Source organism: Lissotriton helveticus, chromosome 7, assembly GCF_964261635.1.
Source record: "Lissotriton helveticus chromosome 7, aLisHel1.1, whole genome shotgun sequence".
NCBI lineage: Eukaryota > Metazoa > Chordata > Amphibia > Caudata > Salamandridae > Lissotriton > Lissotriton helveticus.
In genome coordinates this window covers 1,908,972,306-1,909,116,484 of record NC_136068.1, presented here as the reverse complement: position 1 = coordinate 1,909,116,484, position 144,179 = coordinate 1,908,972,306, and the positions used below count along the sequence as shown (strand labels likewise).

The 144,179-nt window shown below is 42.8% G+C and overlaps 1 protein-coding gene and 2 gene segments (V, D, J or C); all 3 read right to left on the bottom strand.

Annotated features, from left to right (window-relative positions):
* Nucleotides 1–32,606: 32,606 nt before the first annotated feature.
* Nucleotides 32,607–65,481, bottom strand: LOC144769920 (T-cell receptor beta-1 chain C region-like). The segment is given in 6 exon segments: nt 32,607–34,712; nt 36,242–36,348; nt 38,081–38,101; nt 58,318–58,683; nt 61,289–61,356; nt 65,408–65,481. Coding segments are annotated over 6 exon segments (663 nt in total).
* A 1,265-nt stretch (nt 65,482–66,746) lies between these two features.
* Nucleotides 66,747–126,726, bottom strand: LOC144769919 (T cell receptor beta constant 2-like). The segment is given in 6 exon segments: nt 66,747–66,838; nt 92,138–92,219; nt 102,324–102,430; nt 104,242–104,259; nt 105,362–105,700; nt 126,629–126,726. Coding segments are annotated over 5 exon segments (432 nt in total).
* Nucleotides 126,727–129,794: 3,068 nt separating this feature from the next.
* Nucleotides 129,795–144,179, bottom strand: part of LOC144770884 (trypsin-like) — a 19,042-nt gene continuing 4,657 nt past the window's right edge. Inside the window, exons 2-5 of the mRNA XM_078655676.1 lie at nt 141,980–142,139; nt 138,971–139,224; nt 135,405–135,541; nt 129,795–132,037 (exon numbers count right to left, since the gene is read on the bottom strand). Of these exons, the coding sequence (XP_078511802.1) occupies nt 131,888–132,037; nt 135,405–135,541; nt 138,971–139,224; nt 141,980–142,139 (701 nt within the window). The 3' untranslated portion in view covers nt 129,795–131,887. The remainder of the gene's footprint in view (nt 132,038–135,404; nt 135,542–138,970; nt 139,225–141,979; nt 142,140–144,179) is intronic.

The following is a 144,179-nucleotide window of genomic DNA, read 5'->3' as shown; positions in this document are numbered from 1 at the left end:
AATGGGGGTATGGCTCATACACCCATCGTACAATGGGGGTACGGCTCGTACACCGATCGTACATGGGGTATGGGCGTATGGCTCATACACCGACCGTACATGGGGTACGGCTCGTACACCGATCGTACAATGGGGGTACGGCTCGTACACCGATCATACAATGGGGGTACAGCTCATACACCGATCGTACAATGGGGGTACAGCTCGTACACCCCATGATCGCAGGGTTATGGTGCGTACCCCTGCGATCATGGGGGGTACGCACCGTACCCGGGGGTCCGTTCCGTACCTGTTTCGGCGCAAACTCTGCTTTTACGGCTGTTTTCAGCTCCCGTCAAAAAAGTGTCGTACGGCGCGTACCCGACACGTATTGTACTTGCTGGGTCGTAAAAACCAGCCGCGAACCATACAGATGTCGCATACAGCGGGTTCTGAGGGAGAATCGTACGGAGATTAGAGTCGTACGGCGTCTTGTACGACTCGTACGGAGTACGGCTCCTGGTACGAATCGTACTTCGTCGTACGTACGGGACGTTTACAGGTACGATTCGTACGGGGAAAAAAACGCTCCGTACGACAATTCGGAGCACTTTTTACCAGATCGGAATCGACCCCTAAGAAGGGGGTTTTATGGTAGAGCAATTAGCTTGCTACATGGTCGACATGTTTCATAAGCAGTCCCCTACTGCTTACTCATCAGGACCTTCTACTGGTCCCTACTAGACAATACTTAGTTCTAAAGATAGTTAGCCTAAAGTCCTACAAACTGGCAGCAAAAATAGACTGCCTGTTTGAGCTTCTGAGCATGAGTAGGCCCAAGGTGAAGCGTGAGATTGTAGTAAATAAATATTGACCTATTGCGGTCTCTGAAAGGGAAAATAGGAAAAAAGAGAGAAAAACAGAACATATTTATGTATATGCAAAGTTTGCGTTTAGTACAAATCGTCTGTAACTGCGAGGGTCGCACTTCTCATGATTGACCTTTCTATGATGATACATGCACATTAGGCTTCATAGACAAATAGACTTGTTAACTGTAACTATTGTTCGATAGCCAATTTTGGCTGAACGCATCTCATGTGGCCCCAATAATGTTAGGGCGGATTTATCACTACAAGCACACATCTGTGACTCGATACATTAAGAAGACACCCCGAGGGGGGGGAAACTTAGGAGACCCGATTGTTTCGATAGTGAGCACTTGCGATAAAAAATAATAAATACAAAAAGTCAAAGTCATTTGGTCAGAGAAAAGGTGTTATACATACTATTTCGACAATTGTTGCATGCCCCATGAGCTGGCAGGCGAAGGGTTTTCATGCGGTGCACTGGAAAAGAAAACCACACCCTTTCGTCAATTACGTGTTAGTCCGTAATTTGTTGTTACCTCCTGGACCAAGTTATTTAAAGACTCGTGGTCAGAGTCTATTACTTACATTTACCGCATAAGTTCAATGCCTTATTCCTACCCTCGTGCCACTCCGAGGATCACTGGCGTCCTGCATCGGCCGTCATTTTAAACCATATAGATTGCATTGTCATCTTTGTTTCTAAGTGCCGGCAAACACTAGTGCAACAGTAGGGAAAGCGTTGGATAGCGTAGGGGTAAAAACTACTATTCCCACTCCAGAGAGTACAACAGTAGGGAAAGCGTTGGAAAGTGTGGGGGTAAAAATTACTATTCCAACTCCAGAGAGTGCAACAGTAGGGAAAACGTTGGATAGCGTAGGGGTAAAAATTACTATTCCAACTCCAAACAGTGCAACAGTAGAGAAAGCGTTGGATAGCGTAGGGGTAAAAATTACTATTCCAACTCCAGAGAGTGCAACAGTAGGGAAAGCGTTGGATAGCGTAGGGGTTAAAATAACCATTCCCACTCCAGAGAGTGCAACAGTAGGGAAAGCGTTGGATAGCGGGAGGGTAAAAATGACTATTCCCACTCCAGAGAGTGCAACAGTAGGGAAAGTGTTGGATAGCGTAGAGGTAAAAATTACTATTCCCACTCCAGAGAGTGCAAAAGTAGGGAAAGCGTTGGATATCGTAGGGGTAAAAATTACTATTCCCACTCCAGAGAGTGCAACAGTAGGGAAAGCATTGGATAGTGTAGAAGTTAAATATAACATACATATAAATAATTGTTGTAAATAAAATAATTAAAAAATAAATTTTTAAATAACTCTACATCATTTGCAAATACTAAAAACATAATTACAATTGAATAATTAATTAACAATAAAATAACAATAAATAGCAATAAATAAGAATTATTAAATATAAATTACCAAATAATAAACTATTAAAAAAATCAATTACCAGTTAAAAAAAATTAATTACCAATCAAAAAAATGAATTACCAATTAAAAAATGTAATTGCCAATTACAAACCTTAATTACCAATTAAAAAAATTAATTGCCAAATGAAAAATGTAATTACCAATTAGAAACCTTAATTACCAATTAAAAATTTAATTACCAATTAAAATAATCACTTACCAATTAAACTAATTAATTTCCAATTAATTAGAAATAAAATAATTATCAATACCAAAAGCAAATAATGAATTACCTAATTACAATTAAATTACTTCCCACCCAATTCACCTATAAACCCACCAGCCGCTACAGAACTTAAACACAAAAATTAATTAAAATTAATTTACAATTACTAAAAATTTATAATTAATTTACTATAATTAAATTACTTCCCACCCTATTCCCCTATAAACCCACAACCCGCTCCAGTACTATAACATAAAATTCAATTAAAAATATAATTTTTAATATATAAAAAATAGTACACATATAATTTAAAACCAATAAAATACTTAACAAAAAACATTCAACACATACATATAAAATACATAATAAAATACATAACAACAAACTAATATCGATATTAGTAACATCGAAATTAGTGACAACGATATATTTGATATCGATCTTACTAACTTCGATATTACTTACATCGATATTCTGTCCAACGATACTCTTCACCTCGATATTCTTCCCCTTCGATATTTTTGACTCAATATTACTGTAGGTCGATAATAGGGAATCGATATTTGGACTGTGCACCGCATTTGACATGGAACAGTCATATATATGTTAAAGTAGACATTCAGAGACAATTTAAATGAACGTGATTATCTCAGAAAAACAAAAAACCCTATAAATTCCAAGCAATACCTTAATCATAAACCTCCCATTATCAGTCCCTTGTTCTAAGAGTAAAATAATCTCATCCCTGGATCACCTAAAAATTAAAGAACATTCTAGAAGGTACAAGGAGCCGATGGGTTCTCAATCTGACTGCTCTCTGTAGACATCTATAGATTGGACCTGTGTGACATCAAATGTTCGATTACACTCACAGTAATTGCTCAAATTGTCTGACATGAATGGCAGTGCAAAATTTCCCAGAAATCTATGCTGCAGGGGAATTTGTGGAGGAGAAAATGTCCTGAGTGATACTGGTTCGAGAAATAATGGGTTACAAGAGACATTTTTTGTACAAACTGATACAGGTGTCTCGATTTACATTATAACCAGAGGTATGGCCCCACCTTTAATGTTCACCTTTTTCCATTCTTTATGCCTAATTATGTTTAATTTGCCTGGCATTCCATGTAAATTTGAGGAAACTATTCAATTTTGCACTTCCCTCCGGACATTCCAATCATCTGAAGCGCCCCACAGGGTAAGTACATATATTTGCACTGTCTTCTACCTGCAAAATAAGTTCCCCTTTCTTACTAACATTTCAGGAACATAAGTGTATATATTTAGGTCTTTGCTTAGTATTGGGCGCAGTGGGTTACCGCACTGGAAATGTATTACGGACAGCACTACCACCGCCTTCCTGGAGGGGTCCAGCGGCAGCCGGCACAGGTAAGCGCGGTTAGGCAGTGTGGCGGGGCATAGCACTGCAGGGAGGGAAGTGGACAGACCATTGAACTGGTATTATTTATTTATTTAAATATACCTATTCTGTCGTTTGTCGACTTCCGTCGCCTCCTGCCCCATCGTGTTTACCTGTGTCAGCCGCCTAACCGTGAGCGTAGGTTGCTGTCGCATTTTCTGCAATAGGTCTCGCATTTGTGAGAGTCTGAGCTATTGGCATTCTAAATGACAAAGCATTTTATGTGCTTTCAAAACCTGCAAGTGGTGCGTAAACATGCGCTTTGCCGTTATAGTCTTTGCTTACGAGAAGCAAGGCTGGCAGTAAACTAGGAGCAGTTACTGCCAGCCTTGCTTCTCGTTAGCAACAACTATAGATACAAAGTGCTTGTTTACACACGCTTGCACGTTTTTAAAACACAACAATTTAAAGGCATTGTCATTTATAATGCCAATAGGTCAAACTCTCTTAAATGTGAGACCTGTTGCATTGCAAATGCTTGTTTTGGGCTGCTTAGATCTTGTGTAGGGTTTTTTCGTCCTCGGACAGCGGTGCGACGTGCCCAGAGCTTAAGATAACATTGTGTGCAGATTGGAGAACTGCAGTGAATTGCTTAGTCTTAAGTGCAGGTGCTCACAGTCACAACACAAGTCATTTATCTTGGTCAATTGGCAACAGTATATATGGGTTGATTAACCAATTTGTCAACCTGCCTATGCAGCCCGTAGGCACTTTCTGTCTGAATCGCCTCCTCTGTGCACTACTTAAGTAGGTGTAAGGATGCTTACTGGTTAAATGTTAGTTTCGTGAAGTGTGAGTTTGTTTTGTCATCATGACTGTCTCCAATATATTGTCTGTTATATTTTCAGGTGTAATGAGATCTAGCGCTGTGACGCCTTGTGTATAGTAAACGCTATATAGAACAGAGAATTGTCACCCAAACAAGATAATGAAAGTGAGGCTATTTGTTCATGAAGCTGTGTCTTTGTGCACAGTGATGGGGCACAGAATGACTACATGCATAGGGAAGAGGCAGAGAGTAGACAGGGATAGAGCAGAGAGTTGCCACATGCACCAGAGTGATAACAATTCGGGTGGGGGTATAAAGAAGCTTCATGCACATGTAAGGGCTTTAGAGGGCCTGAATGCACAAGGAACTGACACTGAGGTCACATGTAAAGTGAAGGGGTATTGAGGCGACTTAAACATGGAACAGTCGTTCTACAGTGATGGGGTCGAAAACGTACTTCTGAAAATAAAGACCCCCCCCCCCCACACATGTAAGGGAACTGGAGCCTGTTAGGAGGTCACTGATGACTTTAAAAATGGACACCATGCCAAAAAGAATTTGATTCTTCTTTCTTCTTTGCCTCCGATACATATGACAGAAAGAGAAACTATTGTGACCTCAAATATAAAAAGCGTGATCTCGTGACACCCGCGATTTGAGTAGGTTCCCCCCACACCTTGGGGAGAGGCAACCACCCACCGAACCGACAGAAGAGCAAGGCAGAGCGCTGACAGATAACAGCAAAAGAGGCATGCACAGCAATGGAGGTTTGGCGACTCAATGAACCATAGGAGGGGATAGGATGGAAGTGTGCAGAGGGTAGGCATGGAGGGGACTGACCTGCTGGTGGTCCTGGACTCTACTGCCCTAACCTGCAACATATGGACTGAGTAGAATCTTGGGGAGGCTGCCAGTGTACAGGTACCCCAGTGGGGGCAGTGTGCTATGTGGTGCCCAGGTTTTCAAGTAATGCAACTGTATGCAGTAGCGTGTTGGGGACTGCTGGCACCATGTGCACAGCTGAGTGGGGCGGCTGAGTCAGCTAAATTAGAGATACGCTATCCGGTGGACTGGTTTTACGTAATGCAACTGTTTTGCTGTAACGCATTGGGGCCTACTGACACAATGTGCGCAGCTAAGTGAGACGGCCGAGTCGGGCAAATTCGAGGGCCGCTATCCGGTGCCCAGGTTTTCAAGTAATGCAACTGTATGCAGTAGCGTGTTGGGGACTGCTGGCACCATGTGCACAGCTGAGTGGGGCGGCCGAGTTGGCTAAATTAGAGATGCGCTATCCAGTGCACTAGTTTTAAGTAAGAGTGAGACAGCCGTGTCGGGCAAATTCAAGGGCCGTCATCCGGTGCCCTGGTTTTTAAGTAAGGCGATACAAAAGGGGATGATGGACGGAGCGTTTGAGCAAATCAAACACTCACCCCCAGTCAACTGATCTGGGTTTAATCCATCACCATTCTTTAGCCCACTCAGCCACCCCATTTCAGACATGGCTATATGCAAATCAGTCTGACCCTGTGCCTCATGGGAACAGTCCAGCCCGAACTGCCAAGCCATGCCTTCCCTGGACCGGAAACAAGCTTCCGAGGACCGGTTTCTGGCATTGCAGCCGTCTTCAGCCCGGCTTGCTTGAATCCAGTGGCAAAGTGAGCAAGGGACTCACGTCTGAGCAAACCCTGCCACACTTATGGCGGCCAATGATATATATAAAAGTTTACTCCTTGGACAACATAACCTGCTTCTGAGAGTTCTTGGCCCCCCCCGGGGGTGGAAGGGTGTTAGAAGTTGGGGAGTAGGGAGTGTTACGTTGTGTGCATACTATGAGCTAAGTCACATTTGTTTTGTTGCAGATTTATATAGCGTGCACTAGACCCAAAGGTATTGGAGCCCTTTACACATAATAGCATATGTTACATAATTAAACACAGAAAATACACAAATGTGTTTGAAAGTTCCAATAGAAATAGACACTGTTACATAAGTTAAAGAAGTTTGTGATCAAATGTTTCAGTAACTATTTTATGAAATATTTCTCCAATATCAAACATAACTGTGCAAGTCAAAGAAGACTGCTGTTGTTATGGTAGGAGCCTCAAGTATGTTGAAAAAACAAACAATAATCAGGTCAGGCATCTGGATGGTAATCAATATACCAAGCAAATGGTTCCTAAAATTAACAAATCAAAGTTGGCACACAGGTTTAGTATAGTAGTGGAAGTAAACCTATAGGTCTTCACATCTATTTAGGGATTCTTAGAGTCAAAGTTTTCATGGAAGTAACAGCTATGGGAATCGGGTGTGCTTGGTTAACTGTATGGCCCTTTCATGACTGCACAGCACCAATCCATAAAGGAAGCAGGAATGGAAAGACGAGTTATAACTAATAATGCTAATTAGAACATTGGAATGTTGGGAGCTCCATTGCAGACAATGGAGTGCTCCCTGCTTCTACGGGCCGGTAAAGGCCCGCAGAGCAACATTCCAATGTTCTCCAAAGGCTTCTTGAAGTTCGAGGGGATTTATATCCCCTGGAGCTTCGAGAACCCTTTGTTTAATTTGTTAGAACATTCTGCCCTCCAGTGGCAGAATGTTCTAATAGCCTTATAGCCCTTCGTAGCAGGGCTATATGGCTATTAAAGTCCAGCTGTTTCGTTAAAGTCCCCCGCCTTCGGCTCGGGCCTTTAACGATTCAGCGGGCCTTTAATAGCCGGTATAGCCCGCTACGGCGGGCTATAAGGCTATATTAGATGAGGTACACCCATATATTCAACTAACAAGTAAAAGCAGTTGGACCTATAATAGTGTTATGATGCTCACTAGAGAATACTAGGCAGCACTGTTATTGGAAGTACAACAACTACCACCTGTGAAAAGTAATGTGATGGCAATGTACAGTGATTTGAAACAAAGGTAACATTTAAGGTAAAAAGTAAACATCTAAAGGTTCATAAACGGACGTGGCATAATTAACCTTATCCTGCTACTCACGTGTGACGTAGGCTCTTGTGAACTTGTCTCATGCCTACTTGAGTGCTGAGTAAATGTAAGAGTGAATAATCGTTGAAGGTTACTTTGCACACTACCATCTCATTTTTGCAGAGAGATGGCATAGTCATGTCATTATAAAGTTTATGTTAGGACTAAGTGAATGCTTCTGAAAGGCTTTTTATTTTGCCTTCCAGGGAGTCATAATTGTGTGATGAGTGTGCTGTCTGCAGACCTGTGGCTGAAATGTTTTATTGATGTATCCTTTTCTGTAACGCGCCTACAGCTGTTGATATGTGAGGAGTTAGAAACAGTTCAGAACAGGCCAGTGTGCTGAGGGTGGTCGAGGGTGAGTTCCAGCCTACCATGGATTATCCGGAGACACGGTGTACACGTGGAAAAGGTTTGTCATAATTATGTTTGACAAAAAATGAGGCACAACAAGCCTTCAAAGCTCTAGTGCCTAAAAACAGAAAAAATACAACGAATTTAAAAAATGTAAAATAGCATATTTTTGAAACAATCAGAGCAATGGCCAACTTGGAGCCTCATTTACGAGAAGTGACGCATCCCTGCGTGAAAGCAGCGATGTGTCATTTCTCGGTGTGCCCTCCTTGCGACATGATGGATGCGTCATTTTTACTGTATGACGCATCATGTCGCAAGGAGTTACAGATATATCAGTATTTCTGACGTATCTGTATGGTGCAAAAGTGACGCATTGCTGGAGTGTGTCACAAAAGTGACGCAAATCCAGCAATGTGTCCTTTCACATGGGGCAAGCCTCATGTGAAAGGGCCTGCGTCAGTCTGTTAAGGCTCTCCTTTGCTGCGCGCGGCGCTTGTGGCATTTAGGCGCTTTTCTGTATTTTTAATCACCCGTTTTGATCACAGTTTAAAAATTTGTTTTTAATTAAGATCGTGCTTTTAGAATCTCTGCCCACCTACTTGCACTATAAATTGTGCCCTCACCGCGGCTTCAGCGGGTCCTCTCCAGCGCGTTTTCGCGCTCTCCTCGAACATCGACGCCATCTTGGGGGTAGGTAGGGGACGCTGTTAGGACGCCAGCCCAGCTAGCGCTCTAGCAGTCAGGCAGACTCGCTAGAGGCTATCAGGAGCACTATAAAAGGGTCAGAGGAAGCGAGACTTGCCTGTTAAGGCTCTCCTTTGCTGCGCGCGGCGCTTGTGGCATTTAGGCGCTTTTCTGTATTTTTAATCACCCGTTTTGATCACAGTTTAAAAATTTGTTTTTAATTAAGATCGTGCTTTTAGAATCTCTGCCCACCTACTTGCACTATAAATTGTGCCCTCACCGCGGCTTCAGCGGGTCCCCTCCAGCGCGTTTTCGCGCTCTCCTCGAACATCGACGCCATCTTGGGGGTAGGTAGGGGACGCTGTTAGGACGCCAGCCCAGCTAGCGCTCTAGCAGTCAGGCAGACTCGCTAGAGCCCTATAAAGGCTCAACATGCAGGCGCGCGGCGTGTGCGCGCGGCGTGTGTGCCGTAGTACCGCCGGAGTCACGCCAGAGTCCAGCCCGTCTGCGCCCGTCCGCGCTAAGGACGGGCTGGATGGCTGGGAGACTGGATGTACCAATGGTGAGTCTGTACGGTTTACATACTCTCTGCAGGATTTAACCAGCCTTAGGCCCTCTAAGCTGCCTTGTCATCACAGCCATCCCCCGGAGCATTTTCTGCTCTCCACTAGTTATCACTGCCCCTGCTCCAACTCCACAGTGCCGCCTCCGGTCTCGGTGGCTACACCCGCGGGTCCTGACGCTAAAACTGTTACCCCTAGGCTGAGTGATAAGGGGTTTCTTTTGAATGCAAGATCTTTGAATAAGAACAATCTTGCTTTCAAGGACTTTATACTGGCCAGAAAGCCAGCCTGGGTCTTCATTACGGAGACGTGGGCCAAGGACTCCTCGGGCCCAGACCTGGTTGAAGCGGTACCTGAAGGCTATACGCTGGTGAGGGAGGATAGAGTGGGACGTATTGCGGGGGGGCTCGGTATCCTCTATAAGGACGGCCTCTCTTGCCACACTACGCCTCTCTCCGATTTCCCAGACGCCTTCCAGGCCCTGCAGTTCTCAATTAACGGAGCATACACAGCACCGTTCAAGGGCTTTCTTATCTACAGGCCTCCAGGGAATAGAACAGATTTCGGCCTTCATATGCTTAATATGTTGGAGCCACATTTTGGCTGTGAGCGCCTCACTGTCCTGGGGGATCTGAATTTCCACTTAGAAAATCGGGAATCAAAGGAAACTCTATCCTTACTAGATATTTTCTCTGGCTGTGGTATGCAACAGCTAGTTAAAGGTCCCACCCATCAGGCAGGCCATACGTTGGACGGGGTCTTCTCAAATGACCCCAGGCTGACCACTGAGCCCCCACACCCCTTTCTTGGTCGGATCACTATGCCATCCCCATTGATTTAATCACCACTACTGGGAATGGCAAGGAAAGTGATCCCAGTAAAAGGGAACTGAGGCGTAAGCTCAGAAGTGTTACCAACGAGAGGCTTGCTCCCAGACTGCCAAGCTGGGCGATCTCCTCAGAGGAGGACGTTAGTTTTGCGGTCGAGAGGATCGATACCGCCATTAAAATAGCCATTGAAGACCTTGCCCCTGCCTCATTGTGCTACTCTGCGAGGAAAAGTCCATCGGCACCGTGGTTCTGTGAATCATTAAGAATTCTCAGGCAGGGTGTACGAAGACAGGAGCGCCTCTGGAGGACTTGCGGGGATTTGAGAGAAAGGGAGAGACATAAAATCCTCCTACAGAAGTATAAGAGGGAAGTGATTAGAATCAAACATGAGTATTTTACCTCTCTAACCACCTCACTCTCCTCACCGAAAGAGCTGTTTAAGATAGTAGACATGCTCACATCATTGAAGGTTCCAGACCCCGTGGTGAGTTCACAGCAGCTCTGTAATGATATTGCACAATTTTTTCAATCTAAAATTGTCGATATATACTCGGCCCTAGAGCTTCAGAGGGCGGCTCTGTCGTCTATACCGTGTCCATCTGTCCCCTCCATAACCTCTTCCAATGAGCTGCTGCAGGGATGCTTGTCCAGCTTTCCACCCCTTTCCCTCCAGGAACTTGATGTCATTCTGTTAAAAATCAGATCGGGCTCCCCCCTAGACCCGTGCCCCTTGAAGGTTCTTAAACAATGTAAGGAGTCTCTATTGCCCATCTATTTAGAAATCATGAATCAGGCAATGAAGGACGGTACTTTCCCCCTACAATGGAAAAAAGCGGTGGTAAAACCACTACTAAAAAAGCCCACACTAGACCCGGGTGTCCTCAAAAATTTCCGCCCCATTTCGCTGCTCCCAGCCCCCGCTAAGATGCTGGAAACCCATCTAAACCAGCATCTCTCAGCCTTCTTGGAAACCTCTGGCCTCTTAGATCACTTGCAGCACGGTTTTCGGAGAGAGCATAGTACTGAGTCGGCCCTTACCATCGTGCTTGATAACATCCGCACAAAAGTGGATAAGGGCCTGACGTCCCTCCTCATTCTGCTGGATCTCACGGCTGCGTTTGATACCCTGTCTCCCTCAGTGTTAACATCTCGACTGAGGGAGTCAGGGGTTGAGGGGTCAGCCCTTAGTCTGCTGACCTCTTTCCTTGGCCAGAGAGAACAGAGAGTCATGCTGGGGGAGTTCCTATCTCCATCCCACCCTGTGCATTGTGGGGTCCCTCAGGGGTCGGCTTTAAGTCCGACCCTTTTTAACATCTATGTGACCCCACTTGCCAGGTTGATCAGATCCTTTGGGATGGAGGTAGTATCCTATGCTGATGACACGCAGATCCTGATGTCTCTCGCCCAACCCTCCAGCTCGGCTGCCTCCAATTTTAGACAGTGCATGGAGGCAGTGGCTCAATGGATGATTTGCAATTCATTGAAGCTCAATGGCGAGAAAACAGAGATTCTGGTGTTCGGAGGCAAGAAGGACATTTGGTCGGCGGAATGGTGGCCCCCATCTCTGGGCCAGTGCCCTACACCCACTGCCCTGGCCAGGAATTTAGGAGTCATGATTGATCCTACCCTGGGGATGAGTCATCAAGTAAACAGGACCATCTCTACTTGCTGGGGCATAATAAACATCCTGCGGAAGATAAAATTCTATCACTCCCCTCAAGCTAGGAAGCAAGTGGTAGTTGCTCTAATAGGCTCGAGACTAGATTATTGCAATGCCCTTCTTCTAGGCATCAACAAGGGCCTCATAAGGAGACTTCAAATGGTGCAGAATGCTGCAGCAAAATTTGTACTAGATCTACCCAAGCGGGCTTCTGCTACGGCTGCAAGGAAAAGTTTGCACTGGCTCCCGATAGAGTCCAGGATTGCCTTTAAGTCCCTATGTTTGATCTATGGGGCTTTGGCCTCAAAGGGGGCTAGAGGCCTGAGGGAACTGCTCGTTCCCTATTCCCCGGTCAGAACTCTGCGCTCAGCCAACAAGGCTCTGCTGGCATCTCCCCGTGTTCGCAGAGCCAAATGGGGTGGTAGAGCCTTCTCAACCTTGGCTCCTAAGCTGTGGAATGCGCTGCCAACTGAGATTAAATCCCTCCCCACTAAGCAAGCCTTTAGGAAGATGCTCAAAACGTGGCTATTTGCTAAAGCCTACCCCTAGCTCTGGCTCTGCCTTTTTTGATTCTTTTGGTTAGGCGCCTTGACGCCTTCGGGCTAAGTTGCGCGTTTATAAATTTCATTTCATTTCATTTCTTATGCCTGCTGTGAGGCAGGCGTAAGATATTGACGCATTTGCATCCCAGAAGTGGCACAGGGAAATCTTATAGATTTCACTGCGTCACTTCTATGGCCCTTTCTTGCGTCAGAACGGCCGCCTGCGTACATTATACCTGGCACAGGTATAATGTGGCACAGGGGTTTACAAAGTGACGCATCTACCTAGATGTGTCACTTTGTACATAAGCTGCAACAAGGCACATTTTTTACGCCGCTGGTGCGTCACAAAAGTGACGCACCGGCGGCGTAAAAGTGACGCACTGCCTCATAAATAAGGCCCGTGGCATCTACAGAAACTGAAATATGAATCTGCTTTCACTCGCATGGTGTACTGAAAAAAAGTATTAAGCACTGGTATATTAGTCTTCACATTTTGCAAGTGTGCTCTTGAGTATAATAGTTTTTTTTTAGATCATAGATTTAAACTTTTTCTTCTTCTTGTAGCGGATTGAAAACGACACACGGGGATTAACAAAGAAAAACAAACAAAGAAGTATGCCTGAACTACTGCATATATTTCAAAGTTCACTTTTCAACACCTCACTTTAATGCAACTGCGAACATTTTCCGAAGTAGGCACGGGGAGATTATGCGGATATATGAAGTTACAACGCATGCTATTACAACGCATGCCTTTACGACGCAAGTTTTACAACGCAAGTCGTTACAACGACTTGCGTTGGGAAGCGCTGAATAGTGTATAGTTTAATTTACTATTCCAACTCCAGTCCCCGTGGATAGTAGGGAAGGTGTTGGATAGTAAATTACAACTATTCCCTATCCTAGAGCGCCCCCTAGCGCAAGTCGTTGTAAAAGTTGCGTTGTAATGGTTGCGTCGTAAAGGTACTTCGTTGTAACAGTTGCGTTGTAAAGGATGTTTCCCGATTATGCGATGTACGCAGAATCACAGGATGTTGAACCGACGCCAAGAATCAAACCCAGTTCCCCTGCTCCAAAGTCGGCAGCTCTGGGCATAAGGCTCATCCTCTCCCACACCACACTCTGTAGCCATTTTGTGTAATATTAACGCAAAAACCATAGCACCTAATTTGTGGCTGCCCACGGTCCACACAGGGGGCCCCCATAAGAGGGCGGCTGCCTTAGAGCCACATGATGGCTTGTGGTGACAGTCTAGTGGTTTCGGGACCCCCTCTGGGTCCTGCGCACCCCGCGTCACTTCCAGCACTCTGGTGGGAGGGGAGCTAGGTATAAGTACTTCTCCCGCCCACCTGGCGATCTCTTTGACTGCATCCTTCACGCCATTTGGTTGCGCCATCTATCGTGTGTCTTTGCGTCCCGGAGGTGTCGCAGGTGTCGTTTGTTCGTGGTGAGTGGGGGCTTCTGGGCCTTCTTTTGTCCCGCTGTTGTGCAAGGCAGGGTAGACTGGACGTATGTTTCTGGTCCTGGATGCAGTCTGCAGCACATGCAGTTGCTTATCAGGACATTGTTGCGCGGTGTCGGTCCTTTTGTCCCAGGATGGAGTGGGTATGCAGATAGGCATGCAGGGTGTCTTTCGGTTGTTTTGGGCGCCCTACTACTTCAATTGGGACCTGTCTAGATATGGTCAATAGGTTTGGGTGTCCAGCCCAATGTCCGGCGGGGGCATGAAGGCTCCGCATTGCACATGTGGTGGATGCGGCAGACACCAGGGCAGTCTCTGGAATCTGAGCCCATCTCTGCCGCGGCTGCACAGGCCCCTTGGTCTGTCCTTGGCTGCTTGGATCGCAAGGGTTACCGGGATCATTCAATACTTGGAGGTTTCCGGCTGTTTTGGTTTTCTTGTTTTGAAGTGGTTGTGTTTTCTGCGCATGTGTTGAATTGGGTGGTGCATAATGTCTATGCGTGCTGGTTCCCGCCCTATCCCCTTTAAGCTAGGGCATGCTAGATTTCGGGCACTTCGAGATTTAACTGGAGGCTGCATTGAAGTGCAGGTGGTTGGCCCCTGTGGGTGCATGTAGCACCTAATTTGATAACCACGTGCTTATCCCACGTACTGCAAAAGTACAGTGTAGCATACTGAAGAAGGAAAATCACTGTCAACTTGGCCAGACTCTTATTTTTAACACCTTCCATGCTCATGACGAGCTCAGCTCGTCATGCAGTACACTGCTCGTGTGCTCATGACGAGCTGAGCTCGTCATGAACAATGGGATTCAAGAGACACTAGCACCAGGGGAGAATTGCCTTAGCATTGAAGGTGTTAAAACATCGAACAGCCATGGGTGACAACAGCGAGAGGGACATCGTAACTGATGCGGGGAGAGTTGCTTGAGCAGCAACTTCGTACGTATTAAATACATCTCTGACTGCCTCCGTTTTGTGAAAGAGGTGTTAAGATTGTGGCAGAATGCTTTTAGAAATGAAGATTGATCTACCCCATAACTTTGTTGTGTCCGAATTAGCTGTGCATGCAACGATACAATAACAAGCTCTTGGGCCGTGTTGTCAAACAAGCTTTTCAAAATAAACACAAACTAAGGCAAACAAAAGAAAAACTCATAAACACTTACAGGACAAGGACAATGTAGTCTGTGCTGCCAAGAGAGAAAGGAAGTGATGTATCGGGAGCTCCAACCAATGAGGAGCCAGCAAAGAAGAGTGAGGCAGGAGTGAACGAATGGCAAGCAGCAGGCGGGATTACTCTACTATACTGATTACAGCAGGTCTTCCAGACAGCACATGCGCTGCCTAGGCTCGACTTAAAAAAGATTCAGGGATTAAATATATGTCGTAGTTTGTGTATATACTCATCATCAAAATACAATGTCTTGTGTATTGGGAACATTTCAGAAATTACTTCTCTCCCATAATTCAGACAGTGTCACTTTAGTATCTTCGACAGCTTAGCACTTATCCAAAAACTTTGTTCATTTAATTAGAAAATAACAAATCAATACTTTTGTGGTGAAACCGATAATGCACTGTACATATCACTGCTAAGGTTACACTGGGCAACGTATTCAAGCTGCACACTGACAATACATCAACCCTCCTGTAGATGTCAGGACTGCTCCAGAAATGGGTGCAATTTCACTAGGAAGCCTATTGCATACCTAAGCTTTTTTAGAAGCACTGCTGAGAGAGGGGTATAACTTTTTTTGTGCAGTTTTATATAGCGCAAACTCAAACCGAAAGTGTTGAAGCGCTTGACATGATCACTAGTTAAGGACACATTCATTTTTGGAAGGCAAGGGGAGATTAAGTGATTTGCCCAGGATCACAGGATGTTGAGCTAAGATCACTCTTATCACAGAAGGACTCAGTTGATTGTGGTGCCAAGCCAATGAAAAAGGCAGTGGGACTGACTGACTCAATGTGAAAGGTTTCATCAGATGCCTTATGTCTGCTCTAAGTATTCTGACAATGTATGACAAAGGTAGTGCACCTACTTTATTTATTGTGAAAACACACGACGAGGCCTTCACAGCTGTTTTGTTATCACATGGTGTTAATGGCGCAGACAGCTGTTTTGTTACATCAGGTCTCACACATTACCAGAGTAGACAGGTGGTTTGCCATCGGTTGCCCCTCTGTCGGGCCCTAGTGATGGGAGGTCTGCCCTGTGGTATATCTCGGGAGGCCCTGTTACCGGAAGGTGAATATAATTTTGTACAATTTGTTATATTATGAATAAATGTCTGAAGGCTGCATTGTTTGAAAGCTGATCTTGAATACAACATCTTCATTTGCTTATGGTGATAAGTTATTGATGAACACTGCAGGCTGATTGATTCGATTGATTGAGATAAGGTCATGTCAAATGCCATACACCTAATCTGTTTATTATGAATAGTTACAGCAGGGCCAGAGGCTGGATTTATTTATTGCAATCGTTATATGCTGAAGTCAATAATTCCCAAAGTGTAGTTTCTTTTTATACTGTATTAAAACCTCCAGAGAGGCAGGCACGGTTCTGGTGTTGGTACACCCCCTGACACACGCTGCAGGGAGGAGATTTGTACTTTGATATTCTTTGCAAGGCGCGGTTAGGAGGGATTGTATATTGTTTTGCCAACAGGTATTCTGCATATATTTGTAATTTACCTGTCTGTGCGAATAAAGAAACCTTTTATATCTGGTCTGATAGCTTCAGCTGTCTGTCAGGCTCTTGTAATAAAAACACATGACAGTACATATACACACATAAAGAGGGACTTGGAGTCAACATTCTTTAGCCTTTTGTCCGCTTGAGGGTCACTTACATTCTGTTTCCCCCCTTGCTAGTATATAGAATAGGGCGGTAGGTCAGCCAGCTGCAGGCGCTGGCTCTAGTGCCACTGTCACTGATGGCATTTTGCCTTCTCAAATGTTCAAGTCCACTCCAAATAGAGTGTGGTTCATTGCCAGGGCTGATGGCCAAACATTTAGTTTTTCATTTCTTCTTTATATGTCCATTTTCATTATTTTCCTTCCCTTTTATCAGTAGCAGCTCGTATAGGGTGTGCTGTTGGGCGGTGACGCGGGGTGGGGGATGGTCAGGGTGGGGGGTAGTAAACTACAGAATACTGCCGAACAGAGGAAAGTAAACAAATAAAAAAATAAAACACATTTCTTAGTGTGTGCTACATTGCCAAATGCGATGCAGCTCACGCAATGAAATTCATTTATTTGGTTACTTACCTCCTTTTGGCCGTATTCTGTAGTTTACTTACCTCCCACCCTGCTCCTCCCCCACCCTGTGTCACCGCCCAGCAGCACGCCCTATACGAGCCGCTTCTACCTTTTGATGATGTATTTGCTTACTCCTAGCTTCTCCCTAATGACTTGCTATCAGGCCTTTTGGTGCCTCACTGTTCGTCTGCAGTATGCCACAACACACTTCTAAGGAGAGCAGACATCTTGAAATGGTATTATCAATAGAGTATCCTTGTTTTACCATTTAAAGATGGCCACCACATTTAGAAGAAACATGTCGTCCATCTTGGATTGATACAGCACTCATACACTATGCACGATACCATTCCAAGATGGCTGCCCAGTGCGATGTTTCCTGGACAGCAGATGTCTTGGAATGGTGATTGGCATATTCTATTATTGTTTCACCTTTCCAAGATAGATAACACATTACTTCTTAATATCGGAGCCCTGCTGGCACTTTAAGACAGTGATCCATTATTCACTCATACCATTTCAAGTATGACTGGGCAAAATGTAAATTACACCCTCATTATGTTACTTTACGTAATTATGTGGCATTCATGGTAAACATGTACAGCAAACATTCAATTTGTGGTGAAAATTTACAGGAAATAGAATGAAACAACAGAGCGCGGGCTGTCGTTGTTCATGGTGGGGATTTTTTGCATTTTTATTAGTGCGGATATAAGTTTTTGTCAAAATTTGATTCAAGGACAATTTCATACTAAAATACAGTGCTAATTGACAAACCATAACTTATGTGACTATGCTTAATTCTATACACCCTTGCTGAAATCTTGCATAGTTGCTCAAAAGCTAACTATGCAAATTTCGCACACCCCAAATTGCAAGGTGGGCACCAACTTATATATTAAACTATTTTTTCAGTTTTTATTGCAAGCACACGCCCTCTACATTCACGCAGGGTAATGTTGTCCTTTTTTAAGTTATTACACATATTATTTTATGTCAATGTTTTATTGAGGCGGATTGTGTGAATGCAAGAATAGGTCAAAGGGTGGACGAATGGATGCTTAAGTACAAAGATAAGTGCATGCATTGGGAGTGGGACTTTCAGGTATAGGACAGACCAGTTGTGATTGCTAATGCTTGTTATTGAGTTTATCTACATTGTTTGTGTCCGAATACATTACATCGTTAAACATAAGGTAAATTTAGCTTGATAACAGTGCAGACTGCTATACTTAAATAGAAATACATTGCGCATTTAACGCACGTTTTGCTTCATCCAACCCTTGCTCCCTTACTATCAATTGTAACAATTAATACATGATTTTCAGCTACTGTTCAAGCATCCTAGTAATTGGGTATATTCTGTGCAAAGTCTGTACATGAAGTCCCAACAAGAGCTCACAGGTGAGGACTGAGGAGAGGCCTTCACTATTAGTAATAATTACTGTGGACAGTGGTGACCTGGTTGAACCTCCCTTATAAAGGCCTTGCTGACCTGCTAGCAAAGGTGATTGAAACCAATAAGTCATTTTATAACAGAAGATTACGACATCCATCGACCATGTCTGCTTTCAGGTCCAGGAGAACCAGGAAGTGCCTTCGCCATGGTGCAGGATGGGAAGTAAATTAACTATCCTATATGGAAAAGAGGGTTACCAATGGCCATGGCAAAATAAATCTGATTGGGTGAAGCTTAATGTAGGCATTTAGTTGTTCCTGCTGTTGTCTAACTCAGAGTTTGCACATAACTTTGCTTAAATGCTGTATTTGAAGGAGTCTTGCGGGGAAGATTTGAATTAAAAGGTCCATAAAACGTTTTAGTATTAATATTATCACGGCATTTTGGGGGTTAATTTGAGATTCCTCCTCCTGACAGACAGTGATCAATAATCTGTCTGACTATGAATATAGAGTTAACAAGAAATCTGAGTAAAATAGCCACAATGATCAGCAAAATGTAAGAAAATGTTTACTGATGCGAAGCAACATCAGCAGAAAAACAGTGCAATGTGGTTTGCACGTGTCTGCATTACTACTCAAGCATCAGTATGCATCATTCAATTTAGGCGGTAATAGCATCAACACGCATGCTCACGAATTCATCACAAAATGGCAGCCATTTTGATTGTTTGTTAATTTTACCACTCTCGGATGATGGGCATCCATGTTAGAGAAGTAAATTTAAAAAGTTCATAAATTGTGATTGTAAGTCTAATGTCTTCAACAATTAGGGGGCACAAGAGGAACTGGCTGGTGGGTGTAAATGTTTGGAAAACAAAACCAAGAGATGAGGAGGAAGAAACGACCAAGCAGACTGTGGGGCGAGCAACATGGAAAGTGCAGGAACTGCAGGTAGCCCAGTGGGGAATCAGGGCATGAGGGATAGTGCAAACATGGAGCACCGAAGGAGGAAAGACAAAAGTAGTTACCACAAAGTAAGCAGTAAAGGGATGCAAGTCGCTACTGAAAAGGAAGGAAAAGAAGCTGTGTTCCAGGGGAGGAAGAAAGCCACTCAATAAGAAGCAAGAACATGAGATTGACGATAAAACAGCCTACAAATGATAAGCAATGCGCTGACTCGAAGCCCACAACAAGCATTGGTATTGTCCAAAATAGAGCTTCAGTGTGTGTTCCCAGTGGAGCAACATCTGAGTTCTGGACTCTGCTGTTGAATGAGATCTGCTTATAATAAGTTTGAGGACCCCCAGTGCGACAGGGCTTGAGCTCATGTTAGACAGATTTTAATATCTGCTGGTGAAGTGTGGGAAAGTTCACTACTTAACTTTTTTTTAAGTTTACACAATTTCTCCAAGGAGATATTTTCACTAACACTTCTTAACTCTTCTTGTATTTACACCTTGTAGAAGGTAGTTGAAAGACACCTGAGACACATACAGTGAAGGCTAAAGGTGTAGCACCAGGCACATTTGGGAACTGCAGAAACACCAACGAGCACTATAGAAACAGGCGTATGAGGAGCTATTGAGTACTAAAAGATAATACCCTCTCATATTCAAGGGAGGTAGTCCTTTTCAATTGACTCTTCTCTGTCAAAGCAGTAAAATCCAAACGCCCTCAGAGAGAGGCATCCAAATCATTCCGTGGAGTTGAACCAAAACTCAGTGAAACTCCGTCCAATCCCATCCCAATTAATAAAACAGAAACCTCTCTTACCTTTGGTAAAATAATGAGTAACGTTATCTTTACAAGAGTGGGAAGATTCTCCCACTCTTACCTTTCCAGGCACGCGCACAAGTGATAAGATGCACGATCCTTAGCAGGTTGGACTATTGTAATGCCCTACTGTTGGAGTCCCCTGGCTTTTTGCTGGAAAGACTCCAAAGAATGCAATCAGCGGCAGCCAGATTGGTTTTGGGGCTTCCCAGGAGAGCACATGGGCCAGCTGTTTTGGCAAAACTGCACTGGCTCCCTTTGAGACAGAGGATCCAATTTAAAGCTTTATGCCTCGTCTTCAAGGCCCTCCATGGATTAGGCCCTCTTCCCTTACAAGCGAAATTTGTTTGGTATACACCAACCAGACTGCTTCGCTCTTCAGCGGCGAGGCTGGTGAGGGTGCCCAGATTCAGAAAGGTCAGATCAGGAGGTAGATCTTTTGAGGTGGCCGCGGCCAAGCTTTGGAATCTACTCCTGTGGGAGATAAGGCAAACCAAGGAGCTTCTCCCCTTTAGGAAAAAGGTCAGAACCTGGCTGTTTCCTAAACAACTCTAACCGGTGCGCTCCATTCTGCTCCTCCAATTACCTCCCGCCCCCTTTTGAGCCTCCAGCGCCAGGATGCCTGCAAGGTGACAGTGCGCTTTATAAGTCACATAAATAAATAAAATAAATATATAGTCATCTCACAAAAGTGAAAAAGAAAATATTGCAAGCAGTGAAAGAGGTGATGATTTTGGACCACCACCAAATCGTTCAGCATGATGTGCTCTTTGTGTTCATGGCATCTGCTTGGTCCTCCCCCTAGGATAATAATCGCTATTGCTTGGTAATATGCCCCCAAATTCTTTACATTTGTCTGAGACTCTGATTGTGTCTGAATGTTCTTTCTACAGAAACTGTGCTTTTTGATTGCATGATTTCTAAATGCCTTATAGAGAGAGCCATAGATTATTTTCAGAACACCATATTATTTTTCTTCTGCCCTGTGAAGCTACAGCAGAGCTCTTATTGTGTATACTTCTGGCTAGGCTGAACTTTTTTAGGAGATTGGAGCTTCCAATTGCAATACTCAATTTCTAGGCTACAGTTTTTAGATTAGTGTATTTGAATTTGACTTCCAACTTGTAAAGTCGGCAACCAATTATTGATCCTCATTCGGTAGCAGCGGGACATCCTGATTGGTCTCACCCCTCACTACAATAAAGAAAAGTCCATCTGAGGACCACTGCCTCTGAGAAGAGTGATTCTGGGCCTAGTGTGAGTAAACCCCCATAAATAGTGACTCTGCTGCAACAATGTATCAATATGTGTAATGTACACAAAATGTGTACATACCTATATTGTAAGGGAAAAACCGGTGTGGTGTTTAGCTCTATCCACACCACCTTCCCCCACAACACATCACGGTTTCTCTAACAACGTCTCAATCAAACCCCACTCTCCGAATACTGCTCTGTGCGGTGCACATGGCCCGTTTGTACAATTGACGTTCTTTGTACTTATCAGGATTTGCAAATGCCGGTGTTAAACTGCAGAAGCAATGTTCCCTTTCCTCTTTCAGGTGTAGCATCTGGGACATTCCACCATCCATCTTTACCCTGATTTCAAGAGGCAGTTCTGTGACCCCAATGAGCCAGGTGCGAGTGCAGAACCAATGGTTTCTCAAAAATAGAGATTGAAGAGAAACAGCTCTGTAGGGAATGTGTGACTCATTTACACTTTGAAGCTGCCACAGGCGGAAGTGCTGTGAACAGGACACCCAGAGTCACCCTGGAGTGCATGTCTACTGAAAGGCAGGCTGGTGGTTTTCTTGTTCTTGCACAGGAGGCCTGCATGCACCTCCACACTGTAGTTCATATCACACCCTTAGAGAAGCAGCAACTGAGCAAATGTCAAACCACATCCTCTGGAAACCAGAGCTACACATGTGCCAGGTGCGTTCAGTCACTTTTTTTTACAGTTTTTTACAGTTTCCACGTGGGGCGCTTAGCAAGACAGAGCAGTAGATATATATTTCCATGACTGGAAAGGTGTATATTTACACTCATACGTTTCTGTATAGGTTTTTGTAGTACTTTACTGGTACTGCAAAATGGAGTTTGTGAATAGGCCTCTCAGAGTTGCCAAAAATTGAACAACAGATATGAATAAGCAGAAGAGGTTTTGCAAAGAATGACTTTCTTACTGTAGTTGACTCAGCCAATCATTGACAGAGGAAAGCACTGATTCTTGACCCAACAATTAGTTAATGCCTGCCCAAGCATGGTGAATGAATCATCTACATTATTAAAATTTATTACAATTTACCTCCAAAACACTGATGCTAAACCCATTACATTCTTCTTAATGGCAGTGATACATTTAAGACCAAATGTATGGGCCAAAAATTGTATCAAAAGTTTTAAACTCCATTATCAGATCCTCAAGGTCCTACATTTATTTGTAGGCCCCAGAAGCTCCTATGTGTAAAACTTCACCTTATGGTTAACATTCTCCATTCTAATCCATGAAATTATCTGATTTATTCCAAGTATATATGCCAAATGATCCATCAATATGGAAAACAGCAGAGGCATCAGGGGAAACCTTGATATCATGACGATCGGAGGGGTAGAATCTGTATGGTTGACTCAGAGTCTAGCCGCACTCTTCCAACAGAAAGTCTTAACTGATCTAATAACTATGCTCCTTAGAAACCGGGGTCTCCTAACATTGCCTTTGTATAAAGTGTTACCTGATGATTAGGTATATTTGATGGAATTAATTTTGATTTTAAAACAAAAGAATGATATCAGCATAAGAACCCCTAAAAGAATTTAAGAGGCTGTCAAATAACTAAAAGATTTTTATAGTAAAAAAGATTAAATGTTTTTGCATTTTAATAAAACTGTGATCTATTTTAATTCCTCTATCACGGTGTAATCTATTGTGGTGGAAAAGTCATGGATGTTCTAACCAATTTGACTCTTCACGTTGAATCCAATGGATCTACACACATCAGGGGTCTAGTGGTCCGCACTAACATTTGCTTCAGTAATAATTACGAAGATGCACCTATCAACCAAGACAATTTAAGAGTGTTATCTTTTTCAAAGAAAACCACTATAGAAATGACATGAATGGATCTGGTGCTACCCCTGTAACCAAAGTGGGGTTCAGCATTTCTAGCATGAATAAAGACATCTGCACAAATAGTTGATTTGCAGAAAGGGGACCCTCATATCCACAGAGGTTTTTTTATTCCTACACAATCACAGCAACGTGTTGCTGATGAGACCATATTCTCAGTATATAATGCTTTGAACTGACTGCACAATGCACCTCACTGGATGCATGACTCTGATCTACAGAGTAATTTCTTTAATATGTGAAGAGGCTTCTTTCTGTTTTTTTGTGGAGCCGAATGTCTAAAACAGCACCCAGAAAATGTATAGGATTCTCTTGGCACATCCTTGTTTTTCTGTCCTGCATTTCCCTGTACACAATTATCATATCCTTTGTCTGGCCATCTGCACCTCACAGATGCAATGGACTTCCATAACTGGCTGTATGGCTTTACCCTTGATGAACTCCAGGAGGACAAATGGAAGCATGTAAGTAGGCTATGTAACATTGACAGACTTAAGGGAAATGGATGAAGCAGTGTGAAAGAAAATAAGTTACAGGTTGAGGGGGGTGAAACCCTTCTCAAGCAGCAACCCACCTCCTTCTCAGAATTAAGATGCACGCAAACCCCAAATTAAGCTCTGCTTAACCACCAGGTAGTTTGCACAGAGCTGTTAAGCTTAAGCTGGAGGCAATGTGTATAGTATTTGTGCAACCTTACAAACAGTAATAACATGAAAACATTAGACAAGAAGGATCTAACAACAAACTTTAAATAAAGAGTAATTTCTAATAAATAATACACAATCAAAATGACAAAAATTTAATCAGTAGAACCAGAGCTATGAATATTTAAGGATTTCAGTGTAAATAGTGCCAAAAAGAGCAAATCGCTAACAGTGGACATCCAGTTGCATCAGACCGGGACAAAGTCACAAGTTCAGGCCAACTGCAAGGGAGTGTGGGCCGGATACAGTGACACCGTTAGGCCAGCTGAGCAAAAGTATCTTAAATCCTGATTGCAGAGTGTTGCAAGGGCGGTTGGAGGGGGCCCAAGTCCCATTGCAACTGGTTGCCCATGGAGGAACACCTTTAAATTTCAGTCTGAGCATGAATAAAGAAATGATGCACCTCAAAGCCTGCTCCATCAACTAATATCTGGCTGTACCAAAATGTTGCCACTCAAGTCAGCCTCTAACAGTCCAGCAAAAGTTGTGTCCCAAAAACTTTCAACCTATGTTCTACTGCATGTTTGGAGAGCTTCTAACGCCTGGTGGAACATAGGAAACATTTTCAGTCTTCCACTGTCCTGAAGACCTCATTACTCATTACTCAGTGAAATGTTTCTGTTGCACATCACTGAATTATTAAAGAGTACTCAGCTAGCTCTGGAGGGTTATAATTCCACTCTAAGATGCTGATGGCTTCTCTTAATTTGTTAAAGAGTATATCTGGGGCACAGGGTTTGTGCAAAGTGACAATGTTAGCAGCGAATCTTTGAGCAGGTAAACTTCAAGAGGGAGAGGTGGAGACAAAGATAATCCTTTTGTGTACTATCAGTGCGGACTTGTGAAACACAACATTTGATAAAGAGACATTTAAGCCAGCATCAGATATGCTTTGCTCATGTTATGTATGCAATAATACCTGCATATCAAGTTTTAAATATTGTGCTACAAAAATATCAGACCAAAAATATTTAGACCCAAAATATCAACAGGGTAACTGCAAATGTTAGTGTGGGTTTACCACAATTAACTCCACATGTATGTACCTGGACCACATAAATGCAGGTAGATGTAGAGTTCAGGATAGTGAATCTAAACCTGTCGATATATATTTACTTGCATGGTATTTATGTTTATCAATATTTTTCCTATGATCTTCTTGTAGCGCAGTATTTGTGTTGTCGATGTGAGGACTCACAGCCATACTGCAGATTTCTCGGTCCGATTGTCCACTCTTTTATCATCCTCTGTGCGCCGGTCGTGTGCTGCAAACACTTAATGTGTCTATGATTGTATATGTCCATGTATTGCTGCTAATTGAACATTCTGACTAAGATCCTTTTTAGGTCTCGCTAGAGAGCGCATGCGCTGTCTCTTCAACTGTGTACAACTAGGGGCGTGCAGCCCACCCATTGCATGCCATTCGCTGACTTTGCTGCCACTCTTCTTTGCAGGTTTGCAGTTGGCCAGCACACACCAGTCGTCAATCCCTTTTCTTTGTGTGTTGCCATGACCAAGCACAGATTGATTAATTTTAATTAAAGTGCAACCACCACTAGTGCTGTTATTCAGGTTCTATTTCTTCTCCTCCCTCCAAACCTCATTCTTTCTGTGTTCCTACCCCCTGTCCTTCCACCCCACCCCATCCCGCCCCTAACCGTCTTTACTTTAAACATTAGCACACACATTTTTAACTGGCCAGGTGACTTATTTCTGCAACTGTTACTCTATTGTAAAAAAACATACTTGTACGCCCACTTTGACTTGAAATGCAAGACTCTACACTCTTTAAAAACAATGGGGCATATTATCAAGGGGGTTTATCTCCGCTTTTTTGGCTTTAAAAAGCCAAGAAAGCGGAGATAAAATGATCTCCCTATTACCTAGCTGTCGCTAACACCAGTTAGCGACAGCTAGTAGGAGATAGCGACCATCTTGGGCCCCGCTTTGCATGTCAGTGAAATTTATCACTAATGACATGCAAAGTGGGCCTGCCAAGATTTTAGCGACTGGAAACAGTCGCTAACATCGCTATCTCCTATTACCAACTTTTGGAGATATTCGCGCTAAGCGCGAATATCTCCAAAAACTAACACCTGCCCCAGAGCAGTTCTTAGCCATGTTATCCAATGGTAGGTGGATAACATGGCTAAGAGCATTAGCTCGGTAATGCATGAATATCGCTGACTTTTCAGCGATATTCATGCATTTCGGCCGATTTTTATCACTTAGGAGATAAACCTTGATAATAGCAAGGTTCCTAAGCGATAAAAATCGGCGCAGCAAAATCGCCGCAGCTCGGCGCTAAAAATATTGCCGCTAAGCCAACATAGCGATAATTATCGCTAGTTGTTGGTAATATGCCCCAATGTACTTTCCCAGCTATTTACAATGCACATATTTTGAAAGCATAAACCTTTTTATATTCCTCTCTTCTCATTTGTAATAGCCAGGATACCTTTATTTAACCCATGCCTTCTTTCCTTTACTCAACACACGTAAACTCATTTCACACAACACGTACCACTGCATGTGTTTCCAACATGTCGACGCCACTTTGCATCAGGGACACATTTATTTCAGATCATTGCTGCAGCCACTGTTACAAACTTCGAACCTCTGGGCAAGTTTTCACAAACACCTTTTCATTATAAATAAACACTTTTTTTTTACCAGGGCTGTTTAATTTGACTACTTATATTTATAACCTTTACCCTCGCTTTCCTCGACTTGCTTCCCCAATATTTCCAAGACCATCCCCGTTCTCTTTATTTTCTGTCATTTGATCTGCACACAATGTCACTCTACTCCAATCCACTCCATGCCATTCCATGTCTTGGTATTACATTCAACTTGTTTTCCACAACAAAAAATTCCATGCTACATTGCAACACGCCCCACCGTTCCATGCTACGAAATTCCACATCACACAATATCACTCCTTACAATTGTACTACATGCTACACAATTCCAATACACAAATCCATGCCACACAATTCCACATTACACCATTCCACTCCATACCTCATCATTTCACTCCAGTCAATGCCACATGATTTTCACTCCATGTACATAATTTCACTCTACATAATTCAACTCCATGCCAAATAATTCTGTTACACTTCATGCCACATAACTCCACTCAACATAATTCCACTCCAATCTATGCCACACAATTCCATATCCTCACAACACAATTCCATGCCACATACCTCCATGCCATGCCACACAGTTCCACACCACTTAATTCTACTTTATGCCACCTAATTCCACTTCAAGCCATGCCAAATAATTCCACACCACATAATTCCACACCATGTCACCAAACTTCACTCCACTTCACATAATTCCACTTCACATAATGGCACTCCACACAAAACATTTGCACCCCAAATTACACACCTGCAATCCACATCACACAATTTCTCTCCACACCATACAATTGCACTCCAAGCCACACAATTCCACACCACATGAAACAACTCCACACCACCTAAGTCCATGCCCCATAATTCCACTTCATACTGCACAACTCAACTCCACTTAGTGTCTCAGAATTTCACATCACACAAGTCAATGCCACACAATCCCACAAACACACAATTGAATGCCACACAATTCCACACCATTTCACATAATTCTACACCATGCCACGTAATTCCACTTCACACCATGCCATATAATTCCATGCCTCACCTCTACGCCGGAACCACAGCCAAGCTACAGAAAAGACTCCAGCGCATCCAGAACGCCTCCGCCCGAATCATCCTGGATGTCCCCCGACGCAGCCACATCTCCAGCCACCTGAGGAACCTGCACTGGCTCCCCGTCGACAAGAGGATCACGTTCCGGCTCCTCACCCACGCACACAAGTCTCTCCACGACCTGGGCCCCAAGTACCTCAACGACCGCCTGTCCTTCTACACGCCCACCCGCCAGCTACGGTCCACCAGCCTCGCCCTCGCAGCCGTACCACGCATCCGAAGAGCAACCGCCGGAGGAAGATCCTTCTCTTACCTGGCTGCCAAGTCGTGGAACTCCCTCCCCATCCACCTTCGGCTGACCCAGGACCATCTCGCCTTCAGGAAACAACTCAAGACCTGGCTATTCGAGCAGTAGCAAACCCCCTCCCCCAAGCGCCTTGAGACCCTCCCGGGTGAGTAGTGCGCTATACAAATGGTTTGATTGATTGATTGATAATTATGCTCCACACCACATAATTCCACTCCACATAATGGCTTTCCAGGCCACACAGTTCAATTCTATATGACGAAATTGTAATCCATGTCACCCAGTTGCACTCCTAGCCACAAAATTAAATGCCACATAATTCCACTCCAAGCCACATAAGTCCATGCCACAAAATTATATTCCACACCACATAATGCCACATAATTTCAGTCTACTCAACGCACCTCATTCTCATGCCACATCACCTAAAGAAACTCCATGCAACAGAATTCCACTTCACACCACATAATTCAAAACAGGCCACCCAATTTCAAACCATGTCACATATGTCCACTTTATACTACAAAATTAATCTCCACACAATTGAAGTGCACGCCACACTGTTGCACTCCACACCACAAAATTACCCGTCTCAAAATGTCACTACATGCCACACAATTCTACACCACGCAACACAAGTCCACACCACATAATTCCATGCCATATCACACACTTCCAATCCACATATTTCTACCCTCTCAGCCCCGCATGATTCCACTCTACACCACATATTTCCACTCCACTGCAAACCACATAATTCCACTCCACTCAATTCCATGCCATGTAGAAATATTCCACACCATACAACCTAATTACATTCCACATCATATAATTCTACTCCACACCACATAATTCCACTCTACACTACATATTTGCATGTGATGCAGGCTAATTCAACTCCACATATTTGCACTTCACACTACACAATTGAACTCCATGTCACACAATTCCAAGTTTCACAATTCCACACCATACAAAAAATCACACCACTTAATTCCACTCCTTGCCACATAATCCCATTCCAAGCCACATTATTCCATGACATAAAATGCTACTCCACACCACATGAATCCAATCCACATATTTGAACTCCGTGCCACATAATTACACTCCATGCCACATAATTGCATTCCATTCAACGTCGCAATAGTTCCATGTCACACAATTCCATGCCACACAATACTTCACAACACAATTCCATGCCACATAATTCCATCCCAAGCAACATAATCTCACTCCACACCGCACAATTTCATGTCACATCTGCTAATCAGAAGAGCAAAAATCAATGCTAGAGGCAATAGTCTCAAAGGCGAGAACTATTGGCTTTGACAATGCCTGTGTTCCACTGCTCCTGCATGACAGCAAGGTGGATTGGAGCTAACACAATCCACAGCTGACAGAAATTAACCGTGTTCCGACCCTGAATGATAGCCAGTGGCTGAGTTAAATCAAAGCATTCCATCTATCACTGTTGCGTATAATTATTGTGTTGACCTGAGCGGGACAGATTTGCCAGACGTGTGTCCCGTGCACATTGTGCCACTGTCACCAATTGATAAACACCTAACTAGGGCAAAATCGATCTTGGTTTGCTTGTGTTCCAATTCAGGGAGGACCTGGCTTGGCAGGACTGTTCCTATTGGAGCAGGGTCAAGGCTGATTTGCATATGGCTGGGTCGAATCTAAGGTGGCAGGGTGAGCAAAAAAACAATGGATTGTGATACAGCCCGATTGATTACCAATGGCTGAGATTAATTCAAGCATTCCATCCATCACTGCTTTGTATTGTCTGGGCACTCTCGTTTACACTAACTTGAGGTATCAATTCTGTATATCTCCTTTTCTGTGTTCAAATTTTCTTCACTCTTCTGAGCCCAAGGTTATCCTTCTCACTTCCTCCCTTCCCACTCCCTCCCATGTGCAAATCTGAGAGAGAGGGAATGCTAATGGTATGGGCCGCGACAGGAGGGAAGGAAAGCTGTTTGTCGTGTGATTGTGGTCCGTTGAAATGAACTCCTCCTGCTACCATAAGAAAGCCAGGACACAAATGCCCTCACAGACAGTGACAGAGATAGATCTGCTCTACAGACCATCTCCTGGAGAGTGTGTGGTGCATGGAGAGGGAGACAGGGGCTAGTTTCATCTGTGAGCTGGTCAGACCCACTGTCACCACTCTCACTCCCTGGGTACCGACCCTCAATGAGGAGGTTTGTATTCCCACTTGATTCAGAGTTGGTGGGCTCGCTGTGGCATGATGGTAGCATTGGAGGCAGAGATCTCACCAAGAGGTGCTTTCATGGTGGCCTGATGTTTGGGTAATCAGGAATTTCACTAACAGGTGGGTGTGTGATGTCCTGATGGTGGGATGAGAATAATTTATTTTCACCAAGTGTTGCATTCATGGTGCCCTGGTGGTTGATATTACCAGGGATTTCACCAAGAGTGTTGTGAAATCCTCACCTCTATGTCCACCTATTAATGACGCGTAAGGGAGGTGGGTGGATAGCTTTGACAAGAGTAGATTGTAAAGTCCCTGCTAATGTCTAAATCTTGACCTTGTGCAGCCCTTCAGGAGTGTGAAGCAGGCCCCTGCAGTCTCTGTGGTGCAGGGCCCCCCACCCCTCTCCTGGGCCCCCAACCCTTTAAGCCCTAGCCTGAAGAACAACTATACACTTTGGGTCCCCTTAAGGGCATCTCAACATATTCCACAGGGGGTCCCCATCATTTTGCCTTAAACCACTGCTGCACTGTTTTAGGTACTACCAATATCACCAGTGGGGACCATCACGAAAATGATGGGGAAATTCAGCAACGTGCCTATGGTCCATGAATGGGACTCGAGTTAGACTTGTTAGTGCCCTGCATATACTGAACAGACACCACCTTCTCCTCTGCGAGGCAGTAGCAAAGCAAGGGTGCCATGGATCCTAGTGCAAGCATGGGGAATCGGCTCCCTGGTTGCTGCTTGGGTTGTGAAATACAGAGACAATCAGGGATCAGTGTAACCCTCTGTCCTCTGGGTCCCGGTACCACTGCACCTTCTGCTTCATTCATAGCTTGTGCTGCTCCTGGTACATTGGGTTCTCCACTGCATACTCACATAGACATTCTCCCTTTGAAAATCATATCTTTTTTCTCCCTTGGATTGAGGCAGGGCTGCTATGGTCATCAACATAATGAGGATCAAAGGGGAGCATTGAAAGACCCAACCTGCATCACTCCCAGATGTAAACCAGACACACACAAGGTGCAAGGGGCATGATCCGATCAGATAAATACAGGGTCATGTTAGTCCTTGGACAGAAACCCCTCACCCACCATGTGGTGTCATGCTTCATCATCAGGTTTCTCCTCACACCACTCACAACTGGGCTAGTTGCATGGGCTAAAACTCTCCCACAACTGGAGAGGAGCTCCTGGAAACATTCCTAAGAGGGTCTGCTGCTTTCTTCCTCTTTACTTACAGAGCACTAATAAGACCCTCAATTTTTTGTTCTGATGAGACCCCTTGCTTTGTGTTGTGTCTGCTGCTTTGCCACCCAACGTCACACTGTGTCCCGTGTCTCTTGCCTCCAAATGTCAACAAACAAAACTGATGTCAAATTCATGGTCCACTTTTATTTTTGATCATATTTTATTTTATTTTCTCCTCACCCTGCAGACAAAATACTAAGATACAAAATAGAATACAATGCATTTGTATTACAGAATCGAGAGGATAAGCGCTGCATCAAGCGAGACTTTGAATATTCTGTGGTGGGACACTGGGGAGTGCGCTAGAGTAGACTTGTATCATGAAGCCCTGCTGAGGCTGCAGGCACAGAAGGAACATAGACACATCTTTCTGAAGGAGTAGTGCTGGTTCTAGAGTCTGCATTCAGTCAATGTCTCCACAAGTGAGTGGACGTCATGTGACCTGCAAAGCTCACGCGAACATAGAGCTGCGTGAGCAACGACATGGACCTTATCTTGAAATGAGGGGCTTGGGAAGAGCTGTGCACCTGTTTTAAGATGCTGCACTTTCTGTCGCACGTGCATTTAACTTCAAGTGATATGAGTAATGCTTGAACTGCAGACAGCAGACTTTGGAAACAGACAGACAGCCACAACTCCCTATTTCAGAGCTGTGCTGTATGCAAGTCATTCTCTCACTCGGATAAGTGTCAAGCAAAGTGAGGGCATATTTATCAAGCAGTTGTGTCACCCTTACTACACCTTGTGTGGCCCTGAGTGGCTTGATAAACCTGGAGTAACGTATCACAGAGTGAATCGCTGCCGTGAGTTACTCTGCTCCACGGGTGGAGCATGGGTGTTCTCAAGCATCCACCCATTCATTATAGTGCATTCCCATATTTACCATCACTGGTGGACCTGGGAATGCATCACCTGGGCAGAGATTTATCTTTATTTCAATGTGTGATGCATTCGGCAGCACTCATAGAAAGAGGAAAATTCCTCACGGGATTGTTTTTGTGCAGGACGATGTCTCTTTCTGCCCAAATACAATCTTGTTTACAACATATGCACCCTTGCCCCGTTGCCCCGTTGGCCCTAGGCAGCACATTGTGTGGCAGCATAGGGAAAAGACAGAAATGTGCGGTATAATGTTAAATACGGTGCATTCCTGCCCTTTCCTATCACGCAGCACAGCAAGGTAGCTTGCTGTGCTGCATGATTTTTTGATAAATACACCCCTGAATTTCTTGTAAACAGATGTACTAGTCTGCCCTACACCTGCGCTCACGTGCCCACTGCTCAGCTCTGCACTAGCACACCTGTGCGCACTGCTTGCTCCCCTGCACCAGCACCTGCGTGCACCGTTCTGACCTGCACCAGCGCACATTTGGGCACTGCTCTGCCCTGCACATTCATTAACCGGCACCAGCAGCAACAGGACGACTCCGACTGCTCAGCATCAGGAACACATTCAATGCCCTGATCGCTCCGCTTCAGAATTATACCGCCAAGGTGGATCTAAGCACTGCCCATCTGCCCTACTTAATTTGCTTCCCTTCATGAATATCCATCTGGTTGCTAATTAATTTTGCGTACCTGGATCCTCCTATTCACGGCTTGGAACACTGTCCACCTGAAATTACCCAGCTATTCAAGGGCTGCTCTCTTGATCTACAACTAGCTCACCTTTGTCCTGAAGAAGAACCCCAATAATTGGGTTCGAAACGCCGTCGACCACCCCCACAACATGAACTCCATATAACCTGTACAGAATCTTTCATGGAGTTCAACTGTATTGTTGTCAATGCGATGTATTGTCACTACTTCACACCACGCTTTCTTTTTACTTATTGTGTGAGCACCTTCAAATTGAATTTTGATGGAAATGAATGCCTGTCATTCTTTGACCTACATGACCCTTTACAACCCCTTTTTATCGCTTCCTATTGAATTAATTTCCTTTTTAAAGAAATAGGGGCATATGTAGGTAGCCGTTTGCGATTGGCAAACGCCGAAATTCACGGCGTTTTGATATGTAGGTGCCACTTAGCAAAATAAGGAATGGCAAACATTGTGATTCCTTATTTTGCTTAAAGCATTTAAGGAATCTCAATTTTGCGATTCCTTAAATGCTATTTAGGGGTGCTGTAAAAATTGCGATTTTTGCATAAGGAATCACAAAATACCACCTACTTCAAGTAGATGGTATTTTGCGATTTCCTTCAAAAATGTATTTTTTTTAAAAATTCAAAGTGCCATGTGGCGCACAGAAATGCCCTTAGGGCATGTATGTGCGCCACATGTACTTACAGGCACATTCCAAGGGTGCAGTAGGTGTCCTTTGGACACCCAGGCACCCTTGGAATTGCAATTCTCAAATTGCGATTTTCACACAGAAAATCGCAATTTGAGAATGTATCCCCATTCATTCCTATGGGCCTTTTGGCCCATAGGAATGAATGGGACACTCATTCCTTAATTGCAATTCGCAATTTGCTAATCGCAAATAAGGAATGTTAGAGATTCGCAAAAAAATTGCGAATTTGTACCTACATTCCATTTTGCAATTCTCAAATAGCGATTCCTTAAAAATCGGTATTTGATAAAATGTGAAATACCTACATATGCCCCGTGATGACTGACACTTCTTGTAATGCACACCTGCAGAGCAGGTGTTTGAGGAAGGATGTTCAGACTTGTGTTGAACTACTGTGTCCACATAGCAAGATTTGGGTCACAACGCTTGTTTTTGGACCTTTAAGGCCTCATTTTGAACCATTGTCCCTTAAATATTGCTGCCCTGCACATGAGAGCACTGATCTGCTATGCCCCAGCACATGCTTGCACATTGCTCTGCCCTGCACAGCGCACTCGTTTATGATGAGGCCGCAGGTTTCTGGGGTGAATGAACTAATTCATGGAGTTACTGAGTTAGTGCATTGATTATTGATGGTGCATTTTATTCAAAAACAGGTCAAATGGTTCTATGCCGCAGCTATGCAGAAACGCAGAACAATTCATAATGTCTTCAGGCAGAAACACATAACACATACAAGCAATATTGACGGTGCCATGCAGTCTTGATTGCTGAAGTTTCCAAGTGGTGATGAGGCTGAAGCCAAGATGTGGAACCCACTTCCAAAGTCAGACACATTTATATAGAATTCAGGAAAAATTCTTCCCACCGCTCAGCTGTAAAGAAATGAAACAATGCATAAATTCATGGATGACTACATGAATGAAGGGTTAAATACATTGGTACTTGCTTAGCACCCAAGCTAATTGCAAGCCCTTCAGAGTTTAGCTGTTTCTATGTCAAGACCGTGCAAACCTTCTTCTCAGCTTTCATCCAAATATATATATTCTTGGTAAATTAGTCTTTCATCAGCTACTAATTCCTGTCCAACAGTTCTAGAAGTTTGAACATAAAAGCAAACTCAGGAAGCAGCGCAGAGTTGTGCAGAAGTGGGACCACCCATGCCATGGAGGGACTCGGGCTGGCCCACTTTGTGGCATACACAGGATATTGGCCCATACCTGCATTCCCTTTCCTCATGGTGTTGGTGGTCTAACATTATCCCATATACATAGCACCCGCGCCTCTGACTTCACCCAATCCCACTTCTGCCTGATGACTTTAACACTGATGTGACCAGGTGGACTCATCTCACAGGGATCCAATCCTTCCAGTCCAGAGCTTTCCCTTCAAAAATGATCATCAGCTTCAGGAGAGTAAGTTAAATTAACTTGAACACAGAATACAACTTCCAGAATGAATTAATAATTTGCCAAGAAAGTCCACAGGTGCAATAAAGGGTCTCCTGGTCGTCTGGTAATGCAACATGTGTGGCACTTAATACATAGAGCTAAAGAAAGTGTGAAAGGAGGGTTAACACCTGGGGCCGTACTATAGAAGTGCCCTGGGGGTGCAACGGGCGTTTGCGCCCAATGTGCGTGCCCCCGGGGCACTTTGATATTACAGAAGGGGGTGCAAATGCTTGTGCGACCCCTTCTGTAATACAGATAGCGCAAACGCACATAAAGTGCCAGCACTAGTTTCAGAGGGCGTTCCTTCATGTGTACGGGGCCATGCCCATGCAAATGAGGGAATCCCTTTGCCTCTGCGCTGTATTACAGACGTTGGAGCAGAGGCAAGGAAGCTCTCAGGAGCCGCACTGTCAGTGCACCCCTGATGGCAGACCCATGGACGGGGAAGGGCATCCATGGACCCCCTAGATAGCCCCTTGCAGGTTGGTGCAGCCACTCAATGCATCTTCCTGCAAAGGGATCTCTATTCCCTCTTCAAAGTGACGGCGGGTTGCTGCCTACCCTGTGAAAACATGGAACGGCTTCGAAGCATCCGCTGTGTTTTTCACATGAATGCGCTGCCCCCAGTGCAGCGCAAGTTCACGGCTGCCCTGGGGCAGTGCATTCATCATAATAAGGTGCATTTTACTTCATTGCGCTGGGTGCACATTTTAAACCTGTTTGGTGTTTGATCAGGTGACATCCACCAGCAAAGGTCATGAACCCATTTGGAGCTAAATATTACATCACTACTTTGGCTTGAATTTAAACTAAAAGCATGCTGAGGTTTAAATGTACATTGTACTTCAGAGTGAAGTGATTTAAAGGGGTATGTTTGTGTAATAAAAAGCAGTGAAATAAATAAATAAATACATACATAAGAAAAAAAGAAACTTAATTGTACAGATCCTTACCTTAATTTTCCATGCAATCAGTGTTACCAACAATCCATAGAAGGCGCTCTTGGTTATTAGCAGCACGTAGGTGAACTTGGCCGTGTTGGCGCTTTTACGATAGGATTCTGAAAGAAGAAGGCCACCATTATTTAGGGGGAACAGCGTTTACACTGCAACTTTTACAACGAAGTACCTTTACGACGCAACCATTACAACGGAACTTTTACAATGACTTGCGCTGGGGGGCGCTCTAGGATAGGGAATAGTTTTAATTTACTAACCAACGCCTTCCCTACTATCCACGGGGACTGGAGTGGTAATAGTAAATTAAACTATTCACTATCCAGCGCCCCCCAACGCAAGTCGTTGTAACAACTTGCTTGGTAAAACTTACGTCGTAAAGGCATGCGTTGTAAAAGCATGCGTTGTAACGACATACATCCTGATTTAGTTGTCATGAGCCCTCTCCTGTGGAGGTTTAGATTAGATCAAAGAAGCCTGTGTATGCAATCATTACATTTCCACTGTGTACAATACACATTCCTAGTTCATTCCTGTAGTCATGGACTGAATTTTCAAAGATTTGGTTAACTCAGGTTTAAGTAACTCATTTTAGTACCAAGGGGTTAAAGGGTCAAATTAATCCTCTAAAAACATCAGCCAACTGGGTCCAGTGTTTACAGACTGGAAGAGGCTGAATGTTCACTCAGGTGCTCTAACCTCGAGCTCAAGGGGGTGCATAAAGTTGAGAGTTATGCTGCCCTTAGTAAGGTACTCACTCGACTGTACAGAGAAGGTCGCTTGCTGCACTGATCTGAACCATGGTTCTCTCTTGTTATGATCTCTTGTTGACATAACTGCACCAGAACCAACACCGCGACGGATGCACTATGAGTGTGTGACCTGACGCGTTCTTTTTTTTAGACCAGGATTGTCCTGGAGATGATGTGACTTGGAGCCCCTTTTGGTTAGCTAGTCTAATATGGATTTGCGTATACATCTTATAAATCCCTGGACAGGTCAGTTTGCTGTGCCTGATTCAGAGCTGATCCATCATCATATTGTCAGTCATTGCTTGGAGTGAGTTGGCTGTTGTGTTGGTTGGCCTGGACGCTCAGGGAACGGATGCATAGGACCAACGCCTACCTTCATCAGGAGCTTCTGTAGGACTCTGACTTCTTTGGAGAAGGCCCGCATGACTTCCAGACTGTGGTCCGGAGTGCAGGGCAAAGTCAGTCGTACTTTTGACAGCTAGAGACTGGCCTCCATGGAGTAATCCCTGCTACCCACTGAGGTGAGCCACTGTCCTGCTACCCATAACAACACTGCTGCTACCAAAGGTGTCAAAAAGACCACAAAATACTAAGAGCTTTCCAGAGTGTTCCCTGCAGCCAAAGGAAAACACAGAAGCACTGACAGCATTCCTGCAGAATTATACTTCTAAAGAGTGTTGGAGTCTGAACAAAAACCTCTACATAACAGAGAGAAAGGTAAATAGCGTTTAGTTCGCATGCGGAACAACGCATGCCCTAACAACACGGTCGTTACAACGACTGCGTTGTTATTTCGCATACCGTTGCAACGCAAGTCGGAATACGACTAGCGATAGGGGGCAGAAGGTGTTGGATTTAAAATCCAACACCTTCCCTAGTATCCGCACAGACTGGAGTTGGAATAGTAAATTATACTATTCCAACATCCAGTGCCCCCTACAGCAAGTTGTTGTTCCGACTTGTGTTGTAATGGTATCCGAAATACCAACGCAGCTGTTGTAACGACCGCGTTGTTATGGCATGCATTGTAAACGCATGTGAAAAAAAGGAATATATTCAGAAAGAAAGGCTCAGTCAGACTCACCTGCTGTCACCCCGCCACACCCTGGAAGGAGAAAAGAAAAAGACATCTCAGCACAGGCGTTTGCATTATTATTTGCTTTACAGCAATGACAAACAGTGAATTAGGCCATCGCCTGGGTGAGGCAAAGGGGTGGACGCTGAGTCCTGACCATTAAAGAAAAAGGCATAAACGATGGTTGATACTTTTCTGTTTTATACCCTGTGTACCTTGTGGGGGAAAAGGACAGGAATGCGCTGCATCTGATAGGTAGGACACATCCATGCCCTTTTCTTTTATTGTAGGGCAGCGTTGCAGCAAAACTTCATAAATATGGCCCAAGACATTTACGCCCCTTTCATATTTGAAAGGGCATTTATTTGAGTCTCTGTGGATGACAATTTGTTTCATAAACAGATAAAATATGAATATATGTGTCCTATTTTCACTACTCATGTAATACAGTTTGCTGGGGCACTGAGAGCAAAGTGATTTCACATTGTTTATGCTGATTTTTTTTAACAAATTGAGAAAGCAGACTTTCTACACTTTCAAATGTGAAAGTTGGTTCTAAATTGAGATCATACCATTTTCTTCCTTTTTTGATTACGTCAGGACCAAAAAAGGTGCAAAAACAATACATCTGTTTTTCTTTCATCTCGATTTTACATACAGATTGAATTCAGTCAGTCATAATAGCTTTATTTCGATAAAAAAAATACATCTTAAAAGCTGTAGAACATAAATAAAAAAGCTATACTATTAAACAGGATACATTTTAGCAAGTAATAGGTGTACCCAAATCATCTGATTGACAAAAGACCTTATAATAAATAGGAAAAATTAAAATTTTCAACATAAAAATGAAAGAAAGTGCAATTTGCAAAGGGCGGAAAACACATAGCAGCAGAGATTGAATGATTTTTTCACTCAACAAAAGACATGTATCAAAACACCTTCTTTTTCAGCTCTACAAGAGATCCACCAGTTATATATTTTTTTCAGGGTGTAAAATAATTTCAGTAATATCGACTGGAGCAAAATGTGTTACTGCATCCCATATGGCAGAAACAGTAAAAGTATTGGCCCTGTTTTTGCACCAGTGCAGTTTTCTGTAATGCAATCTGCTCTCCAATCTAATCTCGAGAAAGAAGCTTCCTGTGGTTTATGTGTTGTGGAGAACAATGTATTCCGTTATCAGCAAACCTAGGTGAAAATGGGGTCCTTTTACATTTTTGTACTGGAGTAAACCATACACAAAGTTAGAGTTTATTAGGTTTGTACCACCAGATTAACTTAAAAATCATATTTCTACCTACTACTCCATGCACAAAATATATGCACTTATGGACTGGTGTAAAGTGTTCTTTATGCGCGCGTTATTTTACTGTGATGGTGAATTAGCACAAGTCACGTGTTCCATGCTAGGGCAAAGCTGAGCTGCCCTGTGCAACCTCACAGAACCTGTTGCCACAAGCACACGTGAAAGTCGACCTGTGTCAGTGTGAAGTCAAACTGCATTCATTTGTTATGTGAGGTTGCACTGACTGATGTTACTTTTGACACATTTGACACCTGCTCCACAAAATATGCACCACGGATATTATCTATGTTTAGTCTCAAGTGCACACCTATATACAGTGAAAAGAAGAGGCAACCGAAGCACATTCATCGTTCTGTATTGATTATTCTGATTGGTTTACGAGAAGTGTACATATTCTAGAAACGGACTTGTGGGCATATTATCAACGGCCAGCAATAATTATCGCTGGTCGTGCTTAGCGATAATTTTATTATCGCAGGCTATCTCTGGAATGTAGCACGTTATTAACAACGCAGTACTCCAGGGTGATAAAAATTCCAGCGATAGCAAGGTTATCGCCGTTTTGCAGGGTATCTCGCTGGTTTTCCAGCGGTGTTCCCTGCAAAACGGCGATAACCTTGCTGATACATCCCACAGGGTCGTATCAGCATAATCCACCCCAATGTTAGGGGTAGGTAAGTCTGCTTAAGGGTTAGTTCTGTGAATCGGCCCCAGCGTCTTATTACCAAGTTCGAACAAAACTTGAATAAAGTAAAGGGACTAAGGGGCATATTACCAACAACTAGCGATAATTATCGCTATGTTGGCTTAGCGGCAATATTTGTATCGCCGAGCTGCGGTGATTTTTATCGCTTAGGAACCTTGCTATTATCAAGGTTTATCTCCTAAGCGATAAAAATCGGCTGAAATGCATGAATATCGCTGAAAAGTCCGCGATATTCATGCATTACCGAGCTAATGCTCTTAGCCATGTTATCCACCTCCCATTGGATAACATGGCTAAGAACTGCTCAGGGCAGGTGTTAGCTTTTGGAGATATTTGCGCTTAGCGCGAATATCTCCAAAAGTTGGTAATAGGAGATAGCGATGTTAGCGACTGTTTCCAGTTGCTAACATCTTGGCACGCCCACTTTGCATGTCATTAGTGATACATTTCACTGACATGCAAAGCGGGACCCAAGATGGTCGCTATCTCCTACTAGCTGTCGCTAACTGGTGTTAGCGACAGCTAGGTAATAGGGAGATAATTTTATCTCCGCTTTCTTAGCTTTTAAAGCCAAAAAAGTGGAGATAAACCCCCTTGATAATATGCCCCTAAAGGTTTTCTGAAAGTAAGAACTACAAACATGAACGGCAACGGAATTAAATATTTCAAGTGGGTGTTATTTTTAAATTACTTTTTGATTTTAAATCAAAATCCTTTAACTGATTCGAAATGCCCTGATTATGACATATTTATCCGTCCTGAGTGGCTTATATTTTTCTATCATGCCTGTGGTCTCCCCACCCTTCGTGGAGGCTGAAGTCACGCGGCCTACTGTACGTGATTGAAATAAGGAAAAAGAATTAAGGGGAGGAGGGGGGGTGCAAGCAAGGGACGGCCAGGCTACAACAGTCTATCCTTTTCTTTTTTTGCAGGTTTACACCGAGCACAAACTCGACCCGTAGATTTTGGAACACTTTACTTGAGCTCCAGTAACATTACACAAGGCTGAGCTCCCACAAATCCACACTAAGGGAGCTCAATAAGGGAGTGCCACAAGGCTCATGCCTTAGTCCTACATTCTTCAATGTGTATGTGGCCCCCCTAGCCAACTTAGCCAGATCTTTCGGGTTCACCCCGGTGTCGTATGCCGACGACACCCAACTCCTTTTCCCTTTTAAAACTCTCACATCTGCAATAAAAAGATCTTTTGCAGATGGCATGAGAGCCATTGCAGACTGGATGTCAACTAAATGTCTGCAGTGTAATGTGGGGAAAACGGAGGTCATGTGTTTTGGACAAGCGGCAACATATTGGTCATCTGACTGGTGGCCCGTGGAGCTAGGTCCTGTCCCCACCCCCAAGAGTTCTGTTAGGAACCAGGGAGTGCTCTTTGATCAGCAACTTACCTTTAAGGGACATGTAAATCAGGTTGCTGGTACCTGCTTCCGGGCTATTGGGATGTTGAGACGAGTCTTCCCCTACATACCAGACCATCACAGAAAAACGCTTGTGCAGGCTCTGGTCATCAGCAGGGTGGATTACTGCAATGGGTTGCTCCTCGGAGCTAACGAGGAGCAACTCAGTAAATTGCAAGTAATCCAAAATACAGCAGCAAGGATTGTCCTGAATGTTCCATCAAGGACTCCTTCCAGTCCCCTGCTGGTGAGACTCCACTGGCTTCCAGTGAGGAAACGAGTCCAATTCAAAACTCTATGCACTATTCATAAGAGTATGATAGGGGAGGGCCCTAAATACATGACCAAAATCTTTCAGTCTTACATCCCTGGGCGATTTCTGCGCTCCAGTCATCAGCAGCTCTTGCAGATACCAAGAGTAAAAAAGGCCAGACAAGGCGGCCGTGCATTAGCTTATGCCGGACCAGCACTCTGGAATTCTCTGCCCCCAGAACTCAGATCAATTTCCAGTCATCTGAGTTTTCGGAAAACTTTAAAAACGTATTTGTATCCTGATAAATAATTGCCTTCCAGCTCCTGCACCCTTTTACCCTTTTACTGGACACACTCTCGGAATTAGTACACTCTCGTGTTGCAGCAATAGCGCAGAGATACCCCTTCGGGGGTCTAGTCTGGCGCTTTATAAGAATATAAAATAAATAAATAAATAAGGAAACATCCATTATTTTGGAGGCACAGGGAGATTAAGGGCTGGATTTAGATATCAGCGGATGGGCTACTCAGTCAATATGGTGACGGATAGCCCGTGCGCAGAAATATAAATCCCATTCTATCCTATGGGATTTACATTTCACCGGACGGGTTATCCATCACCGCTGTGATGGAGTAACCCTATGGCTGATATCTAAATCACGGCCTAAGTGATTTTCCCGGAATCACAGGATTTTGAGCCAAGGACGAGACTGAACTCAGTTCCCCAGTTCGAAAGGTGGCAGCTCTGGTTATTATGTCACATCCTCCCCCACATACTCTTTGTACCATCATCTCCCTCGCATCTTACCCTCTCTCCCTTTGGTTTCCCTGGTGAAGTTTTGTTTTGTGGGATCGAAGTACATTGGGACGTTCTGTTTCCCGGGGTCAAAGTATACTTGGCACCTGAAGGTAGTTTGAGGGTTCAACCACTCCTTCTTCGAGATCCTGAGCCGGCTGCTCAGGGAGTACATCTTGTCGCTGCCCCGGGTGGGCTGGTCATCGGTCTTCACCCCTTCTGTCCTCTCCACCCCGTTCACTGACCAGCTCAAGACCACATGGTCAGGGTAGAAGTTGGTGGCCAGACACACCAGCGTGGCGCTCCCTCTCTCCTTCACCTCCTGCGGCGATGGGTCGAAGAGAGCCACCTTTGGTGCAGTGATCTTGAGTCCATCCTCTGAAAATCACAAAAAGATAAATGATAATATTCTAATATTGACTCCACCACTCCTAAAATAGTACTCATTTCTCAAAGATGGTGTTTGAACAGTCTGCAGCATGCACATAAAATGAGATTATTTTTTAAAAAACACATTAAACCAATAAGAGACACTCATTAATGTTTAAATCAAGCTCAGCTGGAGTAAGCACTTTGGGCCCAATTCATAAGATTGTTTTGTGAGTAATTGTGTCTTCCCCCAGATTTAGGTTTACCGTAATCTGAATTTCCAAGAGTAAATAAAAGACATTCACTCACCAACAACAGTTTGTGAATCAAGCCTAGAACACAATATTTAACCCTGATTTTGACACAATGTGGACAAGGGACTGCTAAGGATGCAATTAGCGTCTTGTTTGACCAAATAGCTTCCCTAAGGCCCTTACAAAGGCCACATTTCTTGACCTGAGAATGAGTTTTACACTCATAGGAGTGTGTGGGTATTTGTGTAACATCACCGCTATGGCAATCATTTTCAGCACCATCAAGCAATCAACCACATAATTCTTTTGTCTGTAAGTCTCAAGGAGCTATTCCTCCTCCCTTACTTTTTTATTGAAATAGACAGAGGAAAAGAAGGAGAGGGAGCCGGTGGCACGGAGGTGGTACTTCTGGATCTGGGATCTCACCTAACCCATAGATGATCATTAAACGGTTTCTTGAATCGGTCGAAGGATCGTCTGTGTTTTACGTCCTCAGGAGCAATGATCCAGATATTTTGCAGCAGCTGAGAAGCGTTACAGCTCCTTTCGCTCCCCTCTCGGACCCGTGCACAGGAGACTATGCATGCGTGTGGTATTTGTATAGCACAATCCTATGCAAAATGCGACGGATCACTGTACAGGGTCAAAGAAAAGCATAAGGTCAGCAAGTAATAGCAGAGGTAGTTGGGTCGTGGACTGTTAATGCATTGTGATATAGTGTTCTTTAAAGGGGGGAGTCTTCCATGCTTTCCTAAACTGGAGCAGGATTGTGACTCTCCGATGGACACAGGGATGTTGTTCCAGATCGTGGGTGTATAGAGGGACAAGACCTGCTGGCTTGATTGTTCTTTTCACACTTCTTAGTCTGCAGTCTCATGGTGTCCTGGCTGCGGGTGTTCTGAGAACCACCAGAGATTGTGAGTCTGTCTTCAACATAAGCAAGGGAGCTGGTGGTGATGGCTTTGTAGATGATGCAGCTGGTTGTGAAGATAGTGCGGTCCAGCAAGGGGAGCCAATGGGGTTTTATAAGGATTCAGGAGAAAATCCATGAAACACAGGTGCTTAATATAGCCTTATAGCCCGCCGTAGCAGGCTATACCGGCTATTAATGGCCCTCTGAATCGTTAAATATTTACAACAAGGGGTGGTGAGGCACAGAGTCTCTGAATTAAGCAGAATACTCTCACCCAGTCCATCACCACCCCTTGTTGTAAATTATTTTGTCCACCCTAAGCGTGGAAGGGTATACTCAGATGTGAGTCCCTTGCTCATTGCACCATCAGGATTCAAGCAAGCCGGGCCGAAGACGGCTGAAATGCCAGAAACCGGTCCCCGGAAGCTTGTTTCCTTCCCAGTGTAAGAATTGGCTTTTGTAGTCTGGTCTGCCCTGTTCCCATGATGCACTGGGCCAGGGACAGACTAATTTGCATACAGCCAGGTTCTGAAACTGGGATGGTGCAATGAGCTAAAAAACGGTGTTGGATCTAGCCCTGATCTCTTGACTGGGTGAGAGTATTCTGCTTAATTCAGAGACTCTGTCCATCACCACCCCTTGTTGTAAATTATTTTGTCCACCCTAAGCGTGGAAGGGTATACTCAGATGTGAGTCCCTTGCTCATTGCACCATCAGGATTCAAGCAAGCCGAGCCGAGGACGCCTGAAATGCCAGAAACCGGTCCCCGGAAGCTTGTTTCCTTCCCAGTGTAAGAATTGGCTTTTGTAGTCTGGTCTGCCCTGTTCCCATGATGCACTGGGCCAGGGACAGACTAATTTGCATACAGCCAGGTTCTGAAACTGGGATGGTGCAATGAGCTAAAAAACGGTGTTGGATCTAGCCCTGATCTCTTGACTGGGTGAGAGTATTCTGCTTAATTCAGAGACTCTGTCCATCACCACCCCTTGTTGTAAATTACTCTGAATTGTTAAAGGCCCGAGCCAAAGGCGAGGGACTTTAACGAAACAGCGGGACTTTAATAGCCGGTATAGCCCTGCTACGAAGGGCTATAAGGCTATTAGAACATTCTGCCACTAGAGGGCAGAATGTTCTAACAAATTAAATAAAGGGTTCTCGAGGCTCGAGGGGATATAAATCCCCTCGAACTTCGAGAAGCCTTTGTAGAACATTGGAATGTTGCTCTGCGGGTCTTTACCGGCCCGTAGAGCAGGGACCAATCCATTGTCTACAATGGAGCTCCCAACATTCCAATGTTCTAATAATAGATACGTCACAGGAGAAATGCCTGTAAATAGATGGATCGTATTGTGAATACGTTTAAGGTTCAGAAAGCATAGATTAAGAGTTCATCGCTCTTTGGTACAAGTGTACAACCCTCCTGTATCAGACTCACCACCAGTCCTGCCTAGGCCAGGATGGCAGAGCTGCTGCCCATGTGCCGACCACACTTTGATTCAAAGATTAGGCACGAGTCCTGGTTATGGGAGCTTAGAGGGACTGGGCTACCAGTACTCAGCTGGTCCATCTCCAGGGGCCCAAAGCTGTGCTAGAAGGAGTGGATAAATGAAACTGCGCTTCGTAATCTGAAATAAATAGTTCCTAGTGACATCAAATGTTTTGACTGAAGGTCATTTCTTGATGTACCCCAAGCCCCGGGTTATGAATTGTGGGAGTGCATTGAAAGGACATTCCAAAGAGTGGACTGGACGCCCATTCAGGAAATCATCTTTCCTTTTTATCGAAGAAGGGTGAGGATGGTTTTAGGGCGTTCATCTGAAGCCGGCTAAAAACCATGAGCATTTGTGGTACTGACAGGCAATGCTATTATTTATGAAATTAAATGAGGGAAATGAGATGAGCATTCATAAAACTCATAAAACCCGAAGGTATCTAAGCGCTAGGCCAAAGCCAATAACAAATACCGGGCACCATACCCTTAAGATGAGAAAAGTCAGGTTTTCAGAGATTTATTTACACAGAATTCCTGTCTCATTGGAAATTTTAACTTAAGTATGGGTATCATATATTTGATGAATATCTTTAAAAAAACTTAGCAGAGACAATGAAGGGGAAAAGTAGGCAAAAAGGACAAAACACACGGGATGATGAAGAGGTATCCTACAGCCCAAACTTGAACATTTAAAGAAAAAGGGCCAGGATTTTATGTGCTGATGGAAGTCTAACAAAAAGGCCGGGAGAAACGGGTCTAACAGGTTGGTTTTGGGACGGGAACATTCAACGAAAGGTAGAATCTCCACCAGTTCCTTAACAGTCTTTGTTCACCGAGTCTGGGAGTGTTGGAACATCCCCGCTAATGCAATGCCATGCTCTGGTATTTGGCATTCTCTCAGTCTGACACTTGCCCAATCCTCATATCTTGGCGAGGAACATCAGACATTCCCCCACCCTGCACACTTTCAGGAAGACCCTCAAGACCTGGCTCTATGACTGAATGAGAGCTGTATGAACCCCCTCCGTAGCGCCTTGAGACCCTCACGGGTGTGAAACGCACTTCACAAATCCATGATTGATTGATTGATTAAAGTGATCACCTGCATCACTTCACTGACCAGCTTCAGCAGTCCAGCATGGAGGGGTGCAGATGGGTTTTTGGTTGTTTCATCAAATTCAGGTGGATTTGAGTACCCGTCAATAAAAGAGAGAGGGGCGGGTCCAAAGATAGGGCCATGATAATAAAAGGTACATGCACTATTACCCCCTTCATGCTTTTAGGAAGCTGTAGAAGCAGTTGATCAGTGACACAGCAATTTAATTTCTGATTCAGGAAGTGGAACGTTTCTTAAAGACGGAGTGATCAACAATAACACGTACCCTATAGGGGACCGTTTGTGCCAATGCAACGCAAAGCATAGTTGACAATACCGCAGAGGAGCACCTTAGAAGGCTGAGAAGTTTGTATCTGGTCAACAAATAGACTCTTTCATTGATTTTTTCTAACATTTGCCACACCCAGGATGACAACATGGCAGAATTCAGTCTTGGAATCTCAAAAGGAAACACTGCAAATTGTTACATTTTTCATTTGCTTCCTGACGCTTCATACATGGAAACAGCGACATTGTTTAATGATGGCGACATGTGAGACAAGGCACAGAACCCTGTTCAGGAGGATCCTATTGGTGGATGTTGAGTGGACAAAGGTACTTTTAGAGTTTATAGGAAAGGGCACAGGCACACTGGGTGTATTCTGCAAGGTATCCTTCAGCAGAGTCAGACATTTATCTGTATTCAAGCATCTAATAAGGATATGAGAAGAAATACATGGTTGCAAAGCAACCAGTTTTCACAGGGAAGCCTAAAAAAAAAAATGCAAACTGCAGAAAAGTATTCAAACTTCTCCATAGGACTTTAGGAAGGTGGAGAATAAAAACTAAAGGCTTTGCAAGGTTGAGAATAAAAACTAATGGCTTTGCACACCTGTTTTTCAGTGCATGCGCTTGCCTCCAAGCTACGTTTAATATAATACAATGAGGGGCATTCTTTTTTATTTGTTCCTCTGCTCCAATCAACTTAATTTGACAAATACTTCATTTTGAAGAAGACGTCTGGTCAAAATAGAGGACATGAAAATGACATGGTGGTAGGGTTATTGTACTGTGCATGCTCCAAATATCACAATAACAAAACTGAGGTGTCCACCTGCTGTGAACAACCTCACATCCTCCTCTGCTTAAATATCCTTCAGCGCGGCTTGTGAGACAACTGTGTGGTGACAAACCTTCCAACCTTTCCGGTGGTTCACGCCAACACAAATATATAGAAGTAGCCTCTTCCAGAGGATTCTGCCTACATCGAGAAGGGCTTTCTGGCCAGGTGGGCAGCTTTTCTCCTATTGATGTAACATGTCACAATATGCCGCGAGTTGCCAGATGCAGTGCCTCGCTCTTCACCAACCTTACGGGTGGGCATGAGAGAGATGATAAAAGGGGTATAAATAAAGAGATGTTTGAAACAAGCTGTTCTACTGAATCTTCTGACCTTACAAATAGTTATGGGGCAACTGTGCATGAAATTCATTCTCTGTAATGACCTGATTGGATGACCACAGGAGAGGAGGTATCCCAACTCCAGAAGGTGGCAACATCTACAACTGGACATGTGTTTGGTCCTCTAGTATAGACTTGATACAAATTTCAATATTAAATACTACACAGTCGAATTGTAAAGGATTAAATATAATCCAAATAATATATTTTCCACCAGAAGAGTACTTGTAGATGAAATGGTGATCCAATAAGCCTTCAAGAGAGTGATAAATCCTGTTCAGCGTCTCATCTTCTCAGAAGGTGCGGAGGACGCGTGGACTACACCGAAGGTCTGGGGGTATTAGCCCTGGTGGGGGAGGGTAAGGCTGAGGACCGCGCAGGTTTGGTTTGTTGAGAGTACACACAGAGGAGGAAGGTTGTGTGGACCATCAAGCAATGCAAATGTTAAATTTTATCTGCCAAGAACCCAAGGTTTCTCCTTTTCTCCACCTATCGTTTTAGTAAATTACTTTTCTCGCCATGGGAAATTGACCATCACCCACCAAGAGGCGCGGAGTGTGGTACACGCTACAAGCTGAATGTGTCAGAGCCACATAATGTCTGCAAGTCTATATTCTACCAACAATTTTAATGCACAATCGCTTTGCGTAGGACAACACTGAGCGTACTCTGCAATGTATCCTTCAGCAGAGTCATACATTTATGGATAAACAAGCATCTATTGAGGATATAAACAGAATACCTTGTTGTAAAGCTCCAGATTTTCACAGAGAAACCCTAAAGTAAAAAAAACTGAAAACAACATAAAAGAATACAAACTCCTCCATGTGACTTTAGGAAGGTTGAGGATAAAACCTAAAGGTTTTACAGATCTGTTTTTTTTTTTTTTTTTTTTCTTTTTTCGGCCGACGTCAAGGTGGGCATGTGCGGAGGACGGCCGGGGGCCATCCGAACCACGCCCACGCTCTAAATCACCCGCGGTTAAAGGGTTAATCATCTTTCCAGCACACATAGAAAGAGGAAAATGCCTCACGGGATTGTTTTTGTGCCGGAAGATGTCTCTTTCTGCTCAAATACAATTCTGTTTACAACATCTGCACCCTTGCTCCATGGTTTAAGGGTTCCTGCGCTGGCGCTAGGCAGCACATTGTCTGCCAGCATAGGGAAAAGACAGAAATGTGCGGTATAATGTTAAATACGGTGCACTCCTGCCCTTTCCTATCACACAGCACAGCAAGGTAGCTTGCTGTGCCACATGATTTTGTGATAAATACACCCCTGAATTTCTTGTAAACAGATGTACTAGTCTGCCTCTACACCTGTGCTCACTTTCCCACTGCTCAGCTCTGCACTAGCACACCTGTGCGCACTGCTCGCTCTCCTGCACCAGCACCTACGTGCACCGTTCTGACCTGCACCAGTGCACACTTGGGCACTGCTCTGCCCTGCACATTCATTAACCGGCACCAGCAGCAACAGGACGACTCCGACTGCTCAGCATCAGGAACACATTCAATGCCCTAATCGCTCCGCTAAACAACTTTCAGAATTATACCGCCAAGGTGGATCTAAGCACTGCCCAGCTGCCCTACTTAATTTTCATTCCCTTCATTAATATCCATCTGGCTGCTAATTAATTTTGCGTACCTGGATCCTCCTAATCACGGCTTGGAACACTGTCCTCCTGAAATTACCCAGCTATTCAAGGGCTGCTCTCTTGATCTACAACTAGCTCACCTTTGTCCTGAAGAAGAACCCCAATAATTGGGTTCGAAACGCCGTCGACCAACCCACAACATGAACTCCATATAACCTGTATAGAATAATTCATGGAGTTCAACTGTATTGTTGTCAATGCAATGTATTTTTAAAATTCACTATCACTACTTCACACCACGCTTTCTTTTTACTTATTGTGTGAGCACCTTCAAATTGAATTTTGATGGAAATGAATGCCTGTCATTCTTTGACCTACATGACCCTTTACAAACCCTGTTTCTCGCTTCCTATTGAATTAATTTCCTTTTTAAAGAAATAGGGGCATATGTAGGTAGCCGTTTGCGATTGGCAAACGCCAAAATTCACCGAATTTCGGCATTTGCGAATCGCAAACGGCGTTTTGATATGTAAGTGCCACTTAGCAAAATAAGGAATCGCAAAAATTGTGATACCTTATTTTGCTTAAAGCATTTAAGGAATCGCAATTTTGCGATTCCTTAAATACTATGTAGGGGTGCTGTAAAAATTGCGATTTTGGCATAAGGAATCACAAAATACCACCTACTTCAAGTAGATGGTATTTTGCGATTTCCTTCAAAAATGCATTTTTTTTTAAATTCAAAGTGCCATGTGGCGCACATACATGCCCTTAGGGCATGTATGTGCGCCACATGTACTTACAGGCACATGCCAAGGGTGCAACAGGTGTCCTTTGGACACCCTGGCACCCTTGGAATTGCAATTCTCAAATTGCGATTTTCACACAGAAAATCGCAATTTGAAAATGTATCCCCATTCATTCCTATGGGCCTTTTGGCACATAGGAATGAATGGGACACTCATTCCTTAATTGCGATTCGCAATTTGATAATCGCAAATAAGGAATGTTAGAGATTCGCAAAAAAATTGCGAATTTGTACCTACATTCCATTTTGCAATTCTCAAACAGCGATTCCTTAAAAATCACTATTTGGGAATCGCAAAATGGAAATGACCTACATATGCCCCATAGTGCCCCTCTTTGGGTCACAACGCTTGTTTTTGGACCTTTAAGGCCACATTTAGAACGATTGTCCCTTAAATATTGCTGCCCTGCACATGAGCACACTGCTCTACTATGCCCCAGCACATGCTTGCACATTGCTCTGCCCTGCACCAGCGCACTCGTTTATGCTGAGGCCGCAGGTTTCTGGAGTGAATGAACTGATTCATGGAGTTACTGAGTTAGTGCATTGATTATTGATGGAGCATTTTATTCAAAAACAGAACAAATGGTTCCATGCCGCAGCTATGCAGAACTGCAGAACAATTCATAATGTCTTCAGGCAGGAACACATAGAAGCAATATTAATGGTGTCATCCAGTCTTGATTGCTGGGGTTTCCAAGTGGTGATGAGGCTGAAGCCAAGATGTGGAACCCACTTCCAACTTCAGACACATTTACATAGAATTCAGGAAAAATTCTTCCCACCGCTCAGCTGTAAAGAAATGAAACAATGCATAAATTCATGGATGACTACATGAATGAAGGGTTAAATACATTGGTACTTGCTTAGCACCCAAGCTAATTGAAAGACTTGCAGAGTTTAGCTGTTTCTATGTCAAGACCGTGCACACCTTCTTCTCAGCTTTCATCTAAATATATATTCTTGGTAAATGAGTTTTTCATCAGCTACTAATTCCTGTTCAACAGTTCTAGAAGTTTGAACATAAAAGCAAACTCAGGAAGCAGCGCAAAGTTGTGCGGAAGTGGGACCATGCATGCCATGGAGGGACTCAGGCTAGCCCACTTAGTGGCATACACAGGATGTTGGCCCATACCTGCATTCCCTTGCCTCATAGTGTTGGTGGTCTAACATTATCCCATACTAGCAGCCCGTCCGGACGTTGTCCGGGTATGATATGCTGCCGGCCAGTAGTATATTGTTTTGTAGGATTTCGTTATGATAGCATTTCTTATCTGTGACAGACCTCTGAAACGCTCCGATTCACCGTGCACTGCTGATGCACTTAAGAGTGCGCGTTCAGTAGTGTGTGAACTCGAGTTTCCCTACTTTAGGGTTTTGGGGTACAGGGGTATTTTTAGGGTTCAGGGGTAGGTTTGGGTTTTGAAGTACAGGGGTATTTATAGGGTTCAGGGCTTGGTTTGGGTTTTGGGGTACAGGGGTATTTTTAGGGTTTAGGGATAGGTTTGGGTTTTGGGGTACAGGGTATATTTATAGGGTTAGGATGGGTTAGTGTTTAAGGGTGTTGGGGTATTTGAAGGAGTAAGGGTGGGTTATGATTATGGGGTGCAGGGGTATTTAAAGGGAGCAGGATGGACACCCGGAGCTGGAATGTACAGAACCTGGGAAGAAAAAACAATGAAAAATTGGGCACAACGCTCGCTTTTTTTCCCCATAATCCCACGCCCCGCACACGCCCACGCCCCCAGCGCACGCCCACAGCACACGATATGAGACATGGCATGAAGGGTGGAACGTACCACACGCCCCCAGCGTTTGTCACGCCCCCAGCACACGCCCACAGCACAACGCAGACACGCCCACAAGGGACTACTTTGCTGGCACGGTTCTTTTACCTTTTAAATGTATATGGTGGGCGTCTGCATAGCCTATGTCCTTCTGCTGCAACTGCCCTTTCCAGCGCTGTATTGGGTGTTGTGATTGGTGCTGTGGTTCCTGAGATTACCCGCCTCAAAGGTTTGGGCTCTCTCTTTATTATATTAGTATAGATACATAGCACCCGCGCCTCTGACTTCACCCAATGCCACTCCTGCCTGATGACTTTATCACTGATGTGACCAGGTGGCCCCATTTCACAGGGATCCAATCCTTCCAGTCCAGAGCTTTCCCTTCACAAATGATCAGCTTCAGGGGAGGTAGTTACATTGAATTGAACACAGAATACAACTTTCGAAATGAGCCAATATTTTCCAAGAAAGTCCACAGGTGCATTAAAGGGTCTCCTGGTCGTCTGGTAATGCAACATGTGTGGCACTTAATACATAGAGCTAAAGAAAGTGTGAAAGGAGGGTTAACACCTGGGGCCGTACTATAGAAGTGCCCTGGGGGTGCAACGGGCGTTTGCGCCCAATGTGCGTGCCTCCGGGGCACTTTGATATTACAGAAGGGGCTGCAAATGCTTGTGCGACCCCTTCTGTAATACCGATAGCGCAAACGCACATAAAGCGCCAGCACTAGTTTCAGAGGGCGTTCCTTCATGTGTAAGGGGCCATGCCCATGCAAATGAGGGAATACCTTTACCTCTGCGCTGTATTACAGACGTGGGAGCAGAGGCAAGGAAGCTCTCAGGAGCCGCACTGTCAGTGCGCCCCTGATGGCAGACCTATGGAGGGGTAAGGGAATCCATGGATCCCCTAGATAGCCCCTTGCAGGTGGGTGCAGCCACTCACTTCATATTCCTGCAAAGGGATCTCTATTCCCTCTTCAAAGTGCGGGCGGGTTGCTGACTACCCTGTGAAAACATGGATCGGCTTCAAAGCAGCCGCTGTGTTTTTCACATGAATGCGCAGCCCACAGTGCAGCGCAAGTTCACGACTGCCCGGGGCAGTGCATTCATCATAATAAGGCGCATTTTCCTTCATTGCGCTGGGCGCACCTTTTAAACCTGTTTGGTGTTTGATCAGGTGACATCCACCAGCAAAGGTCATGAACCCATTTGGAGCTAAATATTACATCACTATTTTGGCTGTAATTTAAACTAAGAGCATGCTGAGGTTTGAATTGACATTGTACTTCAGAGTGAAGTGATTTAAAGGGGTAAGTTTGCGTATTAAAAAGCAGTGAAATAAATAAATAAATACATACATATGAAAAAAAGAAACTTAATTGTACAGTTCCTTACCTTAATTTTCCATGCAATCAGTGTTACCAACAATCCATAGAAGGCGCTCTTGGTTATTAGCAGCACGTAGGTGAACTTGGCCGTGTTGGCGCTTTTACGATAGGATTCTGAAAGAAGAAGGCCACCTTTATTTAGGGGGAACAGCGTTTACACTGCAACTTTTACAACGAAGTACCTTTACGACGCAACCATTACAACGCAACGTTTACAACGACTTGCGCTGGGGGGCGCTCTAGGATAGGGAATAGTTTTAATTTACTATCCAACACCTTCCCTACTATCCACGGGGACTGGAGTTGTAATAGTAAATTAAACTATTCACTATCCAGCGCCCCCCAACGCAAGTCGTTGTAACAACTTGCATTGTAAAACTTACGTCGTAAAGGCATGCGTTGTAAAAGCAGCGTTGTAACGACATACATCCTGATTTAGTTGTCATGAGCCCTCTCCTGTGGAGGTTTAGATTAGATCAAAGAAGCCTGTGTATGCAATCATTACATTTCCACTGTGTACAATGCACATTCTTAGTTCATTCCTGTAGTCATGGACTGAAATTTCAAAGATTTGGTTAACTCAGGTCTAAGTAACTCATCTTAGTACCAAGGGGTTAAAGGGTCAAATGAATCCTCTAAAAACATCAGCCAACTGGGTCCAGTGTTCACAGACTGGAAGAGGCTGAATGTTCACTCGGGTGCTCTAACCTCGAGCTCAAGGGGGTGCATAAAGTTGAGAGTTATGCTGCCCTTATTAAGGTACTCACTCGACTGTACTGAGAAGGTCGCTCACTGCACTGATCGGAACCATGGTTCTATCTTGTTATGATCTCTTGTTGACATAACTGCACCAGACCCAACACCCCGACGGATGCACTATGAGTGTGTGACCTGACGCGTTCTTTTTTTAGACCAGGATTGTCCTGGAGATGATGTGACTTGGAGCCCCTTTTGGTTAGCTAGTCTAATGTGGATTTGCTTATACATCTTATAAATCCCTGGACAGGTCAGTTTGCTGAGCCTGATTCAGAGCAGATCCATCATCATATTGTCAGTCATTGCTTGGAGTGAGTTGGCTGTTGTGTTGGTTGGCCTGGCCGCACAGGGTACGGATGCATAGGACCAGCGCCTACCTTCATCAGGAGCCCTCCTGTAGGACTCTGACTTCTTTGGAGAAGGCCCGCATGACTTCCAGACTGTGGTCCGGAGTGCAGGGCAAAGTCAGTCGTACTTTTGACAGCTACAGGCTGGCCTCCACGGAGTAACCCCTGCTACCCACTGAGGTGAGCCACTGTCCTGCTGCCCATAACTACACTGCTGCTACCAAAGGTGCCAAAAAGACCACAAAATACTAAGAGGTTTCCAGAGTGTTCCCTGCAGCCAAAGGAAAACACAGAAGCACTGACAGCATTCCTGCAGAATTATACTTCTAAAGAGTGTTGGAGTCATAACAAAAAACTCTACATAACAGAGAGAAAGGTAAACAGCGTTTAGTTCGCATGCGGAACAACGCATGCCATAACAACAAGGTCATTACAACGACTGCATTGTTATTTCGCATACCGTTGCAACGCAAGTCGGAAAACGACTAGCGATAGGGGGCAGAAGGTGTTGGATTTAAAATCCAACACCTTCCCTAGTATCCGCCCAGACTGGAGTTGGAATAGGAAATGATACTATTCCAACATCCAGTGCCCCCTACAGCAAGTTGTTGTTCCGACTTGTGTTGTAATGGTATGCGAAATACCAACGCAGTTGTTGTAATGACCGCGTTGTTATGGCATGCATTGTAAGCGCATGCGAAAAAAAGGAATATATTCAGAAAGAAAGGCTCCGTCAGACTCACCTTCTGTCACCCCACCACACCCTGGAAGGAGAAAAAAAAAAGACATCTCAGCACAGGCGTTTGCATTATTATTTGCATTACAGAAATGACAAACAGTGAATTAGGCCATCGCCTGGGTGAGGCAAAGGGGTGGACGCTGAGTCCTGGCCATTAAAGAAAAAGGCATAAAAGATGGTTGATACTTTACTGAATTATACCCTGTGTACCTTGTGGGGGAACAGGACAGGAATGCGCTGCATCTGATCGGTAGGACACATTCCTGGCCTTTTCTTTTATTGTAGGGCAGCGCTGCAGTAAGGCCTACGGCGCTGCCCTACGGCAAAACTTTATAAATATGGCCCAAGACATTTACGCCCCTTTCATATTTGAAAGGGCATTTATTTGAGTCTCTGTGGATGATAATTTGTTTCATAAACAGATAAAAGATGAATATTTGTGTCCTATTTTCACTACTTATGTAACACAGTGTGCTGGGGCACTGAGAGCAAAGTGATTTCACATTGTTTATGCTGATTATTTTTAACAACTTGAGAAAGCAGACTTTCTACACTTTCAAATGTGAAAGTTGGTTCTAAATTGAGATCATACCATTTTCTTCCTTTTTTGATTACGTCAGGACCAAAAAAGGTGCAAAAACAATACATCTGTTTTTCTTTCATCTCGATTTTACATAGAGATTGAATTCAGTCAGTCAGTCATAATAGCTTTATTTCGATAAAAGAAATACATCTTAAAAGCTGTAGAACATGAATAAAAAAGCTATACTATTAAAACAGGATACATTTTAGAAAGTAATAGGTGTACCCAAATCATCTGATTGACTAAATTCATAAAAGACCTTATAATAAATAGTAAAAAAATAACATTTTCAACATAAAAATGAAAGAAAGTGCAATTTGCAAAGGGCGGAAAACACATAGCAGCAGAGATTGAATGATTTTTTCACTCAACAAAAGACATGTATCAAAACACCTTCTTTTTCAGCTCTACAAGAGATCCACCAGTTATATATTTTTTTCAGGGTGTAAAATAATGTCAGTAATATCGACTGGAGCAAAATGTTTTACTGCATCCCATATGGCAGAAACAGTAAAAGTATTGGCCCTGTTTTTGCACCAGTGCAGTTTTCTGTAATGCAATCTGCTCTCCAATCTAATCTCGCGGAAGAAGCTTCCTGTGGTTTATGTGTTGTGGAGAACAATGTATTCCGTTATCAGCAAACCTAAGTGAAAATGGGGAACTTTTACATTTTTGTACTGGAGTAAACCATACACAAAGTTAGAGTTTATTAGGTTTGTACCACCAGACTAACTTAAAAATCATATTCCTACCTACTACTCCATGCACAAAATATATGCACTTATGGACTGGTGTAAAGTGTTCTTTATGCGCGCGTTATTTTACTGTGATGGTGAATTAGCACAAGTCACGTGTTCCATGCTAGGGCAAAGCTGAGCTGCCCTGTGCAACCTCACAGAACCTGTTGCCACAAGCACACGTGAAAGTCGACCTGTGTCAGTGTGAAGTCAAACTGCATTCATTTGTTATGTGAGGTTGCACTGACTGATGTTACTTTGACACATTTGACACCTGCTGATATATGCACCGCGGATATTATCTATGTTTAGTCTCAAGTGCACACCTATATACAGTGAAAAGAAGAGGCAACCGAAGCACATTCATCGGTCTGTATTGATTATTCTGATTGGTTTACGAGAAGTGTACATATTCTAGAAACGGACTTGTGGGCATATTATCAACGGCCAGCAATAATTATCGCTGGTCGTGCTTAGCGATAATTTTATTATCGCAGGCTATCTCTGGAATGTAGCACGTTATTAACAACGCAGTACTCCAGGGTGATAAAAATTCCAGCGATAGCAAGGTTATCGCCGTTTTGCAGGGTATCTCGCTGGTTTTCCAGCGGTGTTCCCTGCAAAACGGCGATAACCTTGCTGATACATCCCACAGGGTCGTATCAGCATAATCCACCCCAATGTTAGGGGTAGGTAAGTCTGCTTAAGGGATAGTTCTGTGAATCAGCCCCAGCGTCTTATTACCAAGTTCGAACAAAACTTGATTAAAGTAAAGGGACTAAAGGTTTTCTGAAAGTAAGAACTACAAACATGAACGGCAACGGAATTAAATATTTCAAGTGGGTGTTATTTTTAAATTACTTTTTGATTTTAAATCAAAATCCTTTGACTGATTCGAAACGCCCTGATTATGACATATTCATCCGTCCTGAGTGGCTTATATTTTTCTATCATGCATCTGGTCTCCCCACCCTCCGTGGAGGCTGAAGTCACGCGGCCTACTGTAGGTGATTGAAATAAGGAAAAATAATTAAGGGGGAAGGAAGGGGGGATTATGGAACACTTTACTTGAGCTCCAGTAACATTACACATGGACACATCCATTATTTTGGAGGCACAGGGAGATTAAGGGCTGGATTTAGATATCAGCGGATGGGTTACTCAGTCAGTATGGTGACGGATAGCCCGTGCGCAGAAATATAAATCCCATTCTATCCTATGGGATTCATATTTCACCGGACGGGTTATCCATCGCCGCTGTGATGGAGTAACCCTATGGCTGATATCTAAATCCCGGCCTAAGTGATTTTCCCAGAATCACAGGATGTTCAGCCAAGGACGAGACTGAACTCAGTTCCCCAGTTCGAAAGGTGGCAGCTCTGGTTATTATGTCACATCCTCCCCCACATACTCTTTGAACCATCCTCTCCCTCGCATCTTACCCTCTCTGCCTTTGGTTTCCCTGGTGAAGTTCTGTTTTGTGGGATCGAAGGACATTGTGGCGTTCTGTTTCCCGGGGTCAAAGTATACTTGGCACCTGAAGGTAGTTTGAGGGTTCAACCACTCCTTCTTCGAGATCCTGAGCCGGCTGCTCAGGGAGTACATCTTGTCGCTGCCCCGGGTGGGCTGGTCATCGGTCTTCACCCCTTCTGTCCTCTCCACCCCGTTCACCGACCAGCTCAAGACCACATGGTCAGGGTAGAAGTTGGTGGCCAGACACACCAGCGTGGCGCTCCCTCTCTCCTTCACCTCCTGCGGCGATGGGTCGAAGAGAGCCACCTTTGGTGCAGTGATCTTGAGCCCATCCTCTGAAAATCACAAAAAGATAAATGATAATATTCTAATATTGACTCCACCACTCCTAAAATAGTACTCATTTCTCAAAGATGGTGTTTGAACAGTCTGCAGCATGCACATAAAATGAGATTATTTTTTTTAAAAACACATTAAACCAATAAGGGACACTCATCAATGTTTAAATCAAGCTCAGCTGGAGTAAGCACTTTGGGCCCAATTCATAAGTTTGTTTTGTGAGTAATTGTGTCTTCCCCCAGATTTAGGTTTACCGTAATCTGAATTTCCAAAAGTAAATAAAAGACATTCACTCACCGACAACAGTTTGTGAATCAAGCTCAGAACATAATATCTAACCCTGATTTTGACACAATGTGGACGAGGGACTGCTAAGGATGCAATTAGCTTCTTGTTTGACCAAATAGCTTCCCTAAGGAGCACCTTAGAAGGCTGATAAGTTTGTATATGGTCAAGAAATAGACTCTTTCATTGATTTATTCTAACATTTGCCACACCCAGGATGACAAAATGGCAGAATTCAGTCTTGAAATCTCAAAAGGAAACACTGCAAATTGTTACATTTTTCATTTGCTTCCTGACACTTCATACATGGAAACTGCAGCATTGTTTAATGATGGCGACATGTGAGACAAGGCACAGAACCCTGCTCGGGAGGATCCCATAGGTGGAGGTTGAGCGGACAAAGGTACTGTGAGAGTTTATAGGAAAGGGCAGAGACAGCACTGGGTGTATTCTGCAAGGTATCCTTCAGCAGAGTCAGACATTTATCTGTAATCAAGCATCTAATGAGGATATGAGAAGAAATACATGGTTGCAAAGCAACCAGTTTTCACAGGGAAGCCTAAAAAAAATGCAAACTGCAGGAAAGTATTTAAACTTCTCCATAGGACTTTAGGAAGGTGGAGCATAAAAACTAAAGGCTTTACACACCTGTTTTTCAGTGCATGCGTTTGCCTCCAAGCTACGTATAAAATAATATAATTAGGGGCACACTTTTTTATTCGTCCCTCTGCTCCAATCAACTTAATTTGACAAAAACTTTATTTTGAAGAAGACGTCTGGTCAAAATAGAGGACATGAAAATGACATGGCTTGTAGGGTTATTGGACTGTGCATGCTTCAAAAATCTAAATAACAAAACTGAGATGGGCACCTGCTGTGAACAACCTCACATCCTACTCTGCCTAAATACCCTTCAGCGCGGCTTGTGAGACAACTGTGTGGTGACAAACCTTCCAACCTTTCCGGTGGTTCACGCCAACACGAATATATAGAAGTAGCCTCTTCCAGAGCACTCTGCCTACATCGAGAAGGGCTTTCTGGCCGGGTGGGCAGCTTTTCTCCTATTGATGTAACATGTCCCAATATGTCGCGAGTGGCCAGATGCAGAGCCTCGCTCTTCACCAATCTTACGGGTGGACATGAGAGGCGCTGATAAAAGGGGTATAAATAAAGAGATGTTTGAAACAAGCTGTTCTACTGAATCTTCTGACCTTACAAATAGTTATGGGGCAACTGTGCATGAACTTCATTCTCTGTCATGACCTGATTGGATGACCACAGGAGAGGAGGTATCCCAACTCCAGAAGGTGGCAACATCGACAACTGGACATGTGTTTGGTCCTCTAGTATAGATTTGATACGCATTTCAATATAAAATACTGCACAGTCAAAGTTCAAAGGATTAAATATAATCCAAATAGTATCTTTTCCACCAGAAGAGTACTTGTAGATGAAATGGTGATCCAACAAGCCTTCAAGAGAGTCAGAAATCCTGGTCAGCGTCTCATCTTCTCAGAAGGTGTGGAGGAAGCATTGGACTACACCGAAGGTCTGGGAGAATTAGCACTGGTGGGGGGAGGGTAAGGCTGAGGACCGCGCAGGTTTGGGTTTTTAAGGGTACACACAGAGGAGGAAGGTTGTGTGGACCATCAAGCATTGCAAATGTCACATTTTATCTGCCAAGAACCTAAGGTTTCTCCTTTTCTCCACCTATCGTTTTAGCAAATTACTTTTCGCGCCATGGGAAATTGACCATCACCCAACATGAGGCGCGGAGTGTGGTACACGCTACTTGCTGAATGTGTCAGTGCCACATAATGTCTGCATGTGTATATTCTACCAAGAATTTCAATGCACAATCGCTTTACGAAGGACAACACTGAGCGTATTCTGCAAGGTATTCTTCAACAGAGTCATACATTTATCGATAAACAAGCATCTATTGAGGATATGAACAGAATACCTTGTTGTAAAGCTCCAGATTTTCACAGAGAAACCCTAAAGTAAAAAAAAAAAAATGCAAACAACATAAAAGAATACAAACTCCTCCATAGGACTTTAGGAAGGTTGAGGATAAAACCTAAAGGTTTTACAGATCTGTTTTTAGTGCATGCGCTTGCCTCCAAGCTACGCTTGAAATAATACACTTGCCTCCAAGCTACGCTTGAAATAATACAATAAGAGGCATACTTTTTTAATGTGTTCCTCTCCTCCAATCACTTGGGCAAAACTTGTAAACCAGGACTAAGCACCTCTTCTCTACTGGGATGTTAGTATCTTGAACAGTTTGTATTATATTTGCGGTTCATCTCTTACCTAAAACGGTGAGTTTGGTTCCTGAGCCGAAATACTGCTGGTAAGCTCCGGAGCACAGACTGACGAGGCTGTAATAAAACCTGTGAGTGGGACAGCCTGTGGAACTCTGTGGGGACTCCTCTCTTACAACCCCATCTGTGACCCTATGGCATTCTTGGGGTCTGCGCTCTCACCACCGCGTCTGAGGCAGGAGAACCTGTTGGACTCTGTGGGGACTGCACTCTCACAACCACTCTTGTGAGCCTGTGGGACTCTGTGGGGACTTCGCTCTCACAGCCCCGTCTGTGGCAGCCGAACCTGTGGGGCTCTGTGTGGACTGCGCTCTCGCACCTCTATCTGTGAGTAAAACACTACAATGGGACTGTGAGGGGACTGCACTCACACCCAACTCTGTGAGGAACAGATGGTGAGGCCCTGGGGGGGCTGTGATCCCAAACCCATCTCTGTACAGCAGTGCCATGGGAGGATTTCACGACCCACACTGCCTCACACACACCTTGAATCAGGATGACATAATGATATTTACAATACTATAATAAAGTGGTTTCCAAACTGCTGTCTAAACACAAATAAGTACAGACATATCTTCGCTTTCTCTTAATCCAATCTTACAATAGTTTAAAACAAACCCACAGTCCACCCAAAATGCCACTCTTCGATGCCTTACTGGTTTGAATATTATGGATTTTTGATACTGCCTTGCACTATGTATGAATTATATTGTAATAGATTGAATTTTACTGGCTTTGTCAAAAGGATCGAATCTTTTAACCAATTCATTCTTGTGTGTGTTTGTAATTGTTGTGCAATTGGTGCATTTACCAGTGCTTGTTGCCTGAATGCTGTAAGTGATCCCAATCTGATCGTAGCATTACTATCATCTCCACAGCTTGGCATAGATGGTGCCCGGCAGCCCCGACTCCCAAAGGAGGTGTTTGCCCCCGGGACCCCTGCTGCTGAGCACCTATCACTGTCCTGTGGGACCGCCCTGAGGTCTGTGTCACAAACATACATTTATAATGGTGGATAAGATGAGGTTCTTACCTAGAACTGACACTTTAGTTCCTTTTCCGAAATGCAGCACGGATCCTGCCCCAGAGCACAGCGCTCCACCCCTGGCGCAAAACATGGCTGTGTTTATCCTTCTGACCCCCTGCTGTGCATGGCGTTCCCGCCAATCAATGTCCCCCTTGCTGTTCGGATCCGGCCAAAGTCACACTCAGCATCTGCCAGCAAGACGGTCCGCCCTCCACATAATGCAGGGAATTTACACTTTCTTTCTACCTCTATTTGACCGGCAGGAATTAATTTCCATGGTGTCCCTGGGGTTGGCCTCACAAATCTAGAACATGCAGTGCTAACAAGTCCCCTTCCTCTATCACAAAGAATGTCTTTCATATCCAGTGGACACTAGATCTGTTTCTTGGGAATCGCACCCCTCTAAGATGTTCAGAAAGAGTCAGTCGTGCCAGGCAACGTCTGGGGTCCCTACTGCACATTAATCAACGCCTTATCCACCGCTCCAGACACTTGAACTTATAAACGACACACTCCATTCAAGTGTAAGATGTAAGTGTCAAGGCCCCCTTGAGAATGTCCCCAGCATTCCCGTGAACCCTCATTTGGAACACCCCACGGCATCCTTTTTAAGCCCCACAGTCATAGTGGCTCACTTCTAAGGTATTGCCACTGTCTTTGGAAAAGCATGAGAGTGAATGTGGTTTGTCACCAGTCAACCCTGCATCTTGCTGTTCTTCGCCAAGCTTTACATGGTAGCAATATCTGCCGGTTAGTGTAAAGAGTACACTCAATAAATCGAAATAATTCTGGATGCAAATCTGCAGTGACAGTATTTACACACAATCTTACTGCTCCGCTTCCTTACTGACAAGATGCACAGGAGAGAACAAATTCACACCCGTCTCTTCATGCAAACAGAAAACTCAAAGCAGTAGTAAAGAGTAACTTGTGAGTTGTGTCAAGAGAAAAACAAATGAAAATTAACCCATTCACCTCTTCTGTCAGAAATGTCTATGTGTTGGCGAGTCTATCACACAGCGCCTCCAGTAAACCCATATTCCCATTGCTCAAGTTGCACTCTCCGCTGTGACATAAGCACGCTCTTACCTAGCACTGTCAGCTTGGTCCCTTGACCGAAGTGTAATTTGTCGGCGTTCACACTGATAGCCGGCTGCACACAAACCTACATCTGTAACCGAGTTGCAATCCCTGTCAGTATTCTGCCTCTCCAGTACATCCCATGTGTATGTTTTCAAAGTATCTGTCCCACTTTAACTTAAGGTTTTTGAAATCAAACCACAAAACATGTCTGCATAAACATTGCCTATAAGAGAGAAACATATCATTCCTTTACACAGGTGAATCTTTGTAGGGCGCTGCCCAAGGTTGAACTATTACTATCTGGCCAACTTGAACGTTTATTTCAGACTTTCTTACCCAAGACAGTCAATCGTGTCCCCTCGCCAAAGAAGAGCTGAGAGTAGGAACACAGTGACCATGAAGTGACTCTAAACCTCTGCCTGCCAGAGGCCCTTGGAGATGGCTCTGATGTGTACAAAGTTGTGTCATTGCAGTGTGGACACAGAGTTCTCTAAAGGACCCTTGCTTAGCCTGTGATGCATTACTGGGCAAACATTGATCTCATCCAATAAAGGTGTCTGGATAAGTTGATCCAGATGAATGCAGTTTTTCACAGCTTGAAAGGAAAGGGGTGGCAGTGGCACATGCATGGTATTTACACAGGGTCCCTGCATCTGAATAAGGGGCATATTTAGATGCCTGGCCTTGCATCTTATTATGGAAGGCTTGCATAACATGAAATTAAGTATACTAGCTACATTTCTACAAATTAGATCCTAATACGCTTGCAGACTGAAGAAAGTCCAATGGCGGCAAATTGTCCTTTTCAATTGTTCACCAGGTTAAGAAATTTAAGACATTTCAAAACTGCCTCCTCTTTAAAGTTAGCAACTCAAGAGATTGGACAATCTTTGGTAAGGTTGTAACATTTAGGAAGACCTACTTTTTGCTGTATTTTTTAACCAGTATTGTTTGAATAACTTTGCCAATTCTGAGAATGTGACAAATGTTTAATTAAAAAGGTAATGACGTTAACATACACCAAATGTGCATTTTTGTCGCACAGCTAATTCTGAACCACTTTTAATCTGCCCAGGAGGGCTGATTGTGACAATTCCTCTTGATTACCCAAAAATTGTAGCCAATAATATAATCCTACAGTCTTCTGAGATAACTGTGTATAGATATCCCAATATTTTACATCAAATGCATATCTTTCCACTGTTCTGCCACAGTCACAATGTAGATGTCCGGCATATAAATGAATTCTAAAGACAGTACATACCTAAAACCGTTAGTCGCGTCCCGCCTCCGAAATACACTTCGCTGGCAGTACACAGTGTGTCCCTGATTGTAAAAAATCATAGATCTGCAGAAACCACAAACACAAGAATGGCAAAACATGATGCCTAGATTTGTCTTCAAAGTCTGTTCTCTTGAAGGGAATCCAACATGCAAGCATATCCCCATGGTGAAAATCTTCTAAAACATTCAGACACAACGCTTCTCCAGATGTGTCTCGCGGCAGTGCTCCCTGACGCAGAGGCTCTTCGTAGTTCACAAGCGTGTTCTTGCAGATAGGAGAGTCAGGTCTCCACCACAATCAGACTTGTGCATTTTTTGTTTAGGAGGTTTTTGTAAAGGTGTCTGATTGAAATGGATCACAGTGGCTGTCCCCACGGTGATGCGGTCTCATACAAAAAAGAGCCCCTCCCCCCGGTTACTGTACGCGTTGACAGTCACATGTCTGATGGAACCTGCTGGGGACGCTTGCATACATGGTGCCTGAGGAAGAAAAAATAATGTGCAGGAAATGGCAGGTGCTTCTCACAAAACCACAAAGTAATGTGACATTTACAAAAGTGGGTCAGCCAGAAAGGTGGGACAATGCTATACCGAGAGTCATAGGAGCATCTACAAAATGCTGTTAGTGCCTTCCTCACAAAAAAAGCTTTGTGACATACATCTTAACCTTCCATAGTCCCTCCTGATCATGCTCTGCCCTGCCACGTTCCCTACCTTACTCTTCTTTTCTCCTTCTGCCTTTCTGAATCCTTTGCTCTCTGCACGATGCCTGGTGACAATTTGGTCATATTTTAATTAGGGTTGTATGACCCAACCACGCTTTCCATTCCCATGCGTTTCTTAACAGAGAATGCGTCTGAACCACACATTCCATTTACACCGCAAGTTGTTACAAGAACTACCCTTTGGAGGGCACTGGACTTTGAAATAGTAGAAATTACAATTCCAACTACAGTTCCCGCAACAATAGATGAAGCATTGGACTTTAACGCCACTTCACCTAACATATGTCGTTTTAACAACTTGCTTTGTAAATGGAATTCGTGGTTCAGATGCATTCGTTGTTCCGCCCTCTTTGAAAAGGTAACACTTTGTTTGGCGTTGTGGAATTTTCTGCTTCCCTTTCATTAGATTTCAGTCCTATTTATTTCCCTCGCTCTTTCACATTCATGACCCTCACTCCCCTCACCCTCACTCATGGACCTCATTTTGATTTTTGAGTCTTACCATCTAGGGAAGTATCAATATTGTGGGATTTGCAGCACTTTCTGGTCATTCTGAGTTCTGCATGTTAGAATGGAGATGACATAGTGCGACCAAAAATGTTACTTTGGGGCTCATTACTATGACGGGAAGATCGCCACTGTCAGCCCATCGGTGGTGGTCAACCCACCAATTCTAAGGGCCGATCAGACCACCACCTTACAATGGCGGTTGGAATGGTGGCGGTCCGACCACCACAGTCCCGACAGTTGGATAGAATACAACCGCCAAACGGACCACTGCAATACCCAGGATGGTGGTAGTGCCTGGTAAACACCGCCAGACAGATTTTGATATCCATCCCCCCTGCCTTTCCATGGCGGTACAACCGCCATGAAAAGGCTGGTGGGGCTCGACATTGGGGGCCCATCCACCCTGGTCCCATTCCTGTGAGTGACAGGTACCGCATGACGCCTGTCATGTAGTACAGGAATATGTCAAATATCCCTTTTAAACGCATCGTTATTTATATTGTGGGACTGCCACACAAGTTGTCTGCCGGACCCAAATAGGAGACGATGGGGGACGGACTAAAGTCTGTCTGCGATCGTAATGAGCCTCATTGTTCGAAGTTGCAAAACTCAGAATATTACATTGCTTCCCTACTGTGGTTTAGTCACGGTTTACTTCTGTGCAGGGAAAAAACATTCAGTCCTGTGGGAAATTTGTGATTCAATTTTCATAACATTTCAAACACAAACAACCACTTGACTGGGGCTAGATTAGAAATCAATTATGATATGATCCAAATAAATGGTTTGATTTCATTTTCATGGTTTGATTTGTGAGTCTAAATACAGATCCTCAGGGAGTCTAGGATCAAGTTCTCAAGATCTCTGGCAATGAAAGCAAAAGCAAGACCCTCAGTCATGATGCCATCTCCTGGAAGCAAAGAAATGGAAGAAGAAAAACAACAATAGACAAAGGTGTTTAACAACCACTTCCACACACCCTCACAACCTAATTTAGGTAACGCCCCAACGAATAACATACAAGCATGGTCTCTCTTCCTTGAGAAATTAAATTCAAAAATGCAATTACTAACTACTAAGGCCAAGAGAGTCGTCCCAAACAGTAAATTACCAAAGGAACTGTTAGATCTAAGGAAGGATCTGCGTAGAACACAATAGAAGTGGCAGTCGAATGACAAAGATGCGCGTCAACTGGATACATTTCTCACAAAAAGAAATTTATACAAAAAAATGGTCTGGGAGTGTAAAAGGAGGACAAACGAGAGCTTTTGATTGAAAATGCTCTTCAGTTCCAAACTTCCGAATTCAAATTCATTCTGGAAGATTATAAATCAGCTAATAAGACCTCGAAATGTTATAACTTCTAATGTGCAGGAATCCGAATGGGCTACTTTCTTGTCATTTAAATTTAAAGAAAGTTTAGAAAAAGTCCCTGGGAACGCACTCACCTTGAAACATTAAAATAAAAGGATAATCGAGGAAGAAAGCAGTAGTCAGATACTATCAACCGGCCAGCGTAAAATCTCACTTTCAGATGCAACTTACGGCTCTTACTCCGCAGAGGAGATAATAAAAATAATCAAAAAGGGCAAAAGTAATGGGGCTCCAGGTCCAAATGGCATCCCGCAAGCTACCTATAAATATGCACCGGAATTTTGGAGCACACTGCTCGAGAAACTCTTCACAGACGTGCAAACCTACAACCAAGTCCCGGAAAGTTTGCAAAGCTCAATCATAACGCCTATATATAAAGGCGGAGACAGAACCAGCCCACTTAATTATCGATTAATAGCTCTTCAGGATGTTGAAGCTAAATATTTCGCATCGCTTCTCTTGAAAGATCTTGTTAAGTGGTCTGGAGAAAGAGAACTGATCCCAACAAATCAAACTGGGTTCAGAGAAGGGATCGGAACAACGTCGAATATCTTAGCCATCACAATGATAGCCGACAAATGCAAGCGTACCAAACAGGATTTGAACTTGTGTTTCATAGACTTGCAAGCGGCCTTTGACAGCATGGACCGGAATTTATTGTGGGCTAAATTAAGAGCTTGGGCGATACCAGAGAGTATATTAAGGGGCCTGTTGTTATTCTATTCAGATGCCTGGACGCAAATTAAATTAGGGGATGGATCCCATTTATCAAGAAAAGTGTTCACAACAATTGGATTAAAACAGGGTTGTGTCCTGGCTCCTCATTTGTTTAATTTATTCATTTCGGATCTTTCTGACAAACTAAACTCCTGTAACTCTCATTGTCCAAAATTAGGCAACCTACAACTGACACACTTGGCATAGGCCGATGACATTGTGCTAATGAGTTTTACAAAAGTCGGATTATTTAGGTTGCTAACAGTTCTTTCAGCTTTCTTGTCAGAAAACAAGCTGGTTCTTAATTCATCCAAATCTAAAATAATGTTAATTTCCAATAGACACACAACAAACTACAATATCTGGTAAGAAGGAAAACAGCTGGAAAGGGTTGCAAATTATAAATACCTTGGGTATTATATCGACGAAAAGCTCTCTTTAAAAGATCAGAAATATTACTTGACACACAGAGCAGGAGTCTTAATATTTGCACTCAGCACCTTGGCAACTAAATTGGAGGGTCCATCGTTGAAACCATTACTAACTGTGATTGCTACCAAAGCCTTGCCCACCTTAGCTTATGCCAGCGTAGCCATGCATGGCAAGGATTCTGTGCTTCTAAACAATTTAATCACTAAAATCTACAAAAAGGTCTTACGTCTCCCCAACTCTGCTTCACCTCCGCAAATGCGCCTTGAATTCGGTTTAAAAAACGAGTCATTGGGTCGACTTTACTCAAGTATCAAGGTGTGGCATCAGATCAAGAAGAAAGCCATCGATAATAATCTGAACAAATTTCTGTGGTAGGAACTAGAAACGCAAAAAAAATCAGAGGCAAACAAATTCTTCTTTAGGGCTCTGGAGTTAACATGCACTGCCAAGCTCTGGGATAAAAACTTGCCATTTACGTCATTTAAACAGGCATTAAATAAAGCCACGAAATTTCATTCATTGATCACGGACAAAGACATTTTTCCCATCGTTCTCATTCATGGGCTGTGATCAATAGTTATAAATCACTTACACCAGTGGCTTACTTGGACACAACCTACTCCGTTATTATCAAAAAAAGGTTGATGGCCTTGAGATTCGGCAAATTTCCAACTTTGGCTGACGAGCATGTCTCGAAGCATACTGATTCTGTTATTTGTCGCCTTTGCCGAAATACAAAAGAAGACTTAGTTCACATCATATGCCACTGTAAGATGCTGAATATGGAGCGAAGACTCTTCTTAAAGAACATGTTTTTGGCTAAGAGACTACGCACTTGCAGGACTGCAGTAATCGGTGGCTTGGACTCATCGTCCCCTCAAATAAACGGCAAGATGGTAAAGTTCTTGCTGACTTTTGAAAAACGCCTGAAAGCAATCTAATATTTTTTTTTTTGTCTTATTAGGTTAATGGTTAAACATTTTGTTTCTTTGCCATTCTTATCGATTTTAGTTTACTTTCCGGAGATGCACAATTCGGATTTTACTATGTTGCTATGTAACTTTTAGTTGATTATAATCAATGTGATTCTATTTTTAAGCCTTGGATGAGGAAATTGTTGTGGTTTTAATGAACTAAACAATAAAGATTAAATTCCTAAATTCCCTCACACCCACTTCAGGGAGAAGCTGATTTAGGACTGCTTCATCCGGGTGTTACTACTTCATTTACTTTCCCCACCTTTAAACTAGCGAAGAGTACCTTTCCATTGTAGACAAGACTCACCTGTGCTTATTCAGTACATACTCCACCTTTCAACGTAGTCCGTCTCCTGTTTTATCCCTTGGTTTGTGCTATGTAAATCTTGATATGTACATAAAAAAGCATTACAATACAGTAAAGACGAAAAAGCATACATTGTTTGATTGGTTTGTATTTTTTGATGTATGCTTTTTAGTCTTTACTGTATTGTAATTGGTCATGTGTTCATTTTTCTGTTCTGTTTTTAGAATGCATAATTGTATTGTTTGCTCTTTTTTTGTGGTGCTCACCTATCATGTATATATGGATGTCCAGTCAATTTCACAACAATATGTGCTATGGCTCTTGATTTTAAAAAAGAGGGGAAAAAAATTTGTACTCAAAATGAATAGATTATGAATGTAACTGGTCTGTTTTATGGCTTTTGTGCATTATAAACGTATTTTTTTGCTTTCTGAAGATTTGGAGAAGTTTTTGTTTATGCTTGCAAGTGTATAAACCTATGCATCGCAGGGTTTGCATAGGATATGCCTGAGTTTACAATTGATTTCCAGGTGGTCATATATTCCACTACACAATCTCCAGTTGAATATCTGCATGAAGACAATCTTCTGCAGCGTGTATGGTGGACCTACGCCCAAAAAATATTTTAAACGTTTTGCTCCAAGGTAAACCCCTTTTCCTAACTATGAAACACCTCACTCAGTGCCGCTGCCTGCAAAGGACATATAGTGGTGAACACAATCTTTCATTCACTAGATACCGCCTTAATCTTCTTCATCAAACAAGCTTTCCATGGTGTGAAAGAACTTTTCAACCACTATAACCCATAACCTTGCACCTACTCAATGCTAAGCAGCCGCGCATCATAGCCTTCTTTCCTTCCCATACAGGGCATTTCTTCCAGATAGCTGTCCACAAGCCTGTTCAAGGACACTGATTCTATGGGCTCTGTGAATCAGGATAGCGGCGCGTCCATTTATCCATCATGTTTCTGATCACATAAAGTACATTGAAGCATGAGAAAAAACTCTGTCAACCAGGCTCATTAAGTGGAGCTGTGTCCTTGTTATGTTATGTTACTTGGAGAAGTGTGGCTCAATGGTTAGAGCGGCAGACCCTGATGCAGAGTTCTGTCTTGGACCAGGGTTCAATTCCTATCTCGGCGGGGTCTTGGGCTTAATTTCCTCGGACCTGGGTGCCTATTCCAATCATGGGTCCCACTCTGCAACTCTGGGCAGTAGCTTGCTTAATCTCCACAATGGCCCCTCGCGGCGGGATGCCTGGCTTTCACCTTGGGGGTGCCCATGAGTGGGCACTTCACAGGGAAAGGCCAGGAAGGGTTCCACAGTGGTATGTGTACAGCGCCTTGAGACCCCTTTGGGGGTGATACGTGCGCTATATAAGCACTATATTTTACCTTTTACTTGTTCTTGCAATCCCCAAAATGCGTGGCAGTCACAGCTTTATTTAGTAGGACCCACATAAAGAATCACAACTTTTATCCCCTATAAATAGGAAACACCAGTCACAGACTAGTATTTCCTGATCAATGTTTGCAGGTCTCATGATAATATCTGATCATTTTTCTTCCATGTTGAATCAAATCAGCATTGTACTGCGAACACCCGCAACCAAGACAACGCAAGATGAGGTTTTTCATGGTGATTTTATGCTCTAAACGTGTCCTTGCTCTAAAAATGAAAGCGCAAAATTATTCGCTTTATACATAATTTCACAGATTTTTTGCATAAATACTCTAAAGCAAGTTTCATGAATTTCACAGACCCCTATTTATTTTTCCTTCTGAATCACACTGAAGATTCTGCATGGAGCTTATCTAAAGAAATGTGACATACTCAGTTTGCCAATCATTTATTGATGGTGCCATATTACTTTTCGGCATTGTGGTGAGGTCCACGCTGAACTCACCCAGGGAAAATGCTGATCCTCTTCTGGGATCTGATGATGAGCCAACTTGTTGAGAAAAAAGTCTCCTTTCATGTAAAGTTATTTGTTCAGAAGCTAAAAAGAAGACACATTCCTGTAAGTTCACATGTATCTTCCTCATCCATGTAGGATGAAGGTCAGAGTAGCACATGTCCTTCACACAGCAGCAGGTGTCAACTGATTCACCAGGGGTCTCCTTGAGTCTACCAGAGGGTTCTAATGAACAACTAAGGTGGTCAAATTCCTAATTTATGAAAAATCTGAAACAAAAATTAATGTTTTGTTGGAATAGGAGCTGTAGAATTTAAAGCTTTTTTGTGGAGGAAGCTCCAGTAAATTAACAAAATGAATGGTACCTATATAACTAGGCATCGCTCCATTTCTAAATATTACTGTTGGTCGCAAATGTCACCATAGCCTTTTCCTGGTCAAAAATTCCATCCAGCAGTGTGGCTGTGGGACTGGAAGGCCCGCTGACTCCTAGTTCACCTACAATGTTTAACTACACAGAGGGATCTTTTCCCTAATCCATAGGCACACAGAAGGGACTATTTAACACCCTTACATTGAGGCAATGAATCAGCATGCTAATGTCTCAGCTGTGAATTCATATATAGCTCCTGCTATCTTTACATTGTCAATGTGAACAGCTGAAATAAATATTTCAAGACATAGGCATACTTTGTGCATGTGTGGAATCTGACGCAGAACAGCAGTATATATGTTAAAGTAGACATGCAGAGACAATAGAAATGAACGGGGCATCTCAGAAAAACAACAAGCCCTATAAATCCCAAGCAATGCCCTTAATCATAAAACTCACATCATCAGTGCCTTGTTCTAAGAGTAAAATGAGCCCATCCCTGGATCACCTAAAAATGAAATAAATTCTAAGAGGTACAAGGAGCAGATGAGTTCTCAGGCTGACTACTCTCTATAGACATCTATAGATTGGGCCAATGTGAAATAATGGCAGTAAAACATTTCCCAGAAAGTTTTGCTGCAGAGGAGTATTTGGAGGAGAACATTTCTTGAGTGATACAGATTTGGGAAAAAATTTGTTGAAAGAGACATTTTTTACACAAACTGATGCAGGTGTCTCGAATTACCTTCTAACCGGAGGTATGGCCCCACCTTTAATTTTCACTTTTTTTCCATTCTGTATGCCTAATTTTGCATAATTTCCCTGACATTTCATGTGAATTTGAGGAAATTATTCAATTTTGCCCTCCCGTCCGGACATTCCAATCATCTGAAAAACCCCACTAGGCTAAGTCCATAAAATTGCACTGTCTTCTACTTGCAAAATAATTTGCCTTTTTTTATTACCATTTCAGGAACAGAAGTGTATATATTTAGGCCTTCGCTTAGAACTGGGTGCGGTGGGTTACCGCACTAGATATTTCTTACGAGCAGCACTACTGCCGCCCTCCTGGAGGGGTGAGAGCAGGTGGCTGGAACATTTTGTACCCCAGTTTCTCACCAATTATTCCACCTGCTGAAAGGTGAGCAGTGCAGACAAAAATAATAAGGAGGTGGGGCGAAGAGAAAAGGGGGGAAAATGACAGATTCTCTGGCGGAAAGAATTGAGAAACTAGAAGTACTGGTTAAAAGTTTATGGTTTTACCCCAAATACTGATGGTTATTCAAACTAACAACATCAAAGAAATTTTATAACATAAAGTTGTCGGGGAATAAAGAGGTAAGTGTTTCCAGCTATGGAAAGAAGGCACCCGATATTCAAGCAGAGCGGTGCTTTTCACCACTTCCTGTGGTGTAACGTCTGCGGGTCTGACTGTAACTATAGCGGCTCTCACCGCCCTACTTTCAGACCCACAATCTGTGGAAATAAAGTGATCTGCCAAAAAAAACTTTTCCAGGGCTAAATGAAGATACAGAACATTTTAACTGCACCAGATGTACCAGGTGCCCAATACCTTTACAAAGCAAGTAAACTCTGAACACAATAGGGTAAGTCTTTTAGGGCCTTCAGATATCACTTTCTGTTTCGGTTATTTCGGTGGAAACATAAACAATGAATCGCTCAAGGTGAATTGGATACATCTCCTGATACACTAGTAGATCAGGTAATATTTCACAAAATCTTAAACATAAACTTGACTCACATTGAGCCCACGGTACAGCCCTTTCAGCACAGGCGGGCTCGCACTACAGCAGACAGAGAAAACAGACTGTACATTTTTTAAGAGCAGGCTTGCATAGCACCCCTAGTATTCTAGGGTACACCTAAGTGATAAAAGACTAAAAACAAGGCAGTCACATGGGTATCTCCGGTGTCAAAAAGGGAAATGTAAACAGAACAAGCATTGACAAAGCCAATGGTTCATGCAGTGCATTCAGAAAGACACACAGTATCACATGCATATTTAAATGGATCACGCATTTATGTGGTTGGGGTAAATTGGGGAGGTGTGAGGACCACACCTCTTCTCATGTGGGGAATCGCCCAATTGGCAGCCAAAACTCTAGAAATTACATCTGTCAGTATCTCCTATTGGTTCAGGCAATGCCATGGTCATAATATTCAGTGTCTCAGTTGTGTTTGTAAGGGTCCTATAACCAAGAATGTTTACCCAAGGTTTAAGGGAAGTGCTCTCTTTCAAGAACCAGGAGCCTGATTATTGTTCCTCATATTTGCGGTCACTCTTGCAAGGAGAGACAGTCATCTGAAGATTTTTACCTAAACTAAGGGGGAGTAGCACATAGTAGTGTCGGTGGATTTGGCAGTGACCAGGAATAGGTTTGAGATCTGTTGTACCCTGTGCCCCGAGAGAGTTTGGGCATGTGATGGCACTTTGTTGACCTCCAGTCTTATAACCATTTTAACAAAATGATTCCACTGGCAATACACTGAGTCAGGAATGCAACAAACACTAGGAAATGTCCAGATGTCCATGCCATGATCCGTGGTGCATAATTAATACATCACATCATATGTGAGGCTTGTCAGTTTCATCCCCTTTTTGCCTATCACCCTGTGTTTCTGAGAGCAAATGTTATACACCTGTAACTGGATCCAAACCTGTTCAGATCTTTCTTCAGGTTGAGTTGTCACATTGCATAGCTACACTAGCTGAGAATCATTTACCACAGCCTGATCATGGCACTTATTCATTAATGTGTTTAGGAGAGGTTTGTTTATGCCATAGAGTTTCATCCCCTAACTGAGGCTAAAGCAATTATCTAAGAGAATGGCCAGACAAGCACTTGGCAGGCAAACAGGTTCAGCCATCGTTCAAGTTATCCTGATTCAACACCCGTATTATATTCACCCAATACAAATGGCGAGTTGAGGCTGTGTATCGATAATAGGCTTCTCAATAAATTCAGTACCATATATCGCCAAACACAGATTCCTGTAGTGCTTGGCCAAGCAAGAATTTCCAAGACATATACTACCTTGGAGATCTGTAAAGAGTGAAGATGAGCAGATACAACATTCCTAACAATTCATTTTGCTGGATTACTATGACATCCATATTTCCAATTGTTAAACACCCACTGGCTTCCAATATTTTGTAAATGCTGCACTAAAGGAGAGTTCCTTACCAGTTTCATTATAATTAACTGTGCAACTTCTAGATGTATTCAGAAAATGAAAACCAACACATTCAGCATGTGAATAAACATTTCAACCACAGTAAAATAGATTGTTTTCATATAACAGAGTTTGTATCCCTATGCTTTATCAACACACCATGTGGACTTCACGTGGCAGAACCAAAGGCCAGTGGTATATCAGAATGTCCAACCACCAAGAGAATATGTAATTTAAAACCTTTGTGGGGGTTAACCTATTATTTGAATCTTTCATTGACTGGTGTCTCCAAGCTGAGTTCCCTTTCATAAAAATGTTCCTTACATGAGCGTCATTTCAATGGTCCTCAGAGGCCAAGTGCATGTTTCAAAAGCTAAAAATGACTTACACTTCAGCTGCAATGCTACCTAATCCCATTGTGAACCTGCTGTGTGTGGTAGAAGCCAATGTCTTTGAATTTTATCCCATGAGGATGTGGATGAAACTTTTCAATTTCGGCCAAATTATTGTTATAAAGAGAATTAAACGCTGTGGTGCAAAACTACTCAACTGGCCGAAAAGAATTGTTATCTTTCAAAAAAGTGTATAGGAGTGCCATCATTTCTGCCATCAGAGCCAAGCATACAGTCAATGTGGTTTCTGAAGAACAGAATTTGCAGCACTTGCATTTTACAAGAGCCTTGACACTAGACCAGCTTTGATCCGCTTAGTATTTGTTTACAATATTGATTTTGTCTACATCAATCATTTCAACAGCATCGATAACCATAATGATTAATTATACCAGGTCAGATGGGAGTCCCTCATACGTACTTGTGGTGGTAACAAGTTGAAATATGTCATTGCTCATATAGGAAACATCCGAGATGGAGGAAGATGCTGCAAGTTTCATTTTATCACTTGAGAGCCAAAACATATGTTTGTATAATTATTGGACCCTATTACATTAAGGTTTTTTATTTCCAACCATTTAGCTATATGAAATCACAGGTGTACCTTCTTTCTGTTCCTATAGTCAATTTAGCAATTACTTTTATTAACATGAATAAAGTACTGAGAAACAACAGTAAACACAGTGACTTGTAAGTCTAGTTTTGACCCATATTGAGATACAAATGTTGATTTCGATATGTGCAACAATACCAAACAATACTAATATGTAAGAGAGGGAGAAAAGGGGAAGACTGTCTGGATCTTGATTACACATGTTACACACATGGTTAATCCTTTCCTTACTCTGCTGAGTGTTTGGTCCTAGCCATTTTTTAGAAATCACATGCCTGGCAATCAAACTCAAGTAAAAGATTAATTTTTGTTTATTTCTTCTCCACCATATCTTGTTTGTCTTGTTGAAAGCCAAATGAGAGAGGAGAGGGCCTTAGCTTGAAATCTAGTCTCATCCCTTCAGATATGACCCTACTCACATACCTCAAAAAGGAGCTCAAAATGGGGCAGATGAAGAATTTATGGGCATTGTCTCCATTCGGGTTATTCACCTCTTACAAAGAACTTCTTGTGCCCCAGTCAGGTTTGATACTCGTGAGGGGTTCAGTATTCCCGATGCAAACTGAATATAATGTTCAACTTAAGTGTAGCAGGTTTGACTATTTTTAAAGACTGTTAAAAGCTACTTGCCATTATATTTTTAATTGCTCCTTTGGCAAGTAGCCATCCCACACTGTGTGAAGTGAAGACCTTTTAAATTCCTCAGTTTGGTAAAGGCGTTTGTGCCATTTTGTAACTTTTTGACTTGTCTTCTCAGGTGCTTGGAGGTCCTCTTCACTAACATACGTTGCTTTCACTTCAGTGCTGCCAATTACTATGATATTTGAAACTATTTGAACTTGGAGAGTTTTCCATTGGTTTTGGTGCTGGAATAGTCCTGTGATCCTCAGTCAGGGTTTCCCAAGTTTTTAAACCTGCATCATTGAGTGGGGGGTCAATCAATCTTTCAGGCATCCAGTGATGCCTGAAGTGTCCCAAATATGTGTGAATACACATTGCTAAGTGTTTCTCAATCATACTCTAACTGTATACCATACAATTACATCATTTTTAGAAGAGTACGGCTCATGTATTTTAAAGAACTTTGGAGTTCCAAACCGATCCCTGAAACCATGACTGACATTATAATTCTTTCAGATTGAGTTAAGTAAAGATCATTTATCAGTCTCAGTAGCGGGCCTAAAAGAATCCTAAAAATGTTACATTGGAAGGACCAACAATAGATCTGAATGTCTGGTAATTGTAGGCCTCCTTTTTTAATGTGTTCCCTCTATTGATTCCATGATTTTCTAGCTCTTTTTGAACCCCAGGTGAAACTATTTATATTGTGTTTAGGCTCTTAATGAAACTGTCTGTGAAGAAAAGAGGAATGCAGTTGAAAAAAAGTGAGTTTAGGAAGAATGCACATTTTGATCAAGTTCACTCAGTTATCAATAGCTACTGGTACATACTGCCAATTTCTAAGCAATGTATTTAACTCACCTGGTATCTTAACTGGGTTATTGGGTATCAGGTCTATTTCATAGTGAATTTTATGCCCAAGTATCTTTTCTCTTTTTTTGCAGGATGACTATAGTTGTCTAAGTTTGACATAATTACCTCATTCTTCTCTTGATTGAGGGTCTGACCCGGTAGTGCCCTAAAGCACTCAGTCAATTTCTTGGACCTCTGTGTTGCCTCATCTGATTTTTTGTTTGTAGTATTAAATCTTCAGCGTACAGCGCTATCTTTTTTTGTAAACTCATGTGACCCAAAAGATTGCATTTTGTTATCAACCCGGACTTGTTGGACAAGGTGTTTGATATCTACTTGAATACAATGGGTGATAAGGTGCACCCCTGACAAGTACTCAATTTATGGGGAAGCCTTCTGTTCTGTTAGGAGTCGATCAAGTTAGATTCTGGTTGGTGGGCTTGCCTAGAGACTTTTGGAAGTATTAATAAGAAGCATATGTATCACAAACTTCAGTAAGCAAGCCCATAAATACTTTCAAAAGACATGGTCCAGTTCCTTGGCCGCATCAAACCTTATTATTCATGTCATTTTACATTCTTTATTTGTATAAAATACATCCATAAAATGGTAGATACAAGCATCAATTAAAACAACCATGGAGAGAACTAAAGATAAATAATATAAAAACATTCAATGTAAGACAGAGCTATTGAAATACAAGATTAACATCAAACAGTATTCATCGAATTACAGGCTCGTTCTTATTGAGAGGGGGGACAAAAATGTTGTTGTCAGTTTTATAGGGCCAATTTACAAAATATTGTTGTACCCTGTCCTCCATACAGGTAAGATCCCGTTAGCTAAGCACTTATATAGTTCCCATGGGGTCCTGCGGACATCCCTTTTTGATTTTTACTAAATCTGAGTAGATGCCATCATCTGTTTTACATTGTAACAGCATCTTATGATCTCCAGTGCCCAGAGTTAGGAAGGGAAGTGAGTCTAGCCATTGTCTATACTCTGACCCTACTGTTTCATGATGAACATACTTAGAGAACCTCTGAAATGTGTAGTCAATTTCATCTGACTATGTTAGCTCAGGCCCTTCCTGAGCAGCCTGGATACATGTGATGTTGTGTGACTCTTGAGTCTTCATTTTCCAGGCTAGTATTTTCCTTACGTCCTCACCACACCCAAAATGTGTTCTAGTTTCCAATGTATTTTCAAGTTTTTGTTTAATAATTGTTCTACTCCTATGCTTTCAGGTTTGTGAGTCCTGATTAAGTTGGCAATAGTCGTTTGCATCACACGAGTTGGACAGCTACCTTTCCAGCCTTTCCAGTTAGTGATAATACCCTTTATATATGTTTCAAAGGCACCTCACAAAATTCATATATACAGCCATATTTATCTGCAATACCTGAGTTAAATATGCATGAGCAGTCAGTCTGTTCTCCATGGTCCATTTGATGTCAGAGGGTCTACCCACTACCTTTATTACTAATTAGGCAGTTGGTGATGAAACAAAGATACTGTGCTATATCTAACCTGCTTATCTTGTCCTGTACACCTGCAACCTCGTAAACCAGTAGTCTAGTATGTCCTCTGCTACTACAACCTCTTCCTTCATAGGTCAATTAATCCCAGATCTTCAGAAATACTTCTAAAAGTTCTAGTCATCTTAGAGGAGTTTGCCTTAGCTAGACATTAGATCCGGGCAATATTTAACAAAGAATCATACATCGCAGCAAGACACCTTGCTACGATGCATGATAGAGAAAGGGCAGAAATGTGCCATATTTAACAATATACTCCACATTCCTGTAATTTCCCAGCACTGCCGCACAATGTCCTGCCTAACGTCAACGCAGGCACCATTACACCATGGTGCAAGGGTACCTGCATTGTAAGCAGGAATGTTTTTGTGCAGGAAGGGTTCCCTTAATCAAGATATTTCTCCCTGCTACGCCTTACCTGGGGAGGCAGAGCATTTTGATGCATACCCAGGTCTACCAGTAATGCAAGTCCGGGAATGCACCAAAATTCATGGGTGGATGCTTGGGTATACCCACGCTCCAACCATGGAACGCCTCCCTGCCACAGAGTAATGCAACACTGCAATTTGTGCTGAATTGCGTTACTCTAGATTTATCAAGCCACGAATGGTCATGCAAAGTTGCTTTGTTTGGGTTGATAAATCGAACTTCAGAGTTGCGTCATTCTTGTGCAAGGGCAATGCAACTCTTTAATTAATATGCCACTTAATCCATCTTGAATATTGGTCATTAATGCATTGAAATCTCCCCCTTCAGAGGATCAGAGTCTAATACTCTAATAACCTATGGACAAACTGTCACAATGGTTCTTGGAGGTCAATATTTAGGCCATAATATCCTACACAGGAAATGTGACAATGACCTGTTTGCAGTCATACAAAAACGCACCTCCTATTATTCGTCCATCTATATCCATACTTCCTGGATGCCAGAACTTGTTCTGATCAGAATTGGTACTACCTCAATAACGCACAATTTTGCTGTGAATTTTGCCACCTGAATCCATCTCTGTTTATTAAACAGGCTTCTACCCTCCTGCTCAATCAAATGGGATTTTTGGAGGATTCATATTTTCGCAGCACCTTCTCGCAGATATTCCATTTTAAAACATTAAAATGTTGATAGCTCCATTCAAGACAATGGAGCAGAAGCAGCCTATATGAATTGGTATAGGCCTGCTGCCCTCAAAATGCCAGGGAGAACCAGGGGCTAACTTCAGCCCCTTTTCACAGTTCTTGTTGAGAACGTTCAAAAGCTAACAGTGTGGCCCTGCGCACAGCTGTTAGATGTAGAATATTCACAAACTGCTGTTGTGAACAAAGGTCTCACAGAGCCTGAGGGGACTGCAACTCTCTCGGGCTCAGTGAGGCCTTTGTTTTACTAATTAGAACATTCTGACCTAATTTCCCATATGTTCTAATAGCTTCATAGCCCTGCGTAGTGGGCTACACCGGCCATTATAGACCCTTTCCATTGTTTAAAGGCCTTCACCTTTGGCTCAGGCCTTTCATGCCTCTAGCAGAGCTGCAATGCCTGGTATAGCCCGCTGCAGTGGGTCGTAAAGATATATTAGAAAACTGGAATGTGGAGTACTCTATTGCAGACAATGGAGTGCTCCGAGCCTCTACTGGCCGGTAAAGGCCCGCAGAGCAACATTCCAATGTTGTTTAAACAAAGGCCTCTCGGAGCTCGAGGGGATTTCAATCCCCTCGGACTCTGAGAGGCCTTTGTTTAATTTGTTAGAACATTCGGCCCTCTAGGGGCAGATTGTTTTAATAGCCTAATAGCCTTATAGCCCTTCAGAGCTGGGCTATACCGGCTATTAAAGTCTCGTTCCAGCGTTAAAGCTGGATCAGGCCTTTAATAGCTGGGATAGCGCGCTACGGTGGGCTATAATGCTATAATGGATCTCTACCTTCTCCACGCCCCCCATCGCCTAGAGACCCTTAGGGGTGATTAGTTTGCGCTTAACAAATACTGGATTTATTTTCTCATAGACCACAGTCCATTCACATTCCAAGTAAGAATGCTGAGCGAGTTATTATCGATTCCTTTTTTTCATCCACCGTAGCCTATGCACTTACCATGTCCCTGAGTATATTACATTAAGACAATGAGGACACTTTTTCTTTTTCTTCCATATGCTCCCCGCCTGTGACAACCTTCTCCCAGGAACCCTCCATACATTTTTGCCTTCCAGATTTTTGCTAGCCGTTTAAGTGCTCTCCAAACCCCATGCTGTGTTCAATTAATGTGAATTAAGATATATTAAAATTAATTAATAAATGTTTTTTCTTCTGGTTTGATCTTCTAGACTCTCTAGTGTTGCTTCAGTAGTTATATTGTTATATCCTGAGACTTAAGTACCTTTAATGCCTCTTTGCTTCTTTCTACATCACGTGATATTTTATCCACTATCATCTCTAATGCTGAAGTGCAGTTAGATCATCAATTGTTCCAGCAAACATCTAACATGTATCTCCTATCTCTTTCTGGTTCCACTCAGAGATAACAATGATGCTTTTGATATCACTAGTGATTTCCTTCAACATGAACTGCAGTCTGTCTCTGGCATGCTCATGTGGTGCCTTCCTTGCCGGAGATTGGGGTTGGGTTTGTGAAAGATGCTGTGTCACCAAAGGGGGCCCGGTTTGATTTGTTATCTGTTGTGTTGTCTCTCCATCATGTTACGTATTGGCCTGTGGTGGATCTGAACCTGTGTTGCGCCCCTACCATCCAGCTCTGGTAAAGTGTTCAATCCATTTGATAAGTGAACATCACTCTGCACCATAGGGCGGACAACTACGAAAGATTCCTCTGCTATGCTGGAATATGGGGCACTAGTCAAGAGGCTACTTTTGGGTAAAATATGAAAATTATTTTCCCTCTGGTGGAGCAGTAACACCTCATAGAATCATTGCCATGGGCCCCAAGGACTCTTCTACTTTGTCGTGTAATTGTTACAGGAGTTTCTGGGTTCCTCTACGACTGTTCCAAACCCTCATTAAGGTGTGATAGCGACTTCTATAGCCATTTTTTTGCAAGTGGCTCAATAGTCTAAAATAATATCTTCATGGCGGGTGGTTCTTAAGGTCTTCAAAGATTTTTAACTGTTTAGTTTCTGAGTTGTTTTTCTAGATCCTTCTTAGAAAGCAGCTTAAAGCCATCCCCACCAGCGTGTGTTTTGTGAGTTGCGATCATGCTCCAAATTCGCTTCTACTACCCTTTTAGCGACCAGTTCCTTGAACCCTGATTTATCTGTTGGATAACAGCCACCCGATCTTAGCTGGTATCTACTAGGAGTTCTACACAGGTTAAATGTTGTTTTTTGTCCAGTGTTCTCCTCCTTCTACCTATCTTACTATGGCAATTAATCAAAGACAAAGAGGCAAGACTTAAAGTTTGGTCAATTTTCAAGAAGTATGTGTCCTTCACTAGCTTGTTGCTGTTGCTGGACTGAGAGCTGCTCTACTAGTGACATTCAATGTGAAATGATCTCACCCTCGCCTGGAGGCTGGGAATCTCCACTGCCTTCTACTGGCATTTTACAGGGCATTCCTCCCTGTAGCAAGCCTCCACTGCCTGACTTGTGCTGCTGCTGCCACTGATCCCCCGGTAGGGAATTCTCAAGGCAGCCTTCCAATCTTTAGAGACATGTTCTGTCATGCGCACCGAACCTCCAGAAGCAGCTACGTCTTCTGCATCCTTCTGGATAGATGCTAGCAGTTAGCGGGACAGATTGAGGCCTTTTCCACTGAATTTTGAAACAATGTTGAACTTAAAATAATAATTGTTTGGGGAGATTTATGGTGGAGAAGTTGGGACTTGTGCCATACAGCGAACCTCCATGGGGTTGGAGTGCTTGCAACAGATCCTCAGCCTCACACCATGTTCCCCGTTATGCTACCTTCCCACTTGGGGTAACCATCAAGAACAAGAAAGTAGACACCTCATCTATAGGACTAAAAATACCACTAGCCACCTGCCATGAAACAACATCAACTAATGAATGGTATTGATTCCAAAGAATTTCTAGCTACTTGCATTCTCTGTGCCTATTTCTGTGATGGCGTGTGTTTATGAAAGGAGAAGTAAAAACTATTCAGTAGGACTAGGGGTGATTGAAGTTTCATTACATCAACACATTTGTTTGAAATTGTCAACATTCGCTAACTTTAAGCATTTCACTGTCGGAGTATTGGAAACTCCAATCTGCCTCTTTCGTGATGATTTCCAGCTCGAGGACGCCCCGATGGAAGGGCCTACAGGAGTTTGCCATAGCCCCAGGGAATGATGACAATGCAGAAAAGGGGATGGGGTTGAGGCTCTTGATAAGGGGCAGGGCGCACCACAAGGTGCGCATGTTAAGAAACACAATCACATGGTATGGAGGAGGGAGAGCTCTCCAACGGCTAACAAAAACCTCAAAGGCCAGTGGACCACACCCTATGATGTATAAAGAGGTTGGGATTAGTGTGTTTGCTGCAGTGGGATCCTACTTATGGGAGACTCTCTATTTAATGATTTTAACCTATATGGATAGCCTGTGGCGTAACCGGGCAACCAATTGTATGTGAAATGAAGAAACTCTATAGAAGGTACGTATGTCTCACATTGCATACGATAATATCACTTACTAAACCTTAATTGCCCCAGGTATTAACAAGTTTCAACAGTCACCGGACTAATGAGCATTAATGTTCATTGGTAGTGCATATATCAATGTCCTCAGGCTGTAATGAGCATTCATGGCAATCAAACAGTACTGAGTATCAGTGACTCTAGCCAGTTATCTCAAATATTGGCCCCAGGTAGCAATTCAGAATCAATGAACTTGGGCAGTAATGGGACCCAGGTAGTAAACCAAATAAACTGCCCCAAGCAGTAATGTGACTCAATGGCCCCAGACAGTAATGGTCAACAATGTCCCAAGTAGTAGTAAACAGTAATGACTCCAGGCATTAATGAACATGAATGGCCATAATCAGTAAAGATCAGTGACCGACGAAGTGATGAACATTAATATTGCCCTGTGGTGAGCATGAACGGCCTCAAGACTTACAGCACCACAATGGCCCCAGGCATTAATGAGTATCATGTGCCTCATGCAGTAATGATCATCAGTGATGCAAGCAGGACTGATCATCAAGGGCCAGTGTCAGCACGGTGCGCCAATGGCCATAGTCAGTAATGATCATCCATGGTCCAAAGAGTTATTGTGCCCCACAGGTATTACTGATGTAGCAGAAGGTGCAAGTTACTCTACATCCGACCAAAATGAGTAGATCTTTACTTAGTAGCAAAGAATTATTAAGAGTGGAAAATGTTCCTGATGTTTGTTAATTGAAGACAATTCAATGTTCATCATGTTCATACTCTATATTCATGTTTTAACAACTGGATTACTTATTGTAAGGAAAAAGAGTACTAATTGCCTCAACATAGGTTATCCAGTGCCTTTTTAAGTAAAGCAAAGAATCCTGGGCTTAACCCTGATGTGTGTGACTTAAAATACAAGGCCTCCTTTCAGGAAAATTGGGTTAAAATGTTAAAGCAGCAGACTAAGAAAATAACACCCAAGAAATGAAGCAGACCAATTTCCAAATCAATGTATCAAATGAAAGAAAAACATGATGATTCAAATGACACCAACATGATCAAAAAAAGTAGAATCATGAGATATGAATGTCTATATAAAACAACTTCTCTCTTGTCTGCTGGTTCTTTTACATAGATTCCCTTCTTGTCTTTCATTTCTCTATGTCCTGCAGAAGGCCAGCTGGCCAGGATTCCATCAGGTGGTAGGCAGGAAAGGCGGCACTTGTACAAGACTCTTCAATTCTGCCTGTGAAACACACAAAGCGATGAAAGATTGAAGGTTGAGGAGGACTCTCTCGGCAGCTTGCCCACTCTGAGGCACAGAAGGTGAAGAACAGGCAGATCCATGTCTGGGCTGATACAGCTAGGGCCTACTGGTTCATATAAAAGAGCTGCAAACTAGCAAGATGGTACCTACCTGGCAAATTATGTTTGATGTATAGCTCCCACATTCTCTGAGTCTTTTAATGCATTGAATCTTCCACAATTATTGCTGTGTTCCTTCCCCCTTTAATATATTCCCTGTTCCATTATTGTCTTACTGGCGTTTCCCAGATCAGAGTCTGCTCTCCAACAACATTGGACTCCTTTTCTGCAGTTGACCTGTTGAGAAACTGGTTACCAGTTGATTCTGGGTCTCTGGCTGTATCCAGTGCCTTCAGAGCTTGTTGTTGCCATCTCCACTGAAGTACCTATTTAGTTTTACTGCCCTCCATTCCCTGGTCAGATTTCCATGTTTGTAGATCATGTGTGTTAATTCTCATTGCATCATTTGTTGTTGTAGCCCGTTTCCGTGCCAACCCAGAAACCGTCCACTCTAATGCCACCCGCTGTGGGAGTGCTGAGTGATTCTGTGATGGTTCCCTTTAGACGTGGTGTGCTCTCTCGTCTTCTCGTACACCTACGCCACTCTTTTACTGTTCCAGATGGCTCTATGAGTTTGTTTGAACTATACCGCCTCTTCGAAAACCCTTAGTGCAACACGCTTTCCTGACCCTTGGAATCGCGCCTGGATAGTGGGATCAATCGAGAGTAGTATCCAAGACATCAGCTCTCCCCCAGCTGGATGGCGGCCAGTAAACAGATGTGTCTTCCTTAATCTGTCTCTTTAAGTCCAATGGTGTTGAGATCTACAGATCTATTTGCATACCTCTAAGATCCCTACATGTGCCTTGACAGAATTTTCAGTGGATCTTCTGACTTATAGCTACAACATTTCCAGAAAGTTCTGTTCTTTTTGTCTTGTTTGTTTCCAAAATCACAGAAAGCTAACACAGATGTTGGAGCTACAAGGTCCCCTCATGGGGTTGTCTATTAACACGAGGTGCCCCCTTTCCTTTTGAAAACTTACTTAACGTGGTCCTGTTCACCAAACAACACCAGGGTGAATGTGGCCAGTCTTACAAGATACATTTGATACAACAAATAGCATCTTTAAAAATGAGAAAAATACTAAATCATTGTTAAGTTGGTTTCAATAACAGTCATATGACAAAGAGAAGTGAAATGTAATCTAGATAAATGCAGAGGGACTGATTTGAAATATTTTACCCAAGCTTAAGACAAATGTACATGAAGGACCACATCACATTAAATGAGTCACCAAGGGTGAGGTATATGCAAACGCATCTATGTCAAGAGAGACTTATCAGTGCATACTGTATTCATTCATCTGATAGGTATACCTATCAGAGTGTCAGGTAGGAGGTTACGAAATGCAATACCCATGAGAGGGAACACACGTTTAGATATAACGTTGTGAGTATTAACAGATGTGTGCAATACACTTTCCTTATGTGCACATTTAAATTGGTTCCCTGCAGAAGCTATGCTGGAAGAGTGGAAGCGGTCACGGATGCTGGAAGGATGGAAGAGCACAAGACGTGCAGAGGAAAAACATTACAATAAAAAATAATAGAAATACAAAACGGACATTTGCCTCTGCGTTTGCATCTAGTGTGCATGCAAGGGTTAGGAAGATAGCATCTTTCATGGATCTCATGCACGTGCACAGGCGGTTTACTATGTGGTACACTACATTTAGGCAAGTCAGGAGCATTTATCAATCAGTCCAACATGTGAAAAGTATGAATCTGAAATTTGAATTTTGCATTTGTGTAGTGCTCTATCCCCTAATGAGTCAAGGAGCTGCTATCAGACAAAACAAGCCACAAGAAGAGCAATTATGGGAGGGGGCACAGCCAAGATTACAGCATCTTAAGGCAGGCCGCAACAGAAAAGGTGCGGCCACCCCAGCTCACTCCTCGAGCTCTTGCAACAATCACCTTTTTCAAGGAAGAGGATCTCAGCTCCCTTTTAGGAGAGCACCATTGAAAAGCTAGCCTCAAGGGATGGGATCCCTGCTGCTGCAGGGCCCCATGAACCATATATAGAGCTTTAAATCTCGCCTTCTTCCTCACCAGCAGCCTGTGAAGAGAGCACCAGCCATCCCTCGCTGACAGATGCTTGGGAAAGTTCAGTTTTTTAAATGTATTTATTTATTTATTTATTTAATGCGATTTTATATAGCGCGAACATTACCCGAAGGTGTCAGAGCGCTTTACAAAAGAACCAGTTGCGATACATAAGGATTTAGGATTACATGAGTTACATAAAAGATACAAACAGAAAAAATTGCAAATGTGCAAATTGTGCGTATTAAACGGGCAGCAGCGTTTTGAATCATCTGAAGGTTATTAAGTGAGGTTTTATTGATCATCAAGTAAACTGCATCACAGAAGCCTAGAGGTAATTAGTGCAATGACTACTGTCGTTCTTTGTTCCACAAGAATAAAAACTTTGAATAAAGAGTTCATTTTCTGCATGTTTTCCTTCATCCAGGTCCCAATGTTCACAATGCAGAGTTTAAAGGTTTCTACCAATGAAATCATATTGTCAGATATAGAGACAATAATCTCAGTACCGTCAGCGTACGACAACACTTGGAAGCCGAATGACCTCACCAGAGTTGCCGATGGCGCGACATACAAATTAAACAAAGTCGGGCTAAGCAAGGATCCCTGTGGGACCCCGCGCGAAAGGTAAATCCAGTGTGTTGCCCCTCATTCCCGCCTGCCACAAACGTTGTACCAGCCGCGAGGGGGGCACCGTATCAAATGCTGCCGACAGATCAAGCATGTCCATGATGGCTCTACCACCCCTGCCCTCCTGGCACAGCAACTAGTGCTGATTCCGTGCTTTGTTCTCTACAGAAACTATCCTGTGAAGGGTCTAACAGGTTCTTTATGGAAATAAACTCAGTCAAAGTCTGATTAATGTATCTTTCAAAGATTTTTGCCAGGTCAGGAAGAAGCAAAATAGGGTCCTAATTGTTTTTAATCATCAGGGACCCCATTTGGGTAATTTTTTATAGAAATAACAATGGCTTCTTTCAAAATATGTGGATATACTCCTGTATGAATGATCTGATGGTAGACTGCCTATGGCAAACGCATAGGCTTTTGTTTTGCATATTAGACTATAGTGTGTCAACTAGCCGTTTGCATATTATACCACTATGGCCCTTTAACTGCATCTTATAATATATTGTGCTGTTTACCATTTGCATATCATGATTTTGCATATTATAATTTAGCAGCCAAAGAAGAGTTTGCATATTATAATACAGTATGACGAATTATCCCTTTACATATTATAATCAGGAGCACCAAATAATTGATTGCATGTTATAAAACAGCATGCCAATCAACCAAGTGCATACAACAACAACAACAACAACAATTACATTTGTAAAGCGCGGCTACCTACCCGTGAGGGTCTCAAGGCGCTGGGGGGGGGGCTGCTACTGATCGAAGAGCCAGGTCTTGAGCAGTATTGTGAAGGCCAGCAGGTCCTCGGTCTGTTGTAGGTTGGTAGGGAGAGTGTTCCAGGTCTTGGCGGGGAGGTGGGAGAAGGATCCGGCGATGGTTTTCCAGATGCGAGGGACTGTGGCGAGAGCGAGGTTGGCAGAACGGAGGTTGCAGGTGGGGGTGTGGAAGCTGAGTCTGTCGTTGAGGTGTACTGGTCGGGCGTTATGGAGGGCCTTGTGTGCGTGGGTGATGAGTTTGAAGGTGATCCTCTTGTCGACAGGGAGCCAGTGCAGGTCTCTCAGGTGAGGTGTGATGTGGCTGCGTCGTGGGACATTGAGGATCAGTCGTGCCGCGGCGTTCTGGATGCGTTGCAGCCGTCTCAGGAGCTTGGATGTTGTTCCTGCATAGAGGGTGTTCCCGTAGTCTAGTCTGCTGGTGACAAGGGCATGTGTGACGGTCTTTCTCGTGATGGAGGGGATCAATTTGAAGATTCTGTGTAGCATTCGGAGGGTGTTGAAGCAGGACGCGGAGATGGCATTGACTTGCTTGGTCATGGAGAGGGCGGAGTCGAGGATGATCCCCAGGTTGCGTGCGTGGTCGGTGGGTTCTGGGGCTGTTCCTAGTGATGTTGGCCACCAGGAGTCGTCCCAGGCTGACGGGGTGGAGCCGAGGATGAGGACCTCCGTCTTGTCTGAATTAAGCTTCAGTCTGCTGTTCTTCATCCATTCGACGACGGCCTTCATTCCTCTGTGGAGGTTGGCTTTGGCGGTGTGGGGGTCTTCGGTGAGGGAAATGATCAGCTGGGTGTCGTTGGCGTAGGAGATGATGTTGAGGTTATGTTGTCATGCGACGTGGGCGAGTGGTGCCATGTAGTTATTAAATAGCGTTGGGCTGAGGGAAGATCCCTGTGGGACGCCGCAGATGATCTCGGTGGTCTTGGAGCGGAAGGGTGGGAGGCGGACGCTCTGGGTTCTGCCGTAGAGGAAGGACGAGGTCCAGGCCAGGGCCATCTCTTGGATTCCGGCGTCATGGAGGCGTGCCGTCAGGGTGCGATGGCAGACCGTGTTGAAGGCTGCTGATAGGTCCAGACGGATGAGGGCGGCTGTTTCTCCTTTGTCCATCAGGATCCTGATGTCGTTGGTGGCGGCGATGAGGGCGGTCTCGGTGCTGTGATTGCTGCGGAAGCCGGATTGGGATGGGTCCAGGATGTTGTTGTCTTCGAAGTAGCGGGTCAGTTGTCTGTAGACGATCTTCTCAGTGACTTTCGCCGGGAAGGTGAGCAAGGAGATGGGCCTGAAGTTCTTGAGGTCCTTGGGGTCTGCCTTGGGTTTCTTCAGTAGGGTGTTGATCTGAGAGTGCTTCCAGCTCTCCGGGAAGGTTGCTGTCTGGAAGGAGATGTTGATTGTTTTCCGGAGATGGGGTGCGATGGCTGTGCTGGCTTTGTTGAAAACGTGGTGAGGGCATGAGTCAGATGGGGATCCGGAGTGGAGGGAGTTCATGGTCTTGATGGTGTCTTCGTCGCTGACGTTGGACCAGGTGGTCAGGCAGCTGATGCGGGTGGGGACGCAAGGGCGGTGGTGGTATCGGCGGAGGAAGTGGGGGAGTCGGAGTTGAAGCTGTCGTGGATGTCGGTGATCTTGCGATGAAAGAAGGTGGCCAGTGAGTCGCACAGGTCTTGTGAAGGTGGGATGTCGTTGGTGTTGGAGCTGGGGTTGGAGAGTTCTTTCACAATGCTGAAGAGCTCTTTGCTGTTGTGTGTGTGTGTTGCTGTCTAGGCCTTCCTTGAAGGCGGTCCTCTTGGCGGTCCTGATGAGTTGGTGGTGTTGCGGGTGGCGTTCTTGTGGGCTGTGTAGCTGTCTGGTGTTCAGTCGTGGAGCCAGCTCTTCTCCAGCTGCCGACAGGTGCTCTTGGAGGTCCGGAGGTCTTTGGTGAACCATGCGGCTTTCTTGTAGGTGTGATTGGTTGCGCGGGTCTTGGGTGGGGTGAGGGGGTCGGCGCAGTCGATAATCCACTAATTGAGGCTGTCGGCGGCAGTGTCAGGGTCGGTGGGGTCGGCGGGTGGTCTCAGGGCGAGGGTGGTGGTCAGTTGGTCCTTGGTGACCTTGCCCCAGCAACGGCGCGGCAGTTTGTGGGTGCGGTTGTGTGTGGTGGGTTTCCTGAAGGTGAAGTGGACGCATCTGTGGTCGGTCCAGTGGGGTTCGGTGGTGTGGTTGAAGGTGACATGGGGACTCGCGGAGAAGATGGGGTCCACTGTGTGTCTGATGGTGGGGGTGGGTGTCGTCACGAGCTGTTTGAGTCCGATGTTGGCTAGGTTGTCGATCAGGGCGGTGGAGTTGGCGTCGTTGTTGTTCTCGAGGTGGAAGTTCAGGTCCCCGAGGAGGAAGTAATCCGTGGAGGCGAGGGCGTGGGTGCTGATGAGGTCGGCGATGTCGTCGCTGAACTGTGGTCGTGGTCCGGGTGGTCTGTAGACGGGTGTTCCTCTGAGGGTGGTGTTGGGGTTGGTGTGGATCTGGAAGTGCATGTGCTCAGCGGTGGTGAGGGTGTCGTCGGTGTTAGTCGAGACTCTGAGGGTGTCCTTGTGGATGATGGCGATTCCCCCTCCCATTCCGTTGGTGCGGTCTATGTGGGAGATTTTGTAGCCCTCTGGGATGGCTGTGGCGATATCTGGTGCCGAGGTGGCGTTCAGCCAGGTCTCAATCAGGAAGGCGACGTCCGGGGTGGTTGAGTCTAGGAGGTCCCAGAGTTCGATGGCGTGCTTGCGAGCGGTGCGGGTGTTGAGGAGGATGCAGCGGTGGTGGTTGGGTTCTCTTGTTGATGGTATGGCGGGCCGGATGCTGGTGAAGCTGCAGTTCCAGCAGATGAAGGGCCCTTGGGGGTGCTTTGGGATGGCTTGGCAGCAGGAGTGGTCTCGTCCGCTGTTGAGTGTGTGGAGGGTGCTGGAGTCGTAGTGCAGTTTGGTGTTGTGGCGGCCTCGGGGTCCAGGGTTTCTGGTGCTGGGCGCGGTCCAGGCACGGACGGGCGCAGACGGGCTTGCCTTTGGCGCGCCAAAGGCGTGCAATCGACGCGCCCGCTGCGCGTCCTGGTGGTGGTCGCCATTTGAAGCGGAGAGGGAGGGAGGAGCTGCTGGGAGGCGGGATCGGGGCGGCGAGGGGGCGTGGCCTCAGGAGGAGGTGGCAGGAAGGAATCAGGATATAGAAGCACGCAGGGGGTGGGGGGGTGAGATGCGGCGCAAAATACAGTAAAAAATACATGTGGGCTAACTGGGAACGAGTTGAATACCGGGATACAGAAGGCAAGAAGTGGGGGGGGGAGAGAATTACAGGTGGGGGAGCAGAGAATACAGTGGGGGAAAAAAACAAACACGATAATCACAGCAACGCACTTAGAAACAGGTGGAGAACCGAAAATGCAGTGGGAAAGAGCGAATTACGCTGGGCACAGCAGTGCACTCAGAGGCAGCTGAAGACGCGGCAGGGAGCAGTGGCAGCACTCACCGTGGGCATGAACTCGCCAGCTGGGTAGCAGCGGCGAGGCGTCAGCAGGTGGAGCTGGGCGGCAGTCGTGGAGCGTCTCGGCCTGCAAGCAGGTCAGGAGTCACTATCATACTATGATATAGGGCACCAATTACTCATTTACATGTTATACTATAGGGTGCCAATTAGCCAATTCCAAAACAAATTGCTTTGAGTAGGTGAACAAAAACTTTTCCAAAAACCTGAAAAGTGGCCAAGTAGGAAAAGGTTGAGCATGTAATAGTAAGGATATATATATGAGTGGTAGACACATGTACAGCGTGTAATATGGCTTTTATTGACCTTGTTGCCTAAGGGAAGGGGCCAAGATTCTGAAGAAGAGAAGTCTTGAGTGGGTCAAGGCCGCCCCATCCCAAGAAAGAGACAGTTATACTCTTAACATCTGCATATGAGGTTCATCCCATTTAAATGTAATTCCAATGTATTTAACTGAAACCAAGATGCATGGGTTTAAGTTTGTGAGGTAAAGTAAACTCACATTGAAGAATCTTAGGGGCCACAAGCAGGGTTTTTCTCTCTGAAATCTGCCTTGGAGTACATTACGCCTGTCTCATTCCAACGTTGCATTTGCAGTGTAGCAAGGAATCTTTGAAAATGCATTTTTCAGCACAATTGTCCGAATCAACGGTCTATTAGTCCATGTTTCTTTTCATTGCCGTGGCATAAACGTTGATATTGTATTTATTTAATATACATTGATATTGTATTTATTTAATATACGTTGATATTGTATTTATGACATATAAGTTGATATTGTATTTAATGCGTATACATTGATATTGTATTCATGGCATATACAGTGATATTGTATTCATGGCATATACGTTGCAATTGTATTTATTATATATACATTGATATTGTATTTATTGCATATACATTGATTTTGTATTTATGGCATATACAGAGATATTGTATGTATGGCATATACAGTGATATTGTATTTATGGCATATACTTAGACATTGTATTAATTGCATATACGCTGATTTTGTATTTATTGCACATACAGTGATATTGTATGTAAGGCATATACAATGATATTGTATTTATGGCATATACTTTGACATTGTATTTATTGCATACACGCTAATTTGTATTTATTGCATATACATTGATATTGTATTTATGGCATATACAGTGATATTGTATTTATGGCATATACAGTGATATTGTATTTATGGCATATACAGTGATATTGTATTTATGGCATAAACATTGATATTGTAATCCATAGGTTTGGATTCACGTTCTTGCTTCCTTGGGCCTGATGTTCCCTTGCAGCACAGACAGTTTGTTGAAGATGTACTGAGTCATATTGCTGTATACATATTTCACTGCTTAAACCCTATAATTCTACAAAGAGGGCCACTCATGTTGCATTTAATCAAAATGCGTGGAAATATTGATCCCACGTGAACGAGAGCCCAGGAAACAATGCACTGGGACAGGCCAGCTTGGACTGTTGTAAAGTAACCGAGTCATTGCTGTACCCCCACCAGTAAAAGGCGATCTTCTGCGGGAGTGATTAGATCTCTGAGGCACGCTATTTGGGGACGGATATGCCGACAATAGAAGTGGTACGATGAAGAGAAGGGAGGACAAGGCTTTGACCCGTGCTCTTTTGTGAAATAGGATGGACACCTGCACTTGAAAGATAAGAAGATTACTGTGAATATATATAAACTATACAGCCAAGATTCTGATGCGCAGCAGCAGGTTTCTAGTGATCAACTCTTTGGTTAGGGAGCAGAAATAAGGCCCTGCCCTTTGGATTCAGGCTAACTCCTGCAGATGGTGTTGCTGTGGGCATTGTCCAACGCAATATTGGGAATTATTTTGCCCTAGTAGCATATACAATTACAGAAATCCCAGGATGTTGAGAACCATTGGTGTGATATCTGGCGGGTCCTGATGAAGGTGGCTCTCACGTTTTTTTACGCCACCGAAACACATTGACCAAGTCCTTTCAAAATCCTACTATTTAGCAGCAGCCCTGTATAGGGTCATAGAGACTAAAACCAACTGAACGTGTACATTGGGATAGCTATATAGAGTTGTGGATGGGATATGGATGTAATGTACATGTATGAATGTGTGGTATGTGTGGGTTTGTTCTCTACCTGGTTGTGAGCAGAATATAATTGTGAAAAATAATTTGTATTAGAGACTGTTGCAAACAATAGAAATATGTATTTTTGATAAATGTTGAAAAGGAACAAAGATAAAAGAATAATACTATAGAAAAAATTTAAAAAAGTCAAAATAAAAAAGTTGTGATATGTTATTGAATTCTTGGTTGAATAGCCCATATTTGAAATGTATATTGAAATTGTAAGTAATAACATATAGGTCATGAGGGAGTATTTTTTGTACCCCCACCAGTACAAGGCCAGCAGTGCTGGGGGAGGCTGAAAGCACTCAAGGGCTGTTCAATCCAAGCTACACAAATCCTGAATGAGGGAGCTGGCTGGATGGAGTGCAGTCACATCACACCTTTTTAGAGGAAGAAAACTGGAACCTGAAGCCTACCACTTCGGATAATTACACATAAGCAGGGTACAGCACACAAACAAACCTACATTCTGTGCAAAGACTCCTTTACTCCTTTTTCCTGTTCTGCTTCAGATTTTATTTGGGGGGTGGTGCACGCCATATGGTGCATATGTTGTGTGACTTTCAACTCCTCAGCATACCCGGAGTCTGACCTATTAAAATCCTGTATCAAATAAGTGATGGTTTCAGTTGTTCATGGAACCCAGAAACGAATCATTATAGTTTGTGTTATAAATTGCTGTGATTTGGGAAAAATGTGAACTAATTCTGGCCAAATTCGCTTCAATTATTTAGCATTTCTGTTTGCACAAACCAAACACCATGTCACGATGGAACATTCTGGTTCAGAGCCGGGCGCCTGATTTATGCCCTGGCAGAGCACAACATTAATTAGCTTTACCTGATATTTCTTTAAAATAATGCTTTGCTTTCAGACTATACAGCTCAGAACATACAGAGGCAAAGTGTGCTCAATGTTTCTAAGCAGTACTATCTGAAAATAAAGCACCAACCCAAAGAAATATCCATTCAAAGAAGCTCACTCTACAGCCTTAAGAAACAGGCTCTTTGCAATGCCTGAAAAGCCTAAAATATATTTTGTACCTCGTGTTTGATGTAGATGACTGTCCAAGACAAGCAGAAAATTGTACAGAACACCTGCAAAATTATCTGAGACTAATGACATTTACATACTCTGGTCCAGGTTAGATAATTATGTGTTTTGATTCCTGTTACAAATTAATTGCTCAACTTTGTATATGTAGGGCAGAAGGAGTTTAAGCAAACACCTCTGGACAGTACCCTGTCCAAATACAAATCACTATTAGTTTCAAAGAAAAAACATGGCAGCAATTCTTTATATCACATTGTGTGTGTCTGCGCGTGTGTGTGTGGTTGTGTGTGTGGTTGTGTGTGTGGCTGTGTGTGTGTGGCTGTGTGTGTGTGGCTGTGTGTGTGTGTGTGTGTGTGTGTGGTTGTGTGTGTGTGTGTTTGTGGTTGTGTGTGCGTGTATGTGTGTGTGTGTCTGAGCGTGCGCATGTGTGTATGTGTGAAAGAGAGTTTGTGCTTTTTGTGGTTTTGATCTGTGGTGCACCACCACAACTTATGACATCTTATTACTGCTATAACTTCATTACAGCAGTAATTTACACAAATGCATATGCAGATTAATGACGTTTGATAGTAGTCCTCAATGACCACATGGAGTTTTCAATACAAGCAAAATTAAAAAATCACAATTTGCAAATGTTTTTAAAAAAACATTTGTCAAAGTCAGGATACTAGACATGTAAGGCATTGTAACAACCTATTAAGAAGTAACACATAGTGTGATCACCCACTCCATCGCTCCAATCCTGAACGTTTCACCTGCAAATCATTGTTTTGGGGTTAGTTAATCTAATTAGTTCAGTAGAATTAAAAAAGGGTTCCAGCATACAGGGATCATGAAGCTACCACATAAAAGTCCAGGACACGAGACATTGTACATAAAGGCCTAGAGGGAGGTGGTCATATAACACAATGCAATTACAAGAGGTAAAATGAGCTTAATGAATTCAATAGAATATTTTACAGCAGAAGAAGCAAGTTGATTTTACATAAGCAACAACATTTTAGGTTACATACTTACAATTGAAATAGAGCAAAATAGGAGGCAGTCAGTATATTGAACTATACCCTACAATTTAATTACATGGCATTATACTGTGAATGTATCTTTTACCATGTAAGTCACAATCAGTTAAGAGTGCACGAGCGTGCTGATAATGGGGACTGTTATAATAATGTGTATATTCTCTGAATGATATCAAGTGGAAACAGAAAGATATATCTGTGGCACAACATGGAAACGAAGGATCAAATAATATATATTTTTAAGAAAGTGCATTTGTTAATAAAACGCAAATCCAGTGCCGAAACGTGTCGTCCCAACATGTGGAAGTCCACCTGGAGATTGTCAGTCCCACCATCTCTTAGCTGAAATGCTTGTCATTCACCTACACTCAAAAACAGATATCAATAATTAATATGTGCTGTAATGTATTTAATATAGTACATCCCTAGTTTCAAATAGAAATAAAGCACTTTAAAAAATGTTTTATTTAATTAAAAGAGGCCTGTCTACAACATATATACCCTCACCGACGAACATAACAATGGTGGGCGAGCTCTATTCAAAGCCACTGAACAGAATGCATGAGTGGAAGGGAGGATAATGTATACATACACAAATGATTTGGATTGAAACATCACATTGACAGAGCATACAAGTTTATAATTTCAATACTAGAAAGATGAGATAATTTCTCAAGTGTTACACAACAGAGATTGTTAAATTACTGAAGGAGGACACCAATTTGAATTCAAGTCTCCAAATTCTGTAGTTAGAAACTTAGGGGTCTATTACAAGCCCACCCGCCATCGTCCCAGGAAATGGGACCACCCGCAATGTGTGCGGCGGTCCCGCATGTACAATTAGGATGCGCCCGCCACATTGGCAGCGCATTACGCATTGTTTGCATTGCGATGGGCGGTGCTGTCAGCAGCATCTGCTGCAATGCAAAAAATGCACCTGTGCATGTGCCCCCCACACACCCAACTTCCTGGGGGCCCACAATGGGCCCCCACCGAGGAATCCGCATGCCTTGTTGCCGACAACGAAAGGCTGCTTCACGCTTACACTGTAATATGGATGGCAGTGTCTAGCAGACACCGCCACCATATTAAACCTTTTTCTGCCCGGGCGACTGGTCGACCGGGCAGAAAATCGGTGGACGGTCTTCTTGTCTGCCACGGTACCCCACGTCATCATAATATGGTGGGGGAAATGGGAGGCGGGCGGGGGATGATGTCGGGTGGATGGCCACCGCCATGTGGTCGGTGGCGATCCACCCGACATCATAATAGACCCCAAAATACCTGAGTGATGTTCTCCACTTTATGCAAGATAATGCTCAGTGCATATTTGCAATGTCATTGATATTACACTTTGCAAACATTAAATGTAAGTTCTATTTTAATAAAGTACACTTCAGTTTCAGTAATTCATTTGTAGATAGACTGAGGGTTAGGTGGCTGAATATTTGCCACATGCTAATTGGTAAAACATTAATCAGAGCATGCTTGTTGGTATGTGCTGCTCAGTCGTGATCTCTTGGATTTGCAACCTCTTGCCAGAGAGTTCTAACTCTAAATAACAGACATAGCGCCAGTCTTGCTTTCTAATATAGACAAATCAAGACCTGTTGTGGAGACAATTCCTGTGTTTATGAAAAAGTCGAATATTGGAAAGTTGACTGTCCCATAGAAGGCAATGAATTAGTAATATAGCCTTATAGCCCGCCGTAGCGGGCTATACCGGCTATTAAAGGCCCGCTGAATCGTTAAAGGGCTGAGCTTAAGGCGAGGGACTTGAACGAGACAGCGGGACTTTAGTAGCCGGTATAGCCCTGCTACGAAGGGCTATAAGGCTATTAGAACATTCTGCAACTAGAGGGCAGATATGAATCCCCTCAAGCTTCGAGAAGCCTTTGTAGAACATTGGAATGTTGCTCTGCGGGCCTTTACTGGCCGGTAGAAGCAGGGAGCACTCCATTGTCTGCAATGGAGCTCCCAACATTCCAATGTTCTAATTGGCTATAGACATTGGTGTAGGCCCACTGCTGTCAACATTGCAATGCCCTATTCCACAGCCTCCGAGTCTCTCTCCCAACATTCCCTAAGGTTATTTAGATCATGGTGGGAAAACAGAGTGTGATGGAGGCTGTGGGCAATGGTACACATTAAGCTTACCCTCAACCTCTTCCCAATCTTTACTAGACCAGTGGAAGGAGGGAGGGGGGATTCTCTTCAGCTCCTGTGTTGGCCTCACTTTTACCAAGAAAAGAAAAGCAGTTAGTTTGGCAGAATCTAAGGAGAACCATTGGCTGCCTGCTGTCCACTTTTACAGCTCCTGGGTTCCATGTTTGTCATTTACTGCTGTGGCCGTGGATGCAACAGCAACTGTTTGACATACACAGCAGGAAAAGCTCAATAGGTTTGGTGAGGTGGAGAGGCTGAATCCTCTGAGCCTTTAAGAGGCTGTATTCAGATGTCTGTTTCAAATGGACAGGACACATTGGTCTGCTGCTGTGTTTTCTGACTGTATTTTTGCAGGCAAAAATACAACATATTTTTGGAGTGCTCTAACCTAAGTCAACTATCACTTTGACAAGAATAAAAGAAATGGCATCTCAGCTCATTAGACTGTATTCGGATGAATACATATTTGTATTACCCAGCTAATAACTGAACCAGTACATACTGATGAATGGTTTTGTTGGGTAAATCAGAATTACTTTTAAACTTTTGTTTTGTACTTATTACAAGGAAAACCAATCAATGATATATAGTCAACATTGAATACCATACAGACACATTAAAAAAACAAAAACACATAAGACTGATTTTATCAGTCATAGATCGTAAAGCAAACTACATAAACAAATATATAAAAGCACACGACAGTTCAACAACATATATAATTAAATAAATGATTAAGTGCCATATAATCAACATAAACCAAACATTTAACATTTACAATACTCATAGAAGAAAAACGTTATTTGGCATCGGAAGTGATATATTAACACGTATAGCCTTATTATATGTGGAGTGCTTGTACAGAATGCCTGATCTGTACGTTGACGTTTTGACCTCTATTCAAAGAGTGTAAGTGATAAACATGTCCACAGGTCTTCTTCAGGACTATGGACATATTTAAAGGAAGCCTGTATGGTAAAAACAAGGTATCAATATAGAGTATGAAAATATCTAGTCTTAACAAGGTGAAGCAAGAGAGATACTCTTACACCCCACACTTACTGTGACACCCAGTAAAGCAGAGTTGTAAAACCTGTTTCAGGCCTACCACTCCATTCTGTAGTGAAGGGTTAAACTGCCAGTTCAACCAGGCAAAATAAAACTTTTGCCAGGTCTAAAGCTTACTTATAAATCACCCCAAGGGTAGGCCCTAAAAGTTAAATGGGTAGGGTGCATGGTATGTAAAAAACTAGGACATGTGCACTTAGGTTTTACGTTTCATTGCAGCGGAAAAAAACAAAGTCATTTTTCACTGCAGCATGGCTATCTCTCCCCTGGAATAATACTCAATTATCTTATTACATTAAATAAGTAATAGCTTCAGTTTAGGAGAGGATGGAGAAATATTTCTCTCACTCCTTTCAATTGTCATTTAAAATCTTTAGTGATAAAATCGGATTTTAAGTAACTATTCTGAAAATGTAATTTTCATAAATTTGCCCTCTTTCTGAAAAACTAAATGTTCCTTCCTGTCAATGCCCAGGATCACATTACTATTATTTGCTACCTGTTTCGTGATGTGTATTGCTTTCAGACAGGAGACAAAAATACCTTATTGTAGGAAAGGGTATTCCTCTCCCAGTACGATGGCCTGGAGGCTGTGGGTAGCCTTTCCTGAGTTTCAATGGGGAGCCTGAGGGTTGGACCACCCTTTCCTTCTTTCTAAATCTGCCTGTCCTCTCAATAGAAAACACAACCAACACCAGGTCTCTCTGTCCTTTGTTACCCTAAACATCTTGGAGCTATACTTAGGGAAAGGGAAAGAACTGCCCAGAGCCAGTTTAGGGTTAGACAAAGGAAACCCCACACACACGCTGGCTTTGGATATAAAAGGGGCACCCTCCAAACCCCTTATCAGAGCTCCCCTCATGCTGTGGTGACTCAGAAGGTGGAGTAACCTGCTGTGTGAAACCTGAAGATAGACTGGACTTGCTTGCCTTAACCTCAGGATCCAATGAGTGATCCCAACGGCCACTGGGCTGATTTCCTGTTTGAGTTACAGCAAAATAAGAAGTTTCCAGAGGTTTTCCTCCTGCAGCTGGCAAGCTGGTTATAACAAGTGGAACCTGCTGGACCCTGCTGATGTGGTCTGTTGGAATGAGCCTGAGACCCAGGAGATGCCAAAGCAGGCCCAGGACCCTTAGCTGGTGTCAGAGTATACTCCTCCAAATTCAAAACTGAAAGAAATAGACTCCAGGGGAAAATCCAGATGTTGTTGGTTCTTTGCATTGAAAAGAACCATCCCCGGGATCCTTGTGAAAGCGAGTCGAAATCACTGAGGCAAACGCATGACGACCGTCAATGCAAAATCTCCAGCTACAGACTTCACCCATATGGTTGTCATTGCATCAACCACGACTTCCCCATATTTCCTGCCAATGTGAACCACTGACAAGTGATCAGATCTTTGTGGCAACAAGGACCCATCCCGGTTCCCTGCCAGCGTGAAGTTCAGACAGAGGCTTCCCACTTGGAGCTAAATAAGCTAGAAGGTAAACTTTCACCAAGATGAACTGATTCTCTGTATCCTACCCACACTCCTTCACGGTCATCCTGAACATTTGACTTTGTCCTGGTCTAGTGTGAACAGATGACCACGATTGGTGCTTGATATTTCTTGGCACTGTTTTTACCTAAAACTTTAAAAAAAGCATAACTCTGGTTCTACCTATAGGATTTTTGTTGTTTTTCTAGTTTGTTTTTATATTATTGCTGTTTGAATGCTGCATACATAAGTTAAATGTTGCCTCTCAGTTAAGGCTGACTACTTTTGGACCAAGCTAATAGAGGATTAAGCAAATGTTTATTTAGTGACTTTTGTAGTTTACCCTGATAATAATGTTGTTTCTTACTTGAGTGGGACTGTCACCCCTCTCAACTAATAACCCGGTTTCTAGCAATGATGCTTCTTTCTGTGTGAGTAACATTCACATTTACGTTTGTGGTATAAAGCATTTACCAACCCCTTTCCATTGGGCTAAGTCCGCGCATTATAAGACCCCCTTTATTATTATTATTATTATTTCCACCCTTGAAATATCTTAGGATTTACTCCTGTAAATAACAGGGGTAAATTATTTTCAAGAATTGGAAGGGAAAATAAAGGGAATGGCCAGAAAATGTATATTTCTGTAGTAGAGGCTGTTTCTCCATGGAGAAAAAGGATTTCCCTGTGGGGAAGAAAAAAAAAAGGTAGCAAGTGCAGTTGTTCTGTATTTTTTACACAATTAGGTATACCCATATATACTGGAAAGACACAGATTTTTTTTTAAATCTTCAGATTGTTGGCATCAAATGTTTTACCTGGTCCAAATAAGGTCTGTTCTCCACAGATGATTTGAAAACTCAGAATGCTTAGAACCAGGCACCCTTGTGAGGTTGGAAAATTGGGGTGGCAGATTTCTAACAGTTTTTAAGAATTAAGTTCAGTGACCTTTAATTCTGATTGTGAGGTCACTGCTGACCTGCTGCACAAAAAGTAGTACAATGTAAAAAATAAGCAAACAGCATCCCTTTGCACTAAAAGCTAATTAGCAGTAGCAAAAATATATGATGCATCCTTTGGTTCATAATCATTTCATGTGACTGATAAATCCTGTTTGTTCCATTACTTATTATCCAATCAGGAAAACAGTGCAAGTCAATAATTGCTTAATTTATTTTATATAGGGCAAGGTTTGTGCAATCTGGCTCCAAAAAGAGCATTGAACATGTGATTGATAAATATCTCTTACCTTGAATGTCCAAGCAAGGACAGTCACCACAAGGCCATGCAGGGCTACTTTGCAGAGAAGCAAAATGTATGTTATTTTTGCTGAGGTAGCTTGTCTTTTGTAAGAATCTGAAATATAAAATACAATATTTGTATTCAAAATTAACAGTACTGTAACTTCCTAATTGGGTAGCAAAGGCTCATAATGAGCTACACTTATAGGGCCTGATTCACAAAGGTAAAATTAGAGTTTTTTTTTCTTATCTTAGACCAAATGTCTAAGTTTACGACTTTGGGAATGCACAAGGGGCATTTTACCTTTATGTCCATCCGCACTTGCCCAAACGATAAGTTTACATTTGTGAATGGGTACTATTATTTTTAATGCATAGCATGTGTCATTCATCTTCTTAATAGAACTATTTCTAATGTTTGTTAACGCTCAAAAAAGAAGCAGACATACATTTTAAAAGCAAACCCTCAATGGCCAAATAGCCCGACCATAATACTGGTGATGTTCTTTCTTAAGTCAACAGAGGGCCTATTCACAAAGGTAAACTTACACTTTTGTGTAGTTACTACTTTTAGGTATTCACAAAGGTAAACTTATGCCAAAAGTCTACGTTTATGACTTTCAGTATTCACAAAAGGCATTTACGACTAGTATCTTTACTTCTGCACTCAGGGTGGATTCGCTGCCCTGAGTGCATGGATTCCACTCCAGGTACGGAGAGGACACTCCTCACTCTGAGTGTACTCTCCACACCTGGAGTGGAATCTCCATACTCAGGGGCAGAGATTCAACCTCTAGTGCAGACATCAAAAACACTTCAGAAATGCCTCTTGTGAATACCGAAATTCTTAAACTGTGGGCATCCATTTACAATTATTTGCCAAAGTGCTGCACTGCAATCCTTCCTGCTGCACTGCCGTATGGCAAAAGAAAAGGGCAGGAATGTGCTGTATCTATCAGATATGTTGCATTCATGTCCTCTTTCCCTGTGCTGGAGCTCAATGCCATGCACTAGCACAGGCACCCTTGCACCATGGCGTGAGGGTGTCTATATTCTAGGGAAGATTGTTTTTGTGGAGGGAGGGGCACCTTCCTGCATGAAACAATCAATGGAGGTGATTTTTTATTTCTATTTCTATTTCTATGTGTGCAGCAGAATGCAGCGAACATAGAAAGATGAAGAAATGAGAAGAAATAATGTAGTTTCTCCTTGCTGCGCCTCCCCTATTCCTTTCCTGGGGAGGCAAAGGTTTTTGAGGCATTCCCAGTTTACAACCCAAATCTGGGACTTTGTCAATGGTGTGGGTGTTACCTGGGAACACTGACCGTAGCACTCATGGCACTACTCCCCATCGCACTGTCAGGCAATACAGCGACTTTCTCTGCTTTGCCTCACTCCATATCTACAAGGCCATGAAAAGCCACAAAGTGGTGGCTTTACCTGGCCTTGTAGATATGGCTAAGCCCTGTGCACCACCGCAACATCACAAAAGTGACAATTTGCTGCTGCATAGGGCTTGTAAATGAGCCCCTTAGACTTTTGGTCTAATTTTACCTTTGTGAATACCTAAAAGTAGTAAAGTTACACATGATGTTTTAGGAAACAATCTACAAGATTGTATACATCAAATCGGAATTAGGCAGATACATTACAAACACATTACATTTTCGGCCTAAGGAAACTAAGCGATATGCCCAGAATCACACGGCGTTGAGTCAAGCACCAAGGCCAGGATTCGAACCTGGTTCTCGCCCGCTCTCTTTCGCTCCTCCGAAAAATACCCCCCCTCAAAACAAAATGAAGAAACGAAAATGTACATTTGACTTCTGCTTCACTAAAATTATGTTTATCTGAAAACAAACACCAAGCTTTTGTAATTTGTGATGTCAATGAATAAATAATACTCACTTTAAATGACAGACTTACCTTCTGTGAGTCCACATTCTGAAATAAAAAGACAGGTATAAATATTATGATATAAGATAAAGCAATTTAGTATGCCAACTCAAATTTCCCCCTATGTCTTTTGACTCATTTTAAGATATATGATTGTTTGAAATGGCAGATTTGGATAGGACAGCTCGCCTCGCTGTCCCACGTCAGCGCAGAGTTTTATTTATAAACTAACCAGAAAAGTATACACCTGCATGTTAATGGAGAGTTTAGTTTTTGACAATTTTTCATTAGATGTTTTCAAAAACACTAAGAGGATTAAAAACACTTTGACAACCAGGTTACACCCTTTGACCTTCGAAGTCAGGACTATTCAATGCAGACACCAGTTGGCTCTAAGAGAGTCTTTTCTGGGATCTGACATTCTCAGAATTTGTTTTTAACTATTGGCTAATAGCCTTTAACCAACACAAAACTGTAAACACATGTCAAAGGCAAGAGAGGGGAAAAGAAATTGAAATAAGTGATGCTAGTGCATGGCAACTGATAAATATTATAGTCTGCACTGTTGCCCTTGCTTGCACGCACTCCATTATAAAAGGGATCATATTGTTATCCCATAGGCAGGGCCACTGGAATTATGCGATTGTGCAGTGATTTCCACATAATTATTGATTTGCTGCATTTGGCACATAATCCATCATCTGATGCATAACCTGCAGATTTTAACAAAAAAATGTTGTTTCTAGCTCAAACGTTTGAAAAGTTCGTAAAATTTTAGTGGCACAAGTTGCCGCGCAGTGGAAGGCCGTTTACCAAGGTTCACTGGGCACCTTTCTGTTGCTTATTGCTATATGTATATTTTAAACTGGTACTAATGAGTTGTACCCAAAGCCCAGACAGTATGAACAAGTGCATAAAAAATACAAAGTAATGAAGTAATACTATTAAAAAATGTGCCGCATTACCCCGCCTAACTTACCTTTTCTTACTGCATAATATACGCAACCCTGCTGCATAATTTGGCCCTCTCCTGCTGTGTAATTCCAGTAGCCCTGCCTGTAGGTGATATATGTTGTTAATTATGCTTATTTACCACAAAGCTCTCTGGCCATGTGAGACTCTACCTGGCATTGTGGGAGTCGTGACTTACCTTCCCGCCCCCTGGTCTCTCTCCGTATGTCCTTCTCTTCGGGGTGGTAGATGTGCACCGTGCACTGGAATGTCTTCCATGAGCTGGACCATTCCCTCTTGGACAGTCGGAGGCGGCTGGCCATTGAGTACATCTGGCTCCCTACATCTCTTGTAGGGTCATCGTCCGTCTGCACTCCTTCAGTCCTATTCTCTCCATTCACAGACCAGGTGATGGTGGCAAACCCTGGGTAGAAGTTGGATGCCAGGCACACTAGAGTGGCCTTTTTCTTTTGTCTGATCTCCTGCTCAGAAGGGTTGAACAGCACCACCTTTGGCTCTCTGATGGGTACATCTTTTTCTAAAAAAAGAAACAAGAGCATCTTTACCCACAGGTACAATCATCATGCTGTGGGTTCATTACTTGGTCTTCTGCAGACAAACAATCAGAAGGTGGCTTCCATGTGACTACAGACCTCTTCTGACTTAATACTGTGGAGTCCTGTTTCTCCAGCACGGCCCACCACAGGGAGCAGTGGGCAGTGCCGGGTTTTCCTGATGTGGTAGTGTTATACCTGCTGCTCAGCCAGTGTGACTGTGGTGTGGAGTGTTGGTGTGTGAGGTGGCTCTGAATGTTGGATGATTGAGGGAGTCAGTTGGAGGTTGGGCTGAGCTGCACGAAGGCTGCTTCCGGTGGGGCTCTTCATAACATCTTACCTAATAAACCTACTCATCTAATCTACCTTGGAACTGGGCATGCTTTCTGTCTGCAACAGGTGGCTTGTTTGAAGTTCCAAGAGGCAGACAGTGCAGGCTCTGAGCCTGTGCAGAGAGACAGACAGCTTCTCAGTATAGTCTATTGAAGGCAACCGATCCAAGATGGCTGTGCCTTTCATGCCATTCATCTTAATTCCTTCTAGCTTGTTTTCTGTTTTGTACTATATAAGGTTTCATGTTTATCAATAAATGTGCAGCACCAGGGTTGCAGTTCTCTTCAGCATGTTGTTCCACCCCCATTGTTCATTTGGTCTCTTTTTGTGAGCTTCAGGCTTCTGCTTGAGTCCAGTGAACCCTTTCCAGCTCTGTCATCCTGCCAGAGATGGTTTGTGCTTACTTCACCTGAATCTTCTTCCTCTGGACCTTCTGCTTTGGAGGGTTTCCTCTTATCTTTGATTTTTGAAAGCCAACATCTTTCCCTGGGGATGGGGGAGGGAGGTGGGTCTGCTTTAATTACCTGCTCCTCCAGCCACTGTGACCTTACTATCAAAACAACTGACCTTAATATGCAGGCTATATTTCATATAAGGTCAGAGCGGCTTCTAGAGTTTGTCGGCAATCCTCAGCCTTATTAAACCAAGATGAAACTATAACTTTAGACAATTGGAGAGACAAAAAGAGTGATGGGTGGGTCACCTAAATTAGGTTCTGAAACTGGTGATTGCTAGAGTCAGCGTGCCGGTTTATGTTGGTCCCCCTTCATAGAGCCATGGGTTTTTGGCCAGCAGCATTGTGAGTCTTGGGAGACTTAAGTCTATTTAAAGGTAAAAGCAAAGCCTACAGGTACAATTAGAAAAAGTCTTGCTTGCTAAAAGCCTGAAGTGACTATAGATGAGATGCATGAGATGGGTATCTTGGCAAATATACATTGGACTGGACAGATGGGAAGTCTAACAAACAAAAATCTATTTTTGCTGTGAATCATTCTGGCACTTTTTGTTTTGCTTCTTCAAAGTGTTCTTTGTATTTTATCTGTTGCATAGCTGGACAAATGGTTCTGTTTTAGGGAACTCTTTCATGCATTTTCATTTCGGACCCCATTTCAATAGCAACAAGGCTAAATAGGCGTGTTCCGTTGGACCTAACAGGTCCACACTGTGGAAGGACGCCTTCGACAGGGTTGTATCTGTGAGTACAATAACAGGACCTCTACTGGCCTCCTATGCTTGGGCCCCTATTTGAATTGCTCTATAGTAGGGTTCTTCATACTGGGGGGGCAGCCCCCCTTAAGGGGCCTCAGTGATCCCAGGTGGGACGCCATGCTCTGGCCAAAAGAAGCATTATGCTGATAACAGTCATGTATTTTTTGTGGGGAAAAATTTGCATTAGTAAGCCCCTGTAATGGGCCATAACTAGCATAATTTGTCATTTATATCCTGGCTGGAAGGAGGTGTAAAAATGGAAATAACTCCATATAATATTTAACCCCCCCCCCCTACGCCACCCCAATTTCTAACATGTTGGTAAGGGCTGCCTGGCCAGAATAGTATGTATGGCAATTTAAGTATTTAAGATTACATTTATAAATGGTACAGAACTTAACTGTAATGTTGAATAAGGTCTAAACATATTTAAACATTACCAGTTTGGTGGAATAATTGTAAAAACATTTGAGGGGTGGCCCAATGTTTTTTTCCATGGGGGCAAGCTTTTAAAAGTTTGAAGAACACTGCTCTCTAAGCACTGGTTAGTCTGCCAGTAAAAGGATGGCAAGTCACACACTTGGAGGAAGTTGTCAGTGTGCTAGTGGGAAGGACTTGCGGCTGGTTTGTTCATGTGTTAATATGATGTTGCTGTTATAATGGCAGCAGTGATCAAATAAACTAGCATCCTATTACAAGAGTGGCATTAGAAAAGAGAGAAACTGGGACCATAGAAACCGAAACTAGATCTGAATAAATGGAAAATATCAAATCTGAACAAACTGATTCAGCCTACTACCTCAGGTGTTGTGTGTGGCATCCCTAAAACCTAATGGTCCACTCTAAACATGAGAAGAAAGTTGGAGTGAACATAAAATCAGTTACAAAATTATTCATGAAGACTATGATAGGCAGGGGGTTAGGTGCATCAATTTCAATGTATTTTTTCTTCTTTGCAGGTGGTCACACTTATGTAGTTGTTGTGGAAGAACAGGTTTTTTATTTTTACAGGTTTATATCCCAAACTCAGCTTGAAGGTAACAGAGCAATTTACATGAGCACCAGTTGCATTACAGTTGGACACATTCATTTTTTTAAAACAATTTTTAGGCAGGGGGAGAGTAAGTGATTTGCCCAGAATTACAGGATGTTTGAACCTTCCACCAGGCTCAAACCTGGTTCTCCAGCTTCAAAGACGGCAGGAACGTGTTTAGTCCTGTATGACTTTTTCAAGGCTGATTAAAAATGGCGGACTGAATACCAAGTAAAGCTATAACAAAAATGGTTATTTGTTCATATAGTATCCTGTTATTGGAGTATGAGTGAAAGCTCTCCAGTTCAAAGGCTGTACATTCAGTAAATAATTGATGTTCAGAATAGTGCTAGGCCATGATAATCCCTGTGCGTGTACGCCATACGTGGTTCAGGGGCACGCCATCTTGTGTGGAGAGATACGTGCCATTGAATGAGGATCAATTAGCAAAGACCAAAGGCTTGGTTTGGAGGCCTCTAGATAGGGCACTCCATCACAAATGTGAGGGATATCCTGTCCACCATATCACAGTTGCCATTGACTACAAATCACTTGTAATTCAGAAGACGGGATAGGATATGGATGAGTATCCCACCCACCGTATCCTAAAGCAGGCCCTAAATTATTGTTTTCTTATCAAAATGCTTTGGAGTCATTCAGCACTTTATAGTTATGTACTTTTAATTTAAGTTTTTTTTAAAGGTTGTAAAATTACTATTTGAGGAATAAAGTTTTTTCTCCATGTGTAAGTTAGGATAAGAGTTCTGATTGCTTTACGGTTAGAAGGATGATACTGAGGGAGCCGCCAATACAAGAAGTAAAGAATAGGAACATATGAAGTGGGGAAAAATTGGGATATAAGAGGGTGACTAGGAAAGATTGACCAAGTAAAATGAGAAGAAAATATTTGTAACTATTTCTAATTTCAAAACAACTGGGGGGGCTCAAATTGTTTGCATTCCAGTCTCTGGAATCTAATAAAACGTACATTTAAAACCAAGAGCTTCAAAGGATTAATATTAAATCGATTTATAATGCTGCGATGTCTTAAGCCACGGCATGTGGCGTGAGAAAAAAGTTGATTTACTTACAATCCTCAATATTTTGTTTGCAACATCTCTTAAAATCAATGCAGTTAGTGAGAAACATACATACTGGAATCAAATTTCTCTTTTCAAAATGTTATTGCCCTTGTTAGGTGAAAATGCATGTGTCATGGATGCCAATATAAATATATATATATATAAAAATTTTAATATGCAGTCAGGAGGATATAAATTAACGTCAGCATAATTCAGTGGGTAAATGTTATGTTGTTGTTGAAAACTCTGAAGTTGCAGAAGAGTTTATTGACGGACAGCATTGTCCAATGGGAGTCACCCATAGTACCTCAGAAACATGAAGGAGTTGTGATGCAATTCCACCATTGGAAGGCTGGATGTTAGCTGTGAGTGTTGAACTTCAAAGTTCATTCCACACTATGCAACACTATTCACTACACAATGCACCTAGGAGCTATTCCAAAGTGAGTATGCAACTGCACTGTGGCACCATAACCTCCAGGCAAGTCTGAAAAATATGACATTTACAGGGTCAAATAACCCTAGTAACGAAAATATCTAACCATAACCTCACTTCCCTGGTCATCCTGATCATTCCCTAATCCCTACTTCCACGATTCCCTGATCACTAGGGGTGATTAAATATCCACTATGCCATTAATGTACATTTCTCATGGAGTTTTGTGTGAGCACGAATTTGACTCAAAAAGATGCTACAACATTGTCCAACAATAATTAAACAAAAATATTTTAGGTTAAGAGTGAAATGGCATATCTCTTCACAGTCAACAAAAAAGGGGGAAATTGCATGAGAGTATATATGAAAAAATGTGTAGCAAACATATATTAATTATTTATGTGGAGGGAGAATAGAGCAGAATGAGGATCCAGGCAGGGATTTTAATAACGATAAAATAATTTAGGGACTTCTAGAGCACTGTGGGCTGGTTCATACGCCCATTTTGTATGTTATTTAGTAGTTCCATAGTGGTGCTCCTTGTTTCCTACAAAATGCATCTTACAAATATATATGCAAACAATTCTGCCAATCCCATATTTTCCGTGCAGGGATCTCCACAAAAGTAATTCTACCTTTTAGTAGTAAATGTGAGAAGGAGGGGGGTGCTTGAAAAATGGGAAGCACTTGAACCTAAATGGGGAGCGTTTAGGAAGGAGATGCTTAGGAGGGACACACAATAATAAAACACCCACCTATACAAGACTAAGCCCATTGCTGTTCACAAACTTAGGGGGACATTAGGATGATGGGCGGACTTTGTCTGCCCGCCATCCTATCGGATAACGGGACCTCCCGCCATAAGGGCGGGGGTCCCGTTGGGGGTATTAGGATGCGCCCACCACTCCTGCATTTCTAACATTGTGGCGGGCGTTGCTCACTACACCGCCCGCCACAATGCTCAAAATGCATGTTGTGCATGTGCATACACAACGTGGCAGGCACCACGCGGTACCTGCCATGTTGTGCATGCACATGCAGGGGGGTACCATAGGTAGCCCTCATGTGCCACCCCCAGACCCCCCCATCATCCTGGGGGCCCGCAATGGGCCCCCAAACTGAAAAACCGCATTACGCCACGGAAAGGCACCCTCCCGCCTGCATCCGATTATGGATGGCGATGTCTAGCAGACACCGCCACCATATAAACCCTTTTCCGCCCCGGTCGCAAGACGACCAGGGTGGAAAAGCGGCGGACTGTGTTTCCGTTTGCTGCTGTCCCCCCGCCATAGTAATATAGCGGGAGGAAATGGGTGGCTGGCGGGCAAGGATGTCTGGCGGATCGCCACCACCCGCATGGCGGTGGCAATCCGCCCGACATCCTAATGGGCCGCTAAGCTTCTAAAGTTACTATAGCCAACACAGTCCCCAAACAGTTGCCAACAGATGGCCATACACAGGTACTGCAACTCAATCCCATAGTAAATAATGGAGGTATGACTTATGACTATTTTGAAATAATAATTAAAATCAACTTTACAACTTTAAAAAACATAATATTGCATTAAATTAATACAAAAACACATAACACCTAATTAAATGTAATATGTATTACTTTGGAATAATATTTATTAAATATGAAAAATTTATATGAACATGCTAGTGAGCGTGGTTCATATATTAATTTACGCTATGAATGTCATGATTTATCATTCAATGAACATTTACTTTTTTATTATTATTATTTATTATTAGGGACATTTGTAGAGCGCTGCGTTACGCACACCGGCGTGTCCGTGCGCTAAAACAGTGAGAGAGGCAGCGTGCAAGGAGCACAAAAGACTGGGCAGACAGTTATATGGTATACAGAAAGGTTTTTAATTTCACTCGGAATCTCGTTTCCTCCGGTTTTTGAGGTAATGTGCTGTAATATTTTTGGGGGGTTTTGAGTGAATTACTACAACTTTTTTATTATTAAATATTATTATGTTTCCGCTCTACTTTACTATATCATGATCTCTGGACTACCACCTATGTATGAAAGTTACTAGTAGTACCTTTCCACTCACATCTTGAGTCTTTGCTCGCCTCCACTATCTGAACAGAGGGGGTGGAGACAATGCAGTCCGCACTTAGGTGTAAATCTAAAATCGAAATGGTGAATAGTAAAAGAGTGTAGAAATGTACCTAAGTGCAAGAGTAATGTTTATTTGGTTTTATTTTTGGAAACGTTAAATGAATACAAAAACGCATGACACATAATTAAAATATATATTACTTTGGAGTAATAATGATTAAATATGAAAATGCTTATGAGGGCAGTTAATATATTTATTAACTTTATAAATGTTATTCTTTAATGTTGATTAACCCGTTAACCGTGGCGGTGATTCCGCCGCGGTGCGGGCGTTTCCTTGCGCAGGCGGGGCCTCATTGGCCGTTGACCGTGCGCAGCACTAGGAAGGTAGTGCGCGTCACGTTCAACGGGCGACGGCAGCACACAAGGAGTTAAAATAATAGTTAAAAATTGATGACAAAATATTGTAATTATCTAATGAACATTAACTTTGATGAGGTAATGTGCTGTAATATTATATTTTGTTTGTTTTAAGTGAATCCTATGTGCAATAATTTTTTATTATTAATCTTTATTAATTTTCCACCCCTACTTTACCATATCAAGATCTCTGGCACCCCACCTATGTGTGAAAGTTACTTGTAGTAACTTTTCTTGCTGTCTCCGTCATCTGAACTGAGGGGGTGAAGACAATGCAGTCTGCACTTAGTTGCAAATCTATAACCAAAATGGTGAATAGTAAAGTGTAGAGATACACCCAAGTGCAAGACTGAATGTACAGGAGTACATTTACATTTTTAAATTTACCTTTGTAAATTAAGACCCAAGATTTAAGATGACAGTCTGATGTAGGTTTGAAGTACATGTAAAATTCCTGTAAATGTAACACTTTAGATTTATTTTTTTACGACATATGATGTTTTGACTAGTATGTGGTCCCCTAAGAAAGAGCGTTCATGTGCTGGTTAAGCGGGGTGTTGAGGGGTGCCCCGTATGATGGCCATGTTGCTTCAGAAGGCAGTTTTGTACCAGATACAGTGTTTAACGTGAAGTGTGTGATGCACTTGAATTTTTATGATTTGGGCAGTGTCCTCAGAAGGGAATCACCTTAATCTAAATGTGAGGTAATGAGGGCACCAATCTCCATGCTGAGGACATGGTTGAGTATAAAATTCTTACACTTTGGCTGAAACTATGGTTAATGAAAAGCACCTTTGGACACATTCTTATTGTGGATTTCTAAGAGGCGCTATTGAAGAAAGCAAAAATGTCATGGCTGGAAGGCTTGAATTAATTTTAGCCATGGGTAATAACTCAGGACCTCTTCTTAGTCCACCATTCTCTTGCCGACGGTGCCACCACAGACAGGAAGCAGCAATACCCAGATCCGCATTGGTCCTGCTCCAGTGGGAACAGTCCAGCCCAAACCGCCAGACTAGGTCCCATCTGAACGGGTGCACCAGTAACTCAAGACCAGCTTCAGACTATTCGAGCCTCTTTAGTAAGATGATGCCGGAGCCTTCTGGCACCCTCAGCAGGGGACCCATGTCTGGCTTAACCCCTTTGCTGCGGGGTGTTTTCCTCCTGCTGTGCGGGGGGAGGGGGACCACGCGCAGCGCCGCCGTACTGGTGACGAGCTCAGTTCGTCATGAGGCGCAGCGGAGCTGCCCTCATGACGAACTCAGCTCATCACGGCCTCACCCGTTTTTAGAACGTTCAGCACAGCGGGGAAATTTGCCCTGCGTACGAACGTTCCAACAGCTGTGACAAGCTCAGCTCGACAGCAGCACCCATGAGGTTAACCAGATGTAGGTCCCGTGCTCACTCTGACAGTCAGTGCAGTAATGGATCATGTAAGAAAACAGGACATTTTACATTAATGGAAAGATCCCTATGGATTTCAGTCCAGAAATCCAGTTTGGAATAGCGTTCGGCGTGATGATGGACAGGAGAAAGGGGGCCGGCTAACCAGCATTTAACTTTAGGCATCTGTGGACATCCAAACTTGCAGTCTGTCTTAGGAGTTAGTCTGTAGACTCTGGGAGCCTGGTTATTAATATTTTTATTTAGGACTGCATATGATCATACAACCGCTGGTTCATTCATCTCAGACCATCGACATGTTCAGGGCTTCAACATCTGGGCTCAGCAAAGTGGTTCGAGGATTGAGCCCGGAGGCACCCCAGAAGGGCTCTTGAAGAGGGTCAGACAGATGTTGCCTTTTCTTGCCTTCTGAGCTCCGCTTGAAAATAATCAAGAGACACAAATTCCTTCATGAAATACAATTCGGGCTTCGTCAATGGTCTGGGGGTTTGAAGTTTCCGTCCGTTGCCTAGTTCCAAATCCAGACAGGTGCTAAAGTGATAGAATGTAAACATTTTTATGCTGTCCTAATTCTAACTTTTGTATTGCATGATTAATTCCCTTGAATAGACACACATTACCGGAAAGTTTCAGATCCTATGGATTACCTAAAAAGGTGCGTCTTTTGGCCTTTTGTAAATTTGTTGACGGATAAGTCCTGTTAAAGGATAGACCAAGGGTCGTACCAAGTTGAAAAATGACCTTCTGCCCTTTGCATTTGGCCTTTATCTGGGCTGGTTTACTTTGAGTTTACTACCTCTCCTCAGTGCCATCTCTGGCTCATGTCCTGCTAGAGCTCTGCACCTTTCAAGAAGTTTGGTGATAAATGTGAGGCAGTGAAAGGAAGGCATCGGCCATTCATATCCAGGTCAGAGTTTGGCATTTTGAGAATTGGTGTCAACTGTTCAATTTTTGAAAGGTCTAACAGGACACCTAGCATAAGAGAAAGATGTATACATCCTTGTGGGGCTGATAATTTGGCAAACTCTCCGCCTCTCCAGTCTGAGAAGTTTGCTGAGCTTTCCAACATTGCTTCTGGGTGAACTTTACTGAAAAAATCACAAGGTTTTTTCAACAGAATTCTTATGGGAAATAGATTATTTTTTTTGTTTGTTTTGCAAAAACCTTCTCCTGCACGTTGATTTTTATCTGAGGGTTTCTTCTGCTGTTTGTTTTGTTTTACTTTTGAAAACTTGCTGAAGTTCACGATGACCGCAAAGTATTAAAAGATATGGTGGAGGGGGAACATCCTTTACAATGCGGATGTTACCCCGCAGTGCAGTTACGACGCGTCTTTTACAACGCAAGTCGTTACTACGACTTGCGCTTGATGGCGCTATGGGATAAGGAATCTTGTAATTTTATATTCCAACACCTTCCCTACTGTTACTAGAACTGGTGTTAGAATATAAAATTATAAGATTCCGAAATCCGCAGCCTCCAACGCAAGTCGTTGTAACGACTTGCGTTGTAAAATATGCTATGTAAAGTACCGCATTGAAAACAACCACGTTGTAGTGACATACATCCACGGTGGAGCAAAGAGCTTTGCACCTTTACCTACCCCTATTTATTCAGGGCCTTCTCGCAATTACGAATGGAGCCGCGGGGCAAAGTATTTTGCTCCTAAACACGGACTCGCTGCACCAGCCACAGAGTCCATCATCTCCACCATAACTTGCAGATTTAAACAAAAAATGCTTCTATCTGAAATCAATTAAAGATATCATTTTTTCTACACAAGGGATGCAGTGCCACATCAGACACTTCACAGTACTGACCAGTCACTTTCCTTGTAATTAGCCACATAGGTGACAAACCTGCCCAGAAACTATGCACATTGCCACTAGTAGCCGGGTCTGGTGTCTCAGTGGACTAATGCCCCACTGCAGGGACCTGTGTTCGACCTCATGGTCACAGGTTCAAATCCTATCATGTCTACTCAGCCTTTCATCCATCTGAGGTTGATAAAAATGAGTACCATTGAGTTGGGTAAAAATAAACATATCTGTTAATCAGTGCCAAGATACCCAAGGGTGAACGTGCACTGTACAAATACACATGGTATGTTAATGAACTTAGGAAATTATGTGACTACAACAGAAAGGAAACCCTTCAATTCTTGATACTAACTAACACGAGGAGCTTTGGCAGATTCTTTCTGTTATTGTTATTGGTATCAGTACTTGTAAAGCGCACTGTAACCCTACGGGCACCCTGGCGCTGAGATACATGTGCACTACCACCATAAGTGTTGGAAGGAGAGCCATGCAACAATAGAAATGCTTATGCTCTGGCATAGAACAGGTGTTTATTTTCTGTCGGAACTGCAACAGGTCTTGCATCTGTCTAAGATCAGTGGGAAGACCCTTCCAAAGCCGCGCTGCTGCAATGCTGAAAGCTCTTCCCCGCAATTTTTGGGCATATTACCAAGAACGGCATTAAAATCACCGCCGGTTTAGCGGCAGAAAACTGCTGCTAAACCGGCAATAATGGGCTTGATAATATGCCCTGGAGAATTCCAACAGAAGCCCTGGTTCACACCAGAAGATCGACTTCTATTGGAATTTTCAAGGGCATATTATCAAGCCCATTATCGCCCCTTTAGCTGCAGTTTTCTGCCGCTAAACAGGCGATCATTTTTAACGCTGTTCTTGATAATATTCCCCTTTGTTCTTTTAATCCTGGGTACTTGTACCGGATTAGCCAATGAGGAGCGAAGACTAAGGATGGGGGCATACTATCCAAATGTGCTCTGCAATGGTTTAGGCCCAAGCCCGTGCAGCGCCTTAAAAACAGTGCTTAGTGATTTAAATTGTATACTCTGTAATACCGGGAGCCAGTGCAGCTCCAAAAGAGCCTGAGATGCCGATGACCGTCGTGATCTCATTAAAGCAAGCTTTGCTGCCACCGTCTGAATTCTCTGCAGTCTCCCGATCAGGTACCTTGGAAACTCCAGCAGCAAAGCATTGCAATAATCCAGACTACTCAGAATAACACTCCGTACTACTTGAGCGAGGGCCTGTTTTGGTAACATCGGAAGAATCTTCCGAAGTACTCTAATGAAAGAGAAGCTGTTCCCGCAATCTTATGAACTTGAGTTTCTAGGCTCAGTTTGTCATTGAAGGTAATTCGGAGGTTGCGTACCGTCTCAGAGGGTACCAATGGTGTACCCGTGGGAATAGGCCAGAAGCTCGTTGGAAGTGAGAATGGCACTTTCCCAGTGGCACAGCATAAGATCTCCGTTTTGACTCCGTTAAATTGCAGGGAGTTTTTTCTCTAACAAAAGAGAGGGACCCAAAATACAAAGGGGTAGGGTACCGAAAGACAAATTGTCAGAAAAGTTTCCCCTTTGGGTGAACTTACAAATAGCCAACACTTATATTCACCTCATTCCACACAACATTAGTTTGAGCAACAGATACGGAGCAAATTGATAACAACAATAATAATAAATTAAAAGGTGCACAGTTTATTTCAATATATATTAAAAAAACATAGCATATAGTATTACACTAATAAAAATACACATACAGTTATACATATACAGTGGGAAAAATAATAAGGAAAATGATTCCAATTAAAAATGAGGTGAGTACATTAGTCAAAGAATTTAATCAAACTCCAAATCCTATGCTAATATTGAAATTGGAGTAGTTGTATTCCAGAAACTTAATGTGTCACAGCTCAAAATGCATCGACGCGTTTCGGTTTGGCACTTGTTTTTAAAGCCAACACCTTCTTCAGGACTAAAGGGAGTTCTTTCTCAGCCAGTGTACCATATCTTGCATACAGGCATGACAATGTCCTAGTGAAACGAAATGATCCCCGTCCAGCAACAGAATAAGCTGTGTGACATTAGCATAATTCACAAGGCTGACATTATGTGACTTAATGACAGCAATCAAAGGGCTCACGTAGGCATTAAATAGTATTGAGATAATCGCAGACCCCTGAGGGACACCGTACCTAATATCAACAAAATCTGGTTGATAAGGGGGGAGATCCATTGCCTGTCGTCTATTGGCCAGATAAGATTTATTTTTTATTTTTATTGAGAGTTCATAGAAACCAGATCAACATTACACAATACAATTCTTAAAAGATTTGATGTAATACATGGCATATGGTCATACATGGATAATCAATAATCAAGTGTCCATAATTTAATTATAAAGTGCAAAGAATAATTATAAAGTGCTTAAGAAAAGTGCATATAGGCAGACAAGAGATTATAAAGGTATTTTTTGCAATTCAAAAACACTCCAGAACTTTTCATACTTTTTGAGAGCCCCTGATCTGAGCGCATATTTTCTTTCCCTACCCTGTGTTCGTATTAATTTAGCCTTCCATGCCTGAAAGGTCGGTACTTGATTGGTTTTCCAGCACTGCAATATGAGTGATTTAGCAATTAGAGAAGCTATGAAAAGAAATTCGTCATATTTAGTGTTGGTCGCTGAGCAACCAAGAACCGGGACTAGATCTTGGAAAATTATAGGAGTTTAAGCTCAGGGGAAAGATATTTTTCAATTTCCCTCCATAGCTGTTGGATTTTAGAGCATTCCCAAACTATATGCTTCCAGGTCCCTTGTTCCTCGCATTGGAAGCATTTATCAGGAACTAGTGGAAAGATACTGTTGAGATAGGAGGGAGTTCTGTAAATCACCCATTTATTATAAAATTGCATGCGCTTAAAATTAGCGCCACGAAAGATTGTTTTATTAAATTTATTTATTTTATCCCAAATTTGTTCATTGATTTCAATATCCTCCCTTTTTTTCCACCTCTCAAAAATCTTACTCGAGGATTCCTGTTTCCTGTCCTCCTTTAATATTTTAACCCAAATACTCATCTTTTTTTTAGATTTATTATTCAGTGCTGTGGAGATATTTTCTTTAAAATAGAGATTTCCTATATCCAGCTCTCTGAGTATTGGAATCAACATAAAAAAGGACCATTTCAAAACGGAATGGGAATGGCTTACCTGGCTAGCAACTTGGTCCCATGTCTTCCACCTGTTACCAGCCAGGAAGTCATCTATTTTTTCAAAACCGTTTTCTTTCCATAGCTTTATTGTTTTCCTATCCATGCATCCCTCTTCACCTAGGTAGAGGTTGTTTAAATCAGTTGTGTTACTTATCCTAGGAATGGAATTGGATTTCAGGAACTGGGTTTTCTGTCTAAAAATCCATTGGAGGGACTTGTAACGGATCTTTTTTGGGTCTTTAGTAACTCTAATTGGATCAATATTCTTTGCCTCTGATAGCATCTTCTTCATAAAAAAGTTGTCTGTCTCATTCGTGTCTAAAAAGAAAAATCTAAAACTATGATGTGCAAAAGACGCAAAATAGTATTCTCTTATGTTAGGGAGGGATAATCCTCCTTGTGTAAATGGAAGATATAAAGTGTCAAGTGCAAGTCTGGTAGACTTTTTTGCCCAAAGAAATGAAGATATTAGGGAATCTATTTTTTTTAAAAAGGAAACCTGGATAACACAGGGTGCTGCATTAAATAAAAAATTAAAAAGAGGTAGGATCGACATGCGTATCAGTGCTGCTCGGCCCATTATAGATAGAGGTAGTAGATTCCAGCGTTCTAAAAGGGACTCAACTTTTTTTAACAACGGTGAATAGTTAAGCGAGAACAGCTCGTCTAAATTGTCCGAAATGAAGATACCCAGATATCTCTTTGGCGTTGGGTTATAAATTTGCCTAAATTCTGGTAATAAAGTGTCTACAGTGCAGTTTAATAAAATAATTTCCGTCGTGTTAACGTTAATTTTATAGCCCCCTAGTTTTTGAAAATCAGAAAATATTTTTAGAATTTTTGCTTGGCTTAGGGGGTTGGAGTCTAAAAACAGGGCAATATCATCGGCGTATAATTTTATATTAGTCATGCCAGCTACCAGGACTGTAATAATTTGTATATTTCTAATCGCGATCGCTAGAGGTTCAATAAATAATGCGAATAATATTGGTGATAATGGACAGCCTTGTCGGGTGCCTCTATTGATCTTGCATGTACCGACGTTGGAGTTATTGATGATAATCTGTGCCCTGGAGTTTAAATATAGTTATTTTAAAAGAGAGATAAAAACATTCGGGAAATTAAAACTGTGCAAAATAGCAAATAGGCAGTCCCAGGACACTAGATGGAAGGCTTTTTCAGCATCTAGGAACCAAATTTGGGCCTTCACATTATTAGTTTTAAAAAAATCTAGTGCCTCCAATACAAATTTTGTATTTGTGTGGAGCTGCCTGCCTGCAATAAAGTCGCACTGATCAGTGTTTACCAGACTTCCCACTATTTTATTCAATTGATTTGCTAAAAGCTTAGTAAAAATTTTATAGTCTGTGTTTAGTAGACTTATTGGTCGATACAAGTTTATATTCTCACTATCCTTTCCTTTTTTTAAAATACTAACTACCACAGCTGAGCGGAAAGAATCCGGAGGGGATCCTCCTTGGAGTAAATCATTGACTAAAGTTAAAAATTCTTTGCGTATAGTTCCTTTAAATTTTTTTTAAAATTCATTTGGAAGACCATCATCGCCGTTGGCCTTTCTGTTAGGGAGGGAGCTGATTACCTCATCTAACTCAGACTCCAAGAATGTCTCAATGAGACCTTCCTTCTCTTCAGCGTTTAATTTGGGAATTATAAGTTGAGATAAAAACTCCCCTATTGTATCAATTGAGGTCTCTTCTGTTGTTTGATATATTCCCTCATAATGATTCAGGAAACATTCACCAATTAAGGCTGTGGTCTTAGTTTGTATTTTAGTGATTGGATCAGTTAGTTGGTCAATTCTATTGCGAGCCTGTTTTTCTTTAGTTTGCCACGCCAGGAGCTTCCCTGTATACTCGCTATCCTCGTACATCCTCTGGGTGTAGCAGTTAAAATGGATTTCGCCTAGGGAGTAATAAAACTCCCTCATCTTACTTTTGGCCTCGGATAGTTTTTTACTGGAATGTATTGTTCTTGCCCTGTAGTGTACCTGGGTTGCCTTTATAAGATCTGTTTGCAATTTGCTCTTCTCCTCTTTTCTTGCTTTATATATTGGTATATCTTTAGATGTGATAAACCCCCGTAGAGTGGCCTTAAATGCATCCCAGGTTGTATTTAAGGGGGCTGTGCCTCTGTTACGTGTAAAAACTCCTCAATGAATTCTTCAATTTCTGTACACCATTGAGGATCTAAGAGGTTATTTTTGTTAAAAAAACATCGTTTTATAGTGCTTAAGTCATGTGTTCCCAGAATTACCTCCATGGAGACTGCCGCATGGTCTGAGAAAGCATTAGGTAGGTGAACATAATTACATAGATTTAAATTGTGGGATGTTAAAAAAAAAATCTAATCTTGAGGCGTATTTGTACTTTGCAGAGAAACAGGAATATTCTCTTTTGAGTGGATTATTAACCTGCCAATGATCCATGATGTCAAGGTCTAAATTGCAACTCTGTATCGCTAAGACAGATTGGGGTTTATTCTGACGGCGATCTTTTTTAGACGAGTCCAATACAGTATTTTGCAAAAGATTAAAATCTCCTCCCCATACTATTATCCCAGGAAGGCCGGTTATTGTGTTTTTTAACTGTAAAATTGGCTGAGAGTCGTCTAAGATGAGAGCATATAGTGTAGCAAGGATTATATTTACATTATGTAATTTACCATGGGCAACTGCCCATCTGCCTCTGGGATCAGTGGCTGTGCCTGCCAGAATAAAACCTAAATGTTTTCCAATCAGTATACATACTCCTCTCTGTGTCAACCCAGCTGAGGAGGATATAGTATGGCTAGCCCAGTTCTTAAATAATTTATCTGCATCAGCTTGGTCTCTATGATGGGTCTCTTGTAAATAAATGATATCGGGATTTAAGTTTTTTAACCAGCATTCAATAGCGTTTTTTTTCCGAGCATTATTTAGACCATTTGCATTAAAGGAGATAAACTTCAACATGCTCTTTCTTTTTTTAAGAAGGCCATAATTAAAAAACATGTTAAATAGCAAATATAATAAGTATGTATGCTAAAAAGATTATTTAGCAATACAGTATAATTATAAACCTCAAAAGACCCTCTCTTTGTGCAAATAGGCAAATAGTCACGATCTTTTTGTACAATGATGGATGAGTACTCAGTGCAGATGAAGTAACGGAACCATATAGGTAGCAGCAAATCCTTACTTTGTGCACAATAGGCAAGTAAACAGTACAGTACAGTATTATAATAAATACCAGGGAACCTTTCTTTTGTGCAAATAGGCAAGTAAAAAGACAAAAACAAAAAACGCGTTGTGCATCAATAAATAAATACTTAGTACCGATATAGTAGCAGCAAAAATAAGTAGCAGCAAATCCTTACTTTCTGCAAAATAATCAAGTAAACAGTGCAAATATATAATAGCAGCAGGCCCTTTCTTTGTGTAAACTAGGCAAACAAACAATATATGTTTTAAAGCCATGTTAAGATCAGATAATCTTGTCTATGCCGTATCTTAGCTAATCTTAAAAATGGAACAAACAATTCTTCAATATATGAACTCTCCTTTTTTCCCCTGCAACACCTCCCTTCACCACCCCAACTCCCCTCCCCCCCGAGAATCAACGGAACCTTCCCGTGTTCCACTTCCGTCCTTCCCTTTGGTTTCTTCTTTTTGGATGCCATTTCATTGCATCCTTGTGTGCTTCCTGTCGTCGCCTTAGCCCCGCCTTGCAGATATAAACACGGATCGACTATAGACTATAGGCTATGCTCCGAAATAGACTAAGAAATTATAGAACAGAGTGGATATCAGCTATGAGTTACACTCCTAGGCCTGCTAGAAAAGTCTGGGCTTCGTGGACAGTTGTAAAGATAAAGAACTTTCCTTTGGCCAGTACTTTAAGTTTTGACTGCTGCACAATCATGGCCTGGGCTCCCTTGCTTTTAAAAGAGTCAATCATCTTAACAAAGTCTCTACGTCTGTGAGCAGAGGCTGCTGACATATCTGAGAAGATTCTAAAATTGTTTACTCCTTCTCCTTCACCCTGAAATCAGAAAAATTAAGCAAAATCGTACGTGGATATTTTATATTGTTGGGTTTATATGCCGGGACTCTATGTCCTCGTGTAATTGTCAAATCCCCTTGGAGCTCGGGTATGGCTTTTCTCAACAGAGACTCTGACCACTTAACTACGTCTTTATCTTCCAGTCCCTCTGGAACGCCTACTAGACGTAGATTTGACCTCCTGTTGTAATTTTCAAGGTCCTGCAGTTTTTCTGTTAACTGGGCTCTTTCTCTATTAGCCACCAGCATGTCTTTCTGTATTGCTGATAGCGAATCTTCCAGGGATGAGATCCTTGTTTCGGCTTCAGTGACCTTTAGAGGGAGATACCCGAGGCTCCCAATGCATTCTTCCATTTTCGTGAGCCTGTTGTGCAGGTTTGAAATCTCCTGGGCCTGGGAATGTTTAAAATCTCTTAACTCCTGGAGGATGGTTCCAAGCAGAATTTCGATGGAATTTGTTTTTGTGGTGTTTGGAAGAGAAAATAACCCATTCTCTTGGGATGCTTGCGATGTCTGCGGGCTTAACTCTTGACTTGGAGACTCCATAGAGTTCTTGTGGCTCTGGTTTGGGCTTATGCTGTTATTCAGAATCGATATCGTAGGTATCATAGGGGCCACTGATATTATTTCCTCAGGGTCCTGGTACTGGTCAGCCCCAACCGATAACGCTGTTTCTGGTGGCTCCGGTGTAGTAGAGCTAGTTGACGCCCCTCCAGCGCTCAGAACCTCTTGAGCCAACATGTTATTTTTACCGTCTTGGCTCATCCTCCCCCTCATGGGGGTACTCGAGAGTTGCCCCTGTAGCCCCTGTTTGCCCTGTTGGAGGAGTGGTTTTGTAAAAAAGGGGGTACTGCTTTAGCTGGTTCCTGGTCCCTTGAGATGGTTTATTTGGTGTAGTATCTATTGGCCAGATAAGATTGAAAAAATGTCAGAGCCACGCCCGCCACACCGCTCCCTCTAGCCAGCACTCTGCCTCATTATATGATTTTATTTCACTTTTAGCACAAAATGATGTTCACATTACAAAGTTTTCAGAACATCTGTTAGTTTGACCATGTCGTACAGTGGTAAAACCATCAATACTTATCATCCCCTATAAAGGTCCAGTGTCTTCAGACGTCCCCTCGTGAGGCATTTACATAATGAATATGGAATGTACCATATGTCTCTTACAACTGTGCTTTAATATGTAAAGGGGCCACATAATTGCAGCACACTCTCTCCTCGTCACAGTATTTATTCACCTCTGCCACATGATTTAGGCTCGCCTGCCACCTAGCGGCAGAGGCATGGATAACTCAGACAAACGACTCAGATGTGTGGAATTTCAAGTGAATGGTACTCCTTTTAACGGCCTTTGGAAGAGAGCATGCTGAGCCAGCACTGCCAGCATCGCCACCTTTGACCTGCAGGTCTCAGAAGAAATGAATGGCATTTTAAAAGTTGTACAGCTATCACACTTTAGTATTAAGGCTCGGCGAATAAAAGTGATCGCACAAATCAGTGAATTTCAATCTTCCCTCAAGGGATGGGACCAGGTTCTCCTGCGCACAGATAATATGCCCCATAGATCTGGAGACGCTTCAGCCCCAGCGAAGACGAAAACGCTGCTGGTGAACACTTGGGGGCTTATTTACAAACCCCTTGTGCCACTTTTGCATCACTTTTCCCACGTTAATAATGACGCAAAAGTAGCGCAAGGGGCTTGTGAATCTGCCCCTTGTTCTCTAGTAGTTCTTGGTTTAATGGCTCGGGTAGGGTGTGGATGTCGCCAAGGAAGAATTGTAGCAGTGGAACACACTTACACAGTCAGAACTATGAGAGTGCATACACGCACTTCAAGATGACACTTTAGCCCCAGTTCACTCAATTAACTTTATAGACATAAAATGGCTGTAGTGAGGGGCAGATTTACAAGCCCTTTGCGCCACTTTTGCGTCACTTTTAACATGGAAAAGTGACGCAAAAGTGGTGCAAGGGGTTTGTAAATATGCCCCTAAGTACTTACATTGGGAGTGCAAACACATACAAATGTAATAAATAAAATAAAAATAAAGCTAAATTGCTCTTATAAATTAATCTCTACTGCAACCGGGTGTATTCTCTGCTAGTTATTTAATGGTATTACAAGTTCACAAACTTCTTCGGGTTTCTGTGCTGCATCTGGGAATCCTGTGAGTGAGCTAGAATCCAGACGTCTACGCGCATTTTGTGGAGACACACAGCTCTTCTGATTTTAAACCATGCTTTGTAAATTGGCCTGTGCGATAGGTAGTTCATCTGGTTTAGTGTTTGTGGCTGAGATTTTCTAAAAACCTGCCAGGCGCAGGTTCAAATGTTAAAGGGGCCTTTCCGAAGTGTGGGTCTCCCTAGCATCACCCCGCAATCTGCAACAGGCGGCTTTTTAAGAGTATCTGCGCGTAATGCCCCCCAAAGACCACCTCTGCCACAGATTCCCTCACCACCACACCCTTTAACAGCACCCCTTAAGTCTCCACAACCACCCTCTCTCAGATACATTTAATTCGCTTTATAGCGCCACTCTTACCAGTGTAGGGTGTCAGAGCGCCTTACATCACACACACACTACGCAGATACCCATGTGTGTGTAAATCAGTGTATAGGAAATGTTACAGAAGACAGAAGACTACAAGGTGTAGAAGTCGCATGTCACCCATACTGGCAGACAATATAGGTTAATAGAGGTTGGTCTGGAGATGCACAAACTCGGAATTTAAATGAACTTGGTTGGGAGTTCTCTTTAATAATCAGATTTGTTATCTATCGAAATAAATCCTTTTTTCTACATTAGGATAATTAAAGTGGGGAAAAATCATAACGTTCTAATCTATACCTTGCCGTTTGCATGCAACTCTTTGATGACAAGTAATAAATAGCTCAATGTTCTATATTATGAATTTAACGTATAAACTGCTAGTAACAAAAGGGGCTCTGAGACAAAAGCAGTGAAGCACTGACGTATTTACATTATACACACATTGTATGCACTTTGCGATCTGCATGTTCTTTTTAGCAGGCACATTAACCCACTGCGCTACCTCACCATGAATCAAAACTTAAACTAGACAAAACACAGATCTCTCTATAGGAAGAACATTAATCACCGAATCATCTTGACATGTTTATTATTGCCTGAACATTGCTGAAGGCTAGGAATACCGCCGCAGGTGCTTTTAAATCATAATACACTTGCAAACACGACGCCCCCAGCCGAGTCAGAGGCCGGTGCCGGCCCTGCTCACAATCCACCCTTCCCTGTGTGTCCGTGAGGAAAGGACACACAGACACTGGCGGGGAGCTCACGGTTCTGCATCACTGAAAATGCCCTCATTGTTAGTTTATTCACATAGCGCTTTGCAGTCACATTTAGCTTCTTTCTAGCTCCCCCTTCGCCCCCCTCCCCCCATGCCACGAATTATTGTAAGTCATAGAACTGATGCACGAGGGCATGAAGTGGTGAGCCCAAGATCACACGGTTTGGGAAGCCTGGAAGCCTTGGGGATCGCCTTCTTCTTCCAGAGCTGAGCCCTAAACCTCGTTTGCATCCTTCTTCCAATATTCCCAGATACCTTAGCAGAGGCAACGCCATTGAGAGGCACAATATGTGGCTCAGGATAAAAGCGCTTTGAAGTCGAAGCGGCTAAAGAAGCGCGCTCGACTCGATTACGTTGATTTACGTTTTAGGATCTACTTTTCACTGCATGGCTCGCACCGTTAGTGACCTTAGAGTGGGAGTTTAAAGACTGTCCGACAATAATCATTTCTAGTTTGAATAAGAAAGCAGCCCCCCCAGTGTCCCGTGACTTTCTTACCTAAGACCGTCAGCCGGGTCCCAGCGCCGAAGTGAGCTTCTCGATTATTACACAGTGCTCAGGGACCGTGGCAAAACTACCCTGCGCCGCAGACACCGAGGCGGACCCACAACCGGTCTGGATTCTGTGTATTCAAGGGTGGCTTTACCACCCCCACCCCCTGTGACCCCCACCACACCACAGACATGAAGCTAAGACAGTGAGCCCAGCCCAGGGGAGACTGAACTCACAAGTGTCGCCCTGGCACAGTGCCACACTGCCCAACATTGTGCAAACCACAAATGGACATTCTGTGGAGCGTGCCCCCGCCACCTGCCCAGCTGTGGCAGTCTGAGCCCCCAGTGGAATCAAAAACCTTACCTAGAACTGTCAATCTGGTCCCAGCGCCGAAATATAGCTTCTCGTTGTTCACAGTGTTGCCAGACTACACAAAAACACGGGTGGCACAGAAAAAAAAACAATGCACCCCGGCTGGCATGCACAGGGGGCGCTGGGCGACCCCCACCCAGGACTCCCCCAAGCCACCTGGCACCATCAGACGCTTACAGTCACAACATCTGCCTTTAACTCTCCATTAATGATTAACTGCATCCTTTCGTAGCTTTGTACAAAGACAACCACAGTTTATCTGACTGGCTGGGTACATTTTTATATAACGCATTCTGCAGATTCCAAATTGTAAAGTGAATTTAAGATGTTATTCCTAAGTACCCGCCCGACCCTCCCTGAAAGGGCGATTTACCCTTTGCCAAGCCATGCTCCAATGTTATTTTATTTTATATAATGTCATGCCAGGCTGTGTTTGTTATATTATGGTGTTTTGTTTTGTCATTTTTAATTGTTATTTACTGCTCCTATGCCATGATTTGTGATGTGTTACAGCAGCACATGTTGTTTTTTATGTGATGTTATGATATGCTTTTTTCATTAGCCTCTCTTGTGTCAGGTTATTTTTTATTTGTCCCATGACAAGTTATGTACTATGCTACAACATAAAGTAACATATCCTATTGTACAAAGTTATTGATTTTGTTTAAAGAAGATACCTAACTTAGCAAGGTTTACTTGTTAATTTTTTATGTGCTCTTTGTTGTTACACATATTCGTGTCTTTTATGTCTCCCATTAATTTCCTCCTAAACCCTGCATCAAAGGGACTTATTTCTACCCTGTGTATGTTTTTTCCCTGTCCACTGTCATTAAAGCCCTAAGCTATGACTAGCCTCATCAGTGGCTCAAACATAACTGTACATCACACCACAATATTGTCACTTGCCCCAAGTCACAGCGCTCCACGATCCATCTAATTTCACAGCGACAAAGGTCTTGGGTAGGGGTCGATATTTAATTCACTGTACAAATCGTCAACAATCAACACAATCATTTGGGTGACTATCTTTTGCGTCAACAACGACAGTTGCAATATAAGTTATAAAGGTATTGTCAACCCATAGTATCCAACATCATATAGAGATTTGTATGCCACTGTTAGCAGGTGAGATAGAGAATTGGGTTTTCAAACACTGAAGCCACGCCAGGAGCGACTTTTGACTGACAGGTATTAGGCAAAATGACATTATAAACAATTGTTCATCGATGTATCAAGGAAGATCACACGTTCTTACCTAGAACAATCAGCTTGGTCCCTGCTCCAAAGTAAGCTTGAGTGTTCACACACTAGTGACTCTTACATCAAAAACTACAACGAATGTGGAAAGTAGCTTTAGCACAGCCAAGCCAGGAAACCCAAACTACTGTGGCATTATAAAAGGCTTTTAATTCTTACCTAAAACAACAAGCCATGTTCCTGCTCCAAAATGAGCTGCGGCTGTGTTTATCACACTGGTGAAAGCTCTTCACACAATACATTTTTAACTTACCCAACCACTTCCTGGTATTGAATTGCTTTTGTGACTGCTGATAAAACCTGGCACAAGGCAAGAGGTGGAAGAATATTCTACTTGTCATACAGTGAAAAGACGGCTCTTTCACAATTGTGTCGTTGTTGGTAGGTCTGAGAACCAGGGACTACACCTGTAGCCTTGAAGATCCTTCCGAAGACTCCTCCATTACACATCAGAGAAGATCCATCATTAGATTCCTGAAGTGTCCTTTCAAAATTAGACCAGAATTTTCCTTATGGCTGCAGATCCGAATCGATGATCTGGTGCGTTAAATGTTGTGGTGCTCTCTTTTTGACACTACACATTCAAAAGTTAATATTTCGGGAAGACTAGTGTAGGAAAGAATTGCCGCTGATAGGTTGCCTCTTCATCTGTTCAACATACCCTTGTTTCCTCTTGTTGTGCGTGATGTTGAAATATTATCCTATAAGGAAGAGCGATCCAAGGAACACGCCATGCAATAATCCATGGAAGCATCTGTCGATGACAACCAACACTATTCCCTTTCTCTAACACCGCCAGGTCCTCACAAGCGTGCAGGGTTTTTGTAAAGGCTGCTCATTGAAATATATCACAGTGCCCCCTGTCCCCACGGCCTCACAGTCTCATACAAAAAGCACCCCTCTTAGATACACCTACCTTACTTCCACCACCACATCCTGCATGATGCGCGCCTCATGTCTACGCACACTCACAGCTGCCTGCTGGTTTTACATGTGGTGACGGTGGGAGGGTACTGTAAAAAATAACCCAAGTTCCAGTTGGAGTGTGCGTGTCATCCTATAGTCTATTTCAAGAAAACCATTAATAAGATCGAGTGAAGGACGAGTTTGCAGCCTAAAATCTTTTCACGTCTAAGACAATTGCCTTAATTGATGAAGTTATTATTCACATTTAAACATACACTTTTTATCAGAACAAGAAGAATATTGGAACATGAATGTTTATCAAACCCAATATGTTTTTGTTTGTGATTAAGCAAATTTGTATTCATATTGAGATAAATAGGTTTTACATCACAAATACTAGCTGGTAATTAGAATAATGTTTTCCGCTGGGATATCGATTCTGTTTCGAGCAGATCCACACAAAAGAGATCTTTTAATTTTGAATTTTGTCATTCATGAAATCCCACTGGGAGGCACTTTTTGACTAACACACACTTTTTCAGGCTATCTATGAAGGCCATAAACATTTCCTGGCGGATTAAATGTAGGTGTCTTCTAGGTTCTTAAGATATCAAAAACATGCTAACAAACATGCCATGCTTGAACGTGTTTTTTATTTATTTATTTTAAAAGAAACAGCTCAATTATAATATTGATTATTTTGGCCAGCTCTTTAGAATGTGACGTAAAATTAAAACTTTGTTTTTGCAACATCAGCCGAAATACAAATGAGATCATTAAAACCTAACCAATCGAATCAAGACCCAAATGTATATAGTGAAAAATTCCCAAACCCCACAAACACCTCAAAGCCAGATCCCCAGCCTCTATTCAACATTCTAGTGAAAAGTGAACAGAAATTAAATACCTATTTGTGAAGAAAATCAGAGGGAACTTCACATTAGTATCATCACCCACATTGTGTACCATCCACTGCACCATCAAACACAACCTTCACCTTAACATGCAAATCCAATGATTGGTCTTAATTCATCCTCACTGCACCTGAAGTGTTGAACAGGACGATGTGTTCTCTGAAACCCTCGAGCTGCATAGATGACATTATACAATGAAAGGTGTAATTTCTATCAGCCACCCCCACCATCTGTGCTAAAAGCACCCAGGCGAGTCAAACTTGTTGGAAGAATTAAAATAAATTCATAAAAATATGTTGGTCAAAGGACATGTTTTTTATATTTAGGGGCCAAACAAGCACAACACTACATTTTATTTGTGTTTGTCCTGCAAAAAAAGTGTTTTGATGTCCCACAAAGTGAAGGCTGGAGCATCAGACTGCCTTTGTTTCCCTTCTCTAAATGAGGACTGTTATACATTCTGCACCTCCCTCACCCTAGGATGCCCCCGAGCACAAAGTTTAACAGACATAGGGCCATATGTATCAAGCCAAATTGACTTCGCAAATGGCGAAATTCGCAGAATTTCGGCGTTTGCGAATGCAATTTGGACTAATGGTATGCATCATGGAAATCTGCTTGAAAAATAAGGAATTGCAAAATTTGCGATTCCTTTTTTGCGATTGCATTTAAGGAATCGCAAATTTTGCGATTCCTTTAATGCAATGTCAGAAGCCCAAAAAAATAGAAAATTGGCCTTAAGGAATCGCAAATTACCACCAACTTCTAGTTGGTAGTAAGTTGCGAATTCCTTTCAAAATGCATATTTTTTCATTTTTCAAAGTGCCATGTGACGCACATACATACCCTCAGGGCATGTATGTGCGCAACATGTGCACCCATGCAGATTTCAGGGGTGCAACAGGGTGTCCTTTGGACACCACTGCACCCTTGAAAATATTCTCAATTTGCGATTTGCAAATTGCGAATCGCAAATTTCCCCTTCATTCCTATGGGCCTCCTGGCCCATAGAAATGAATGGGAAATTATTCCTTAATTTCGATTAGCAATTTGCTAATCGCAATTAAGGAATTTTAAGGAATCGCTAAAAAGAAGCGAATTTCTACATACATACCATTTTGCGATTTCTAAATAGCCATTCCTTAAAAATCGCCATTTAGAAATCGCAAAACGTAATGTTGATACATATGGCCCTTAGAGGGCTGTTCGCTAAGGAGGACATTTTGTAGAATTGCAGTTTCTTACAGTAAATGTGCACCTGTGTAGAATTACAATTTTTAATTAAGGCCTCGGGTGTGCTGTTGTAATATTCTGCTGCCTGAAAAAAATCTAAAAAAGAAAAACTTCTGCAAAATTGCTAAATGGCATCTAACATTTTGGAGAATTTTGGGGGTTTCTATGATTACTTTCATGAAATGAAAATCATTTTGGTAAAAAAAAACTGAGTTTTAGTGGGGGTGTTTTCTAGAGAGTTTCCTAAAATGTTCAGTATTATGCATTGATTTTTTAATAAATACAGATATCGTCCAAAATTTCCCACATAGGGGGCGTGAATCTGAATTTTTCCTCTGAACTATTTTTACATTGGAATTTCTCATAATTCTAATAATTTCCTTAGAAATTTGATCCTGGAATCGATCAAAAGCCACAATGTGTTTATGAAAGTGGATATTCAATTAGAAGTCTATAATAAGAGATCCTAAAAGACTGTCAGTACATTTTCTGTGGCACAACACTTTATTCAATTTATTTTTCTACATGATCAGCAATGTAAGCACTAAGCGCATCTGAAGGAACGCTGAAGAAGCGCGCTTTAGTAAGCGGCCATGGTGTCTTCTATCCAGGACACGTAGTTGCAGACCTTGGTGTAGACCCCTGGGTACTTCTTCTGAGCACATCCTCGGCCCCAGGAGACCACCCCCTGGAGCTCGCCGTTGCAGACCACCGGGCCACCGGAGTCACCCTGCGGGATCGAGAAATTGTTAATTTTATTGCAATATCCCAACAATCATTCATATCTTTGTGATAATCCAACACTTTCTGGGTCTCAGCCTGGCAGTCATGCAATTGTGTGTGATAGCAGGAAAGCAAAGCTTGTGCGTGTACACTTCTTTGATATTGTCTCTAGAAAATCAAACTGGTATTTCAGCAAAGGCTAAAAATGACATAATGTTGTTGGAATTTGCATAGTGGGCAGTTTGTCATTAGTTTTGTCTTGTTGCATTGTCAACTGTTTAGAGGTGCCCCTGCATGCGATTGTGGGATGTGCACAGCAGGCCGGAGTATGGTCATCGAGTGATGATATGCTCTTGATATTGTGTCTTGTTGGTCTCTTGTCGGGTGATATGGTTGGGGTCAATGGGCTGTGGATCTGTGAGTTTGGTTCCTGGGAGGTCCTCCATAGGACATTTATAATTCTCCTAGAGGGGCAACATGTTCTATGTGTTGTGATTATAGATGGTCTTCAGATCTGGCCTCAGGCTTTAGTCTACATAGCACATGTGCAGTAAAACAAATTTGAAGGGCCTTAAAAAACTATTAATTGATATTTTCTATTTTAAGGGTGACAGCATCACTGGATGTTTGTCCAAATGAGCCAGTGGGTGAAAAACTGAAAGTAAACAATTAAGGAAATTAAAATTAAATTGCATGGACTGGAACTGAGGCAGTAACTCTCTTCTGGTGTACACAGCGTGAAGCCCATGGATTAGCGAGGCTCTTTTCCTAAGGTAATTTCAATCAAATCATTGGTTCTTTGTAATTTCCCTACTTAAACTACTGTGGACCTTCTCCAGAACTTCTGCAGAGTTGGCATTTGAGGGCAACAAATGAGAGATACATACAATACAACAGGGAGCCCAGCAATGGTGCTCTGTTCCCCGACCACTGTACCCATTGTATGTACATTTTGAGTCCAATATTATGAGAAATAAATCTATCTCTAAAAGGCCTATTGCCAGCTTGCAGTGTAAAACCTGGCATAACCTTCTGGGCTATAGCTGCATGCCTGCACTCCCACACAGGTTACTTGCTGCTACCTCGGTACATCGCATGCAGTGCTGCCACTCCACGCGCTTCCAGTCTGCACGGTTGTTATCCCATTTCTATCCTGCTTTCTGTCTGGAGAGTTCTCTGTATGAGAGTCTTGGAAGCTTGTGGCAACTGCCCATGTGTCATACTAAGGAATGTCTATGACACTTACATGTGAAATTGCTCAAAGTGGATGTAAACCTGGATGCCTTTTGTGATGACACCCACACACCCACACACACACCCACATCCACACACACAAAAGTAATTAGCTCTTTACATTTCTAAAGGTGAGGTTCTTTGACCAAAGGTTCTCAGCTGTTTAATTGGTTAGTTATAGAATGCAATACATTGAGAGAAAAGTGATGGTCCACATACTCCCTAACCTCTTACAACTTAGAAGTCAGATCCTTTGCAAAGATCGCGACCACCATCAGAATGTGCAATGTCTTCTGTCAAGGTTCTTGCAGGGGTTTATCTATTGTAAATTGATTGTCTCGCGTGCTAGTCTTAATGTGCATTGAAATGTCGTACGCAGCCACATTCATCCAGCACACGACTCCAAACCCTAGCATGGCATGGTTTTCTTTCATGGGAACATTGTAATAAATGTATGTGTGAATCCTAAAATACTTATATTGCTGAGTTTAAAGCAAGTGATGCAGTTTACTGGAGACTTAAATTTCAAATGCATTGTATCCCATTTTTCGGAAAATGTGTTCAATTGCCCTACAGAAGATTTTCAGGTTTTTCTTTTTATTACTTTCTTTTAAAACACACTTTGGTTCCTGTTAATAAATGATATTCAGCTTGGGTCTGTTAGCATGTGCCTTACATATCTAGTTTCAGCATTTGGACCATTTGTGTAGTCAAAGACCTTGATAAGTACTTTCCAAGATCACAGATTTTTGCTTTTTTTTAAAGTCGAGAAAGGAAGGATAGTCCTCACTTTCAGCCGTTTAACTAGTCTCCAGTGGCCCAGGTAATTGTCAACTAGCACATTTATTGATCAATACTCTCCATGCTCTTTGCTCAATTGTATGTCCACACTAAGCATGGGCGGATTTTGCTGATTCGCAATCCGCGAATTTGCAGATTTGCGTATTTGCGGATTGCGAAAATATGCAAAATCCGCAAAATCTCGCGGATTTGCGTATTTTTTGGGGGGGGGGGTGTGTTCGCACGGGTTTCTGCAAGTTCGCGAGGGTTTTGTACAATTTCGCAAATTGCGAACTTACTTGTCGGGTCGCCAGTTTTGCGAACTTGTTGTTTCTACGTGCCCAGCCTGTTTGCAAGGCTTTATTCATCACTGCCAACCTCTGTCACCACTGGCACTCTCTTTGGTCACCCATGCCATCCTCTGGCTCACCCATGTCACCCTCTGTGTCATCACAGCACCCTCTGGTTCACCAGTGTACATTATTGGGGCAAAGCAAAGCACTGCCATCCTCTGTCAACACTGGCACTCTGGTTCACCCATGCCACCCTCTGGCTGGCACACCCATGCCACCCTCGGTGTCATTACAGCACCCTCTGATTGACTAGTGAGTGTACATTATTGTGGCAAAGCCAAGCACACCTGCACTAAGTTTTGCAAACAACACCACCTGCCCTGCCCCAACTGACATTAATGAAGGCTGGCACCTGCTTGTCTGCTCCCTTTCCTTTTTGTTGCAATAACAGGATGCAATGGCATACTTGTAACTATTCTGTGACTGTCAGAGCAGGGTCACACAATAGTTGCAAGTAGGCAACCGGATTCTGGAGGGCCCCTTCAGGAAACACTACAGGTAAATGGTTACAAATGATGAGCTCGAACTTTTGCACCTGCTCGTTGGTTTTGCTTTTGCAAAACTCGTTTTTCGGTAATTTCGCCCTATTCGCGAGGCGCGGCGTCGTGCGAACTCGACCGTGGAAGCCGCGAACTCGTGCGAGTTACCCCAAGGTTGAGTATGGGCGCCGCCATTTTGTTTGCGTGACGTATTTCCGTTTCCGCCCGCTTGTAATTTTTGTACTTTCGCGAGTGCGAGATTGTTGCTGCCCGCGCCGCGGCCCGCGAGCAGTGCGAACACAAGCAAAAAATCCGCTTCACACGGATTTGCGTATTTTCGCCACATCCGCGAGAGTTCGCGGATTGCGGATTTACCGAAAATACGAAAAATCCGCGAGCGTAACGGATTTTACGCCCATGCTTAGTCCACACCTTTTTAAGGTTTCCCACGTTCATATTGGGAGTTCAAACTCTTTTTGTAAAGATTCTGTACCCTCCCGCAGTCCATGAAGACAAAAGGGTTGATTACCTGGCAGGAATCCTTGCCGCCTTCCAAGAATCCGGCGCAGATCATGTTTTCGGTGATCTGGAAAGGGTAGGCGTTGTCGCATTCTTCATCGGTCAGTATTGGGGCCATCAAACACTGAAGGACGTCGGGATATTTACCTGGAGAAGAAGGTGATGGTGTGGAACACACAAACACACTCAAATAAGATTATAAAATCTCTTGTTTACATTTGCATTGTCAAATATGAGAGTACAAAAGCAAAAGTAATATCCACTTCTCATTATTAAATACATAACATTTGATAATTAGCATATGCAACAGCTAGTGAACAGTATGTGGCCCCAACTTTCTGAACTCATTTGAAGAAACCTTGGCGCAAGAAAGTTAGAATGGGAAATACAACCCTGGTTTAAATAAAAAGAAGTACATGACCAGAAACCTAAGTTAGAAACACTGGACATATCTAATTGCACAATATGGAGAAGCAAACATGAATAAAGGGTCCATGATCTATTTACATAAATGGACAATAATGTGGAGGTAACTATGGAGCTACAGACAATAACAAACATAAGATATGAATTGGTGGTGGAAGCCAGAACGAGAGAAGAAAAAACGGATCTTATCACTGTCAGAAAATTAACAACTTGACCATGAGAGCAATTTGAAAAGTGCAGAGACTCAGAACTATTATCCAGAGAAATATCTGATCCCTGGTAATTGGCAATGTGATCATGTAAGATACTTGGTTATAACAATGGTCGGGAAATGTTACCAAACACAAATTGCTTTTGGGTCAGACTTTGGTGGGTGGAACCCAAACAGCTGGGGCAGTGCAGCCCTACCATCACCTGGCCTACCACAATGCAAACACCAAGTTTAGACTTGGGCTTTTGGTGAAACTGCAGTGCCAGCTTGCTGCCATCACATATGTGCCAGTCAACAACTTAAAAAAACAAATTTTGTATGTATTTCAAATGGAAGTACATTCTGGCAGCATCATTTTATACAGACAAGATGGAGTCGTCATCTTATTGGCTTGCAACTCCTTACACGCACTGCACCAATTGATATCAGGGGCCATATTTAAGAACATTTCACGCAACACAATGCAGTAAACCACCTTGTTGAGCTGCACTGTGTGAAAGGAGAGGGCATGAATGTGCCATATTTAACATTATACGGCACATTCCTGCTCTCTGCTTGTACAGGCTCACAATTCGCTGCCGAGTGCCAATGCAGGCACCCTTACACCATGGAGCAAGGGTGCCTGCATTACAGGCAGGCTTGTTGTTGTGCAGAAAGGGACACCTTCCTGCACAAAAGCAATCCTATGAAGCATTCTCTTCTATGTGTGCTGTAGAATGCAGCACACATAGAAAGAGAAAAATGAGGAGAAATATAGATATTTCTCATTCTTGAGCCGTAGCATTCAGAGTCATTCACAGGTCTACCAGTATTGGAAAATATGGGAATACTTCAGAATCCACGGGTGAATGCATGGGAGCACCTATGCTCCACCCATGGAACACCTCCCTGGGGTACAGTTGTGCAGCCTTGCGTTACTTCAGACTTACCAGGTCATGCAGGGGCAAATAAGTTGTCCTCGCTTGGCTTGGTAAATCTCATCCAGGTTTTGTGTCACCCTTGCACCCCCTGGTGAGGCGAAAGGGGGACACAAAACATGAATATATGTCCGTAGGTGTTTATAGATAGGCTCTTCACTTTCTATATTATGTCTAAAGCTTTCCCAGTGTAGTTATGCAAGAGTACTCCAGCTTCAATATTCCAACCATCCTGGTGTCACCAGTTTGACTCCCCCAAGCTGTCTATATTCTCATGACCGCAGCCCGGCTCTCCCCCATGAGGCCGTATCATTCTCTTTCCACCGCAAACCATTTGCTTATTTCTAGCCAATCATTACTTCAGGCGGTGACTCTATCTTCTTGAATTGTCTTGTTCCCTCAATGCTAGATAATAACTGAGTCTGGTTCAAATGTCATTGGGACACACAGATTGGGCATGATATTGAGAGCATGAGAGAAGCACAAAAATCTGTTGTATTATTAGAATACACCAAGAACCCAAGCCACCGCTTTATCATCAGCACTGGACCCTTAACCCATGTCATTGCTGATCTCAATTTTTCTAGCAGCAAAGTTAATGCCACAAATTGACTTGTGCTTGTTGGTATCTACTCAACATAGCTTCAATAACGGTTCCCTCTCATGTCTTTTTAGCCATGCCTTTGAAGTTTGCTCGAGATATTGTAGCGGATGTATGACGGTACGACGCGTGCTTTTACAACGCGTCTTTTACAAAGCAAGTCGTAACCACGACTTGCGTTGGGGGCGCGGATAGTAAATATTATAATTTACTATTCCAACACCAGTCCCCGTGGATACTAGGGAAGGTGTTGGAATAGTAAATTTACTATTCTTTATCCTCTAGCGCCCTCCAGCGCAAGTCGTGGTTACGCCTTGCGTTGTAAAGGACGCGTACTAAAAGTACTGCGGAGTAAAATCTGCGTCGAAAAGGATGTTCTCCTATTGTAGCATATAGTTTCTCCTTATATTTATGAACGGCGGGTCTATTTCAGGATTCAACCACGCATTGCCATTCCCATGACCTTCAGTCTCAAGAACATTGAACTGCCCACTGTGGCTACATTCAACATGCCAGAGTCCTACTCAGTCTACCAACCAATGGAAAAAGCAGTTCTGCCATTTGTTATTGAGGTGGGGAACTAAGGGGCCGTTTGGGAAACTATAGATAGCTGAAATACTTCCCTTTATTGCCCAAAGTAAATATGTTCTCTTCAACAGTCATTTTCAAATAGCTTCTCAAGCTTTTGAATTAAAGAAGCATTGTTCCAACTTTTTGACAAATTACTTTATCATATTTTTTCCAGATAGAAGCACCTATATTAATGAAAATGACTATTAAAATGTGAAATGTACAATAGTTTCCAGCATACACCATCTAATGGTTGAATAACCTCTACCTAGAAAATATTATCAAATCCTATATTAACATTAGGGAGAAATTAGTAATTTCTGTTTCCCCTACTTAAAAACAATATCCCTTCAGATATTGAAAATCAAGCATCATTTGTGCCAAGGAAGATACATGGGAAATGCAATGCCCTAAAAGACCTAGGTTCAAAAAACTGCAATTGTTCCTAAATGATTGGTTCATCAAAAAGAATAAACCTTGTTCGACCAGTAGGGAGACTACTTTGAAGATTGAGCCATTACCAAAACCATTGTTAAATTGAAGACAACCATCTACAAAAATTAACCTGCACCCATTGCCACGTCAAGACGTGCAACGTGTTTCGACCATGCAATGCCAATGACTGGTAGACCTGGTGATGATTCTCTGTTACTGTGCTCCTGTCACTTATTGTCATGTTGATTGTTATAAAGTTTCCCATTGCCACAACTCCATGGTCATTGAATATAAACTTATAAAATTAATAAAGCAATTAAAACGATCAAAATACAAGATAAGGGTTTCTATAATGTGAGACACTTTAGCTGCAAAGATGTTGAGAAATGTGTTATGTCTGCTACACTTTTACTCACTGCCGCTGCTGAGGGTGTTGCCCCATCCAGAGATCAGGCATTCGGTTCTGGCCGTGGCGCAGCTGGTGGGCAGGGCGACCGCCTGGATGCGCGAGCTGAAGGTTGCGGGTGCAGACAGTTTGATCAGCATGATGTCGTTATCCAGGAGCCTGGAGTTGTACTTTGGGTGCCTGATCACTTTGGCAGAATTGATAAACAATTCATTGCCTTCAATCACTTTGATGTTGTGTTCACCAAGTCTGACCTGGATACGTCTGTCGCAGAAGAGGAACAGGATAGTTTTCAGTAACTCAGATTACATTTCTCATTAAACTTTGACAGTGATTGCTTTTAAAGTACTGATCTACTTGCAATGAGAACAATGTGTCCACATCTGCCAAGTTATCACTTCCTCTAATTCTCCTTGTCTGGCCTTGCAATCTAAGCTGTGCACTGTCTGATCATTTTAGGGCTTTCATTCCATACACAATTGCCCTTCATCAGATTTAGCATAATGCAGCAATAGTACATTATGTATGTGGTATTTCTGCATCATAGCACTGAAACCCATAATCGCAATTTGTTATCACAAAAGTAGTACTATTTACACAATTGTGGAATCATTGCTGCAGCACACCAGCCTCTATTTGTTTGCCTTGAACATATATGGAGGTAAAACTGAACAGTAAAGTATTCCTGCCCAAGTGAATTCCCTCCAGATTAATGTGCAACTCCAGCCGAAGATGTCTCTAGGAAGTTGGCACATATTCTATGGGTCAGAGATGGATCAATAGTAAATAGAGTAATTATGTACTCAGGCACCTGGGACTGCCCCTGGTAGCTCTGCACAAAGCACTGGACATGCTCTGACCTGGGGTAAGAGGGCTAGAAAAAACACTCAAGGCTTAGCCATTGGATCTGAACAAGCAATTTAGTGCAAATTCAACTTTGCAATTTTAGTAGTATAGATATAAACATACATTTAGTGAACTTCCATGGATAACGGAACAATGTGCAACATTCTTTAGTTTATCCCCAATGACGTTAAAAAAAAAATCTTGCAACTTTACCTACATATCCCAAGAGGGTTGACCTCTTTTGATGACCTCTTCCTACAAACTTGAACATAACTGTATATACTATTTTGTCCTGCTGCCATAGCAAGCAAAAGGATTGTTTGTAGGGTCCTAGACTTTATTCATTTTAAATAGCCCTGGGTAGCCACTTGGTTAACTGGTGCGTGGCAGTATTTGAAGAAAAATGACTATGCCCCATTATTTCAGAGCCTGCTTCCAATGCTGCCAAGGTGAGCACTATTGTGGAGGCTGTTTGTGGGAGGTGGGAGGGTGCTGAGCTCCTCAGCACATGCTTTCTCTTCCTCTGAGGATATTACAGCATTGTCCAAGTCCTCGCAGGATTTCTCTTCCTCCCAATTATCCTCTCTCTTAATCTGATGCCTCAGGAGGTACAGAAGCACAGAGCATCTTGAAACATTCTAGAGTGCATATCCTCCCTTTCTGAGATCATTATTGGCTAGGGGCTATATAGAGGAGGAGGACAAAAACCCAGAGGGTTGTCAGGGTGGCACAGTAAACGTTTTGCATTATTATCTTTCATACACAGGCCACTTCTTTCTTGGGTCTGACCAAGGCAGTCCCCACAGTCTTTTGGTCTTCAAAAGCCACACCCCTTGGTACTGAAGGACTGTGCCAGACCAGACCTGTAAGTTACTTAGGCTCTGATTTATAGTTTGGCAGAGCATGCCGCGTCTGCTAAACTCTCTGTCCACCCGCCAACTTAGGGCTAGGTGGACCAACAGCACTTTGAAGATAGAGTCTACTCTGTCTTTGTCACCCAGTTTGCTCCGTTACCCATGTACTTTATCCTTCATACCAATAGAGTTCAAGGTAATTCATCCAAACGTCCACTCACTCAATTTAGAGTGACAATCGGATTACTTTGTTTTGCTGTGAGTCAGAGTGACAGCAAAAATTAAAAAATGACCGCCACGCGATTGGAAATGAACTTCCATGGAGCGGGGGACAATAGATTTGCATTTTTCAAAAACAAAAACACGCTTAGGAGGTTTTATTAGAAAAATGTAAAACCTTCGGAAAGTTTACAGGCCAGCTGTCATGTTTGACAGTAGCATCTGGACAGGAACCACAGTCACACCGGTTCCTGCCTATGTATAGAGATGTCATGGGACTAGCGGATGTATGACGGTACAACGTGTGCTTTCACAACGCGTACCGTTACCACGCAGGTTTTACAATGCAAGTCGTTACAACGACTTACGTTGGGGGGCGCTGGATAGTGAATAGTTTAATTTACTATTCCAACTTCAGTCCCCGTGGATAGTAGGGAAGGTGTTGGATAGTAAATTAAACTATTCCCTATCCTACAGCGCCCTCCAGCGCAAGTTGTTGTAATGACTTGCATTGTAAAACCTGCGTGGTAATGATACCGCGTTGTGAAAGTTCCGTTCTAAAGGATGTTTCCCGGACCAGCGGGCATCACTCCGTTTGATGGATAGAGTAAAGTTTGGGTGGTGGTAAAGGCAGGGTGGTGAACGTTCTCCACCACCCTGTCTGACTTTATTCCATCGGACACACCTTCTATCAGTCCCTTTATTTTCCTCAAACGATTTTTCGGTAACACAAGTATAAGGGGTATCAATGGATGTTTTTGAATTAAAAATTGTTTGGGGTTTTCCATTATGAATCCTTCAGAAGCTATGAGGATACACATAATCTAATGCATTGGTGGTTCTATAGCATTCTCTCTTCCTAGTCTGGCAACACCCACAATCTTACTTTTAACCCTAAATTTCGGATTGGAAACTCTAACATTTTTGCAAAATGTCCTGAGTGATACTTCGTAGGTCCTCGTTTATAGGTCCACGGATCCAAATTCTGCGAATCCGAGTCTAGTGATGTGTTTGTAGTCTTTTTGGTCACCAAGGGGCACAGCTCAATTTGTGAAATGGGACCCTTTAAAGGAAGTTATAAAACTATGATGTTAACTTACGATTCATAGCAATGCGCAGCCGACACCACCCATTCGGGGCTAATGACGGATCCGCCACAGAAGTGGTAGCCGGAATTCAGAGACACCTGGTAGGGGACAGAGTGTGGCTCACAAGTGTATCCCCCGACGATTTTGTCATCATCTTCTAGGGGGAAAGCAGCTGAAAACAAGATTACATAAAACAATAAAAAATTAGAAATCCCACAATGCAATGGAATGAATAGCTATTAATAATAATAATAATAATAAAGAGTTTGTTGAGCGCCTGGTTACACTGACTAGTGTGTCCCCGCGCTGTGGTCATAAGCTACACAGAGGCATCAGGAGTGGGCCGGTAGAGCACCGGGGAAGCGGTGTTCTATGCCTGGAAGAGCCAGGTCTTCAGGTTTTTCCTAAAAGTGTTCTCTGATTGTTCCATGCGGAGGTCAAGGGGAAGAGCGTTCCATTGCTTGGCGGCAAGGTAGTGGAAAGAACGGCCTCCCATTCTCATTCTTTTTATAACAGGGAATTGCACCAGTCCTGAGCCTTGGGAACACAGGGCTCTGGTGGGAGTGTACAGTGTCAGTAAGTTGCCTCATATTTTGCACAGTAAATCACCACAGTCCTTTCTCTCCCACTAGAAAGCTAAACTCTTTGCTAATGAAGAATTTTCAATCCTAAAAACCACCAGATGAGAAGTATTTTTTAATAATTTTTCTGTTTCTGGAATTCTATCAAGCAGAGCTGTGTCACAAGGACAAGTGTAACTCCAGTAATGTATATAAAATAAATATATATAGTTATTGGCTATCCTGAAGATATGTCACTATAGATGGTGGAGGTAAGAGGGATGGAGGGGTGGGTAAAACATGATGGAGTTGCGAAGATCATTGAGATTTAAAGATGCCTTTACATTGTATTTTTATCTTGTCCCATTTACTGTGCATTCAAACACTGAGATAAAATGTCAGTCCTGCTTTTTCTTTAACAAGGAAAAGGATGCTCATTTGTCCTGCTCTTACTGCAAAGTGTGAGGACCTATCAAAGTGAACTATGTGATAATCTTGCTGGTGTGAAAGGAAAGGCTCTGGGGTGTCAATTTCTTCTACCACGCAACAGCATTTCAATACCTAAAAATTAGCTGTACAAATATTTTAAAATAAATGAACAGGTAGGAAAGCACAAATAAAGAGCTTTTTTTAAATTGATGCAATGAGAAGTAAACAAAGATTTTAATAGGATAGAAATAAATCCGGACACATGAACTGGTGATGAGCACATGACACGTAGCCACTCAAAGGCAATTTTCATACATTAACTTTTGTGCATTATATAGTTTAATCGGTCAAAATGTATGTCTGTGCAAATCTAACTGTCATTCCAATGGAAAATGTGCTTTCTTTAAATGACAGTGTGCTCCCACACCATCCATTATTGATATGTTTGTGACATTGTGCACAGTGCTTTAAATGGGAAAAATAAGTGCAGGTACTCATTAAATTGAGCTAGGGGCGTGGCTAGTGGGCGGGGTTAGAGGCGGGGCGAGACATGATGATACAAAAACACTTCTATTGAGCATTCATTGTGCCCTTGCATTGCCCTGGATAGTCGTCTCAAACTTCCCATACGTGCAGATCAACAGCTAAAACCCTGAATGAGCCAATCCATCAACAGTACTTTTATCAATGTCTAGGACAGGAGAGACTCTGGCACTTACACAGGTTGCAGGATAGAAAATAACATGTTAGAAATGTATGAATATAAACAAAATGTGTTAACTTGTTCCACAAAATTAAGGCCAAACACCAAATTTTCATATTTTCTTGTTTTTTAGGATTTGCATCTTCTTAATATTATAATAATTGTAATGTTCCTACTTGCTTGCATTTGAAGCAATCCTTATATATTCAAGAGTGCACACATAAATAATAACATTCCATGGATTTTGTTTTCTAGTACCTGCTGATTCTCTTCCTCTACGAGTTTATCTCCCAGAGACAAACATACACTCTGTATGTGTTTTCACATCTCTAATCTTGTGATCCCTCCTGCACCAGTAGCGGTCGGCAGTAGGTGTTTCTGTAGGGCGGTGACGTGGGCAGGGGGAGGGGCAGGGTGGGCGGTAGTAATGTATGGATTACGGAGTTTTACAGGTAAGTAAACATTTAAATAAATAAAACTAATTTCGTTGCGCGCACTGCATCACATTACAAGAGGCATG